Source organism: Ammospiza caudacuta, chromosome 6 (assembly GCF_027887145.1).
Source record: "Ammospiza caudacuta isolate bAmmCau1 chromosome 6, bAmmCau1.pri, whole genome shotgun sequence".
In the NCBI taxonomy this organism is placed as follows: domain Eukaryota; kingdom Metazoa; phylum Chordata; class Aves; order Passeriformes; family Passerellidae; genus Ammospiza; species Ammospiza caudacuta.
In genome coordinates, this window is record NC_080598.1 from 22,880,194 (window position 1) to 23,024,372 (window position 144,179).

Sequence of the window (144,179 nt, forward strand, 5' to 3'; positions counted from 1 at the left end):
AGGAAGTTCCTCAATTCTTGTGCTGTTAAGATGATTTCCAGCAGTGCTTTTTGCCTCACTGGTTAAACAGCCCTGACTTAAGGCAAGGCTGGGTACAAACCTGCCCCTTGCTGGCCAGGGTGCAAATGCCATGGGGCTGTTATCTCTTATCATTGCAGCATTGTTCTTAGCTTGGCTCTGTTCTTTGCTCTGGGTCTGTGTTCCACTGACTGAGTAAAGTGCATAGAGGAACACTTCTTCCTGCTTGTGTTAAATACTTTAACTTCTTGAGGCAGAGACCCTGAATAGGAGGAGCTCTACCTGTTGGCAAAACTGTACTTGAAGGAAAATCAGGGCTTTGTTTGTGAATCTTTGAGCTGCTTTGATTGCATAGGAAGGCTTCATATCTAATAGCATCAAATACGCTTTCCAGACAGTAAAACCAGAGTCACAGAAGAGAAACAGATGTCTAACTTTTCACAGGAACACATGCCAAGGCAGAGAATATGAATCTCACTGTAGAAAAGGTCAGACTCCCAAAATAATAAACCAATTTAATTATCTTTTCATTAATTATGTATTTCTGTGCAAACTTGGGAACAGTTATACTCTCCCTTAAATTAACATCTTGGCAAAGGGAAAGTACTTCGTGGTGTGAGGTGGGTGGCCAGCTCTGATTCAGTGCCTCTGTTTTATCTGCCTAAGAAACAGCAAGGGAAGAGCACAGCAGCTGTTCTGACTGCCATCAGGAGGCACCACCATTCCAGGACCCTCCTGCCCACGCTTGGCCTCCTCAGCAAAATCCTCTGATTTATCCTCTGAAAACTGAAGGAAGAGGAAGGAGGAGACTTTGTATCTTTATTTATCACACTGGCTTTAAAACACGGTGGTTTTTAAATCTTTGAATTTACTACATTGTTATTTCCCATAGCACCTCTACATCAGGGGCCCAGCATTTAGGGTGATGCCAGGCAGCCAGGGACATTAGCATGACTGACCTGTGTCTCCTTTCAAATTACATCACTCTCTTTGCACACTTAGTCTGCAGGACCCCACGGATTTGTAACATGACCTGGAGCTGCACTGACACCATACAGTTTATGCTCTGTCCCCACTGAGCTGATGATGTAGCAATGAAATCTGACAGCTAAGAAAAATGCATCCCAAATTGAATAATCAAGGAAGTGTCAAAGGAAAGATTCTGTTTTATTATGACCTATAAAACAGTAGGAAAAGGCCCTGTGCATTTTTCTCAGCTTTAAATAGATTGCTTAATGGGTTGTGCTGAGGTAAATACATGTATGTATAATGATAGCTTCAAAGTTACTGTGTCCATACAAATGGTCCCTCACAATACAAAAAAAAAAAGAGTAATAGATTATGTATGAAAATGAAAATACTTCTATATCTTTCTTGTCAGTTTTTATTTTGCACTTGTGGAAGCTTCATTTAATCTCTGGCAATAACTAATTTCCCCTGGGTTCTCAGCCTTGTCCTTCCTGCCTCTAATACCAGATTGGCAACTCAGTAACAAACAGTTAAAAGCAGTATCATGGGGTGAATATAATCATGGCCAGTAACTGGGCAACTGCCCACTTAATCTGATTACTGGCCTGTGACGAGCTGTGGCCCGTTAACCTTGTTTTGACCAGCTTCCTGACACTGTGGCACAAATGAAGTGTGACATGATTAAAAGAGACTGATCAGTTTTGCTCACCATGACAATACCTGTCAGCTGCTGTGCTGAGGATTCACAAAGCAGCAAAAGCTTTCAAGTCCCATGATTTAGCTGTTATGACTGCTCTCCTCTGGCTGGTGGGATGGCTGTCCTCTCCAAGCACATGCAGTTCAGTGAGGACATGGCAACTTTTCCATGGTGGCTCCCTGTAGATCTCCGCAGGGCCCAGCTTGTCTCCCAGAAGCATGTCTGCAGAGCAGAGGTGGGTTTGGTACATACCTGATGTAACAGGCAGATGATGAACTTAGCAGATGAGAGAAAAGTGGGATAGTGCAATGGGAGAGAGACAAAAAGCAAACACAGCTCTAGGAATATATTTAGTATTCAAACTATGTTTTGACATGGTTTTGGGGTAGTTTTTGGCAGATAGTTTAAAACTGAAAATATTACTCATGTAATAATCCAAGTACTCTGCAATAGGTTGTTTTCTAATGGCTTGAGCTGCATTTAGGGGGTAGGCTTTCTGCTCCAAAAGGATCATTTCCCTTATATGAAGCCTTGCATATTTTAAGGGCAAAATGACTTTAACAGTCATCCTGGTCCTCTGCATAATGTTTTGGACTGTCTCCCCTGGGCACTGGAGGACAATGTCTTTGCTGAAGAGCATACTGGGTTGCCTGCTGTTGGTGCTGTTGATGCAGTGCTCTGAGCAGCTACAGATGCTACATGTCCAGTAAGTTAATGTGCTGATGTGCTCTTCATATAGTGAAAAAAAAAATCTCAGCTAACCTTGCAAGCTCTCTTGTTTACTGGAAAAGACTGATAGGGAAAAAGGAAGGAGATACCAAGAGGAGCATTAAGTTGAAAAGGAAGTAATTACCATGGATAAGATATGAAATCAAGGAAAGTATTTTCCTCCCTGTCATGGCCATTTATTTTTGCTAATCTATGTGCATGCAGGCACAGGACATCATGGGAGATGACTAACATGGGAGAGCTCGATGCTGGCAGGCCAGGGGAAGTGCTATCTAGGAAGACAGTAACTCACTTTTCAACCTTGGTAATTTTGTGAAAGATTTCAGGGCCAAACACTCACAAGTTCAGGATTACCTAGCAGAAAATTATATGACTGTCAGCCATCTGAATGGTTTTGAGTGAAGATGAACAAGGCATGTAAGCTGAGTCAGAGACTACTGTTAACTTATCACTTGTCTGACCTTAACTGCTCTCTAATTACAGTGTCTAGGTCCCGGGTGCTTTAGATAAATGCCTATAATAATATAATGCCTGTTAGAGGAGGACTGGTAGTGCTTTGTATGTAGACACATCAGGTGGAGAAGGGGACTAAGGGCATTAAGTCCTCTGAGACAAAGTGCAGGCAGGTCTGGTGCCTGCTGCCAGCTTCTCCTCCCTGCCCACTGCCTGGGATGACGCCGCTGTGGGGCCCAACAGGACCTGGGGGAGCCGCCCCTGTTTCCCCTCCTTGCACCCTTCCCGTCTCCCAGCGAATGCTGCCTCAGAAGATAAAGCCTCAGATGGCCCACAATGGACAAGGGCACTCCATTGCTCCCAGGACACGTTGTTAGTGGGCTGTGGTAGTGCAGGGAGAAGGCAGCAGGCCACGAGGCTGTTTTGCTTGGCAGCAGACACCCCACATTATGGCATTCATAATGCATAAGTACAGTACAATATCCAGCTGATGTGTGCCAGGCTGCTATGCTCTGCCAACCACAGCATGGATGGGGTGGCCTGGGAGACAGGGATGGAGCCTCTAATCTGTGAAATCCAGTCCCATCTGATGGTCCCTTGGTGGGGCATGAATCCCTGGCAAGCTAATACCAGGAACTAGTTTAAGCTTCTCTTCTGGAAACGCTGTAGGGGAAGAAGCCCTGACAGGTACTTAGCCCAGGCTAGAAAACACAACCTGGGGGCTTCTCAGAGCCTGTGTCCCATGGTCTCTTTCTTTCCTTAGGGAAGGACTGGTCTCTGTCATGCTAGTAAGCTTTGGCCACCTGAGACCTCAAGCTGAACACTGCCTGAGTGCAGCAGCAAGGCAGCTGCCTGCCTCCCCAAAGACGGGGAGGTTGTCTCATCACCAAGGGCAAGTAGCCAGGTGCTGCACCACACTTGCAAGAATGTTTATAGCAGCCTTGTACAGAGGTCACAGTCATGGGTGGTGCCTTCCTTGGGCTGAGCACAGGGACAACACCCTGGGAAATTGTCATCCAAATGGGTAAAGAGCAGCAGAGAAGCAACTACAGCAAAATCCTGCTGTCTCCCAAAAGGGAACATGGATGGAATAGAATATCCTCTTGGTCAGCTCCTACAACTCATATTGGAAATGGATAACAGCACCCCAGTACTCCACCAAGGCAAAGACTTTCTGGGCTAGTTTTACAGTGTGAAATTATTTTTCCATTCCTGATATAAGTCTCCATTCTCTCTTCTGAATGTAGATTAAATTCAAAGATTTATTGTATATTTTTAATACCCCACCTTTTTTTCCTCAGGTGCCTGCTCTTGCATTTCTCAGTGATTCCCTATGGTGACACTCATGAAAACACACTGTTAAATAGGAATCATAGATGCCATGATGAATTCCCCAATGTCACAGCCAAAAGGGAGCTGGAGGAGGTAAGAGTTAAGGACAAGAAGTTGGTTTTAATCCTACATGCTGCAAGAAAGTATATTTTAAATGTCATTTTGGAATCTTTTGAGAGTATCTCTTTCCTGAAAGGATTTCTTGGAAGCTCTTAAGTGGCTTTGGTAAGTCTTTGCATTGCGTTTAGGCCATACATCTCTGACATGGATGATCTGGGAACTCTATCTCCTGCTTCAGAACAATAGGGCAGACTCTAAACATTGGTTTAACTATTTATCTTCTATTTGGGACAGGATCGATGCAAGATCTGTAATAATATGCCAGACAGAAGTTGTCTTGACCTGAAGATGTTAGATTGCTTGATGTTACTAGCTGTTTCTTAGCATTACTGTTGCCTGGTTTCCTGTTTACTTACCATTTGCTTTAAAGTGTCTTAACAGACCTGATGTGGTAACAATGCATTAACTCCTTCTTCCTCTGGACAGAGCAGAAAAAATGTGTGTCCTCCTAACTTAGTGATGAAGACAGGAAATTTGCCATGAGAGGCTTATGCTACTGCTATGATCTGTCTCAGTCTTGAAGAAATACAACTTGTGTTGCTCTTTTAGAGTCTCCAACTCCCTTTGCCATAGGATTCTCCTGATTAATTTTTCTTTACTTACCCATTTTCTATGCTTTACAATCTTCACAAACTGTATATAACAAAAACTTATATTCAAATGTGTTTCTGAGCTGGAGCTTTCTTTTTTCTTCCATGCAGAAATCAGAGTATGGACAGCTATCTTTTAAATGACGCCTCTCAGATTGTTTCAGGCCAGCTTAATCTGGCTTGCTAAATTTCAGTGTGAGTCACAATTCAGCCATTAGAAAGGTCAAACTTGGAAATAACTGATTGACTTAAAAATAAAATTTTGAAAAGAGGGTTAATAAAGACAAATCCCACTTTCATGCTATCCCAAATCCCACTAGCATGCTATTTGATGCAGCTAGTTCAGACACCAGCATTTCAAACAGTTCTGCTCAGGCCTGACTTATGCTAAAATCTGCAAGCTCAGGGAAGCACTCCCTGTGTGTACCACTAAATTTTTGCAAGCTAACCCAAAGAAATGCTTATACAGTGCTCTAGTCAATCCTGAAAGGCTTCTAACAATACATGGAATAAACACTTAGCTGCTACCAAATAAATCAATCACCCCTCTGGCCATCTAAGTGCAGGACAATCCTATGCTAAGGATTTGTGCAACATCTCATGCAAAACTGTAAGTGTAACACAAAGAGTAATGAAGCTATTTCATGGGTATTAGCACCAGCTTCTAAAAAATGAACCTTTTGACTTCGGGTTATTTTGTTTTCAGATCCAGATTTGCACTGGTTTTATATGAAATTTCAAACCAGTGAAAACTTTGCTTTGTTTTCAGTTTAAGTCTGATTGATGCACACCTATGAGACACTTGGGTCAGCAGAGCTGATTGAGATTCACCTGGGTCGAAGCAAGGAGGTTCTCAGATATCTAACTACGTGCTGCTGAGTGGGGAAACCCAAACCTTCTCCCCTACAGTTTCTCTCCTTTCTGCACAATCCCTGTTGTTATGCAGCCACATGTGGGTGCAGGGTACAGGGATCACTCCTGTATTCTGCTACATCCTCTCCTACAGCTCCTGTTAGACTGGTCCTTTTTTTCCAGCTTTTGTGCTGAGGTTTGATGGTAAGCCTACATGATAGAAACAGTTTCCCTGATAGTGACTCTGTGGTGTTTCCATGGGGCTCTTTCCATGAAGTCTGTCCACTGTCCCATGAAGTCAGCTGGATGGTCCTTCACTGGATATCTTGCCCATTCATGTTACCACATTTGGATGTGTGGCTTTGCATAGTGCTCTGTTAATTCTGGCTGGAGTATGAGAAAAGATGTTGTTTCCACCCTCTCCTCATCAGTGAGGCTGGAAACAACATTTCATAAACATAACTGTCCTTTACTGTAACTCAAACCTGCTCTTTCTGTTGGACACAGAAAGAGAGGAGAGGGTTTTTTTGCTGGGGGAGTCCTGCTGGTCAATGGTGTCCCAGTGCGAATTGCTGACTGGAGAGTTTCAGGTGAGACTGGAGTTGCTAGGGCTTGAATTCCAATTCTGGTTTGTGGCAAAGTCATTCATTTTGTTCTTGGCCCTGCTGACATTGCAAGTATCTCCTGGACCTGAAAAGTGTTTTGTGATTCTGTCAGGTGAAGCAAATACCAATGGGTGCATAAGAGAGGTCACTTTGGATTTCCATACAGACAGGTTTTCTTTTTTTTTTTTTCTTTCTTTAATGAGATTTCAGGAGAGGGTGAGAGAAGGTGGGCGATAGAACATTATGATGGAGCTTGTAATTGCTCATACAGCTTTCTAACCTACCTATGTTAACAAGAGTGTCATGGAGGAGAGGCAAGGGGCTGACTGCTCGCTGTAGAGTTGTGGGGAAGGGCAGGGATGCATGCAGGGGTAGAGAAGGGCCCTTCTGACATTGCATGCATAATCTAATCTGGGCCATAATAATTTCCTACTGGCTCAGCATCAGTCACATTGTTAGCCTAATGCTGAAATTAGATCTTGTCTGTCACTGACATTTGTTTTCCTATCTGCACCATCTCTGTACTGCAGTACTTCCTGGCTCAATTCATGTGGGACCAACAATCCCAGTTATGTCGATACAGACATAGCAGAAAGCTTTTACTGAGCACTCCCTGCAGACAAGGCAAACCATCAAAGTGAGTGTTTCAATATGCCATTGCTCTCTTGTGTAAAATAAGAGCAACTCCCCACTACAACTTGGGGTCTTATTCCCATCCAACACCCTGCACTGGTCACAAACAAGAAATCAATAATAAAAATATCATAGAATCATATCCCTTTTTGCCCTGGGTTTGGCTGGGATAGAGTTAATTTTCTCCGGAGTAGCTGGCATGGGACTGTGTTTGGATTTGTGGTGGAAACAGTGTTGACAACACAGGGATGTTTTCCTTGCTGATGAGCAGTGTTTACAAGGAGCCCAGGCCTTTTCTGCTCCTCATGCATCCCACCAGCGAGGAGTCTGGGGGGGGCACAAGGAGCCTTGAGGGGACAGCTGACCCCAGCTGAGCACAGGGATGTTCCAGACCACAGGACCTCACGCTCAGCACATGAAGCTGGGGAAGCAGAAGGAAGGGGGTACATTCAGAGTGATGGTGTTTGTCTTCCCAAGGCACTGTTACGCTTGACAGAGCCCTGCTTTCCTGGGGATAGCTGAACAGCTGCCCATGGAAAGTGGTGAAGGAATTATTTCTTTTGCTTTGCTGTGTGCATGGCTTTTGCTTTACACATAGAACTTTATCTCAACACAGAAATTTTCTCACTTTTACCCTTCTGATTGTCTCCCCCACCCACCAAGGGAGAGTGAGTGGCTGCATGGGGCTGAGCTGTTGGCTGAGGTTAAACCACAATACATGTCTAAATCCATTCCATACCTGTGTCTATGCTGTGTGCAGTCAAGCTGAGATGACTGAGCTGCTGGGACACAGTCATTCAGTCGCTGCTTCTCTTCCTCTAAAGGTTCCTCTCTAGGAAATAGAGATTCAGTCTTTCTGGCCCCTGCATCAGACTTGGGTCATACAAGTTTGGGCTGTGATCTTATATATTAAACACAATTTAGCCATTACATTTATCAGTTAGGAAGCATCCAAGTGTTCAGAAGCAGTGGCAAGGAATGGAAGATGCACTTTGCTCAAATCAGGGCTGCTAGAACCACCACACTGAAAATGCTGCAGATACTGAAGTTTTCCTTTTTCCCAGAAAGGGAATGGACACAAAATTATATTTCATTAAAGGGTTCTTGCAATAACCAGTGAGTTTTTCATCCTTCAGAAAATTAGAGAAACCTGGACAATTTCCTGTGTGGGTCATAAATTTCTGCTGAGCCTCCCAGGGTGCAAATTTTTTCTGTACTCACTACTGATGATTGTACCTCAGGGGTGGGAGAAGGGATCTGAGCCCCAGTTTAAGCACACCCTCTTGCCCCAGGAGGTCTGCAGCTCACAGGGTGTTGGCTCTGCATCTGTATAAGCTCCAGACATTTCCAGTGCAGTTGTTTCCACTGGAGCCAGACATTGTGGGCTTCTTTCACATTTAATTGAGAGAACTAGGCATTTCTGGGGATTTAGCTCATCCTGAAGCAGACATTTAAAAGGCCAGATGAGCCCTAGAAGTGCTTAAGAGGACTTTTCAAGAACAGCTTGAGGAACATTAGCCATTGAAAAGACTGTATATTGGACAAAATCCAAATTTCAGATTATCATTTAAAAATCAAACCTTTTAAACGCACATTTTAATGTAAAAACCCCGTTCAACTTACCCTTGTTAGCAAACATAGAATTACTTAATTCACAGTTTTTAAATACCAGCCACGTTCTCAGTAGGAACTGCAAACACCATGTAGGTTATCTTCTTCTGACATCTTGTTGCCTTGTATTTCAGGAGAGCTTCGAAGAGATAAGATGCGTTCCTTCCTTCACTTCTTACCTTATCACAAAGTAATTTTGTGGTCAAGACCATTTTGAAGGACTGATTTAGAACCTCAGGGTTCAATTCCAAAAGAATTAATTTAAGATCTGGCACTCAGAAAATTCAGTTTTAGCTTAGGGCTTATTTTCCTATGAAGTTTTTAGAATCCTGGCTACTCCATTGCCTCCCACCTTGTGTTTTTAATTACTTGCCTGCTTCTGGTTATCTTCCTTCTGCCCTGTATACAAAGGCATCAGTGTGAGATAGCACCAAATATTTTGTGAAAATATTTAGAAAAAGATTCCCACATATACGCTTAAAAGGCAGCTTTCATTATGTGATTCTTTTATGACCTGGAGCAAAAGACAGGCACTCTACTTCTAAAATAGACGTTAAACCAGAGGCAGACTTAAACTTTCAGACCTTCAGGTGACACAGACACCATGGGAGGTGTAACATTTTATGTTAGCAGGGGATTTACATGCATAATGTAGTTTTAGATCATTTTTGCTGCAAATTACAGCAAATTTTCATTACCTAGACAAATCAATTTGACTTTTATTATTTACTTGTTAGATGCTCTTTAAGGGACAGCTGGAGCCAAACTGCTAGGAGATATGCATTGATCCATTCACTTACTGATTAGCTACTTTACTTCCAAATAATCCCCCCTGTTTACTTGTCTTCATTTACTTTAGATTCTGGAAGCAGCCTGGAAATTTCACACACTGCCCATTACCTCAATGGAAAGTATTGATATGCTGATTGTCCAAGAGGTGATTGGAAGACTTGGTAACAGCATAATCATCTTGCTGTTCTACATGCTCTTTATGAATACTTCCTTTGAAATCATTGGCTGAAAATATTGACATGTTAGGTAATGACTAAAACTCATATTTTGAATTAAACTCACCCATTTCCCCCTCAAGTGCAATGGATTTTTAATGAGTCCCTCCAGAAGACACAAGTACTCGGAAGACAAAGTGAAATAAAACTGTGACCTGAGTAGGGGAGAGGTGGGAGGTGAGGAGCTTTGTAAACAAGAACTTTGTGTGGCTTTGTAGCTAGAGAACTGTAACTACAGAAATTCCTAACTGATCTCCATATTTATAAATAGGTGTCTTGATTTGACTGCAGACACCAGCCAAACCCCACACAGCCACTCACTCCCTTCCCTCCAGTGGGATGGGGAAAAGAATCAGAAGAGTAAATGTGGGAAAACTCATGGGTTGAGATAAAGACAGTTCAATAAGGAAAGCAAAAGCCACACACATGAGCAAAGCAAAACAAGGTTCATCACTTCCCAAGAGCAGGCAGGAGTTCAGCCATCCCCAGGAGATGGGCCCCCTCACATGTAATGGTGACTTGAGAAGACAAATGCCATCACTGTGCATGTCCCCCTTCCACCGTCCCCAGCTTTTTTGCTCAGCATGATGTCATATGGTCTGGGCTACCCTGTGTCAGCTGGGTCAGCTGTTCCAGCTGAGCAACCTCAGCCTACTTGCTGGTGGGGCAATGCACTAAGCAGAAAAGGCCTTGACACTGTGCAAGCGCTGCTCAGAAATAATAAAAACATCTGTCTATTATTAATGATTTCAGTGCAAATCCAAGACATAGACCCATGTTAGCACTGTGAAGAAAATCACCTCCACCTCATCCAAAACTAGCACAACAGGTAAAAATAGAAAGGATGCAATAGTTTGGAAAGTGTCATTATTTTGCAATTGATTCTGCTAGTGTAGGCCCCCCTGACACTCCACAGAATAGGACTGAAAGATAAAACAGGTATCAGAACTTTCCACTAGCATTTCTGATTTTGAACACTGTCCTTTGTATCAGATTAGTTGAAATTGGGAATTTACTTGGCTTGAGCAAGCAATGTGGAATAGACAAACCGGTGCTGGCAAGTACGGGGGTGTGTGTGTTTGTGGGTGGGCGGCTGGAAGAGGGAAAACTGCTCTGAAAATGACCCAGCTGAAATTTAACATAGCTTGGAGTAAAATAAAGATGAGGAGAAACAGCTGTGTGCCACCTGAGTGATAAAAATTAGGGGTGATATCCTGCACCTTTTTGTGATATCAGGGAACACGGAGACATCACCCAGTAATACTCCCAAGTTGCCATCACAAGTAGGCTGAGTTGTGAGCTAAGTCCCTTGGTTGCTGTCAGGAAATGCTGCTACTGCCAAGGATTCCAGCCTCCGACAATGGTAGTATGGGATAGCTCAAGAACAAAAGCATTGCACTATCAGTCCTGCACTGCCCAGGTTATGGACAAATTGTCTTCACAAGACTTTTCATCTCTGGTTTCTGAGTCCCAAACAGGGAGCATTGTTAGAGCTGCAGCTCAGGCCAAACAGGAGCTGCACAGCAGAGGGCCCTTTGCAGACTGGGCAAAGAAAGAAATGAAAATGAATGGGCCAAAGCTTTGGGACCTCCCCTTTTCATAGCACTAGAGCAGAAAAGCCAATGGCTATTGAAAGCTATGAGTCTCTAACTTGCTGAGCCCAGAACCTGGCAGGAGAGGAGGAAGAGGGTTCCATACTTAAGATAACCTCATCCATACTAGCAGAACATCACAGATTTGGTCCATCATAACATACATTTAATGAGCCTCTTTCTGGAGGCTCATTAAATCCCTTTTGTGTACACAAACTACAGAGTAGCTCACATTTCTAGAGACCAGTCCTAGAATTAACCATTTGCATGCCTGAGGAAGCAGTGATGAGTGTGCTCCTGAGAGGACAGAGGCAGGCCAAAGGGCTTGGGCCTGAATCCCCTGATCCCTGAATCCAAGGCTGGTACTGCTGGAGCTCAAGGGAAGATGCATGAGTTTGCCCAGATGCTTTGTGTCACTGCAGGCTCTGGAGCCCATGGTGCACAGGGGGCAGGAGAGGCCTGTCTCACTCTGAGCTCCATCCCAGTTCAATTTGCTTTCTTTCAGAAGGTTGCCAATGTATTTGCACATGTCTCAGAACTGTCCCTTGCTTTTGTTTTGATCCTTATGTTTTAAACTGGCACAGTGATGAGGACCATACCAATGCAAACAGTTACTAGCCCTTCACATGTCAAGATGAGAGAATTAAATGAGTCATTTCAGGGAATCTGAGTGCCTGGTATGACTCCTCCTTTAAAAACTGATCTCCAACCCTGTTTTGCAGAGAGAATATTGCTTCAACAGCCAGGAGAACTGGAGATCAGAACATTACAAAGCCATAATGAAGATGAATTCTCATGGATAGATGGATATAGGCTGATATGCTAATATACCTGTTTAACTTGATAGATGCTAATGCTGATGACAAGTTCATAAATATATTTGGATCCACATTTATACTTTTGCTGCAGTGTGTTAAAAATTCGATTATTATTATATTGAATCCTTCAAAAAGCTGTTGCTAATCACAGCTCCAAACTCCCAGGCTTGCTAAGTGGCAGTTCTGTCACATACAAAATATTGCAATACATTATAACAAATTTTTATCCTTAATTACAACAGTCCTGACTTTTCATCATTATCAATCCTGTCACTGAGCATGACACATATAAACTACTAGTATTAATTTTGTTCAGAGTTCTATTTACAGATTGAAGTCAGCAAATTTAGATTGTACCGAGAGAGATTATTGCATTTTGCTCTTTTGCCTCAAACCAATGTCAGCTTCCTAAAAAATCAACTTCTACCTTATAAGAATGATTGTGAAAATAAATATGGGTTGTATACTGAGCTGATTAGAAACAAGAAATGCAAAATTTGAGCTTCAGCTTACAACATGCTGAGAATTGGTATTTCCTAGAGAGGTCAGGTTCTCTTGGGGATGCAGATCCTCTGCAATGCACTTAGGAATAATCATTTGTTCCCCTAGATAAGAGCTGGCAGGTGTGCCAATGTGAGTTGTTGGAGACACTCTATGACCTGCAAAACCTAAAAAAGAACCATTTTAAACTCAGGCTTGCTGCCGCCACATCTGGAACACTGGGCCCAGTCTGGGCTCCTCAGTACAAGAAGGCCATGGAGCCCCTTGAGCAGGTCCAGTGGAGGGCTACAAGGATGTTCTGGAGCATCTCTCTTAGAAGGGGTGGAGGAGGGAACTGGGCCTGTTCAGCCTGGAGAAGGCTGAGAGGATATTTCATCAATGTATCTGTACTTGCGTATCTGAAGGGGGTCACCAAGAGAATGGAGCCAGGCTCTCCTTGCTGGCTCCAAGCATTGGGATGAGAGGTAGAATCTGATGCACTGCAAGTTCCACTCGAATATATGGAAGCATTTTACTGTGTGGGTGTCTGAGTACTGAACAGATTTCCCAGAGAAGCTCAGGGGTCTCTCTCATGGCAGATACTCAAAAGCTGTCTGGACACAACCCCAAGTGTTGTGTTCTAGGGAAATCCTACTTGAGCAGAGAATTTGGACCATATGGTCCCACCAGCGGTCCTTTTGAACCTTACCCATGTTGCGATTCTGTAATTCTGTGATCTTGTAGGAATACCAATGAGTCTTCTGTGATAAGCTTGTTTGAAGAAAATTTCCCTTTCTAGCCTTTAACCACAGTGCACACAGCTAAAAAATGTGGCTTTCTTGTAATGGATCCTATGACAACTTGTCATTACTTCAGCATAATTTACTATGAAGCTAATCTCTTTTTCAGAGTATATTCCTTGTTTTTGCTGATTATAGGCTGCATTACTGGCAGCCATTCAGAATCTAGCCACATTCTGAGCAACCTGAAATTATTTATTTATCCTTTATCTTTGTGGTGTAGATGGCTGGTAGTTTCATTGAGAGTCAAAGAATGGGTTGACAAGAGTGACTTGCTTGTGGGCACACAAAGTCTGCAGCAGAGCTGGGATCACATCTTGCTTTGAGGGACAAACCCAGAAATCTCCCCTGGTGAGAGAGGAGAAGGCAGTTCATGCAGGGATAAAGAGAATCAGAGTGTGTATTGTTGATCTGAGGCCTGTGTCTATTCACTTACACATACCCAGACTGTTTGTTTGTTGGCTGATGTAGCTGGAAGTTCACTAATGTTCACACATATCCCCTCAGAAGTGATAGTGCACCTACATGTAAGATAGCTGGAAACAGGATTTAATTAGAATATAAGATAGGCCATGGTGATCAAACACAGGGCTTAGCTAGATCTGGCCAGCCCCCTTCATCCCACTTTTCCTTTATTTTCCCACATTTTTTCCTCCTCAACTCACCTCATAGATTTCCTTCTCCCTTTCTGCATTCTTTGCCCTAAACATTGCACAGTAAATCTTGCAGGTTCCCAAAATACTGTTCCCATTGCATCCCTTCACGAATCCTATACCATAGGCAAAAATCACCTTTAGTATGCAAGGCATCTGGGAGACAGTTTCTTGGCAGACGTCTTTCTCACTAGCTACCAAGGTTTAATCAGTTTTATCTGATGTTCTTGGGAGCAGCCAGTGTTGTCTGGTCCATTTTCCCTGATGAAGTTACTGAGGTTTCTCTTCCTGTCTTTGTTCTCCCTGCATCTTTTTGTTAACAGGGATTACACTTTTAGTCACACAACCCAACATCCGAAAGGTAACGAGGAATCACACTGGACCTTTTATTCTGTGCTGGCTAAGAAACTGAGGTGTACAAAATGCTTTCACAGACGAAGAGCTTCCCACCTAATCTCAGCAAACCAGAAGATCCTGCTTCTTGGGAGCTGCTAAGGAGGCTCCCATCCCCCTTGCTTTGCCTCTGAACCCCAGTTGCTGCATGTAGTCAGGGTGAGTTGGCAGGAGCCCACCAGGTGGTGAGATGGCCACACTGGGGTGCCACACGGAGCCGGGAAGGAAGGGCAGCAGCTGGAGATCTGTGTCCTGGCAGGCAGAGGAAATTCCCAGAGCCACATCCCTCAGGAGTCAGAAACCACTCCTCCTTCTCAGACCTCCCTCTGGAAACTAGTTTCCAAGCTGACTTCTACATGGGAATTAGCTATCAGTGGTTAAAATACCACAGAAAAACTAACAGAAGCTACATCTAAGTATTCAAATAAAAGCCTTATTTTAAATAAAAAATTTAATTAATCGTTCCAAATGCTGTGAAACCCTTATCAGTAAATCTCCACAAGCTCCTCTGAGTATGTTAAACATGAATTGTAAGAATTCTGCTTGAAACATTATTATTGTGCAGATCAGCTGAGCACAGTTTTAGAAATAATTTGGCAGCTTCTTACTGCTATAAACTGGCTTTAATTCTTAGCTAAAATACCTTCGGCACTAAGCCTTCCTCTCCAGCTTTTAAATACATGCTGCAAGCATTTTAGAGAGTTAAACTTTATTCTATACACATGCAGATCTACTTATGTACTTGACACTCACACAGGGGAATACTTTACAACCAAAAGGTACCACTTAATGAACTGCTCATGATTTTTGCACGAAAGCAGAATGGCACACAGTAACGTGGGTTTCTTCCTGGTCATCATATACTGAAAAATGTTGTTCCTTTAAACAAGGCCCACTCCTGCTCCCCCTGAAACCAAATAGGGTCAGGATTGGGCCCCTAGATTGAAAATGCAACAGAAATTTCCCAAATGCTGTGTCTCAGAGCCTTACTAGGATAGTAAACCCTACGGCTGGCTCTGATTTCCCTTTGTACTTGGCACTTCCCCCTGTACTGGGCACTGGTGAGGTCAAACTTCGAGTATTGTGTCCAGTTCTGGGCCTCTCAATTCAGGAAGGACATTGAGGTGCTGGAGCGTGTCCAGAGAAGGGCATCAGGGGTGGGGAAGGGTCTGGAGCACAAGTCCTGTGAGCAGCTGAGGGAGCTGGGGCTGTTCAGCCTGGGGAAAAGGAGGCTCAGGGGTGACCTTATCACTCTCTACAACTGCCTGGGAGGAGGCTGGAGCCAGGTGGGGCTTGGCCTCTTCTCCCAGTCAGCCAGTAACAGAATGAGAGGACACAGTCTTAAACTGAGTCAGGAGAGGTTTAGGTTGGATAGTAGGAGGAATTTCTTCACAGAAAGGGTGATTAGATATTGAAATGAACTGCTCAGGGAAGTGCTAGAGTTACTGTCCCGGGAAGTGTTTAAGAAAAGACTGTACATGGCACTCAGTGCCAAGGTCTAGTTGACAAGGTAGTGTTTGGTCATAAGTTGGAGTTGATGATCTCAGAAGTGATTCTGACTGGCTATGGAAATACCTTGTCTTCTAGTTAGGGAATAAAGTTTAGAAGAGCATGCCTCAGAAGATGTAAGGGGAGGCTTTTTGAAAGCAATAAACCCCTTGGTCATTGCAGAAGGTGTTGAGTGAGCACGTATGCCCCTGCAGGGGTGCAGCTCGGACGCAAACTCTTCCAGGTGTTCCTAAAGGGTTCCTGTCCGCCGCTGCACGGCAAGCGGAGAGTTTGTTGTAAGAAACGCCAATGCCACCACAACCCGGCCGTCAAAACTGGCCGGAGGTGTCTGATGGGTAGCAGAGGTGAGGAAGATGAGGCGGCCCTTTAGCCTTGCGGACAGGGCGGCGGCGGCCGCGGGTGGGCACGGCCGCCCCGCGGGGCGGGGCGGGGCGGCGGCACCACCCCTGGGCCCTCCCCCGGGCCGGCCCCCGCACCGCCGCTCCCCGCCGCAGGCTCCGTCGGGCCGGACTGGCGGAGCAGCCCCGAAGTTTGCGGGGCGGCCGGCGCGGGGCCATGTGGCTGCTGTGGCTGCTGCTGGGCTCGGCGGGTGAGTGCGGGCGGGGGCGGTGCCCCGGGGCGCTGCCCGCCAGCGAGGGGGCGGCTCCGCTCGGCGGGGGAGGGCGCCGGGGCCTCCTCGGCACCCCCGCCTCCCTGGGCGGCTCGTGGCGGGCCGGGGGCGCCGCCGGCCGCCCCTCCCCGGGCTGCGCTCGCCGCGCTCCCCTCCCTTTCCGGCCGGGCCGGGCCGGGATGCCCACGGCGGAGGTGCGGCGGGTGCGTGTCGGCCCCTCCGCCCCTCCGGGCGTGCTCGGGGTGGTCCTGGCCCCAGCGGGGGTGAGCGGGGCTGGCGTGGGGCGAGGCGCATGGAGCGGGGCCGAACCGGGCATCGAAGTCTCCGCCGGGCCGAAGGGGCCGCGGCTCCGCTGGTGCATCCCGGGCCGGGCCCCCTTCTCCTTTGCGAGGCCGCCTCGGGGCCAGGGAGGCCGTGGCGGGTGCGGGCGACCCTGCGGCGGTGGGCCCGCGTTGGGATGTGGCCAAGTGAAGCGCTCGGGTCCTGCCTGGCTTTACTTGGGGTGCGGAAAGGGAATTTCATACTTATTGCTCATATTCGTCTGTATAGAAACTCTTTCTCCCCGCCACGGTCGGCATATGCCTGTCAAAATTGGCGAGTTGGTGATGTTTTGTGCAGCTTTGCTGCAGGTGTGAATTATTTCTGCAACATGATCTTAGCGGGCACTTTTCCAGACAGTGTAAGTAGCCTGGCTGCATGCTGCTGTGTCTGTTTCTGAATCACGCCTTGGCGATGAAGTGATGACACACAGTGTGTAAAACTCAGATTATCAAGCTCAAATTATTTTCTTTTCTTGTCTTTTAAGAGTATTTGTTGTCATGAAGAATTCGTAAGTTTCACAGCTTCTATGGTAAAAGTTTGGTGTAGACGGATAGGAAGGAGGAGAAGAGTGACAGGACTTGCACTGTTTTGAAATTAGACAACTGCAAACTTTGACTGTGACACTCATAAGTCTTTGGAGGTTTAGGTGTCTTTGTAAAACTATTTCCGCTGTTCCATTTTTGGGAGGCGTCAGACGAAGCTTAAGTTTGTTTACCTGGATTGTGTTGCCTTCTTCCTTATTAATTTCCATTCTATTACTGCCAAAATTTCATCTAATTATTCACAGCAAGTTACATGTTTCCATGTGTTGAATATATTTGCTTGTAATACCACCCTTAGATTAACACGGAGGGATCCCATCTACAAGATACTGATCTTGACATCTGAAGGTTTCCCAGCCACCCACACCCCATATTCCTGCTCCACCTTGGCTTGGGGGCAGTGACAAAGACCTGTTTCTTGTGTGGAAGTTGGTACTTCAGCTTTTTGACTACTGGCTGTGGTTCTTGCACAACGTTCTTGCAGTTACTTAACCAGAGACTCTGGTTTACTTTGGGGCAGAATCAAAGAAATTTCTGAAACTTCTTTTTTCATGTGTTCTGTTTTTCTTTTGAAAAATAAAGTAGGGGGTCTTCAGGGATTTGTTTTTTAGATGTTGCTTTCCTCTGTATATTTTGGCGTCCCTGCAAGCTTCCCACAGGGAGCATAAGTTTGTCTCTGCCTGGCCTTCACTCTGTTTTGAATTTTACTTCTGGTAACTCCTGATATAAAATATAAATACTTCTTTTCCTATTGAATCTTTTTTGGGTACAGATGGGAAACCTTGCAACCCTAGGGATGAATTTCAGTTAACAGAAGGTAAACAGAATATAGTGTCCCTGTCTAAACAGTCGTTCTGCTAGTGTGCAGAAGTAACTGTTGACTTGCAAGGCAAAGTTGATCTTTTATTTTTGTCCTTATTCATAATATTGTAGTTGTATCAAGTAGTACTTTCCATCCTGAAAAAGCCTATCTGCATGGGAAAAGTTTTACTTTGTTATGATACTCGAGTTTGAACTTACACCAGGCTTGTTAATTTCAGTTGTTAACTAACTAGTAATTGATCAGAAAGAGACTATGGATCTGAAGTTTCAGCCTCTGTTCCTTGCACAGGAGCTTCCTGGTTACCTTCCTTTCCTCTTCTAGTCCCCATCTCATGTAAGTCTCATCAAGCTCTTGGGCAGCTCACACACCATGCACCCAGTTCCTTTCATCTCTCGTGCTCTTGCCAGTATAAGCAGGTCAGGCTCAGCTCGGATCCCCTCCTGCTGCCCTGTACATGTCATAGTGTGACCCAGTTTCCAGCACTTTGCTTTGGCTCAGTGTCTGCCCAGGAGTTCCTGGATGTAGGTTAGGTCCTGCAAGGATTCCTGTTTCCAGCTCAGACTGTAACAACATTATCAGGTTAAGTTAATATAGAAGGAGGTCTGTTAGTTAGAAAACAGACATCTGTGTTTATCTTCTACTGCTTGTATGAAGTAATGGAAGCTGATCTACACACAGTTACAGTGAGTTTTGGAAAGGATTGTTTCAGTGAATTGCAAGTACACTACAGCTGAAAACCCAATAAAATGTAAACAATCCCTAACAGAAAAAGGAGTTCTGTAATCCTGACTGCCACTGTACTGTGTATTCAAGACAATTTTTTTAGTTTAAAGAAACCTAAATCCTACTGAACATGTTTTGAACATAGATTTGTGTATTTTTTTCTTCGACCTGTATATCATCCATTAAGAAGAAAAATGGCAGGAGTCAGAAACATTCAGGTAAATTAACTGCTTTTACAAAGTGAGCAAAAAGGGACACTGTTTTTACTGACAATTACACACCTTTCTGTTTTAACTGAAGAAGGTTTTACAATGTCAGTCTTTGACTGGAGAATCAAAATGCAATGCACAGCTGGGATTTCTAAGTATCATCCCCAGGAGTCAGTTCAATATAAGGGCCTTTCTGATACATTAGTCGAATATATAATGTAGATATCATGCCTCTTAAAATATACTCACCTTGCTCTGTATTAAGGGAAGCTTCTGTGTCTTATTCCCTCCGGTATTTTGGTCTAAGATTGTTAGAATCAGGACCCATTCTACGGATAGCATAAACATGAAGGGCCACACGTGTGCTTTCATTACATTTTCCAACTTCACCTCAAAATCTTGCAAAAAACCAGAACATCCCTAAAATCAGGCAGGGATAGGAGCTATTTGAAGAGTCGTGTTACCTCGTTAGTCTGTATTGTGTAATATCTGCTAACTTAAAACTTCCACATGGTGTTAAGGAGATAGCCATTATTTCCTTACATGGGTCTTCATTTGTACTGACATTCAGAGGTATTGCTAATAGTAGAATTTCTTTGCTGAAAAGCTTATGTACTGCATGGCAGGAGTAATCAGCAGTACTGAGTGGTGGTCTCCTCTGGTAGATAAGCAGAGAGAAAAAAGCCCCTGTCTACTTGAATACTCATGTCTGTATTGTATATTCAGTAGGTCTATTCTGTGTTTTTCAGGCAGTCCTCTTGAAAACTCTTAAACTGAGTCTAGTGCTTCATAACCAGTGTTTGTCTTTCTTGGTACATAAGCCAGCTGTGAGCGTGGGTAGGACATCAGTGTGGGAGAGATGGAGAAAGATTCCTGGAGTTGGTAAGTCAAGAAACTTCCATCTTGGGACAGTAATAAACAACAAGCACTGGATATTTGCTGAAGATATGAGTCTGCCAGTGGTCATAATGAGAGCAGCCAGGGGTACTCACTCCAATGCAAAGCTCCCCAGCCATGCTGAGGAGAATGTGGGATTTGTCACAGGAGCCTGTGCCCACACACACAAGTTGTTTTGAATCAGTTTCTGGTTATTCGACATTTGATGTTTGAGGCTGTTGTCAGACTTTACTCTTGCAAGTACATTTTTTGTGCAGGGAGTGAAATAAGCAGAGGATGATTTGGGGGAGGTGTGTTCTTGGCTAGATTTAAACAGATTTCTCTTACTCACTGAATGTGGGGAGTTGCAGGGCCCAGGAGCTTCCCAGCATCCCATCTTGCCTGGCACAACCCCTGCAAAGAGTCTGCAGTTGCCAGGTTGAGAGGGAGGAAGCATGACTGCAATGTTGCAGTCACATGTTGTGATAGAAAATGAAGATTGTTATAAAGAAAATAGGTAGTAAAAATGCACCCTTTGTACAAATGTGAAATAAATTGTTACAAGCATGCAGTCAGTCTGTAGTTCTTGATATACTGAGACCAGCTCCATACCTCTTTGGAGAAAAAAGTTTCCTGGTGATACTATAATACGTTTATTGTGACAATAGGAACCTGCATCCTGCTTTCGTTTTTATGCTGATTATCTACTGGGTGAGGAATAAAATGGTTCCCTTTGCTGTAAATCTGGTAGACTGTTACAGGGTTATGTTGATTTGTTAAGTAGCAGTGATGAATTGAGCTGAGATTCAAGCATCTCTGTGTTTCAGTGCAATGTGGGAAGGCCTAATTAAAAATCAATTTGTCACCTGGAGAAAGAATTTGTTTTGGTTTTTGTTTGTGTTATTTACGTTTTTTAAATTTTAATTTATTTTTCCAAACTGGTACATTTTACCAGAGTAGTGTCTGTCATATATCCTATTCTGTGGTTACTCTTTCTGTCCATGTGAGCAGAAATGCAATAATGGAGTAGGCCTGAAAAATCTGTAGCTGAGATCTGCTGTGATGGTAGCCGTGCTCTCCATTTCAGTGTCTCATCTGTTGTAGAAGCTGATGAGTTTTATGAATTGCTAGAAAGCCTGGAAGGCTGTTCAGTTGTCCTGCTTGCTGCAGACTGGAGCTGTGGATATTCTGGCTTTGGTACAAGACACTGTGATAACTATTTCAACTGACATTTTCAGGGTTTGAAAGGATTTGAAAACAGCTTCATTATCAGCTGGCAGGTTTCGAAGATGAGGAAGGAGAAACATCTTGGGTCTCAATAGTTGGTTTTTGGCATTTTTGTCTTTTAGGTATTACAACAACTCTTCTGTCCTGGCAGGATCTCATAATGGGCTATATCTAAGATGCAGAAGGGAATATTTCAAGTGAAAACAGTTTTAATTATGTATTTTAAGGCAGCTCTCAAGTTAAACATAGAATGACAGATTGCCCTTTGCTTGAAATGTAAATAGATCATGGCTGGAAGTAATTGTATTGTCAGCCATTAGGATAATCAGTTTATCATACATTTACTGACTGCTATAGAATTTTTGAGGAGGAGCTCATATTTATTAAGAAACAAAAAAAAAAAAACCAAACCCAAACCAACAACAAAATTGAAAATTAAACAAACAGTTTAAGAAAAACAAGCAAACAAAACACCATGGCAGAAAGCATTTGTCTAAATTAGTTACCTCTGATAGTGAACTTTTGATTTATATGATCAATGGGGTTTTGCATTTGCAAGGACTGTGTGTGTGTCCAGATTAATTGACATCTAGAAGCTTGTAAGCTGCAGTAACTTGATCAGATGTTTAGTTTCTTTCATGCAGCCTCTTGTGCTAGTGAAACTGTCAGACTAAAAGGCATTTTAGGGCAACCTCACCTTGCATGCAATGTTGTCTATCAGGACAGAAAAATCCTTTTAGGAGAGAAGACGGTGTAATAGTAGCTGGTTTGGTGTGTGGGTGTGTTTTAACTTGCACATGGGAAATGCTGAGGCAGTGAGATTTCTAAATGGAGCCCTTGGTCTCTTGTTGCTTATAGAGATCCCCACTTACCCACTTCTTGGTTGCAAAGGAACTTGTGGAATCATGTACTTATTTTAGTTGCAGCTTATACAGATGTGTACTCTTTGGAAGTTGGAGAGAAATAATAGGTAGCTCCTGTTGGTGTGAGAAATGTGTTGAAGAATTGGGGAATCATGTGGGTGGATAATCAAAAGGCCCCAGAGGAACAAAATGAAAATGGAAGCAATTTGGGGGGGGGAGGGGGTGGCTGCTGATAATTTTTTCCTCTGTGTTTCTTAAGCCTTCTTCCAGCTGTGGGCTGGACAGCTGTGAACTTGTCACAATTAAAACATATCAAGCAAAGCTCCTCTTTGTCAATATGTAAATGGTTGAGTAAGTTGCTGTGTCACATGTCAGAGTGAACAGGGAGCTGAGGTAATGAATGGAAGGTGATGTGGCTGTGAAACTGCTAAAATCTGGGATCATTTAGGATTGGGAGCTAATGAACTCCGAGGTCCTGATACTATGTCTTCTTAGCCAAAAAATTTCTATTTTAAAATGGCTTTGGTATCTCTTAAGGAGCCTGAGACTTAACTTATTAAAGATTGGGAAGTCTATAAGTTTAATATGGCTGAAATATGCTGTTGTGTTATGAAATAGCTTGTTTCAATAGGGGCAAAAATACAGTTTTTCAGGTTGTAGTGCTATTTTTATTCTTTAGTAGGAATTCTGATTAGTTTTTTTCCTTCTAAATTAAAGGAGAAATCCCTAAGTACTGCACCTTGCCCTGGGTCTCTGGTGTTGTGTTATCTTTTATCAGCTTAGACAGATTCCAGATGGCTCCTAGGGAATGTGATCAGGAAGATTCCTGGTTCAGGATTCTCTTATTGAAAATTTTAGATGGAAACCAGTTACATCACATGAGGTATCCTGTGTTGGTCTATTTTGAAACTGTTGGGTTTGTTGGATGAAAAGTTAGATTTTAGGTAACATTTTCCTGTGAGGCTTTATCTCTGTTTTCATAACATGTAATAATGTTATGGCAGCAAGTAGGTTGTGGTTCTATTAAAAATTAATATGTGAATTCTGACTATTAAGTATTTGTGTTCAAATTCCATCACTCCTTGGAGTAATTTCTCTTGCTTTATGTATTTTAGATGAATTTATCACTTCAATTGTTAATGAGTCAGATGATGCTTATAGCTCCAGACAGAACACCATCGCCAGCCATGTGTATATGTGTCAGCTAAAGACTTGTATTCTTCTGGGCAAAGCTGTTCACCGTTTTAGTGCTGCAGGATCTACAGGGGGATAGAATAGAAGAAAATAAAGATTGTGTAGAAAGTAATCTTACCTCTAAGGAGTTGCAGCTGGGCCGATTAGCAAAGGTTAGGAGCAGGCCTGACTTTAACAGGGCACAGCTGTAACCAGTGAGAAGAAGAGTGCTATAAAAGAGTGGGGTGCCTGGTTGAGAAGGGACCTGGAGTCAGTGGCTGCTTTGTGAAGGAGTAGGAGTCAGTGCTCTGAGGAGCTGTCCACGAGAAGCACCAAGAAGGTATGGAACTTTTGTGATAAGGAGACAACAGTATGGAGCCCCTGCAATGAGATGACAACAGATCTGTTCCAGGTTGTGTTACTGATCAGGGTATGACTTTGGGCAAGATTTAATTCTTTCCTCACTATATTCACTCCTCTTTTATTTGTCTTTTTTTTTGACACCAGCTTTCTTACTATCTTTCTTTGATGCTGTTAGTGCTACCCTAGTTTTAGTCAAGAGCTATGTGCCACAAATATCAGGCATATGTTTTTACAATTCAAAATAGTGGGTTTGGCGTTTAAGAGATGTTCAGCCTTGCCTGGTGTGGATTTGATGTGAGGTAAGTAGATTTTTCTTGATATGATAATTTTTAGTCAGGTATTCCTGTTTTTTTCCCTTTCTTTTTTGTTGTTAGCGTAAAGGCATTAAGATTTCTCAGATATAGGAGTGTTAGGTGTACAAAGATGTGAAGCATGATAGAGACACACAAATTAATGTACTTAGGAAAATCCATGTATTTGTCAAGTTGCACTTTCTCTCCCTTTTATAAGGCAGGGCAGGAGCTGACAACTTGAAGTACTGTTGCTTGTCTGGGGTGCTCTGCACAGGTAACCTATGGTTCAGGACCATGTTAAACCTGCTAAATAGTGCTGCTTGACAGGGAATGCAGTTACTGCTTACACATGGCTACAGAAGGGAACACTTGAGCTTGGAATTTTGAGTTTCAAGGCTGCCAATTCAGTCTCAGGGCTGGTATTCTGCTCCTGTCTCCCAGTGCAAGAAGTTATGTTAAGGGCTGTTAAATGTTTCTGCTTCTATTTGTATAAGCTTTGCTAAAATTCTGCAGCTAAAGATAGCCATTATTTCTCAGATTGTGAATCCCTTTCTTGTCAGATTTAAACTCCTTTCTTTTTCTTTCTTTGCTTGCATCCTTGTTCTCTTGTTGTGAAGCTGCATGCTGATGACTTAGTCTTTATATGCTTCTTTTCATAGATGATTTGTGCCACTTCCTTCCTCCCCTCTGTATCCTTTTCTCTTTTTTTCCTTCTTGCCTCATGACCTCACCAAAGTGTACCCATTGATGATGCATAGAGCTAGCCATGGATTTCCTCATCATGCCTCTATACTTAAAAAGAAAGATGCTGTTATGTATACTTACAATATCTATGCCAAACTTGTAGTTAGGAATTGTCATTTTTCCGTTGCCTCTATCTATTGCAGGTCTTCTGCTTCACTCTCCCACCAGTGCTGGGCTTGCTTTTCTTCTCCCTGTCTTCCCTGTCCATTGCTTAGCTATGCTGTGTGCTAAGGCTCAGCTTTAGGCTGTGTAGGACTTTGCTGCTGTGTTTGGGAGGTGGAGTTTAGTAAGAGCAGACTACTTGGGACTTGGTCTTACTTAGTTTCTGGTACAATTTATAAGTGAAATGTGCATCTTAAGCAAATGAGCTCTTTCTCAGGGATCATTAATGAAAGATAGGTAATATTTACGTGACACGATGAAAGGCATGATTTATAAATTGCTAAATCATTTGTGAATGCATTGTTAAATATGTGCAGTCGTGGACTAGTTAGAGAGTTAAATATGTAGAGTTGCTTCACCTGCCAAAGTGCATCAGTTCTTCATAAATTAGTAGAGTCAGCATGTGTGACCTTCAAAGGAAACACACTGCAATCAATGAGTTTCAATGGCCAAATAAGTCCTAACCTGTTAGCCAGCCTCCTGCCAATGGCACAAGTTGCTCTTGTGGCTGGGTCCAAAACTGTGAAGTCTTAAAAGCTGGGTGGAATTGCACACTCCTAAACTGAATATATGGTTATATGGAGCCTGATGTGCATGGCTTTTGTCCTGAGGAGAATGGCTGTCCACCAAAAGAGTTTGAGGCTCTGATGGTGATCTTGAAGATGCCAAACTAAATCTTCCATGATCTGATCAACAGTAAGAAATGCCTTCTCAAGGCCTTGGCATTATGTAAAATCTGAACATCTTTGCTTGTTTGTGTAACTGGAAAAGCACAGTATAGATGCTGCAATCAAGATCTGCTCAGTGTGGTAGAAAGCAGCCTGCACTTGTGAAATCCTGGAGTCTGGAAGAACTTACTGCTCAATTGCTATTAAAAGACCAAGTCCTTGAACTAAGTAGGCATAATTCAGAATTGGCTAAGGAAGATCAGTGTTTGTGGTGATTGCTGTCTTTCAAACTCAAAAAAGGCTTCTTTTTTCTTTCAGCAAGTTTTTTAAAAGGTAAAAAGAAGATGGAGAGGGGGAAAAACAAGCCATATGGCTGAAGTTCAGTACTTGGTTGTGAGTGAAATGAGAGCATAAATGGACTTACAGGTAGAATTGTGAAAAAACCAACCCAAAACACTGTGAACTTTTAAATGAGCAGATCATTCATTTTCCTATGTGACCAGGGTTCTAGATGTTAAACTTGACATTAATTGAATCGAGTCCTGTTTGAATTCTGATTTATGTTCTCTAAGAAGTGTTTGGTAGCCCTGTCTTAAAAGGGGAGATCTACATACTCTTTTTAGGCATTTTCAGTCCTGTGAATATACTGGCTTTGAAAATCAGCAAGTGTGGAGGGAAAAGTACATCCCTGTGATATTTTTCAGCTTACACATTCTTAATCCAACCACAAGCATTTGTCCTTTTGCAGTCAGATGGGGGACTTCCCTCTGTTATCTGCAAGCAGTATTTAAATTTCAGGAACCTATTCTTTTTATCTCCTCTGAAAATGGAGCTTCCACGTGCAGTATACAAATCAAGAATCTGCTTCTGTCCAAAGATCAAAGTGGTCTGTATAGAACATGAACAGAGTACTTGGAAGATAAAAAGGACATTGATAGTAGAGTTCCTAAGAGAATTTTTAAACAATATGAGTTGGCAGTACCAGTTGTACCCTGAAAGTCTTCCATGAGGAATGTGAGCTTCTAAATTGCAAGTTTGAAGTAGAGTGTTGTCCGATTTTTTCCCTTCTAGGGATTACTGTGAATATCATGTTTTTTGGAATGTTTTTCATTGCAACCTTTCTTTTCAAAAAAAGAGTCCAGAATAGCAGTGACCTTATTTTGTACTTGAATTATATGTCCAGTAAGGTTAAGAGCACAATAGCCATTTTTCTTCTTCAAATTTTCATAAAATGAGAGACAAAATGTTTTTCAGTGTAATTTCGTATTTGCACTGCAATTTCAAGTGATTGAAATGCCTGCCCTTTTCAACAACTGAGATATTAGACATTTCATGGAATACTCCTGATTCAGAGGTCCTGCATGTATTCTTTTTTGAGGTAGCATGTAAGAGTGTCTCTCTTAGTTACATCAACAGAGTCCACCCAAAAGTGGTGTGTAGTTGATGACATTGGTTTGCACAGCTGCACCTTTTCATCAGTCTCAAGTTTTTCAATAGAGTACAGAAAGGGTTTGCCATTCTTATGCAAAATTGTGCGTGTTAGTTACACAGGAAAGGCCCAGTGTCTCTTCCTGCTGTGGCTTTGGTAATGTTCAGGCTTTCAAAGTTAAAGGCTCTTTACTTATTAATGGTTTCTACATGAGATAGACTTCAGCATCTAATCAGATTGAATATCCTTAAAATTTCTAATGGGATCCTTGAAAATCTGCCAATGGACTATATAGGTTTTCTGATGAATTGTTTTAATTGAGCTCTGCCTTGCTATTTGGTTAACAGTCTTCAGGGTAGCCTCAGGCTGCTTACTTTCCAATTTCCTTGTGTTATCTGTAGATAAATGTCCACCTCATTGGAGCTTAATGGCCAATTAGCTGAGTCAAATAAAATCTGGAAACACAAGAACCAGTGCTGATCATTGGCAGGATATTCATGTCCTAACTGAGGTTGAATCCAGAGTTGCTGACCTGCTGACTGCCACTGCTCCTTGTGAGTAGTCTCAAGGGGAAACTGCTCAGCCACAGATTAGCTGGTTTTTCCCTGCAGTGTTGGTACTTTTGTTTCCTCATCAGTTGTTGCAAAATGAGGCAGATTTCTATTGTGAGCAAACTTTCCAGTTGGAGAAGCAATCAGTGTAACTTCCTTTGGGCCTGTATCGAAAGACCTCTGTAAGGCCCATTAGATCCTGTTAAAATTAGGCCCACATACAGTCATAGACTCACCAAGGTTGGGAAAGCCTTTCAAGACTGGCTCCAGCCTTTGACTGAACACCAGCATGTCAACTAAATCATAGCACTAAGTGTCATGTCCAGTTGCTTCTTGAATACCTCCAGGGGTGGTGATGCCACCATCTCCCTGGGCATCCTGTTCCAGTGCTCACCCTTTCAGTGAAAAAATTCTTCCTAATGTCCAGCCTCAACCTCCCCTGGTGCAGCTTGAGGCTGTCCTCTTGTCCTGTTGCTGGTTGCCTGGGAGAAGAGGCCAAACCCCACTTGGCTACAACCTCTTCTTGGGCATTTGTAGAGAGTGATGAGGTCCCCCGAGCCTCCTTTTCTCCAGGCTGAACACCCCCAGCTCCCTCAGGACCCATACTTCACCTTGTTGAGCCTCATACAGCTGGCTTTGGCACATTGATCCAGCCTGCCCAGCAGGTCAGCACTCCTGCCCAACTTAGCACTGTCTGCAAACTGGCTGACAGGACACTTGGTCCTCTCAGTCAGTTTAATGCCTCATTGATAGAGGTATTAAACAGGACTGGACCCAACACTGAGCTCTGCGGAACACCACTTATGAGTGGCCACCAGTTGGATGTACATTCCCCAGTAGACCTGGCTATCCAGCCAGTTTTTAACCTAGCAAAGAGTGCATGATTTAGACTTCTAAAATATCAGGTGGTTATCTCCAGTTTGTAAAGGAAGCATGTCTGATATGGGATGTCTCAAATGAGCAGTGGCATTGAGGAAATAGAATGATCTTTGCACCTTTGCCAGTCTGGCCCTTGAAGATGGAATATGTTGGGTGTTTGCAAACACAAGCCTTCCAAGCTACTTTGCACATTCCTGTAAGAAAACTAACTTAGCCCAGATTTAGTTACTGTTCCAGCATTGTTTACTTTGGTTTAGAAGGACTGTGTTGGCCTGTTGTGTTGGAAAAAATGCATTACTGAAATGCTGTAGTAAATGTTTTGGTTAGAGAACCATTTGAGTGATCTTAACTGTCAAAATTAAACCCTAGGTGTAAGCAGCTATACCAAGAGCTAGTCATTGTATAGTTGCAGGGCAGAGTGATTTTTGGATACTTTGGAACATACAAATTTATAATCTGTTTTCAAACAATCTTCCCAAGTTGTTCCCTTTTCCCACTAATCACATCCCAGCATTAAACAAAGTAAAGGGTATGTGCAAAAGGAAAACAGAAATTGAACCATACAAGGTGTTCTTGTTGAACCTGTAAGTGTAAATAAGAGGGCAGTTAATTTCTGTATCTAAAATGGTTTGAGTTTCTTAAGTCTAGGGGATCACTTCTCTCTAGAGTTACTATGTGAACTGAATCTAGTTGGTAGTTGGAGCTGCAATTTCCCAAACTCCTTCCTGCTTATCTGTTACAGAGTGGTCCTTCCTATTTTAGTCAGAATCCAGGAACTGTGTATCAGCTGCATACCTGCATAACTCAAAGATTTTTGATTATAAAAGTATAAAAATGCGTGTTTACTGCTGAGGAATCAATGGAGTTGGCAGACAATACCAGGCTGGGTGGGAATGTTGATCTGCTGGAGGGTGGGAAGGATCTGCAGAGGGATCTGGGCAGGCTGGATCAATGGGACAAAGCCAATTGTGTGCAGTTCAGCAAGGCAAGGTGCCGAGTCCTGAGGCACTTGGATCACAGCAACCCCATGCAATACTGTAGGCTTGGGGGAAAGTGGCTGGAAAGATGTCCTGTGGAAAAGGACTTGGGGGTGCTGGTTGACTGCAGCTGAACATGAGAAGGCCAGTGGCTTCCTAGCATAAATCAGTGTGGCCTGCAGGACCAGAACAGTGATTGTCCCCTGTACTCTGCACAGGTGAGGCTGCACCTTGAATCCTGTGTTCAGTTTTGGGCCCCTCACTGCAAGAAAGAAATTGAGGTAGTGGAATGAGTCCAGAGTAGAGCACTGGAGCTAGTGAAGGGTCTGGAGCACAAGTCCTGTGGGGAGCAGCTGAAGGAGCTGGTGTAGTTTAACCTGCAGAAAAGGAGGCTTTTCTGGGGGGAAACCTTACTGCTGTCTACAACACCCTGAAAGAACATTGTGGTGAGCTGAGGTAGACAGAGTAACAAGCAATAGGACAAGAGGAAATGGCCTGAAGTTGTGCCAGGGCAAGTTTATATTGGGAATAAGAAAAAAATTCTTCACTGAAGGGGCGATCAGGCATTGGAACAGATTGCCCAGCAAATGGTGAAATCTCAGTCCCTGGAAGTGTTCAAAAAACATGTAGATGTGGTCCTTAGGGATATGATGTAGTAGTGAACTTGTCAGTGCTGGGTTAATGCTTGGACTCAGTGATTATTGAGGCCTTTTCCCTCCTTAATGATTATATGATGCACAGATGGGCTTTAATATTAATAGTTTGCATTTTTTATGATATTTCTTTAAAAACAGTTTATATATTTGGCAGACAACTGATCAGTATATATCTCCAGGTACTCATCTTCTCAGCATCCAAGCAGGGTGGAAACATAAATTATGGATGCTGGCAGTATTCCCATGGGATAGGAGAGCATTAGTAGTCCTTAACAGATAAGGAAAACTGAAGCCAAGGAAAGCAGAATAATATGATCATGTAAGACATCTGTGGCAGGGCTGAACCCTATCTCCAGTCATCTCAAATTCATACAGAAAGCTGCCCTTTCCTGAAAGACATCCTGTCTGCAAGGCTGGACTACATGGCAGGTACTGACAGTCATCTTCTGCCTCCTGAAGCTTATGTCACCAGCATTCCTGTCAGAGAGCTGACTACAAGTCAGCACACTCACATGGGTGTAGCCATTGTGGTGTTTGAAGGGACATCGTGGTGCTTCACACCAGCTGGATGACATATGGCCACTAATTTGTAAAGCTGCATCTGTGTCTGCCTCAGCTCTGGCAGCTGCTCTTGAGGGTGAAAGCTTTACAAGTGTGAGAGACTTACCTTTAAGTGCATGTAGACAATAGCCTGTCTGCTTGCTAAGTCTGATGAGAAATTGTGAAGGGGCAGGACAGATAATGTGCAATGAATGCTCACATCCTCCTTTGTCTGTTTGGTTTTTAATGGTATAAATAGATAATGGCATCAGTTGGAAAGCTCAGTTGTGAAGTATGGTAGGAGTAGAGTGAGTTCTCTTTCCTAGATCACTTTTATGTGTTAGTGATAGGAAATGTTCCTGTATGGCATTACTGACAGCCTTGAGTGGCTGGCAAGAATGTTTTAAATCTGAGACTGAATTCTTGGCTTTCTTCTGAGTTTCTAGTTGAATATATCTGCATTGGCAAAATAAGTTGGCTGACTTAAACACATGTTAAGTACAGACTTAAAGTATCTTGAAATAGTAGAGCTTGAATACCTTCTTTGCTTTCTCAAGGGCAAATTCTGCCACTGAACATATGTTGTAGATCACATTTTAAAGTGGTTTTTCCCTGGCTTCAATATTGCTGTCCTTTATTTTGAGCAGCCTTTTTCTCCCCACCTCTGAAATGGTAGTAGGATGTGGTTACTGAAATTATTAATTCTGTACCTGGAGCATTCACTGTGCCTCTCTGAAGCAGGAGTGTGTTACAAATCAAGGTAATGTGTGACCATGTGCAAACAGAACTGAGATAACATGCTAGAGATAAATGATCCTCGGCAAGTCGCAATGTCGCAGAATTGTTTGCTGTCTGCCTGGCTTTGTGCCATCTGCAAAATGGGGATAGCACTTACCCACCTCAGTTTCTTTAGTTTCATAAATGCTGGTAAGTGCTCGGTTCCCCAAAGTGAGTGTCATCAATAATTCATTATCACTTAATTGCTGGAGCTGATTTCTGATTGATTTGCTAAGTAAGACGCTAGGAAGTGGTAGCTGCCAGTGTCAGTTCCACTTCTCTGCTTTCCCAATGTTTTATGCGATTGTTGTGCACATGCCTTTTCCCTTCTCCTCCATGAATGCTTTGCCCTCAAGACCCAATAAAATTGTAGTAGCTTATGAAAAGAATGGAACAAACAGCATCAGATGAGATGGTGGATTTCTTTTTGCATCAGCAAAGAAGCAGGTCTAGGAAGGGCTGAAACTCAGACTGAACTTGGAGGACTCAGCCTTGCGTGTGTGACACACTGTCACTGTTTGTTACTTTTGCTTCTTTTCTTTGTTCAAGTAGGCTACTTCTAGACTGCTGTCTTTTCCTCTTGCTGATGCTCAAAGTGCTTGCTTGTCTCTAAGCTTGTGTGAGAAGGCTGTTTCAGTTGTCCCTTTTAGATCCCTACTTTGAATCATATGTGAGTTATTTCTGATAGTTTTTCATTATAATCAGAATATGTAGGTTGGGAGTGGATAACAGTTGTATATGTTTTGCTTTTTTACGTGAGGATTCATAGATGAGGATTTGGAGTTGTGCAGATTCTCCTTCCAGTGTGTCCTGCTAGCAAGAAATTAGTGCCTCCAGTCTCCTAGGGTGGAGCATTGGCAGATTTCTTTTTGGATGCTAGAGAGGGGAACTTTAAAATAGATGTCCTGAAAAATATGTGGTGCTTATTTTTATTAGCATAGGGTAGTCTCTGTTCTGTGTAAGATGTGAACTAAAATATAGATGAGGAGGCAGGGCAGTATCACACTCTCTGGTATGTAGAAATGAGAGATGGAGAAGAAGTATTCGTTTATCTATGTAGCTTATCCCCTGGGACATTGCAAGGGTTTTTCATCTACTTTCCTGGATGAAGGTCCAAAGATAAATAGCTACAACTGGACTTTATTCATATGTTTTCTGATTGCTTTCTTAAAATTTGGGACATTGCCTCACCTTGCAGAATCTGAACTGTTTAACAATTGTGCAGGGTTTGGCAGTGCCAAATGTTTTCAAACCCTGTGCTGCATCCTAAAAACCAGTGCTCAGTCTGTTGGAGCATGTCTTTCATCTGAGTGTGGTTTGCAAGGAGGCATTAAAGGAAAATATATGGTTTGTTTTTTGGGGTGGGTTATTTGTGGTTTTTTTTTTTTTTTATATTAACATACATAGCTTCCAGATTGATTCAGTTCTATCTTAAACACACATGAAGAATGATTTTGTTACTATTTTTATACATTCTTGAGAATTTGCATCACAATTCTTTAAAATAACCTCAATGGGTTTGTTTGAGTGCATTAACTTTCTGTCTTCAACTGCTGTGGGAATAAAAATGAATTGACATCTCAGTTCTCAGAGATGACAGAATATCCTGATTTGAAAGGAATCCACAGGCATCATCAAGTCCAGATATTGGCCCTGCACAGGACACCCCCAAGAATCACACCCTATGCCTGAGAGCATTGTTCAGATGCTTCTTGAACTATGTCAGGCTTGGAACTGTGACCACTTCCCTGGGGAGCCTCTTCCAGTGCCCAAGCACCCTTTGTTGGTTTTGTTTTAATGTGTTCTAATGTCTTTAAACTTCATTAAAGGGACCAGTCTGGAAAGAATATCTGTGTCAATCAGCTGCTTTGTGGGATTCCTTAGAGACCTACTGCAGTCTTGCTTCAGTTTCTGTTTACCAAGCTTCCTTTAAAAAGTGTTGGTTTCAAAATGAAATTTCACACGATGATATTTCGTTAAAATGAAAAAGTTAATCTTTTCAGCTTGCTGAACTTTGTTAGGTCTGTAGTCACTCTTGTCTGTCTTCAGGGAAAGAGGACACAAATGATGCTGCTGCTTTGAGTAAATAGTTTTCCATGGACGAGTTGTCAAACTCAGAGTTTTGACTTCAATGTGTTGCAGCTAGGATGTTTTGCACAACAATGTACCTGCCTCATGTTCCTAAAGCTGTTCTTCTGTTTATTAACAGGCATATTTATTGTCAACCTTTCTAGGCAGCAAATTGAGAAAGGGAAAAGAGTAATTTTCAAGTCTGTACAATGGCTTAAAACATCACTTTCCACAAACAAGAGTAATCCTTGAATCAGTGCTTTTCTCAAGTGAGATTTTAACATCTTCAGTGGAGAAGCTCTGATATAAAGGTGCAGCAGAAGGAAGAATTAAGACTTGGAAGGAGTAATTAGTTTCCGGTTTCCAGTGGCACAATGAATTTTGTGCTTTTGGTTTGGGAATACATAGGGGAAGGAAACTTTTTCTGCCATACATTTAAAGTTTTTCTGTGGTTTTGGTCTTGCCATAGAGATTTTTTCAGTGCTAAGTAAATGTTTGATCACAAAGCATCTCTGTCAGTGTGTGCTTGCTGCCAAGATGCTTCTGAAACACAGAAGGTATGTGGACATACTGGGAAAGTTGTGTCACTGCCCTTCTCTGGCAGTCGCTGTGATTGACAGTCCGTTGTGTCTGAGTGTGATGGAGAATGTCAGCCAGGTAGAGGGTGATCTGCAATACACTGAAAAATTCATAATGGCCACTCAAATGATGGCAGTGATGACACTGCAGAGTTACCTTGTGGTGGCTGTCTCTGAGAACGTCTTCCTGCTTTTTGGATGAAGCTTCCAGACTGCTGAAGGATACTCTGTACCATTTCTGATCGTATGAATGAACTTGGTGATCAGATAAGGTGAAAGGAAGCAAGAACTTACATCCTCATCCTAAGGATGTCTTTGTTAGGGGTGTTGTATTACAGGCATTTTCACATGACCTTGTCTTAAGCTCACACATGGAATAAATGGGTGTTGTTTGATGGAGGTAACACTTCAATTAAGTTTTTGTGTGCAGTCATCAGCTGTAATGCAGTCAATACGTAGTGTATTCTAAATTTATTTAGTGGAAAATCTGGAGAAAACACAGCCATAGTGCAAAGAGCTAATAGATAATATTGTTTCTGGTTGAGCCATATCATCTGCTTTGTGTGTGAAACACAACAATATGATCTAGGACACAGCTTGAACAAAGTTTCTTGGTCCTGGGTGAATCTTAGCACTCCATTATATTTTCTATGTTAGTTTTCCCTTTATACTTTGAGATTGTTCACAGAATATGGGTCAGTGTACATGGCCAAAAGGAATGTTATTTTTGTGTTAACCCCTTGAATCAGAAATATCTATATACAAAACTTGTAGCAAAGCAACAAATGCATAAATATTTCCTATGTTATAGACTATATTGTGATTGAATATGTGAAAATTAATTGCCTAGGAGATGAGGAGAATGTGAAAGACTATAGTAATCACATTCAGCCTTTCTTGAGTGATTAAAAATGAAGTTAAATTAGTTCTATTTATTAGTTGAGCTTCATCCCTTTTTTTTCCCCCAAAGGGACTAACCCTTGAAATGAAGTGAAGCCCTGTTGCTTGAGTAGAAAGCAAACACAATTGAAGTGCTTTCAGCATAACAGAGAACTATACAGTTAATTTTTCCTGCAGCCACTCCAATTACATGGCTGTTAACAGTTAAATTATGAATGAGGTAGTCTGAAGGAAGCCTCTCCTGACTCTCAGCATCCTCTTTTGTTTGGGTTGGTCACCAGGGTCACAGGAGTCTCATTCCACATGGAGCAGTATGAGATGCAGACAGGCTTTCTTTCCGGACTTGAGGAGAATGCGACTGAGTTGTCTGTCATTCACAAATCTCAGCTCTTCTGGGTCCTTAAACTCAAGGAGTTTAGGTTCTGGTGCAGTGAATGATGAGCATTCTCGTACAGACTGATGAACAAAGGCATGTCTGGAATGATCCAGGCTGCGAGGTGCTTGCTTGGGGGTCTCTGAAAACAGATCAGCCTGATGTCTTGTATAATATATGAGTCACAGGTTAGCCAGTGACATCACCATTCTCATCATGTTGCTTATCCTGTGTCCTAGACAGTATGGCTTATTGTCTTTTTGTGTTGTGTAATGTCTCCTGCCAACAGGATGGCACAGCTGACCTGTTAAATTGAGGATTAGTGATAATAACAATGAAAACATCCTTTTTTGGAAGCATCTTGACAGATAGTGACTTTTTTTTGTGTGTAATAAAAAGAATATTGAAAGTGGTCCCAAGTTCATGGTCTTTATGACATAAGCACAGGATTTGTCTTCTTGGCTAAACATTCTTTGCTTAGGTGCTGATCTCCACATACTTCATTAAACTGCCAGTATTGGGAAGTAGAACTGAAGAGAAAATTTAGGGAAGATAATTGTGTTAAATGAAAGCCCCCTCCTACTTGTCTTGTAGGAAGAAAGTCTTCACTCTCTTTATTCATTTTTTTTCCATTTGCTTTACATCTTGTCTGATGCAAAGTATGTGAAACCTTTCTGAAGTTTTAACTAATTTTCCAGTTATAGCAGAGTCTGTTACCTCAGAGCTTTGCACTTCACCTGTGAAGCCTGTTTTTCTGATGCTAATGGAGCAGCTTCAGAGAATAGGCAAAGCCTCACTGTATGGGTGAGGAGTTGGAGTTTACTGGGCTTTCCAGCAGTGGAGGTGGCAGCTGTGACTGTGACCCTTCAAAAGAAGATCTGAGCAGAATCTGTCACCTTGACTTTTAAGAAAATTACAGTCAAAATTAGAGAAATGAGTCTCTGAAGAATCTCAGGTGCCTTTTTAAGAACTTTATCACTCCCAAGTGTCTTCAGTTCAGGTTTCTCCAGGAGAAAACTGAATTTTCAATGTTTGGCAAGATTCCTGTTCTTTTAAATATAGGCCTGTGTTTAAAGAGAGGGCATGTGTGACAGAGGCTCTGGTGCTGAAGGACTGAAAATCTCAGTAAGTCTGGAGTAAGTCTGCTTAGGTGTTTGGTTAGAAAATCCAACTCCAAGTGAGCAGAAGCAAGTAAAGACTGTGAGTGGGTTGAGATATTGTTCTGCCAAGGAAGAATCAGAGTTGTCATAACAGCAGTGATGCACTGCCACGCTGACTCTTGGAAATGCAAAGGCTGGAGGCTGCTTTGCTTTTGTTGCACTTTTCTGTTAAGTAGGAGAAACCTTGGCTAGTGTCTGTATGCATTACACTGGTGATCTCTTTTGATGGCAGTGGGTGTCAGTCTGGCACTGTGTATTACTTAACAAAGTGTCCTTAAAAATACCTATTATGTACAGTTTTCATTGTCTTTTGAACTTCTTGTAATGAGTGAGAAGGACAGGAAGGTGCAAATGTGTATGTGAGTAGTGCTGGGAGAGCCACAACTAGAGCTAGCCAGTCGCTGATTTCTTGGGGCTGCGAAAGAAAATTGAATATTGTTGTTACAGAGAAAATATGTTCAGGTTGTCCTTGTATTCCAAAGGCATATCCTGCTGCTTGTTTTTTCTTACCAAGATTTGATAGCTGCTTGGCAGAAGTCTTGGCATTGCTTGGCACTAGCAATTCTCTGCTCATCAACTTGAAAAGAATGATTGCTGAAACTCAGAAATGCACAGTTTTGAGCTGCACTGTTTTCATCACTATCAAGTCAATACAGTTTGATTTTTCTTACTTCTTTCTTTCCAGAGATTTGGGGAAAAACCAGAAAAGCTTTCATAAAGTCTGGTATCTTTCTTTTAATTCTCATTAATCAAATACAGTCTCCAGCAGTAAAAACATGATGTGAGACCCACTATGCTAAATTTACACCCTGCAATTTTCAAACATTAGTTGCCACTAAATTTGCAGAGGGACTGGAACCAAATATACCTGCTTTGCAATTATATCTGCTGGGTTGGTGTTTGTGGAAATAGCCAACCAAGCCAACAAGAGTCAAAATTAAAATTAACCCTTATGGCAGTATGCTGAAACTGCTGTTCATTATTGTGTCGAGCAAGGTGCTGAAGAACCTCTGTTCCGGCCAGCCTCAGGTGCCACTGCAGCAATAATGCTTGCTTTCCAAGAAGCTTGAAGAAAAGATTGGCAAATTTATGAGCTTAGTGCACGCTAAGTTCCAGCTTGGATTTTGTGTGGAAACAAATGTGTCCTGCCTTGGAACCAAGTCCTGTGCACTTTGCGAGTCAAAGATTTATTACTATGTAGATTCCATGTCTTTTGTCTATGCATTTTGAGTTCTCTGGTTTACTGAGATATTAAGATTTTTGTTTAGTTGAAAATTTTCATGAGGTTCCTGAGATCTTGTGTGTTTCTTCTGATCCTAGTGTGTGCAGCTCTGTAGGTGATTCCCCAGCTCATGGGTTTTCCCTGCAGCCCTCAGCGTTTGCCAGTTTGGCGAACTCTGCCTGGACATGTCTTTGCCCCAGCTTCTACAGAATGTACACTTTGTAGCATACAGAAATACGACGAGTGCCAGAAGGAATGTGGACCTTTCAATAGGAAATGTGTTCCCTGACCTGTTTAGCCAGGAAAATTATATGTGGCATTATAGCATTGGGTTTTCGAGATCTCCTGAGTTTTGATTTGGCTCAGTGGAGAATACCTGTTAGAAAAAAAATGTTGAATGAAGCCTTAAAAGGCAAGAATGGGTTTGTAGTTAACCGGAAATGTATTCATTTTTGTTAGCTGAGTTTGTGCCTGGGATTGACTCATCTGAATGAAACACATCCAGGTTTGGAAGCTGCAAAAGAGCTCAAGTGAGACACCCAAAATATTTGGATTAGGGGCTGAAATATGTAGTCTTTCTTAACTAGAGCCTACTGGGAAGCTTTCTTCTGAGGCTTTTTGTGTCATGGCAGTTTGAGTAGGGTAGATAGGATATTTTTTTCTTTTGGGACCAGGATATGTATCTAAAAAGCAGATGCCCCCTTTTTTTTTTTTTGAGAATTTTTTCAGAGGATTTTAGGAAATAAAGGAAACAGAACTGTCAGGAAGCAAAAAGTGGGGAAAGGAATAAAGTTAGTGCACTACGCACACTGAACCTTGGTCTTTTTGTTTTGTGGCCCTTTCCAGAGTCACTTGTCTACAGGTTGCATCTGCTGCTCCTAGGGGAAGTTCATTTTTCTCACACTCTTGTGAAAAGCTTTTCTGCTTTTTGCTAAATCTTTCTCTGTCTACTTTCATTCCAGTATTCTTGACTCTTTGCTGTGCTGTTAAATACAGCAGCTGTTGAAAGAGCCAAACTCCAAGATTACCTATGTTGCAGTGAACCCCCTGATTTTACTGCTAGCTCAAAAGCAGTTTGGGGTACGTGGTGTGTGGAACGGTGTCTTGCTGTGGCAGTATTGGCTGGAAAGAATTGGTCAGCAGTGCCTTGCAGGAAGATTGCACAGCCCCACTGTGCTCCCCATGTTAATGTCCTGTTGTGTGGAGGCACTGTGTACATTCCTCTACAGGAAACAACATCACTGCTCTTGGCAGTGCTATTGTGCTTCTGGCACAATAATTGAAAGACATAAGGTGAAACTAAACTCCAGTGAAAAGAGTGAGACCCTCCCTTCAATATAATCCCTGCCATATATCTGCCTAACAGCACATTTCCTATTGACAAAATGCAAATTCTACTTATTTTTCTGGTTTTGATTTGCTTACAGAAAGCATCAGCAGTCTAATCCATGCAGCAAACACTGAGTAACTTTATCTTCTGGATAAATTTTTATTATTGCTGTATAAAGCACATCAAAGAGCTCAGTTTGAATGGGAGAAAATGGTACTTTAAGTGGTTATAAAAGCTGTTATTTCTCACTTGAAATTATTATTTTCTAGGTCTCTGGTAGTGATGATGGGAAATTTCCAACTTCAAATAAATAACCATTGCTTGCGTATGTCTGTCATTCCTGAGCCCCATCTTCTGCCCCCACTTAACTCTCTTTGAGGCTTACCTAGTGGAGGCCATGTGACCAGAGGTAGGCGAAAAGGGCAAATACAGAGTCTTCTGTAAAAGGAGAAACCTCTCAACTCTAAAGTAAGGACAAAATCTCTTCAAGTGGACCTGGAGCATGACATTTGAAGAGGCTTGTGTCCTGTGGTTAAATTAGACCAGTATGTTAGCAGGGGTCTCCAAAATACTGTGAGTGGTGAGAGCTCCTGGACTGTCTGAAGGATGTTGCTGTGACTGCCCCATGGCTTATAGGGGCATATAGGGTAGATAAAAATCAGCTGATTATATCCCAGGCTGGTGATGCTCTGAAATCAAAGCTCTGTTTTGGCTTGTCTTGTTAAAATTGGATTTCTCTAACAGGGTCCAGTTCTGCATTCTGCAGCTTGTGAGCAATGAGTTGCCTTTCTTCTTAAAGATTCAGGGACGTTCTAAGTTCATTTTGCATCATTTTTTATCACTCAGTACACATGGTCTTCATGTATGCCCTCTTTTCAGTCTCACTCCTACCTCTTTGTTGGATTTGCATGTACATGAAGAGGTTATAATGTATTTCCAGGTGATGCTTCTGTTTAGGAATACTATCCCATCTTCACTGTCTGTGTGCTGTCACTATCACATAGTACAATCTGTCCCTTTTCTTATACTATTGCCTTTCCTTGACTCTGATTGTCTTCTAGTAGTTCTTCTAATTTTAACTGTTGATTCAGTGTATTTAGAAAAATGTTCTTGTCCCTCTTCCAGATTTTTTAGGAGCCTCAGAAGAGAGGTTTCTGGTCTCCTTTTCTTTTCTTAGGGCAAGACTTCAAAGCAGGAGCTGAGTTGCCTTCCTAGGGTAGGGAAGTCTACAGATCTGTCTCTTATCCAGATGCAAATCATGGTTATCTGTCCTCAGTCTCCTCACACTTGGAAATTAGCTCAGTGTTGTTGAGTGAAGGGTATGAGTTTTTTCTTTATTGTTAAGGACAGTGTTGATGTTTTGTTTTGTTACTCTGTCCTGCATCCTGGCTTTCCTTGGGCTTGGTTCCTCTTTGGAGCCTCACACGCATCTGTCTCTTCCAGGCCTTTTTGAGGTGTGACTTTTTCATGCAGTGTCAGAGCCCAAGTTCTCCCCTCATTACCAGTAGCACAGCTTATCTTCCCCTCCTGATGTGCTGTCACATCTTAAATGCAAACTCTGCACAGGGAGTCCCCTCTGCTAATCTCTATTATCAGAAAGATAATAGCTTCCACAACTTCGTCTCAGTTTGCCTTCACCATTATTCCACAGTGAGTTTGCTTTCAGAGCCCTGCACCTTTTGTCCCTAGCACACCTTTGAGATGGTCAGTGATCAGTGCTGAGGGATACACTTGGAGCAGGCGCTGAGGGTGCAGCTGCAGTGGGAGCTGCAGGTTGTGCCCTGCCTGGGAGAAATGCTGGGAGCCCCAGACAAGGAAGGGGCTGTGACTGGGTGCTGACCCTTAGCACAGCAGAGGGCACAGGCACCTGTGGCACTAGCCAAGTGACCCGACACTGGGATGCAGCAGGAGTTAAGGACTCAGTTGGAAGACCCCAGGCTTTTGGCAGCACAGACTGAGGCTATGAAAGCACAGGAATTCCTTTGCTCAGGCTTCCTCTCCAGAGGTACCAGCTCAAGCTGGTTTTGTGTTATGCACCATGATTAAATTTCTTAAAGGAACCAGAGATTTGCGAGCACACTATGCGAAACCAGGGTTAATGTGGTAAGGAGACCTTGTCTGATGGTGTGAGTGTGGGGTGTTCAGAGAGTCAAGTGCACCCATTGGGTCACTGGAGCCACCCACTGTGTAGGGGTTTCAGTCCCAGCAGTGAGGAATGTGATAGTAGGAGTGTGACTGCCAGAGTGCCTCCTGGGTGGTTGGACAGGAAAGTTCCTGTGACACCAGTAAATGTCAGTGTGGGAAACCAGCCTTCGCCATTTACACTTATGCTGGGACACAGTGGCATGTTTGGTTCTGACAGGCAGCTTTCCTTGCTGGAAAAGACTGATACACAGCTATCAAGAAGAAATTAGTGCTCTTGAAAACTTTGCTGCTTAAAGAAGCAATTGTAGCATAGTTGTTAAAGACAAGCAACTTTGTGAGACTAAGTGGTGTCTACTGCAATTGAAAATGGCAGAAGCATTTGCTCTAGGTTACCTGACTTAGCCTGAGGAAAGGCTACAGTCTTTGTTGTGTTCTTAATCTGGAGAGGGCATGCATGTTCCTTTCTCTCTGTTTTGTGGTGGCGTAAGTTCTTGAAACTTTGTGGTTGGTTGATTCAGGCAGCACTGAGACCTACAAACTCTAGGTTATGTGTTTTTTAAAGCTTGCTGCTCACCTGTGGTGGAGTTTATGCAAGTGGATGGTAAGAGGAAGACAGGAATTTATGCCTGGGTTTAAAGAAAGATGGGGCTATTTGCTCTGATTTAAATCAGCTTAAACTCTTGAGGGCATGCACCTTTAGCTAATCAGCTATGTAGAGAAAGCAGCACAGAAAAGTTTGACATGGAGTTTCTGCCCCTGAGCAGCAATAGCATTCCATGCTGTCATCATTGGAGAGACTTGGACTCTGTGGGCTCTCTATAGGTGCAGAGGTTGTAATTTTGTATGTTTGGGTTTTTTCCTTGCTGGCTGAAACGTTCTTTTGCCTTACCAGTTAATGATATCTGTTTGTTTGTTTTTCCTGTAACATGTAGCTCTTTCTTAAACTGCATTCACTTGCAAAGTGAATTTGATCACTTGATTCTATGTCTGATCTGTGTGCTGAGATGTGAGACTACAGAAATATTAAATATTGTTAGAAGTGCTGAGCAACTACTCACTGAAGAAGAGGAAAGATAACTTTGCTGAAGCACTCTTTCTCCCCTTCTGTGTTTTTGTACTGCTGCATCTTTGGGCATTGTTTTTGTATGCTGGGATGTAAAAGAGGGAGGCGTGTGTCCAATGTCAGCTACCAATTCCAAAGGACTTCAGTGGTTTTTATGCTTGTAAGTTAGTGTACTTTAACCACTGCCATAGTAAAATGTTCCTAGAGCAACTGACATTATGGAATTGGGTTTTTTCCAGAGAATTAACACTTTTACAGCCTCACAGTTAACTTTTGCCAGTTCTTGTGATTACTTCTTATTGGAACAGCGCTTTAAGTGATTGCCATGTGACATAACAGAACAGCTTGAAGCACCACTTGCTTTTGGGAAATAACCTAATAGTGAATTCAGTTGTTTTCTCCAGACAGAGCAACTGTGGGATTTTTCTTATATTGTGTGTAAAGCCTAAATGTATTTGCCCAGCTAGTAAGGCTGAACATCCCAGAATTTGCAGAGCTAACCATCTTCTCTGAGAGCCCTGAAATGCAGGTAATTCAACACATGTTTTTAAGCAAGAAAATGTGTTAACAGCCATCTATGATCTCTTGCATCTGCACACTGCAAAAAATTCCTTGCAGAAATAAGTCTCAAAAGGCAATGAAAAGCTTTTGATCTTTGAAAGCTAATGTTCTAATTCTGATTGGGAAACTTAAACTTAGTTGTGGTAGGTAGGTTTTTTTATTGGCATAGAATGTCATGTGAGGAAGTTTAAACCTAGTCCCTCCCAGCTGTTAGAAAAACAATAGAATGCCTATAGTGCTTCTTGGTAAACGGAAGGGGCTTTTTAATCACTTCTATTGCTCTTCTGTTACTCCTTTAAATTTGATGATGAATGAATCAGACTCAGTCTTGCTGCTGTTGTATTTCAGGCATGATCTCAGTATTTTCTGGGCAGAATGTCGAGCTTGGCCTGTTTTTTGGGAAATTGGAGTAGTGTGATGGATCACATGAGCTTATTATCCACTTGTTTACCCTTACTCCCCATTTAATTTCTTATAGGCACATCTGTTTGATACAAAAACTGATGCCAAGTAATTACAAGTGTTTTATTAAATGAAAGACGGGAATAATGAAATCTAAATTCTGTCATAAGATCTGTTGTAGGTTTTCTGCATAACTGTGCATAAATCCTTTAGTCTTTTGTTTTTGTAGAGACAAAAATAATGTTTTCCTCAGGCTGTTGTAGTAACATGCCATAGAATCATAGAACACGCTGAGTTGGAAGAGACCCATCCGGATCATCAAGTTTAACTCCTGGCCCAGCACAGGACACCCCAAGAATTCCACCCTGAGAGCATTATCCAAATGCTTCTTGAGCTCTGTCAGGTTTGGTGCCGTGGCCACTTCCCTGGGGAGCCTGTTCCAGTGCCCAGCCACCTCTGGGTGAAAAATCTTTTTCTAATATCCAACCTAAGCCTGCTCTAACACAACTTCAGGCCATTCCCTTGGGTCTTGGCACTGGTCACCAGAGAGAAGAGACCTGCACCTGCCTCGCCTCTTCCCTTCAGGAGAGAACTTCAGGCTGCAATGAGGTCTCCCCTCAGTCTCCTCTTCTCCATGCTGGACAGAACAAGTGACCTCAGCTGCTCCTCACACAGCTTCCCCTCAAGGCCCTTCACCATCCTCATGGCCCTCCTTTGGGCACTCTCTAACAGCTTCATGTCATTTTTATCACATTGTGGCACCCAAAACTGCCCCCAGCACTGGAGGTGAGGCTGCCCCAGTGCAGAGCAGGACAATCCCCTCCCTTTTCTGGCTGGTGATGCTGTCCCTGATGCCCCCAGGACAGGGTTGGCCCTCCTGGCTGCCAGGGCCCTGCTGGCTCAGATCCAGCTTCCCATAAACAGGACGCCCAGGGCCCTTTCCATGGCACTGCTCTACAGCCTCTCATTTCCTATCTATACACACAACCGGGGCTGTTGCCCTGTTCTGCAAGTGCAGAATCTGGCACTTGCCCTTGTTAGACTTCACATAGTTGGTGTCCCTCAAAGGTATTAAAAATAAAATGTTTTCATCTTTGCTGCCACTTTAAGGAAGTGGTGTGGGTAGCTCTAGCTTGGATAAGAGCAGCATAAAATCTCCATTTGACCTTTTTGCTGGGGAATGCTTGTCTTTCGAGGTGCACCAAGTTCAGTAATCTAAACTATTCTTTCCTCCTTATTTATTTCTGCATCCTTTTTCTATTTAAACATGTACTAGTTTGGAGCTGTGTTCACTCTGCACTGTTAATGGCCCACAGCCTGTTTCCCTTCCATCATGATAAGTGTGCGGAGAGCCTGCAGACCTTTTGGTGTATACTCAAGCAGCTGCACTGCTGCTGAGGCAAGCAAGTGGGGAAGCTTTAGTGAAATGCCCAGTCCCCCAAATATAGAATCCAGCCATGAAGGGTGCAGGATTAAAGTAAGCCTGTTCACCTCAGCTCACTTCCTGCACATGTTGTTGCAAGGAAAAAGCAAATGGTTGTTTAATAGGGAATGGTTAAGAAGATTATATTTAATTAAGGTGCTTCCATGGCTAAGTGCTGAAATGCAGCCACCTACTACAGGGTGTGTCAATTGCTTCAACTAACATTGTAAGATATTTAAAAGAAGATACTTTGTTCTATGCAAATTGTGTTATTTAAGGTGGGGACCATGATGGATTAATTGATCTCCAGTTCAACAAAGTCAGGTTTTGCAGTGAGGAATTAATGGGTGAATGGTGGACATTGGGTAGTAGTCAGAGTTCCTTGCTGCAGTAGTTTTTCTAAATGCCAAGAAGCTATCCATTTTAGTGCTCTAAGAGGGATGGTTTTCCCACTGTCTTTGACTTGCCTCAGTAATATTTAACATTTAATTTGAAGTTACCATAGGAGTTTCTGGTCTTTTGCCTAAAATTGATCCATGGTAAATCTTGAAAATGCCAGATACCAAATATACCTCATCTCATGAATAACTGAAGGAGGGGAAGTTGAACCTAATCAATGAGCAGTTCCTTGGGTAATCACCAATTGCCTACTGCTTCAGTGAAGAAACATTTTTGAGCACTTGTACTGCAGTGGGACTGTCAATCTGCCCTTACAAATAACCCTCATAACTTCTAATATATCACGTGCACTGTAATCATCAGGCAGTTTAAATGAGGATAGGGGAGTATAGGGATTAGAACTACTCAAGGGGATTTAAGTGGTCAGATAGTTAGTGGCAGGTGTCCTTTACTTGTGGCAGATGGCTTAGGTGTTGTCAGGGGTTTCACTGCAGAGCAAGAGAGCGCTTGTCTTATTCTTTGGTTCCCAAAGCCAGCCTGAATGTGCACAGGCATGCTTTTCTTCTGTTCTGGCAAGGACCTTTGCAGCAGTGCATAGGAAAGCAGATTCAACTGACGACTGGCATTTTTGCTGATTTACATGATACACTTATGAACATTGAGCTGCAGACAACTTTTTGGGTAATACCAAAGGTATTTATTTGAGACATGGAACGTAAAGTTCACCCTCATTGATGTATTTTCCTTACCCTTTTGGTGCTGTTAATGAGCAATCTTTTTATACCCTATGTGCTTGAATTCAGTATGGGTGCCTTCCTCTTCAAAACTAAACAAGGGGTGAAGTGTAATAGAGAGGTTGAACATGTTTGTCCCACTCTCTCTCTGGGTGACTGTGTAAGTCCTGACTTTCTCCCATAAGCACAAATTGTCTCTGCCTTCTGTTTCAGTGTAGTGAGCATTAATCCAAGTCTGCCTTAACGCTACTGGTGTTATCTTGCTGACAATATACTTCTATTGCCAGTGAAGTTTGTGCATGCACACGTTAAACTGAAGTTTATAGGCAAAGCACTTTCTTTGTGCTTAGCTTTTGAATTCTTCCTCTGAATGCATCACCTGCATTAGATCTCTGTAAAGTGGACATGGAGTGAGTCACATGCTTCATGTGAACATAAAGAGGTATGAAAAGAAATATCTGTCCTGTGGGGCTAAATTCACAGAAGTAACTGGAAGTAGTTTTTTGTTCTCTGAGGATTCAAATATTGTAATAACCTACCAGTCACTTGACTGCTTATTTGCAGTCTTCTAAGATGACAGAAGAAGATCAAATAATGTTTGTTCAAGTTTGCTAATATTGCTGGCTTTTCTTTATTTGCCATGTGTTTTGCTGGTGATCAAGTATTGGCAGGTATTGAAGGTATGTCTTTTGGATGCCATCTTGCTGCAAATTCCAGTTACTGACTTACTGTAGTCTCTCTCCATTTGTTTTCATAACATGTTGCAGATTTCAGTAGAGTTAAAACAAATTTCTGATGTGCTTAAACCTAGTGTGGATTTATACCCGGGAAAGGTTTAAGCAGAAACTAAAAATTAGTATGGAGTATAATATGTGCATGGTGTGACAGGAAGGTATCATCAGTAGCCCTCAGCCTCACAGCTACATACCAATCTGATCAAAAGAATTCTCTTATGTAAAGAGAATTATATGTAAAGCTTTAAGCAGCAATCCATTGAAAGCATTCTGTGAAGATCCCATGATTCCCACAAAATACATACCAAAGCTTTGGCAGGGAAGAGTTCATGCTTCATCCTTGGTGATGGATCCCTCTTGCCACGAGGCTGACATTACTGGCTTTGTTCTTAAGGGCAATGAACATGTATGTATCCTCAAAACCTCCTTGGCCAAGCTGATTGCCTGCTCTTACTGATTATACTTTCTGATACAGCACTGTGTGATCAGTAATGATCTGTTCCATAATGTCCACAATTCTCTGGAGTGCTTTCAGGTAAAGGTGGTTTTGTGAAGGATATCCTTGACTTACTTTCTTAATACAGTGTGAAGTGCTTGCTCAGTATGACTTTTCCTTTCATTTATTTTCCCCTGATTCTTTTTTGGGGAATATTAAATATTTAGATACCAACATTTTTGCAAGTGGCTGCTAAAACAGATTGATTTTCCTTACTCAGTCCCCTTCAGAGTGAAACACGAGTCCGGTTTTTTATATTCAGCCCAGATGGTATGCTGCTTAAAGTGAGCAATGTGTTGCAGTGAAAATGGACTACTTTCCCCTTCTTTCCTTCCTCCTTTCCTTAACCGAACACATCCATGTAGCTCCTATTTGGGTTGAATTCAAAATTAATCAAAGAGGCTGCAGGGTAAATATGTCAACTTTGGAATGCCAGCTCTGCCAGATTGAAGGAGTTTCTGCCCCTGCCAACAGGCAGTGCCACAAGTTGGCTACAGAAAGCCTGACATCTTTATGGACCTTGTTAGAAAAATGGACATGATGATGTGTTTTGGTCCTTTCCATGTCTGTACTGGGTATCTGTGACACTGCTCCTCCTTGTGCATGTGCTGTCCTGCATTGGGCTGTGTGCTGGGTGGGCAGGAACATCGCATTCCTGAGGGCTGGGAGCTGAGGACCACACTGAGGATTTCTTTGAGAGGCTTTTTAAGATCCATGAGGGGAGACTTACAAAGTGTGAGGAAAGTTGAAGGGGTAATACCATTTAAAGCAGTTCCACATGTGCCATTGTTTTGGCAGTTTTTTTATCCACCAATGGATTTTTTGGGCATGGAGTAATGCACAAAACAAGCTTCTAGATCTGTGACTCTCAAATTGCTTTCTGTAACATGCAACTCTCCTAGGAGCTGATGAAGGTTCTAGGAAGTAAGGGAAGTATTGGTTGCTTTGAAACCAGATCAAGTCAGATTTCCCATGTTCCCATTCCTCAGCAAAGCTTGGGTAGGGCTGTCTGCAAGTATCTTGATCTGCCACTATCTTTTGTTTGTTTGGTGAAAGGGTTAATAATACATCCATTAAAAGAATATTGAGGATAAGGTTATTATATGACAGAGGAAATCCTGTAAATAACTTACTGGGTAACAAAATTTGATACCTGTTCCTGGAATGTTGCTTCAGTCTAATAGGGTAGAAGTATGGCATTTATTTAAAGGAGTTATTAAAAGGAACAGAGACTTGATAATACTTTTTTAGGGAAGTTGTTTTTTGTTCGTGCTTTTTGAAACTCTAAAAATTTCTAAAATGATTTAGCTTGGTCTAAATTTTTTCATTAAAGGAATGTGGAGATCATGGCTGAAACTTTTCTGCAGGATAACAGTAGTAGATCTGATAGGAGCTGACATTTGGTTATTCTGCACAGAAGATGTTACAGTGCTTGTGATATATCCAGTTATGTTTTTTCCTGGGAACACCAAGATGCTTCATGGAGCAAAGGCAGTTCTGTAGCTGGGACAGGTGGCTGTGAAACCTGCTGCTGGTTCTTAGCTAGCAACTTGCCCAAGTCAAGAAGAAATCCCCCTTAAGTGTTCACAGAAGGACTTCTTATTTTAAATAACACCTATTTAAATAACACCAAGTCCTTGCTTCCATGTGGAAGGGGAGCAGGTTGGATGAGAGATATATGAGGTTAGATAAGAACGTAGTGCAGAACTATGGAGAGAGATGCCATGAGACTGGTGCCTTATTCATGTTGCTGCCTAAATGTACTGCCTTAGGTTTTGAGAGAGCAAAAGTCTTGGTAATTTCTACTTCTCATATCAAGTTTGAATAAGCTGTTTTATATGAGATTTATTCTTAGCCAGAACATTAGTTTTGTAGTATCTGAGAACTTGTTAATTCTAGTGAAAGTTAAGAAGTTTCCCAGTAGCACCATACTGTCCTGAAACTGCTTTTAGGGGTGACTGTGGAGACGGGAATTAGTTAGATTCTACTGTTGAAGTTCTTACATGCCTTATAACTAGCTTGAGTACACTGACTGAACTTCTGCATTACAGAGAATACTGAGGTATCTCTCTCCTATCTTGATCTGACAATGGCATCCTCTAATTTTGTGTTACTGTGGTAGGTTTTCTCCAGTGGCAGGCAGAGGTGGTGTTCATGCTCTGCAAGTGGCTTGCTAATAAAAGGTTGTGCAAATGCTGAGAGCTTCACCCTGCAGCTCTTCAAGTTGGGCGGTTTCTATTTGGTCGTTACTTTGCAGGTACATATCAGTGATACAAAGACTGAGCTGAATGTGTTTGGTTACTGTTCTAACAGGAAAAAAATGCCTTAAACAGCACCAAGGTCCTTGCTGTTTGAGCACAGAAGTGCAGAACTCAGTTAAGGGATGCCGTATGGCTGCCCTAGCTTGGGGGTGCTGATTGGCAGCGTGGTATCTGTTCGGTGTTGCATGGCATGAGTAGCCAAGGACAAACTGTTGCCATTGCTGAGTTGAAGTCAGGGACTCAGGCATGAGGTGAAGTTTGGTGTAGCGTTTCCCCAGGAGCTGCTGGGAGCAGTGAGGGCCCTGCCTGACTGGGATGGAGATGAGTCTGTTCCAGTGTGTTGTAGGCTGTAACAGTGTGGAGAGCCAAACCTGCTGTTTCTCCCTGGGAAGAGCAGTGATCCAGGGAATCAAACTGAGGTTTGAATGACACTGCTAGAAGATGTCTAATTGCCAGCTGCATGCCTGGGCATGCTTTTTGGTGGCTGTCACTCTCTTTCTTTAAGGTGCTACATGCAGTATGAGGGTTACAGGTGGCTCTGGAGACCTTATTTCCACCTTTTTTTCTGAACTACATTGCCTTCTAACAGCTCAGGGCAAATTTCCATTAAGGCATCTGCTCTGTGCTGGCAGATTCTTGAAACATCCCCAGGAAAGTCAGCCATTTGCAAGAAATAACATTTGAAAGGAAGTACATTGTTTGAGACAGACATAGGTTTAGAGTGCCTCCCTGAAGCATTCCTCTGGATCTTTTGAAATAGTGATGTGAAACTTAGCAGTTTTGCCTGTGTCATGGATGGAGCATTGTGATACATTGAGGGGGAGGGAGAGAACACTACATTTAGCTGATTCAGAAATTTCTGCAATGCCTCATGCACTAATCATGCTATAAAACTTATTATTTTGGTAGATGTGTTCTCCAAAGGTGCCTGTACAAAGCAGATTCCTCCCTGGGGCTTCAGGAATGAGCTAGGAAGAGGGGCTTACCTGAAACTTCTTATGCTGGCAGTTGTGATCTGCTCTGTGCCCTGTGCAGCACTGAAGAATGGGGCTCTTGCATGTTGTGTTCATAATAGTTTTCCTTGCCCTTGCTGGTCAGGCCTTCCTGAGAAAGGAAAGAGTTGGACTCCAAGAGCAACAGGAAGCAAGATGATGTAGGGATGGACAGTGGAGGGAACCAACTACAGCTCTACCATTCCTCCAGAGTTCCAAAAATAATGTGGTTGTCCTCAAAATAGATAAATGATAGGTAAGTGGTTAAACTTAGTGTCAGCTTAGTTTGTTCTTCCTGCTTCTGACCCATGAAGGTATGCAGATTGGCAAGTGGGGACATGTTTTTAGGACATCCTTACCTGGGAAGTTTTGTATTTCTAAGGTTTTTACTTACTCAAGTATATGTTGCGTGGGACTAGTCTGGAATATGACAGGAAGATGAGGGGAAGGATATTATTTTTCTCACTTTCTGCCTTGTCTTGCAGCTTCCTCCCAGCTCTGTGACAGGTTGTGCCATTTTGATGCTTATTAAAGCCATTGGGTGTCATTGTTCTTCCTTCACTGAAGTTCGTTCACGTTTCTGTTATATCTGCATTCCAAAAGAAAATGCACAAAATTAGAAAAATGGTAGATTAAAATGGCTGACTAATGCTGTGTCTAACCTTGACAGCAGATCTCTAGGTTTCTTTCTCTTGCTGTTCTCTTGATATCCAGTATCCTGCTACTGTCCCCCCTGCACTTGGCAGACTCAGTGTGCCAGCTGCCTTACTAGCTGTGGACAAATTGTGCCAGGGGACTGTATTGACATGAAGAAGCTCAATTCTAACTTTGACCAGAAGCACTATATTTAAAACTTAATTGAAAATCTAGTATGAATTAGTCACTGTGTTACCTTGTGCATAGCCCTTGGCTAGTAACAACAACAAAACATTCTGCAAGCTAAGTACTAATCTGACAAAAGCATGGGAGGATAGAGCTGAGTTTATGTAGCCTTGTTTTTTAATTCTGTTTAGACTGACCCTGTGAAGAAGAGAGAATTTTTTAAAAGTAAACATTGCTTTGACCAGGATAGAGGTTGCATGTGTGTTCCTAGAAAGAAAATAGCAAGAGGAAATCAGCAAAATAGTGTGTGAGAATGGAGAACAGATAAAATGAGAATGAAAGAAAAGGAAAGTGCTACCAAGTACCAGGCACAGGATACTGATAGGATAATGACAAAATAAGCAGGATCAGGGTCCATTTGTTTAATCTTCATTCAACCACTGATGAACAGCTTGCTCAGTGACAGCTTTTGCTGCCTTTGTTAAATCCTCAATGAACTTACCTCTCTTTCATTTCCTGCAGACAGCCAGCTGTTGCCTGGGAATAACTTCACGAATGAATGCAACATTCCTGGAAACTTCATGTGCAGCAATGGACGCTGTATCCCGGGGGCCTGGCAGTGTGATGGGCTGCCAGACTGCTTTGATGACAGTGATGAGAAGGAATGCCGTAAGTGACCATTGCTGTGACCTTATCATGCTTTTTATCACAGGGCTTGGCTAACTGGTGCTACTGCTGTGTTCTGTGTTAGAGAGGGAACAAAGCTGCTGCCACTTTGCTCATTTGGATCTTGCTGGAAAAAACACTTAATGTTTCAGGTCTTTAATGTTCTTTAATACAGCACTTGGGGAGGTACCTGAAGTGATGGATAAATTGAGATGGACTTGACTTACAATTCTTCCATGATGCTTTGTGATTTTTAGGTATCTTGTATGTACTGCTTCAGCACACTGGTGTAGTGCTGTAAGTTGACTTTCACCACATCAAACCTAGTTCCTTCAATTTCAAAATTGTTGACTGTACCCTGTGATTTTTGTTATCTCCAATCAAAATGCAATTCTTAACTCTATGAACTTTAACAATAACTTTCTAAAAAGTGGGCTAAATTAATTTGCTAATTAGTGTTTTTAAGTTTTAATCCTTCCTAAAGAACTTCTAGTTCTAGAGAGCTAAAAAAGTTTGATCTGATTCTCATCTGTGATTTCATCTCTTTCTTAGTATTAAGCAAGATTTCGTTGATGTTACTAGGCCACAACATGAAAATTCCTAGCCTACATGTGTTAACCAGACACAAAATTATGCCGTATCATAATGCTGTGATTTGAAAAGCACTTAAGAGTGAAAAAAATCAAATTTCATGTGATTCTAGAGCAACTGAGAAATTTCTGAGACATTACTGGTTTTCATGTAGCAAATGTGGTTTCTCTATGTGTATACTTTACAGAGGTTTTTGTTACACTTAAACTGAATTTATAAGAAGCTTACCTTTCCCAGGACATTTCCAAGACAACATTAGCTTTGCTGATAGAGCAGAAGGGAAAAAGAGTAGCTTCTTTCAAATTATCTGACTAGAAATACTTGAATTGTTAAATGATCTTGTTTTTAAAAACTTGATTCCTCTTCTTTAACCCCAGTAATCTGTCCCTTTTAAATAATGGGGCCTTAATACCTGTGCTGTGCAAATCTCCATATGTAGTTTTGCTTTAGGCCAGTGAGCTTTGCTCCCTTTCTAAAGAATTAAAACTATCTGTATGAAGTATCTAATGCTTTGCAGTCTTTTAAGGCACCAGGCTTGTGTTGCAGCCTTGAAGACAGGTTAATTTAATTTTTTTTCACACTTAAATGTTGACATTAAAGGACAGGCCTGTTGCAAGGATTGATCAGTGTCATGCACATCTCTTTAAACCCTAGCAGAAAATTGTATCAGTGGGAGCTCTGGCAAGAATAAAAATATCTGAAGTTCAACCTGTACCTTTCAGTGAGATGTTCCTGATGACAACAGCTGTGTGACTCAGGGTCCTTATTACTTGGCTCCTGAATAGACTGCTGGCATGACTTTTCGTGTCCTGCTTCTACTTTTTAAAACAAGCTGAATGACAGTACTTCTTTGTATTTATAGGATACACACCAGAAGTTTCTGTGTCTCTAAGAATGTTGTCGTTGTCTGGCTTGCATAAATTTTTTCATTTGATACAATTAGATGATGTTTATGAAGATTTTCCTAATGAAGGCTGGACTGGGTATTTACTCAGGAATCAGTAAAAAGAAAATATGCTTTGTGACTCTGCTGAAAAATTTCCTTACCAAAATCAGTTGGGTCTGGTGAATTGCAGACAGTAATAAACATAGTAACTGACAATAAAATATAAATAGCTGTAAAATGGCAGTTCATAAAAGCTGTTCTTGTCACCACAGACTCAAATAAACCTCAGTGATGTAGGCTATGCTGTAGCTCTGAATTTTAAGTTACTGCAGAACTGTCCTTCCTGGGTTTTTTTTTTTTCAAATACTTTTATCCGGCTTGATTGGCTGACAGTTTCCTGGATGAGCAATCTTTTGATCCTCCACAAATTGATGGAGATAATTAGACTGTTCTTTCCTCTTGCCATACATTTACCTGCTATTGGATCACCCTCACAAATGTAAAACTAGCATACCAAAGAGGCTTGCAGGGAGAGCAATCGATGTGAATCCTATGCTGGCCTGTTGTTAACAGGTCAGATAAGCCAAAACAGAATGCAGATAGTGCTCATTTGAATCTCCACATTTGTAGTGTTTCCAACCAGTCTTTTAGGTTATAAAGTAATCAGAGGTTGGATAGGCTTATACATACCAAATCTGGTGTTAGATTTGTTCCTAGCTCAGAGATAAGGCATGGAAAAGCAGCCTTACATGTATATATTTTTTTTTTTTTGGCATTTTAGTCTACAGTTTTCTACTTTCCTTCCATCAGAACAGGGCTCTACTTCCTAAAACTTACCTTGCAGTGAAATTAGAGTTGTTTTCTACTGTGATTTTGCTTTGCAGTAGCTGAGCTATTGATGGTGAGCACAAAGCCATAGGAGTTGCATTAGCAGCATGAGATGGCTGAGTTCCCAGTGTGTTACTACTCGCAGCTGTACTTTAAGCTGCTTTGTCTGTGATTCCTCATCAAGTAACTATTTTGCACTGAAAAGTGTTAACCTTGCTTAAAAATGCCTCTGTGTGAGGAGGAACTTGGTTACAGGGTTCATTTTTTGTGAAGAAGAGTATGCTGTGTTGTGGCATGACCGTGAGGAAGTAGTCATGCAGACGTGTGTTGTGTGGAAAGTCTTTCTTTTCTGATTTGTCTTACAGTTGAATGTGGATGTCCAACAATATTTTATTAATTCCGTTGCTCTAGCATCTCATCCTGTCTGCCCCCGTTTAAACAGGAAAACTTTGAACTCTGGGTCTGGTTCTGGATTTCTGTGGCCAGCAAGTGGAAAAGTGATGGTCTGTGTGAGGGGGAAATGAGATGCAAAGCAGAATTACCTGCACATTGTCCATTCAAGTCTTAACTCTTCCCTCTCTTCCTTTTGTCCCTTTCCTGTTACTTCTGCAGAACCATCTCTGTTAACCATGTCACTTTGCTTATGGCCTTTCCTTCATCTCCCACACTTGCCAGAACCCACACACTCACATACCATCTGTCATCTTCTGTGCTTCCTCTGTGCCCTTACCTGTCACCTTAACACATCCCATGCCAGCTGTTTAGTGCACAGAACATTTCTCATACTCTTACCTTCTCTAATGGTGATGTGATGACTGAAAAATGTTACCTGGTTTTATCTGGGGTGGAGGGTTGAGGGAAAACATGAAAGGGAGGGAATAAGCTGAGACAGTGGCTTCTCATTTTAGTACATAAGAACTACTTCTTGAAGAACAACCTTGCTTTGTTTCTTCCTCCAAGCAACTAATTGAGCTTGAAAAGGATTAATTTAACATATCAATGTGAATGTTTTGTGAGTACTTCCAGTTCTCTGTAGTTTGTGAGTAAACGGCTGTCAGCAGTGTGTCTCCCAGTGGAGAACTGTTTTGTAGTTCATTCCCATCTTCTGGTTCTCATCGCCTGGATTGCTCCTCAGCCAGTTGTCCAGTATCTGTCATGCACATTTCTTTGAAGTGTTGCTATTATTACTGCTTTTCACCTGTGTAGATGATTTATAAAGGAAGCTGAGGCTCTTCTTCACAAATGTAGAATCTTTACCAACAGGACTTTCCTGTGAAGCTTGGAGAGATTGATTGCACAGATCCTAAATCCTCCTCTGGTTGCACACCAGGCTTTATAGATACCTGGTGTTAGTGCTTGCCCTGGTCAGGTTGGGAGCTGCATGCTGTCAGCACTCAGTTCTTTCTGTTATCAGGAATGGAAGATGCAAAATTTTGCAAAATAAAAAGCCTGAATGGAAGGAGCCTAGAAATGTGTGCTTGCATGCTTTGAAACATTTTGAGGTAAATGGATTATCTCTAGTGCTGACTTTTATACCTACCTGCTGACCTATTCCTTTGGAGCCAAGACCTGTGTCTTGCTCTTGGAAGGTTTCTCATCTTGAGATTTAAGAGTGCATTAATATTCTTAGTTAAGCTCATAATTTACTCTGTCATCTGTTTCCTCCTTCCTTTGCCTCTTTGTACATCTTTGTATTAGATTATTACAGAGAGAACATTGTGAACACAGAATGGCTTTTGTCACTAATGAGCAGCAGCTAGTGGGGAGATGGCATGTGCTGCCTTTGTCAGCTAACGAGCAGCAGATGGTGGGGATTCAGAGCATGGCACATCATCCACGCTAAGTGCCTGGCATGACAGCAGCCAGAATTAGAGACATACCAAATACCCAGGAGTCTAGATTTTCCTTTGTTGCTCTTCTGAGAGATGCCAAATTTGTATGTTTAGCTATGAGCAAATAGTGGCACACAGTGAAGCAGTGACTATCTGTGTTAATCCAAGGGCTGAAGAGTGTAGGCTGTGGGCTAGAAGAAAACTGTGTGCGAGGATAGCCTGGGGGCAGCGTGTTCTCACTTGTTTCTGTTTCCAGTTGGTGCTGTTGCTTGTTCAACACAAACATAAAGGTAAAGCAGATTTGAGTCAATGCTAAAAGCTGTGACTGGGTTGTATAGACGTCTGAACAATGGAGTATCATCCATGTTTGTAAGGATGTGCTGCCAGTGCACTCCTGGGCTGGCTGGCAAGAGCAGGTCTGTAGGAACATCCGGAACTGTGGTAATAAGCTCATTTCATCACCAGCAATCCATTGTCATCAAACCTTGATCTCTGATCGTCCTTCAGACAGAGCAAGTCTCCTCCATTGGGGAGAATGTCTTTATTAAATTAAGTGCTGCATGAAAATGGTCCATTATAATTAGGATTCCCCAGACAGGTATTGAAGCCACCTGCCAAGCAGGCTTCTGCTAAAGGTCAGTTCTGTCTCTTTGCCTGAGACACATGTGCTTGTAGGGAACCCAGTGCAATCAGAACTGAGGGTTTGTAATACCTGCAGTCCTGGGTTGCACTCAGCATGGTGTGGTGAGCCAAGCTTTTCTGCAGTTTCACAGCAGTAGGCTAACTCTCAAGGTCCTTAACACTGACTTGTATTTAGGCAATCTGAGAAACCAGTTTAATCCAAGTCTCTGGTAGATCCGGTAAGAACATTTCTGTTTGTGTCCGGAAATGTAAGCCCTTGGCACCCCTGCTGAAGCCAGGGTCTGGTGACAAACACTGTAGGAACTTCTACACCTGGTAGGCTGCATGCCATAGTGCAAGGATGAAGGTGGGAGGTGGGAATGTGTTCTGGTTACACTTGTGGCCATGCTTCTGTTGCTGGTTTTGCAAGAATGCAGAAGCATTTTCACCTGTCTTTCTCAGTTAAGTAGAATAACATTTGAGATAGTCCTGTAATTACTTGTTAATTGCTGATATGTTAGCATATTAATCTTTGATTTCATCTTGTCTTGTATGTCTCTTAACTATGTTCTTGCTTTTACCCTGTAGAGTTGGAACTGTGTTTATGTATAGTAAACATGACCTATTTTGTCACATTCCATTCTGTGTCTCTTTTCTATATTGAGTATGTTTGCATTTCCATTTAATCTATCTCAGTGCACACAGGGTTTTGTATAAATGCTTTATAGTCTCAGAAGATTTTATAGATCAGGTGTCATTGGGGTGTGGAGTGCTGGGGTGGGAGATGTGGCACGACTAAGCCTGCATCATTCAGAGTGTTTGTATCTGCACGCTTGCTCTAAATCTTCATTGTCTCTGCACTGGTGAGGACTCACTGGATTAGCAGTATATTGTAGTTTGAAAGTGCAACACATAGTAACCATTTTTAAGTTTCCCCGAGGTTTGCTGTACCTTATTTTCCTTGTTTTTTCCATCTCCAATATGAAGCTTTCTTACCAGACAAATGTTCACTGCTCCCTCTGGTGTTCACTTGCAACAGGTGTTGGAGCTCCCTACGCTGAGGAGCAGCGAGGCCACGGGTTCGTAATGATCAGCTACACACAGCCCTGGGAGAGAGAGAAAGAGTCTTTTCACAGGAATGCCGCATGAAACCCACGCTCTGCAATTAGTAGCCCGGGTTTCCTAGATCATGTGAAGAATATTTTACTGTGCTCTAAACCCTTTCATTTGGGAAACTGAAACTCTTGGAGAACAAAAGCAGTTTAGCTAGGTTTTTTTTCAGGTGAATTTTAACTGCCTTAATTGCATTCAGTTTCTACAAAGGAGGTATTTTTTAACAACTGCATCTGAGGGCTGGAAAGTATTTGAAAAAGAAAAAATCCCACTGGAACCAAAGTCAAGTCTGAGGAAGTTTGTCTGTCATTGGAGAAGCTCTTGAGTGCAAGAACTCCTACACTTGCTGGCACGGGCTGCAGTAGTAGAAAGAAGGTGGTTTGAGTGGGGGCTGCAACAGCTTCAAAGCCATGTCATATGCTTGGAAGCCTCAAATGAGGAGTGTCAGACTGCCTTGTCCTGCTCTCTTTGATGCAGGCTATATTTCAGGAGGTGGCCTTTAGATTTGTTGCTGTTTGCTGCTTTTAAAAAAACACAAAGGTAAATAATGGAGTTTGCCCTCAATCAAGAGCATGCTTTGAGTCTGCTCTACAGGAAGTTCACAAGTTGATAGACTAAGGCATATTATGTGTGCTTTTCCCTTTCTAAGTCCCAAAATTACAATTTAGGCAAAGGCAAAATTTAGTATTAAATGGTCATTACTAACAACTCAAATCATTCTGGCAACAGTCTGAATTTAGATGCGTGTCATCACCTTGTTAAGGTTTGCTCTGAGAGCAGTCAAAATCGTGACTTCCACACTGCTAAGAATAAGTAACCAGCTTTAATAGCTACTTTTAAAGACAGAGAAAAAAAAATCTTGTAAAGACAATGAGCGCTACAATCTTTATAAGGTATTTAATAAGTGCTTATTATGACAGTGCAGTTATTACAGCTGAAGACATTTTGCTTGGATTTAACCACTTAGCAGGGTCAGTCTAATGAATGGCTTTCATGTACAGGAACAAAGGGCACAAAGTAACTCTGGCTCCCATCCTTTTAAATACTAGGCTTTCAATTCAACAAGCAGAGCTCAGTGCACTGAAGAATGAGATGTGGTGTTTTGCTAGAAAAGAAAATAGAAATGTCTGCCTCATTCAGAAGGGATTGTCTAAACCAGTTGAGATCTAGAAATACAGCAGTGGGGCAGGATTAATCCTACCCATCAGTAAAGAATAGTGACTTTGAATTAATACTCAGTAGCCCCAGAAAATTATGCTTAAAGCATCAGTTAAAGCTAGGTGTAGACGAAGAGTAACTCTTGAGAAGATGAGGGGCAGGGTTGATATTTAGAAGAGATGCTTTCAGATTCCTGGGATTAAGATCCAGCGTTGTGTACCTGCAACAAGTTTTTGGATTGCCCCATCATAAATAAAGTTGAAGGCATCTCAGCTGCTGCAGTCTGTAGTTGCTAGCCAGGTGTATCTTTCAGCTTTGAGAAGATACTGTTGCTGATAAGTTGTGTTCTGTCTAGCTAATGACCAGCTTATAGGCAGTGTGAGCTAAATAGCTGTGAAGTGGTCCTGTATCAAAGCTCACTCATTTTTAGAGAAGATAAGTATTCATTTGTTTCTTATTTGCAAGTAAGTGATTTAGTGACCTGGCACTTAAAAAAAGTAAGCAAACCCCAAAAATACTAAAAGGGGAACTCCAGCATTGAAATCACTTTTTCATATCTGAGGATTTTGTTACAACCTTATGATTGTAACACAATTCAAAAGTATTATAGCTAAACTTGTAGTCTTCAGTTCATTGAACCTCTGTCTGCTACTTTGGGAAGTGTGGAGTGTCTGTGATAAGGCTCAAAGTACTTACCAGAGGATTAGGTGGCCATGAACTTTAGTCATTGTCTGTGTGTAGCTGATGACAAGCTGCTGCTGCAAATGGATGTGTACCAAGACAGACAAATGGTTGATACAAACTGGGCTTAACCCAAACCCTAAGAATCAGCCCAACCCTAGGTGAGGGGACACAAGGTGTATGGGGGTGAGGCTGGTGCCAAGCAGAAAGGTTGGGAAGGAGCCATGTCTTGGCAGTTCTGTTCCCCTTGGGATGCCTTTTGCAGCTGCAGTGTGCCTGGAGCTCTGGGTTTTGTGGTTTTCTAAACCCTAACCCTAGGCCTATCCCTAACCCTAAGTAGAGCAACAAAAGTTGCCTAGCTGTCAAATACTGATGCATTTTAAGTGATCTGTGATCCCCTGTGGGCATAATGGAGGTTTATACCGGCATAATGAACATGCTAAATTAGAAATACGTTAATATAAAATTAGTATGGTAAAATAATTAGTAGAAATACAGGTGATGGAATATTCCATTGGCCTGAGTAGTGCTAACATCTGTGTGAAAGGTGGAAGTGTGAGGCTTGTGGCATTTGTTTGAGAGTGTGATCTGGGAGTTCAACTTTCCTTGTAAACAGGAGTTTACTAAGAGTCTACCTTTGTGGTTGCATGGTTTACTCTACATCTCTATCTAGTGCATTTTAAATGCTTCCAAAGGAAACAGGAGGAGTCACAGAATCTGTGTCATGAAAATGATTGGAATTGGAAGGGGTTTCTGAAAGTCATAGTCAAACTCCTCTGCTAAAGTAGGTATACCTGCAGCCAATTGCACAGGATCATGTTCATGTGGCTTTTCAATATCTCCAGAGGAGGAAACTATGGAACTTCTGTGAGCAGCACTAGCTCTGGACAGAATCCTTCCAACTCAGCCTCACCAAGGCAACGTAGAGCAGCCTTGGCTTTCATCTAGAGCTCAGGTAACTCTCTTGTTCTCCATGATCTTTCAGAGGTGATAGAGAATAGCATCTTTCGACACATGTCGGTGCATCCCATTGGGATCCATGGATTTGTGGGTGTCAAGTTTGCCTGATCTCCTACCTGTTCTTCCTCAGCCAAGGGAAAGCCAGACTTTCTCTCTTGCCTCCATGGTTTAGGATTCCCAAGGGTTGCCCTCAGCAAAGACTAAGGCAAAGAAGGCATTCAGTATCTCAGCCTTCTCTGTATTCTTTGTCACCAGGGCACCCACCTCATTCCCAAATGGGTGGACCCAAATTTTCCCTGTTCTTCCTTTTGCTATTGATGTACTTAAAGAAGCCCTTCTTGGTGTCCTTGACATCCATTGCCCATTAATTCTAAATGGACCTTAGCTGTTCTTATAGCTTTTCCTGTCTACTCTGATAGTGTTCCTGTTTTCCTCCCAAGTGACTTGTCCCTTTTTCCACTTTCAATACTATTTCTTTTTGTTTGATGTTTGCCAGAATCTCCTTGCTTATTCATGCAGGTCTTTTGTCCTCTTCACTTGATTTCTTACTCATAGGGATGAACCTGCCCCATTTGGTGCATCCCTATGAATAAGAAATTAAACAATCTGGAGGTTGGAGGAAGCACTACTTGAGTATTAACCAGTTCTCTTGGACCTTCCCAACTTTAGGGCCATGACTCATAGGATTCGCCTCTGGATTCCTTTGGCCTTGAGAATGCCAAAGCTAGCTCTCATGTAGTCCAGGCTGTAATTGCAGTTATTGCCTGGCTTTCTTCAGATCCCCAGCCAGTCCTTCCTTGTTTGTCACTACAAGGTCCAGCAGCACACCTCTCCTCAATGGCTCCTCCACCACCTGTGTCAAAACCTGTGTTACCATCAGTGCTCTGCAGGGGCCTCCTGGGCTCCTGTCTGCCCACAAGTTGTTTCTCCAGCAGAGATCAGGGTGGCTGAAGCTCCCCATGAGCACCAGAGCCTGTGACTGTGAGGCTCCTCCAGCTGACTGGAGAATTCCTCATTGACCTCCCCTTCCTGACAGGGTGGCCTATAACAAACACCCACAGAATCTGTGTCACCCATGTTGTCCCTTACGTGTTGACTTCCTACCTGTAAGCTCTTGTCTGGTTCTTCACCCGGCCTGAGGCAGAGCTCCATACATCCCAGCTGCTTTCTCACATAAAGAGCAGTTCCAGCACCTCACATTGCTGGCCTGTCTTTCCTAGAAAGGATGTAGCCATCCATGACAGCATTCCAGTCATGTGAGCCATCCCGCCACATCTCTGTAACTGCAGAGGATGTGCACACAGATCTCTAATTCTGCCTGGATTTTCCCTGTGCTGTGTGTTGGTGTACTGGCATTTCAGAGAGGTAATGGTTCCTGCAGGTTTTGCTGGAGGATCTGCCAAAGCCATGGACACCCTTGAGATAGTTTTCCTTCTGGATCTCATCTTGGTAGTCAGATCAGGAACATTTGTTGTTGCTATGGTTGGCCTGGCTTATTTGCCAGCTGGATGTGATGTAGTAAATGTTGTTACTTTGGACCTCACGCTTCAGTTTAATGCCTGCTCACTGAGTTGGCCAGTCTTGGCCAAAGTCTTGCCTTTTCTAAACAGCTGGATCCCTTACAGGATGGTATATAGGTGTGGATATTCTCAGTTTGGTTGAAGAAAGAATAGAGATAATTTCTCACAGGCTGAGCCTGGGAAACTTAGAGGAAAGAATGAAAATAATTCTCTCTTTCTGTAACTGTTGTTTAGAGATATGATTCATAGTTCACCAATAGTGTGAGAGAAGATTCCTAAAGGCCAATCAGATCTCAAGTCCACCATTGTTTCTCTAAGAACTATAGATTTCTAATAATAAAGTATCTTTTCATGCCTTCTAATGATGGAGTTTCTGTATCACCTTCATCTGTCCCCAATACCCCTCCAGTGATAAATAGGCATTATTTTTTATATTGACAACTTTTGGTGGGGAGTGTGTTAGTATATGGAAGGAGAAAATCTAACAGCAGGACCTGAACTTAGGAAGAGAGAAATATTCTACCAGAATTAGCATCCTGAAAGGGTCATGGCAATGAAAAGCTGTTGTCAGTAGATTTTGTGTATTAATGTTAATAAGGATTGTCATGTGCTAGAATTCCAGCAAACCAATCTTTAGATGTCTCGTTCTTATTTAGAACCCAGTAATAATTCGTGTAAAAATCTAATGACATTAACAGTCTTTTTCTAGATAACTAGAATACATAGCAGAAAGCTAGGAATTTCTCAATGAAGGTAGTTGTATGTTGTGTAGTAGATGCACATATACACATGGAAGACCTCTGGACTTCTAGTTGCATATCAAAATCAGTAAGTGCTTTTAAGTCTCTTCCTGTGTTTCTTGCTGCTTCCTGTCATCTCCAGGTTGACCTGGAATATTTCTTGCAGGTAGGTAAAAAAGTCAGAATTCTTAAGCAAAGCTGGATATTAAACAATGCATTAAATGAGCATCAGCATTAATTGGGAAGATGCTGTAAGGCAGCTGCTGATTTTTTTTGCCACTTAACTCAGATGGCTCTCAAACTTGGAATATCAAACTGGAATTAGCTCTTGCTTTTACTCATGATTAAGCAACCAAATACTTAGTAGTTATAATAAGATTTGTAATTAAGTGACCATGGTGAATGTTTCATTTGAAGCTCAATTACACATGAGTAGGGGCAAGTGCAATAGCTGCTTATGTTTGATAGCATTTTATGCAGGGAGATCAAAAGGGTTTGTGGTGCTAATTATTTAATCCTCTTGATGGAGGTCAGTAAATAGCCCGATTGGAGAGCTTGGAATTGGACAGGTTTAACAGTTGGATGGAATCAGTGGTACAACTGAAAGAAAAAGAACAGGTAGGTAGTATCCCAGAATAGAGTGAGGGATTGTAGCCTATCAGGCACACAGTTGTTCCTGAGGAATACTGCTACTGGAGTGCTTAAGGGTGGTGTTCTGTCCTGCCTGTTTGCATCCTGAGCAAGTTAACATCTCTGAAACTGTGCTCACTTTGTCCTTTGGTATGATGTTGTTGTTCGGGTTGTTTAGTGAGTAGTAACTTCTAAAATACTTCTCTTAGTGAGAAACTGGTTTACTGAATGTGTGAAAACCAAGGTTTTTGTCCATGCTCTCCATGCTCTGACATCTCTGCTTTGTGGTGATTTTGAAGGACTAAACATAGACTCTTAGACCATGAAGGATTACTTTAAGGCCTTACTGTCTGGCAAGAATTAAAGGCCACCGACTCAGTAATTCAGCTCTGAAGTGCTTTCTTTTTTTGCTATTTTAGAAGGAAGCCATATACTTTTCATGGCAGCAGACTCCCTTGGTTTGTTTTTTTTTGCTTTAGCATTGTCCTTTCTCTCTTACTGCTAACTACAGTGTAAACATTACTCATGTAAGTGGCTGATAGTTTACCATATTGGAGGCAACCTCTGATGCTTCCTACTGGGCTAATTTCACTACTTAAAAACCCATAAAATTGCTTCCTTTAAAATAAAGCACACCTTAGGCTCTTTTTCTCTATGTTTGCATTAGCAGTTTAAGAATAGCAATTCTTTCACCAGCCTTGTTAAACAGGGAGCAAAAGCAAGAGTGACACAAGGGCATTTTATAGGTGCAGTGAATGCTCTGCAGTTTGGCTGTGTTTTGTATCATAACTCAGTAACTTTAATAGTTGTTTAGTTTTGAATTGGAGAAGTTCTGACATAGTGGGCTATTGAGTGCATTTTGTTCTGGCAATATTACTCAAGTGCTAGCTTTTTTTCTAGATAGGAAAAAGCAAGCAGAGGAAGTGAAACTTGTGTTGTTCTGCAAGACAGCCCTGTTCTAGAGCTCTGTGAACCAACACATGATGCATTTGCCTCCAGTGGTTTTCCCATTGGGAACAGGTAGCAGTGGCTTTCCCATTGGGAACAGAATTTAAAATACTGTAGGGTCCAAACAGCAGTTAACTGATGCAAAATAACTAAATGTTAACAGGATTAGGGTTTATATCAGTTCTTGGGGTGAAAGGAATCAGATCCTGGTGCCATCCACCTTGTGTTACATGTTGTCAAATCAATCCTTCTTTGTAAATTAAAGTTGAAACCCTTATCTCCTTCATGTAAAGCCTTTACTGAAATGCTGCATCTCACCATGCATTCATCAAAAGAATCTGGTTTTACAGTGCTGTCTCACGTGGCTGTAACATTCCTTACCGAAATTACCCACAACAGAATTTAAGATGGTTTATTATCAAAGTCAGGAAAATACTGATGTCTGTGCAATAATGCAGCATCTGCATGCAGTGGTTTCTGTCTGGAGAGTTGCTCTTGTCGCATGCAAGTAATCAAGTTTTGATTAGCTAAACAAATCATTATCTGTTGCTGAGTTGAGATGCATAGCTGTGAAGCAGCATAAAGTTACTTGATTGCTGCTTGGAGAGGCTCTAAGGCAACAATTTAGTTCAAAGATGCTCTGGTTCTGTGTAGCTTACTTCTGTCTGTACGTTCTATCTGCTGCATCCTGTTTCCTCACTTCAGATTACAAAATAATTGAGAAACATTTTAAAACTGAAATGTTTGTAAAGTTAAAAGGAAATAAGCTTGTCTACTGGCCACATGTATGGGGTGCCTGCTGTGTGCTCTTTGCATGTTGCACGAGTAATTAGTGCCCGGTTCACTGTAACTACCTGTGAAATGCTTGAGGCTTAGATAAGCTGGCTCAACTGCAGCAGTCATAGAATCACGGAACGGTTCTGGTTGGAAAGGATCTTAAAGATCTTCTAGTTCCAGTCCTCCTGTCCATGTGCAGGGATGCCTTTCTCTAGACCAGATTGCTCAGAAACCCATCCAACATGGCCTTGAACACTTCCAGGGGTGAGGCATCTGCAGCTTCTCCGAGCAGCCTGTTCCAGTGCCTCACAATCCTCACATTAAATAATTTATTCCTTATATCCAATCTAAATTTACTATTCCCTTTCAGCTTAAGTTCTGTCACCACATGGTCTTGTAAATAGTCCCTCTCCAGCTTTCTTGTAGATCCCCTTCAGCTACAGAAAGGTCACAGTAAAGTCACCCCAGAGCCTTCTCTTCACCAGGCTGAGCAACTCCAAGTCTCTCAGCCTGGTCTCATAGGAGAGGTGATCCATTCTCTGGCCTCGCTCTAACAGGTCAATGTTCCTCCTGTGCTGAGAACCCCAGAGCTGGATGCAGTACTCTAGGGGTCTCACAAGGATGGAGTAAAGAGGTGGAATGCCCTCCATTGTCCTGCTGGCCACACTGCTTTGGATGCTGCCCAGCATACATTTGACTTTCTGGGCCACATGTGCATATTGCTGGGTCATGTACAGTCTTGTCCACCAGAATCCCCAAGTCCTTCTTGGCAGAGCTGCTCTCAGTCCATTCACCCTCCAGCCTGTTTACACATCAGGGTTTCCTTGACCCAGGTGCAGCACTTTGTACTTGATCTTGTTAAACTTACAGTTAATACTGTTAATTATAAAATGCATTTGATGTCTTTGCTGCTTTATCTGTGAAAAGAAAAATCACCTGCCCATTGCAGATCAGTTGTAACCTTCTAATCAGGTTCCAAGTCATTGTAGCCATGAGTACCAAAATTGCTTTTATTCAAGAGTGTTATCTATATACTGCATAAGGTTTTACACAGTATTGCCAAATCTGATTTCTTTTTCTCTCCTATTGTGCATCTCTGCTGAGAAATAATAAAATGGATCACACTTTTTTAAAAATAGTACAGTTTCACACTTGAGATCCTAAAGATAGCAAAATGTTTTTCTGTTACTGCTGTAGAGCTGTGCCTGCAAACTGTCACATTGTCAGTGGAGTGTACTACTGGTCCTGATGGGAAGTTAGTATTTTTTTAGAGTTTGAAAGTAGAGGGTGGGAGGATTAGGTTCTGTGTAGCATAAGGAGCGACTTCACACATCACATGTACAACTGCCAAAATTAGTTTTTTTTTAACTTAAGCGAAGCAACCTGGAGGGAGCATTTGGCAAACTTGTACTGTGGCCAGCAACCCTCTGCCACCATCTTCACCATTTCCTTCATGTTTCAATTTTAAGACATGAAAAGAGTATTTTAGTGAAGAGCAATTTCTTCCCATGGGTGATGGAGTCATAGAGGGCTCCTCAAGTTCATGGTAGTTCACGGATGCCTCTTTTTAAATACCATGGCAATTCCCTTTTGTGTAATGTAAATACAGATTCACATTCATCTTCCAGTCCTGGGTCGCTTTTGCCATGAACAGGTAAAACAAAGAGTGGAACTGAAGTGAATTGATTCTTTTTTGATTTAGGCTCACAAATTGGTTGAATGGCAGGTTTTTTGGGGTGTATTTTGTACTTGCTATATTGAATCCAGAGTGACAGTTTTGTAAGTTGCTCTGTGGTTTCTTGCTGTATTTCATCCCTTCCTGTCCAGTGTGTGGTCTTTTGGTTTCTTTCTTTCTGGAGACATGGATTCAAGGGCACTTGCCTGCAAGTTCCTTTAAAGGAACTAACTTCCTCCCTTCCCTTTCCTTTAGCAGGTTGTAATACCTTGGATAAATAAGGTCTAACAATCCACATGTGCCTGTTCATTTTTTCACTTCTCTTCTGTCATTTCCAGATCTCCCTGTAATTCTTGATTATCCTGAGCCTGTTTCAACCAAGCATAGCAGAGAAGAATATAGATTGCAAAGACAATGCTGTTCTTGAAAGCTTATTGAGGCTAAAATCACTGAAATAGCCAAATAGATAGCTGCTGTTAGATCAATATGAAGCTTCTCACATACAGATCTGCCTGAAAACTCTTAACCTGTGCAGTAGGAGGCACAATGATGAGCAAAGGAGAAGAAAACTCTTTTTGTAACAGTCACGTAATGGGAGCTGGAATTGCAGAGGAATGCTGGGATAGTGCAGCACATGACTTGAATGTGCTGTAGGCTGTCATGGTCCTGGTATATGTATCTGTTACTTGTTAGGGTGCCAGACCTGAAGAAAATTATAGCCCTTCGTGTTCAGAGTATTTCCAGAGATCCTGCAGAATGGGAAGGTAGGTTTCTACTCTGGAAGAAATTATTGTCCTTTCCATAGGAACTTTATGAGCAGTGAGCAAAAACACTTACTTGAAAACCTTGGGAAAACTATGCCAGGGGACAAGAAGGATGTCAAATTGAAAATAAAGCTGAAATTCTTCAGTGGAGTTCTCCAGAGTCAGGGGACGTGACTTGGACTTAGCCTTTACTGGTTTCTAATTTTTTCTGCATTTGTGTACAGCATATGAAAAATGCATTTTGTGTCTGGAATTGGAACTTGGAAAACTAAGTTCTCTTTGGGAGCAAGACTTGTGTCTAGTAAGCGACTGACTGACTCGTGAATCACCTAGGTGGTTGAAATGCTCTTTTATATTCCTAGGGTCGCTAGTATGAGTTTGAACTGGGATTGGTTTATATATCTTGTCTGTTGCAAGTATAGTGAATTAAATTTGAGTTTTGTTATTTTTTTCCTTCTCTCCAGTTAAAAAAAAAATAAAATCAGTGGACTATCAAAAAGGGAAACTTAGAGATAATTTGAAGGTGTTTAGTTCCTTGTTTGTTTTTGGTCTGTGGTTACTAGTATGTGTTGTTTTTTATGAACAGTTATTGTAAAACAGGATTTTCTTGTGCTCTGGCTGCTGTCTCTGGAGGAGGACGAGAAGATAGAAAGATGTCTAGGGATAAAATGTTTACCTAAACATTATATAACTGTCTAAGTAATACTTACATTAGATAATTGTCCTGAATGGTTTCTCCCTCTTTTTTGGTGGGATATCTATATGCTTTGTAGAGAAGAAAGAATTCTTAACTTTGTTTCTGGTTATTCCAGCATGATTTTCTTCCAGGTGTGTCCAAACATTAAATATTACTTATGGCTTTACTGTGGTAGCTCAAGGCAATGTCCCAGATGTGCTTTGTACCCTTTGGGGCCAGAGCAGCCAAGGATATTGTGACCTGTGCCTGTCATGCCTGAAACGGGGCTCGTGCACAGCTCACTGCATGTTCACTCTGCTTAGGAATGTGCAGCCACATCACCTCTTCAGAGGCCCAGAGGCTTTTGACAATTCACGGTCTGAAATCTGTCAGGAAGAATAGGCTACAAGAGTAAGAGAATGGTCCATGCTAGAAATGTTAAAAGTAAATAATTGTGAAGCCTTAATTTGTCAAGATTTTCAAAGAGGACAAAGAGCATCGTTGAGTATGGTTTGCCAGAAAGTTGATAGTCTCTGAATTCAGACTCCAAGTGACAAAAGTAAACCTGCTTGGAGAAATGGGTAACAGTAAATGTTAACAGAGGCAAAAGCACAGTTGCGTCCCTCTTGCCTTATTTCTTCTCCTTCTTGAAACTCTTGGAACTTCTTCCTTTTGTCCCCTCTGGAACCGTTCTGGCTCAAAATGCGTCTCTAAATTAAGTTGTCCAGAAGCACTTGGAGTGTGTTCACTGTAGGGTTTCAGAAAGATGTTAGCTCTTATAGAAAGATAAACAGCAACAAAAGCACAACATGTGAAACATTGAGCACCTCTTCACGTGTGTGTGCTATTATCACTCTCTTCCAGCAGCATCTTGGCTGGCTTGTTAGTGCATTAGTACGCACTGTTTGCTTTGATGACACTGAATCTGTTGCTGAGGTTGTTTTGCTGCCTTTGTTTAAAGATTTTTGGGGGTATGATGTTGCCTCACACCTCGAGGTTATTAAATTATTTAGCTGAGATCTGTCTGTCCTAGAATTCTAACACAGAAGCTGCTCTTTGAAGTTGTGTGAAGAATTGCAGGGGTTTCAAATGTCTCTGCTGATGGTTTTCTATTGCCAGAGGTGTGAAGCACAGTGGCTACTTCAGGGTAATTTATCATCTTTTTTTGCAAAGTAATGGCTCACTTTCTTTTCCCCAAGTGGTCCTTGGGTAGTCTTCAGAAAAAGTGGTAGTTGAATATATGAAATTTAGTGATACATCTTATTTTACTTCATCATAATTATTTCATGATTATAATTGAAAACTACTAATAAAATGAAGAAAAACACGTAAGAGAGGAACTGCAAGAATTTGATTTCAGAGGACACTAAAGCAAGTGAGAATTACTGTAGTTGTGGTTTAAAACAATTTATATGCGCTCCATTGAGTGATGGACATAGCTAATCCTGGAAGAGAGGATTCCTTCCAAATTAATGCTGCTTATCCCTGTTAAATATACTTTTCTTTGGTCTGTACACTGATGGGACCTGACTTTGTCCTGGCTTTGTAAAACTGGGCAGCTTGGTGTATTGATGTGCCTTAGGGCCACATTAAAAACTTGCCCCTTGCTGTGGTACCTGTGAGTTGTAAGCATGTCTTAGATTTGGTGTAGGAGTAGGAAACATTTGCTTAAAAGACCTACAAGCTCTGGATCTTGCTTCTTCCCTGATGTTCTCCCATCAGTGGTGTTACCACATTGCAGCATACACACCTTCCTGCAGGGACTGCCTTTGCTTTAGAGCAGACTGTCCAAAGTCTTCAGTGTCCTGTGGTGTGGTCTATCAAGTAATAAGATAATTTTAAAAAGCAAAAATGTAATCATTTGTCTTGTAAAATTGCTTTTTTTGTTGGGAGTTGTTTTGTTCTCAGCTGGTGATATGATACCACAGTACTTAACTGGTGCTTGCCTTGAGCATCATGGTGGAACCTGTCTGCATTACTACGGCTGAGGGCAGTGTTTCTTGCTATGAAAAGTGGCTGTGCAGTAAAGTAAAAAATGCATAGCACTTGAGATCATCGTGAGATGCTGTAATCACGTGTTAAACACATTTTGATGCTATTGTTAGTATTTAATGTTTTATAAATAGCTCTGCTGTGCAGCATGAGATACAGTGGTTGTTTTGCACCCAGTTTTATATCAATCATGTTGAATAAAGGCAGTGTTATTTGTGTTTGCAGCCTGAAAAGTATTTTTGAGGGTCTCTTGTTTTTCTTAGTCGCACAAAGACGCTAATTTGCTGGTAAGGCACCTAACATCGGTGCCAACAGCACTACATAGAGCACCCTTAACTGTACTGCTACAATAGGCTCTCTAGCCATTGTAAATTGTTTTCCTCACCTCTGCCACTTCTGTCTCTTCTCACAGCAAAAGCCAAATCCAAATGTGGTGCCACGTTCTTCCCCTGTGCCAGCGGGATCCACTGCATCATTGGCCGCTTCCGGTGCAACGGCTTCGAGGACTGTCCCGACGGCAGCGATGAGGAGAACTGCAGTAAGTGGGAGCCTGCTTGCAAGTGAGGGCACTGCTGCTTATTCCAACTAATTGATGCTACTTAGAAAGGAAACATTCAGTAGCCTTCCATTTCTGAGTCAAATATTCTCCCTGTCATTTACGACCCAGACAATCCTTGGTTTTTCACTTCATGAAAATGAGTCTGCCTTTTTTTTTTTTTAGGTCCATCTCAGTCTTGCTTTGTATATGATGCCTGTGTGTTACTCCAAGCCCCTGAAATTAGTTTTAAGCTGCATGTTTGCTTTGAACACGTTCTCTGTACTCAGATGAACTCAGATTGGAGTTATATATTAAATATAATTTGAGTTGTTCCATTTTTATTTGCCTGTTTCATGTCACTGAAGAATATGATGTATTTGGTCATCAGTGCATCTGGGTTTCTCTGTTTATGCGTGTTCTCAAGCAACAAAAAAAGCAAATAATGGTATATTTAGTGAAACAGGTTCTTGGAAGGAGAGGCAGATTCTTGAAGCCAGACATGCCTGCCAATGTGCAGCAGCAGGGAAGTTGTAGCAGAGAGATGATCTGAAGTACTGCTTGTTTTGGGCTAAACCCTCTGCATGTGGCTACACAGATCCATTTGTATCTGTAAGTCTAGCAGGGATATAGCAGAGCAGTAGGGAAATGTTATGTTGAATCCAGCAGCTCTGCTGTTACTATCAAGAGCTGATAAAAGCATGGGTCTCTAGGTGAAAGCTTGCAGCAAAATACTTGCTCATTCTCCTGTCAGAGGCATGCTGAGGTTTTTTTTTCAATGACTTTTAAAGGTCAGGAGGAGGACAACAGACAGCAGCTTTCAAAGATAACAAAAGGGGCAATCTTTAGCATGATCTGTCACTGTCTGCTTGTGGAGGACTTGCCTTTCTGGTTGGTGTGCTTCCACAGCGTGACCCTCTCAAGGTGGCATCTGTTGTTGTCCTGGAGAGTCTGGTTTGGGCCCTTCAAGGACTGTGTGGCTGTGGCAAAGAGTCAGTATTTCTGAGGAGAAAGTGAAGCCAGAGAAGCATTGAAGGCTAAGGAAATTACTCTTGGTTACATTTGAACACGTGGACTAAAAATAAAATTTGACAAAAGTGCTTTGACTATCCTTAAGGTGGTGGACTGACAAGTGGCAGGTCTCAACTGAAAGTGCACCAGCTTATGGAGTTCATTAGGAATGACACAATTTCCTTTGAGCTTGTAATGTGTAGCTCTAATGGGACCTTAAAGCTGATGATAACATGCTACTGATCTCTCCATTATTCTATGCCAGTGAGGCACTTGGTGTTTTTTAGCATGTCTAAATGTCTAGTTACTGCTTATGAAGAGGATCAACTATTTAGGTTCTGAGGTGACTTCAAAAATCAATGTGGTATGCAAGCGTGCAGGAGTTTCAAACCAAAGGAGTTTTAGCATGTTTGTGCTGAACAAGCTTTTGGGGAACTGGAGAAATTGGGAGTGTTTGTTATTTTTTCCTGCAGGTTATATGCAAGACAGATTTTAAAGTTGTATTTATTTATTTTTAAAAAACTCTTTAAATTTAGCTTTTACTTTAAAGCCAAAAAAGTGGAAGCCAGTTAGTATTTGGAAACAAATCCCCTTTGTTGTTGTGGTAGAGAAGCCGCTTGAAGTAGACAGGGCATCTAAGCAGCCTTTTTAAAATTTTCAGTTGAAAAGTTGCATTCTATTTCAGTCACCTCATTACCAAAACATGTTTGGAGTTCAGAGAAGAGTGCCAAAAAGTATTAAAGGACAGAGATTGATTTATGAGTAGATATTAAAACCAGCTAAATTATGCATATCTCAGCTAAGTGATGACTGTGTTGAAGGATATGGTTATATATAACATATATGAGGTGTGTAGGCATTGTTCCTTAAAAAGGAGTTGAAATTTAAGCCGTGAGAGGCTGAGATTTCAGTATTGCTGTTATATCAATTCAAAATAGTGAGGAGAATGGGTAAGAGAATCAGAGGTAAATAAACCACTGCCTGGCAGTTCTCAGTCAAAATTGTTGTCTTAAAATAGGAAACTTCAGCTAAACTGAGCCTTCTGTAATGGGAATCAACAGAGGCAGTGTTTATGGTAGGCAGTTCTACCCTCCATATGTCTTCAGTGTGAGAAAATGTGGAACAGTGATCATGATTGGGCTCTCATGAAAATGAACAGAAGGCTTATCACAACTGTGGGTGGGCTAAATCTCTGCTAATTGTGATGAATCTTGCATAAATTAGAAGTTTCAGCTCTCCCTGGTTAGAGAGCCAGGGCTGGTTTGATTGCCAAGTTACTCCCACATACCCATGGAATTGACCAGCTGTTGAGTTGTGACCTGTGGCTGATGCTTATCAGCTATTTAACTGCCTGAGCAAGAGAATTCCTAATGAAAGGTCTCACTTTCTCTTTTTGCAGCAGCAAATCCCTTGCTTTGCTCTACTGCCCGATTCCACTGTAAAAATGGTCTTTGCATTGATAAAAGCTTTGTGTGCGACAGTCAAAATAACTGCCAAGACAACAGCGATGAAGAAAGCTGTGAAAGCCCTCAAGGTAGGTACACAGGTTTTATTCTCCTCTGCAATATTATACCAGCTCAACACAGAACAGGGTCAGCAGCAAATACGATTTTGTTGGCTTGCTCTGTGTTGGCTAGCGCTGCAGATAGTGAGAGAGAAATGTGTAGAGAGTGTGCACATGCATACATTGCATTCTCAGTGCTCAGCAGAGTGGTATCTTTCTCAGGTAGTAAAAATACCCTTTTGCAGGAAGCACTTGTAATCTGTGATCCAGTGCTCACTGAAGTTGCTGGGAATCCATTTAGTCCTTCTGGCAGATGGATTGGACCTGGGGGGAGGTTGATAGTAAAACCTGAGTTGGAAGTGAATCTGTCTGTTTACCGGATGAGTAAATCTTGTGTATGCTTAAAGCTTTAGATCTTCATTGCTCAGTTACCTTCTGAAAGATGTTTAACTGCAGGACATGTCTACAATGAAAGCATTTATTCTTACCCTTCTCCTGAAGACAGGGAAGCAAATTTTTATTTGAAAATTTTTGTGTATTGAGTCTTGGGAGAATCTTAAAACACAGTGACATTTTTATTCTTTTTAACCTATCATATATGTCTACAGGTAGTGTTTCTCAGTTTTGTTTTCTGTAACTTAATACCACAGTATTTTGTAAAACAAGAAGTATGTATGAATGACTTGAGGTTAACACACAGTGTATATTGGGCATCTGTTGCTAAACATTTTAATGTCTGAGTTACTAGCAAGAAGCGGGAGTAGAAAAAATGTCAGAGATGGTGAATATTTTCAGGGGAGATGTGGTGTGCTTCAGCCTGTAGAAAGCAGGACAGATGAAGAGAGATAAAGCAGCATATGAAGGAAGTTGTAATTAGTGAAATTGAAGTACAATTACTTTACTATCTACTTGCACTGATGTATTAGTCCTTTGTGGAAAATAAAATAATCCTGAGCTGAAGATGCTGATAAAACATAATTCTGAGCTTACAAATATTCTTGACAACTCACAGAGGAAGAGGAAAAACATACAAAAGCAATGCTAACAAAACAGGGGTTTATAGCAGTGGTGTGTGACAGACTCTTCTGTGTCACACCTCTGCTTAACCTGTGAGCTCTTTTCTTGGCTCCACATGTAAAGGTTGGAGGGGTCACCTTGCTAACTCTTCTGGGTGCTGAGCTACATCACAGCCTGGGAATGTAGCTGTGCTGGGAGCAGAGCCTTGGAGAGGGGCTGGCCTGCCCCCGCTCTGTCAGGAGCGGGATGAAAGGGCTGCCAAGGGCCTAGCACGTGCCCAGGACTGGGCTGTTCTTCACTATAGGTCTAAGGCAGCCTAATCACATTCATGTGGGTGGTCAGGTTTCTTTTGCTTTCTCTTTTTATTTTTTTTTATTTTGGCTTCTGAAGCTTAAAACAGCAATGCTATTCTCTTAGATTGGGATGACTGCTTCCTCTGCAGATTAATTGGCTGGATTGCCTCCAGGTTGTTTGTTGTCATGACAATCTGCTTTTGGAACTGACAGTCAGGCTTAAGAGAAGAAAAGAGCTGTATTTCATGAAGCTGTTACTTTTGTCTTCATATTTGGTCCTTCTGGAAATGTTAGACTAGTAAGAGGGTAAGCAAAGTAATTTTTTCTGATTATATGTGTGAAAGAGACCCAAACAAGGAAGAAGAAACTCTGTCCATTAGGACAAGAACAGCCATGGTTGTGGGCTAGTTTAAAAAAACAAATGGTCAAAGTATGGGGTTGGGAATGAGGCGTTCCCAAAGTGAAATGCTGGCTGTGGGGAACCTGTGTAATTGGCTTTTCCCTTTGGCAGCTCAGCCTCCCTGAACTGCTGTTTCACCATCTGTAAGTGGACAATGTGTGGGTACCTGTCTTTCAAAGCTAGGATTAAAACAGTGCGATGTGTTCAACTTTCCATCTGAACATAAATGACGATTCCCTCTGGAGCTTGCAGCTATGGGTATGTCTGTCCTGGCTTGCAAACACAGCAACTACTTTGTGTTAATTGGGAATTAGATGCTACTGTGGACAGTCCTTAATTTCTCACAATTCTTTCTACAGCAAGTCTAATTGCTGTAATTACAATGTGTTCATGTTCACACAGTACTGAAGTATCCTGGTTATTAACTAGAAGTCAAATGCTGTGGGTACTTAGGGACAGAGCAAGGCAAATCTGTAGGGTGTTATTAAATGAAGATAGAGGGGTTTCTTCCCACTGGCTGTGTTATGTCAAATGTGGTAGCTTTAGTTCAGTGTAATTGAGTGTAATCTGACATGAGATTGTCCTTGTGTGCTGTTTTTCTATCTGTAAATGTGTTGATTTAGAAGTCACTAAGCTTCTGAACCACAGCATGATAGTGTTGTTATCACCATTTAACAGATGGGGAAGAGAGGGCATAGATCAGCTAAAGGAAATGCTCCTGGAGTGCCATCCTGGCTGGTAGGAATAGAGCTTCAGCCGTGCTTGCCTGCTTCAGGGGCATGCCATTAGACTTAATCAATGTTTGCAAACTGTTTTGAGATACTATGACAACATGGGAAATAGAAGTGTGAATTATTAATTGCTACTTTGCTCTCCTTCTGCTCTTGGGTATACTGACAAGCTTTTTAAATTATCACCTCTTCCTGCTCTTCCATGAACTTCAAAGGCTCCTTTATCCTGCTGTCATTAGCAGAGCTCCAGTAGTGTATCAGTTTGATTTGTGTCAGATACTCGTCCATGTGTAAGGATCCTTTCAGTCAAGAAAGGTCACTCTGCAGACAAGGAAAACGGGAATGTGGCCTCCTACTGAAAAAGTACTGACCCAGCTTTGACATGGAACACTTCAAAAATGTGCCATCCTCGATGAATAACAGCTTTGCTAGCATGCTGCAATTTGAGATGAACCTGAAGACGTGCATTTATAAAGATTAATTTTAGTCACAAATAAGAGCAGATTCATTTGACAGGAGGGAGGGCCCCATGATTTAGTTGTGAAAATGAGAAGATCAAATTTTGGAGGATGTTCCTGTCCTCCTTTCTCCTTAACACTTGTAACTGAGTGTTGTGTATTTTAGAAAGGTCTGTGTGTCATGAGGAATTTGTCAGATTAAAAAGTGCCAATTTAGCAGCAAGTCAAAGAATTCTTCTCTAATTCCTCACAGAAGTTATCTGTAGCTCTTGTTACTGTCATTATGAACTTCAGAGCAATTCTTTTAATGCCACTCCAGCTATACTTTGGTCATCTCAGTTTTCCTGCAGCGAAGTAGCATGGCACAATATTTCCCTTAATCTGGAATGTGATATATTCATCAAAGTATGTGCTTGAGTTTTGGGATTGGATGGAAGTTATAATTGCTTGGATTATCCACACCAATCAAATACATGAATTACTTTAGAACTGTTCTTTCTAGGGCTTTACTCCAGGTTTAACAAAACCACCAGTTCTGCTCCTGTTCTGTGGTTTTTTTATCTCAATTCAGAGGAAAGTTTCTCTCCCCAACACACTTTTCTCCTATGCCTCTATTTAGCTGACAGTGTTAATCATTCATAGCATCTACTCTGGGTGTACTCCTTAGGCCTATCTGTTGCTGGGGGGATTTCCTGTTCTGTGACAGGCATCCACTCAATCTGGAAGGAATTACTCTTTTTCAGTATCTTCCAAAAACCATATAAATTTGTTCAGCTCTAGGACTGTGTTTAATTTATTCTCTTAATTAGTTTGGGGTTTTTTAAATCTAAATGTGTCCTCACGGTGGTTCTTTTCCTCCTTTTTGTAGTTTTAGTTTAGAAGACTCCAATGCTAACAAAAGCATACTGGGTAGTTAAATTCAAACCCATTTTTCTTTCACAGCCCTTCTTTTTTCTCCATCTAAGTTGCTAAATACCTTTACTAGCTTTAACCCCGTTGCCTAGGAAAGGGAGTTTTATTGCTGCTAGTCTGTATTCGCTCTGTCTGCTGCTGTAAAGAGAGGCTCTTGACTTAAGTTATATTCCTGAAATTCTAGCTCTGCACTTGTTTGTAAACAGTACTATTGTGGTCAACTTATAAACTAAATGTTTTGCAAGTGTTCAGAAGTTAATTCTTGGTCTATTTTGTAATGTCCACTGCTGTCCATGTGGATATCTCCTAATTTTTTTGTGTATCTTTTCATTGAATTTGCATTATGATTTTTATATACCCCAGTATTCTAAAACAGATTTAGAAGCATACATAGTTTTAGAAGTCTGTTCTTTTCTCTGGGGCATTTATAAATAAATTGCTTATATAAAACTTGTAGTAAAAGTAAAAAATCTGACCCTGTGTCGAATAGGAGGAAAATAATTCAAAATGATAACCTCCTAAAATGAATCTTTAAGTGATAATATGAATTCCGTGATGATAATTTGTGTGGATTAAGTTATAGGCAAAGCTGGAAGTGGACTGGCTGTAGAAGTAAACACCGAGGCCATTACAACTGTTTGCATGATTGAGTCACAATGCAAAGTGGGTTTTAGAACTGACAGCTGAGTGGAATACATGTACTCTAAATCTCTAAATTTCAATGAAATACCACAAAACCTAGTTTATGAAGCACAGATAGCTCCCAGAACATCCTGCTCTGTATGGAGCTTGTAAACAGCCCTTTGCACATGATAAATTGAAATTCTGAAATTCCCAAATGCTATGGCATCACTTAGACATCCCAAGGCTTTGTAGTCTGATCCTGTCTGTATACAGAGTTTTATTGAGTCTCTGACTCATTATTGTCTCATTCTGTAAACTGAAGCTCAAGTTGCAATTATTGTGCATAATCTTAGCCCAGATTCAGCGTGCAGCAGGAATTTAATACTCAGAGGTAGACTGAATAGAAGCAGAAGCATAAAGGACACAAATAAAATGTCACCAAATGTTTTATTAAATGAAGGCTTTGCCTGACCATATTTAGCTCTCTAATATCCTTCTTTTCTAATACTTACTAATAGAAATGGTTTTGTTAGCTGTGAATTTTTTCTTTCCTATGTTTCTCCATTCTCTGAATCCATGCTTCCTCTTCTTTCCCTTTTTTTTCTCCTCAAAAGATTATTTATTTGAGAGGGTTCTTGTCATGGAAAAAATGTATCCATCTATTTGGGGTGAACATGGGGTCTAACAGGTAGGGTGAGCTATTGGAGGCAGGTGTTCCTGTGGCTGGTACTGACCTTTCAGGTGACGGGTGAGTTCATCTCTGTTAATTTTGACTGCATGTGGACTCTGTGGTCTGTGCTGCCTCCCAGGGCAGGCTGTCATTTGTAAAATGGATTGTTGATCACTTGATAAGAACAGCTGATAATAACCAACTGTAGATGGGCCCAGACTCATTCAGAAACATGGTATCTTCTGAGTTGGATTGAGAGAGGAACTCTTACTTCTCTGTGCATGGAGGCTTTGGACTTAAAGCAGTTTAAAATAGATGTGGGGACCTTAGGGAGAGGTCCAGACAGCTGGTACAAGTGGATTTGAGTTTCTATGCCTCTCAGCTCCCTGAGCTTGTGAGTATGACAAGGTTTTGTTGCAGAACAGGCAAATGTAGATGAGGAATAGTCTCCTTGTAGGCCAGCATGTTGCTTCTACAGGCCTGTCATTTTGGCAGAGTAATAAAAGACGTGCTGCCAAAATGTTATGCTGCCCCTGCTTGGAGCACAGATGTTCTATTAAGGGCAACTGTAAGGTGATGATAGACAAGCAATGACTTCAAGTCTTCAAATGGGCAACAAACTTACTTTAAAAGGTGTTTCTAGATCTGGGAGGTGTCCAGACTCTCTACTTAATCTCCTGCTCAGCTCACCTTTGACTTCAAGTCAGATTTACCAGCAGATGATGACTTGGCTACTGTAAAAGTCAGTTTTATGATCTAGATCAAATCTTGGATGGGTTGTTGTGTCACTGGGAGTCACCATGTTTACCAACAGCTTTATCAGAGAGAATGGGGAAGAAGAATAGGATCTGGCAACAATCACCTTGACCTGAAAGCAATTCCTTGAAGATAGTAAGGATGGAGAAGTACCATGGCGCTTCCAGCTTGTGTTAAGTATGTTCTTTAGACAGGTATACTTCAAAATGCCTTCCCTCAAGGCACACCTTACTCCCATCATGGAAGTGCTGGTCTCATGGAATGCCTCACTGGACTTCTATTGTAATACCACGATTTTTAATTTTGGTTGGTTGGGTTTTTTGTTGCTGGAATTGAAATTGCAGTTCTCGGGCTACTTGCAAAAATAGGAGGTGCAGGGATACTTCTCTTTCATCAAGTGGCTGATGAGAAGACCTGGGAACTGACTCTGGAAAGGCATGGGGTCTTCTCACCTGTGCAGAGATGAAATGTGAGCTCTGAATGCTTGTGTCCAGATATTCTTACCTTCACTTTGTGGCATTTATGTCTAATTAAAAGTTCCCAAAAGAGGTGATGACATGGATATCCAGTTTCATTGCCCGTGCTTCAAAACTTCAAAAACAGGCTATAAAATGTTACACTTGAGGAAGACAAGTGTGAAATAAAGGACATTGTTTTTCCCCATTGATCTTGAGGTTCATTAAATTCTCTTGAGATCTCGTTAGTAAAAATAAATAAATTCCTGTGAAATACATTTTCCACAAGTTTATAACATTATGTTGGTGTTTGAAATACACTGTGTGTATTGGCATGTCATGCCATGCCCTGGCTGCTGAATCTCATTAACTTTTCATTATGTCAATGTGATCTAATGGTGCAAAAGGCTCCTGTTGCTGGACTCTAGGTGCCAGACCCAAGTCTTTTTGCTGCCACTGGGGGAAATCCAAATAAAAGGCACAGATGTTAATCTTTGACTTGCTGTGAAACAAAATCAGTTCCAAAATCACCAGGTAAGGTGACCAAATGTGTTTTCTATAGTTGCTGTAGAAAATGATTATAGCATTTGTATTTAAAATGAAACCTTCTGTTGTTGCAGTTTCAGTACAGGGGCAACCTGTTTTTTGTTGGAAAATGGGAGTTGTCATAGCAAACATTTGTCATGGAAGAGCCTCCACAGAGGTTTCCTGGGTTAAGTACTGGAGAGACACTCTCAGTAGCAGAGTGGGAGTTGGCTTGGCTGTGTCTTCTGTTTCATGTTCTAACCCTCATTCATCACTGGCCCGCCCCAGCCTGTAATTCTACTTTCAAGCCCAGCTGGGAGCTGGTCTGCATGGCTCTCCCACCAGGTCTGGCCCCATCAACCTTGCACTTTTACTAAAACCTTGCTGTTTAGCCTGATTAGTGGCATTAATCTCTGGTAGTAATAATGCTTTAGCCTAAATCTAGCTTTGAGACCTGTGTGCATTAACCAGGTCAGCAGAAAGAGTGAGGTTAATTTATGCTTAAGTGCCCTTGTTAATCTTGGTCTGGCATTGTCATGTGTGTAACCACTGGTTAGAAATGATTTCCCAAGATGAACTACTGAGGAAGGTGGCTGCATTCAGCAGTTTGCACTGGGACTTAGGCAGAGAGTACCACTGTCCCTTTCTTTCTTTTTAGAAGTTGGACTGTGTTCTTTCTGCAGCAATTTTTTTCTGGAATTGGCAAGAAGACCAGTTTGTTGCATATACCTGGGAGGGAGGGATGGGGAACAGATCTCAGCTGCTTGAGTGTGTCCAACTTTGGGGTTGTTTTTTAGGTTTTGGTTGGTTTTTTCCACCTCTAGCTGCCAACAGTAAAGTTGGAAGATGTGGCTCCTAAAATGTCAGGCTACAACTCTATCCCCAGCAGTAACTAGTTTTGCATGTGGTTAAAATCTGTATATTTTCACTACTTCAGTTATATCTAGGAATAATTTGTGGCATATGAGCTCTGGCAGAGCTTGTAGTTTTGTTCTTACACACAAAGCTAAAGCCACAAGCAGAGCCAACATGGCCAGAGTAAAAGGGTCTCCATTCCGACTGTGTAGCAGTTTAGTACATAGCCAATTATGTGATTGCCCTAAAGCAATATGTTTTCAGTGTAGACAATCCCCTAGAGCAGGGCTACCAGGCTCTGCTGAGAAGTTTTACTGACATTTGCTCAACAACAAGGTCAGTGGCTCCAGGTTAGCCAGATTCCTTTAGCTGAAGTCTGTGCTGCTGCAATGCATTTGGTTTGTAGGGAGGAGAGGAGGTAGAAATGCAGAATTGTCCCTAGAAGTGCAGGTGATCCTATGAGTGCAGGACCTCAACAGACCTTGGCAGTTTGTGTCTATTACTTTGAGAAATCCTTGTTTAGGGTGGTTCCTGTTTGTCTCTAAGTGGCTTCACTTCACTGTGCTAGCATAGCTGCAGTTTTATTCTGCCTTACAGAAAATATGATTTTATATGATCCTATAGGAGAAATAAAGGTATGGAAAACTGAATTGTGGGGGATACCAAATCACTGAGGTGATATTAATGTCAAAGTGTATCTACCAGGTCTTACCAATCTTCATGCCCACTCCTTCCACGTGCTGGTCCCAGCCAGGTCAATGGAAGCAGCTGAAGGCATTTGTTTCTTTATTATAGATCACACTTAAGTTGCCATGCCAGTGTGCTGTATTCACTGGAGCACACATTGCTTGAGGATGGCTTTAAAGCCCAAACCAGTTGCCAGCCAAGGTTCCAGAAAAACTGGAAATATTCATACTGGCTGATCTAAAACTAAATGAAACTTGAGGAGTATGTGGATTATCATGAAAAAGGAAGTTTCTTGCCAGGCTTTAGATTAAGCTGAGATTCATCCTCAGCCAAACATTTCAGTACCTGTAAATGTGTGAAGGATGAGGCTGTCGAATTCTAGATTTTCCTTCTCTGTTGCTCTTGCATTCAGTCTTGTGTCCCAGACTCTGATCAGGCTTCCTTGCAAAGCTGGGAACTGCAGTGGATTTTCTTCAGCCTGCTGAAAATTGTGAAGTGATGAGAGACATCATACCAGTATTTAGTGTTCATGTTGCTCCCTGAGCTTGGCGAAGTAACTCATGCTCTCATCTCACATGACCAGATTTTTGGTGCTAATTTGCTGTAAAGCATTGTGTTTAAAAATCCATATTTATGAGGGATGTTAAAACATAAAGTAATTATATGGTTTTCAATTACATAAACATCAACATGCAATGCAAATTAGAAGCTGAATAATTTTCTGTTTATTTGTAATATAGAGTCTATGCAAACAGTAAAACCTGGAGAATGAGCAGGGGGACAAGTATGAAGAGTATGGTGCCATAAAGTGCTTTTAGAGTCTCTGTTCAGTTCAGATGTCAAAACAGGTATGGGCTATTAAGGAAGGTCACAACCTGGTGAGTGGCAGCATTGGGTTCAGAACTCCTGTTGATACATATGCCCCATTGTAGGGACACACTTTGTGGTAATTGGGAGTGGGGCTGTGACTGAGCCTCATCCCCAGTGGGTACAGCTGTGAGGAGCAGGTGAGCAGCACTGACAGCAACGAGACCTGGAGTGCCCAGGGGCACTGACCAACCACCAAAGGGAACAGAGGGCACACAGGTGCAGTGCGTGAACATGAGGGGTATAAAGGTTGGGCTAAAGAACAAGAGAAGCAGATGCTTGCAGCCTTCTGAAGTAAGTTTGCTCTGTATGAATAGATGCCTGAAGCCTTCTGATGTGGTAAGGTGTTATTCTGTATGAGTTGAAGCTTTCTGAAATTGTATAGTGATACTCTGTGTACTGTGGCTGTCTCAACTGTGACATATGCTGTGGCATCTTATGATTAAATAGTGCTTCCATTAATGTGGCTGAAGGCAGGGACACTTGAGAGTGCCTGTTCTCATGTCCTGAGCATCTCTGATGCTCACTGCTACTGGTGTGGTAAATAACCTTGGGCAGTTTGGGTTGTATGCCTTATCTCTATTTTGCATGGGAAAAATACCAAACTTTCAACTTTTAAAAGGTGTGCAAAATATTATTAAGCCGTTTGAAGAAAATAAATTATTCATAATTTCTGAATATTGTCGATCAGTTGCAGTACACCAGCCAGTCACTGTTCGGTCTGGTCATTGGTGCTGAAGTACATCCTCTGGGGCTTCAAAGCAGAGGCTTTCAAAGCTTCTAACAGCATTAATGCACTACAGTAAATGCAATTATTATCGAGCTCTTAAGTGGACATAATTTTGAGGATCTGGTGTTTTTGTTAAGGGGCAGGAAATGTGTTACCTGTGGGAATTAAAAACTAACTTGTTCCATTTGTTCAAGGGTTTTTTGCAGATTGTAATTTCCCTCTGCCTCCTTCATGCTGAATAGTAAACAAACACTAGCCTTGATTTAGTGATGGCTGTTAGGAAAATGCTTTAAAACTTTTTGAGCTGTTTTTTTCACTGCAAATAGTGTTTATGGTTTTCTACAGAAGACTAAGAACTGTGCTGCAGCACAAGTTCTAGACCTCAGAGGTTTTCTGAACTAAAATTTGAACTGTTTTGTCAGTCACCTTCAAAGTCCATACTGGCTGGAGCCTGGCTGACTGGTTTGCGAGGATGTGGTCTGGAGTTAGTTTGAGGGAAAGGGAACGTTATGTGCAATTAAAATGGAAGCTCTGCAAGGTAGCTTGTGCTGATACTTGTAAGAATCAATAGTTGTGGGAATACTGCAAGGGAATATTGTATGGGTCCTTACAGTAAGTCACCATCAAATTTAATTTTTTTATTTCATACTGTAGAATTAGAAAACAATAAGTATGTGACTTCAGGAATGCAGTGAGGGAAGTTGTGTCCTTGCTTAGAAACTGGTCAACTGTGATCAACCACAAAAAGGGGAATGAGAAGACCATATGTTCCATTCAAAACTGAACAAATTCGAGGTTGATTTTCTTTGTTGTTTTTACTTGCTATTAAAGCAGAATTTTTCTGTCCAGATTGGAACAGGTGTGTTTGGGATAGATTTGATAGCGAGGTTCTTCAGAGATGGGCTCAGACAGGGAGGCTGCAGCAGGAATGAGAGGATGGAAGCAGCTGTTGTGATAAAGGATGAGGCCTGGTGGCAGAGAGCAGAGCTTACTGTGCAAATAGTACTGCACAGCTGTACATCACAGGTAGAGGCTTAAGCCATGCTCCTCCTTTTTTCTTTTTTTTTTTTTTTCTTTTTTTTAATTACATTTTATGAAAGGCTCAGTTTGCCACGGTCTTGTCAATTGCTGTTGCGTGAGAGGCAGCTCCTATAATTAAGACTGAGGTGGTAGTAACATGCTGTTCATCTGCACACACGATCAGTTGATCAGTTTTGTGATGAATTAGCTGCCAAGGTTTACAATCCTGAGCCCAAATTCTTGCTTTTTTTATTGAAGTCACAGCAGTGTGATTGAATCACTCAGTGTTTGTGGAAGCCACTGCTGGCCTCTCCCTTGTTTTCCAGACTACCTTTTGCACCTCTTGATATGTAAATCCCAGTTGATGGTTAGTTGGCAGCCATATGAGATCAGGTTCTAGCTATGACTGATAATTGCAAGAAAATATTCAGGGAGTGCCTTCCTGGCCAAGGTGGATGTAATTCAAGACTCTGTATGTGAAGGAGTGCTGGCTGGAAGTGCCTGAGGAAACGTGCAGATGTGGTGTTGTGAGCCCATATTTTGGAGACAGATCCCAGCAGATGCCTCTGCAAGCTGTATGGCCTGTCTGAGGTGGAAATCAAGCACCTGGAAAACCACTGTGCAATGAGTTAACCTTTGAATAATGCATTTCCCAGCAAGGTACCCAAATGCTTTTGGTTTGTGTCCCTCTTATCTGTACATCAGCAGTATGGTCAATCTTTCCAGAAAGCCTGATGTAAATACAGGGTAGAGGAAACATACTGAACCTGTTTCTCCTGTTTCTGTACTTTCATTCATCATTTCACCTTTGCCATATTCTCTACTTTCTTTTGTTGGAAAAACTCTTCAAGTAAAGAAATTAAGTCAAACTTGTGCTGCTCCCCTCCATCTTTTTTTTTTTTTCAATTGCCTTCTTTCCTGTAAGACATCAGGGGCTTTTCCCCATTTGTTTCTGTTTGTTTGCTTTGGTTTCTTTCTGTCTTCAAATTTTGCATCTTGCTTTTTTGTTGCACATTTGTTTTTGCCTTTTCTGAATGTGTTAACAAGGGGAACTCTGCACTAAGCCATATCCAGACTTCTCTATCATCTCTAGTTAAAACATCGCAAAGTTTTGTTGCTCTGTACAGGTAAATCTCTCCTACGTAATAATTGTCCTCCTATTTTAGTGTCACTTTGGAGGAGTAGGAGATCAACTAGGCTTAAAATATAAACAAATATAAGAAAACCCTCAAAACCCAAAGGCAGGAGCAATCACACATCTCCCTGAGAAGACTGGGTATAAGTTCTTTTCTTTTCCATCTCTGGACCACATCTCTTCTCTCCAGTGAGATTGCCAGACAGTGGCCCTCTACAAGAACATTGCCCCCTGGCAGTATGCATAGCAGTTGTGTGTTTCTTTCAGCAGAGATTTAGTGTAAGTTTAGTGGTGTCTGCAGTTCACAATCAGGTGAGAAAAGGAGTCAGTTTCTGCTCTGGTTGTGCTATAGCTGTTAGAGCTGGAATTTCCTTTCTGCCTTTTTTACCATATTATTTGTACTGCTTGTATTTTATGGCCATGATTTATAGCATATGTCACGAGTTTCTCTGATGCTGCTAGCAGTTCCCTGCCTGTGGTTTGCTAGGTGGGGGCAGTGTCCTGATGCTTTTGACATGAGGTGTGTTTGTTGGCTGCAGTACCTTCCCTTTGGACACCAGAACCAAGCCCTTGCACTGGAAGGAGGTGATGGGGGGAATGTCTTGAAAGAAGTTAGTGCGTTAAACATCTGCTGGAGGAGGAAGTTTCCACAAGAACTGGGTTTATAGTCTGCTTCTGGAGTGTAAGCTGGGGCAGGCCTTTGGCCAACCCCAGTCACATGCAGCACGCAGCAGCAAACGTGGCTTTGCAGAGATTGGGGTGCAGAGCAGGAACTCATACATTAAAAGGGAGGAGGGGGAAGAAGCCTTTGCAGCTGGCCTGAGTGCAGGCTCCTGCCAGCAGTTGTCCAGAAGCATCCCTCACTGCCCTGAGTTCTGAGAGTGGTGCTTCAGAGAAAAATCTCCCTGGGCTTTTGTCAACCACAAGTCTTTGTCATGCATAACAGGGTGGAGTTCTCTGCTGTGCTCTTCCCCAAGTTTTTCAGTTGTGGGAGATATGGGAGGGGGAAAAAATTATTCAGACTTCTTAAATTTGTTCTTTTCCAGGGGCTGCAGGACTGCTCCTCCAAAACCATTATTTTACATTATGGCAGTTGTCTCTGGAATTGCAATCGCATCATATTCTGTCTCTTCTCCGGATAATTTCAACAGACTTCTTTAGCTTTTTGCTTTTGCTTTCTTTTCTTTTCCATACCCTTTTCCCTTCTACTTTTACTATGCAGTGAGAAAGCCAAGGAAATTAAGAGGGTGCTGCACACCTCTGCCCTTTTCACATTGAGAAAGGAATGTGTCTCTTTTATGTGTGCTATGGCTCTGTCCCAACAAGAAAGCCAAAACTTATGAAGTGTTTTTTTTTTTCCAAAACATATGTTTAGATGCACAAGTAAGGTCAACTTCTAGTAGGTTCTGTATTCCTAGGCAAATTTGAAAAGATCACCCTTTTATATAATGTCAATATGGGTTTTCTTTAAAGGAGGTAAATAATGAAGCACCAAAGATAACTTAATACAAGCAAGGCTTCTCCCTGATTGAAAGAATGCTGACTGGAGCAGATATCACAGAGTCCTTCTTTCCACTTATTTCCTTGTTAGAGGCTTCAAGAAGAATCACCATACCTTGACAATTCAGTTTGCCCTATCCTGTACGCTGTGCTATGCTTTGTTCAGTCTAAATTTCAAGGCCTCAGGCTGTGAGGATTTAATTACTGTTTCTAGGGGATTATTGTAACAGCAGCTCTCATATGTTTTTCTGTTCTAACCTCACCTCTGCTCTAAAGCCAAGGAAAACTCAAGTGTTACATAGCCTATGTGGTTTCAAGGCCTCTGCAAGCCTGTAGTGTAGAATGACTCTTAACTTTTACCTTTCCTTTGTCTTTTGCATCCAGAATAAACTTTCTAGATCATTGATTTATCCTGAATGGGATATTCAATTTATCTCAGTTGTTTTGGATGAAAACTGATGCTGAGATAAGTGAGGTTTCCCCTTCACTGGGCTGCTTCCACTCTTTCTGTGAACTTTACATTAAATGTGCTTCCTGTTTTTAATGAACACTCAATCCCAGCTGCATTTTTTTAATTAAGCTCTTGTGGACCAGTTCTTGCTGAGTCTTGCTAAATTACTCTTGCAAGAAGATTCACATTGGCTAGAGGTAGGATCATGTAGCGCTGAGCTTGTCCTTTAGCTTGTTACTTTTCCAGTGGTTAGATCAGCTGCATTTAGGTCCATTTTGTCATTAGGAAGTTATGAAATTGCTGCTCTGTGGCTTCATCTTCAAACATCAACCTTTCTGTTGACATTTTGTGCATGGTTCAACCTGGCCTGATCTCATTCTGTCCTCTGCATTCTATGTGACCTGCAAGTCTCATGTGTTTGCATAGGTGCTTCATTTCAGAGGAGTACAGGAGGGATACAGATGTTATGACTTCATTTTTATTATTTATTATGCTGTTTGGGCTTTTTTGATCTCTGGAACTCACAACAATGATCAAACAAGGATTCTCTTTCATTTTTCTTGGCATTAGTTTCTCTCTCCGTGGATGTAAGTAACTGAGGTCAGTTTTCAGAGTCAGTGACTGGTAAATCACATTAATCCATCCTCAGTCCAGCTGAATTTATTGCCTATTTGTGTTTTTTGCTGGATCTCAATTTCTAAACCTTGCTTTTGCCCTACATAGTTTACACTTCCAGTTTGGAACACTAAATGTATCTTGTGATCCTGGGAGTAAATGCTTGGTGTTTCCTCCTCCCTATTTAGCTGCTTCCTTGGGCAAGATCCAGTTCCAGGCCCTTGTCCCCTGCCTGGCCCAGGGAATGGCCAGGGTTTGTTGCAGGGAGGGAGCTCTGCCTGGTGTCCAGCTGTTGTGGGTAGAGGTAGCTCTGCTGCAGCCTCAGAAAGTGCTCAACAGCATCTGTTTTCTTAGGCACTCTCAGGCTGCATGAAAATTATTTCAAGCAGCAGAAAAGCATTTGTACTAGCCAAGTATTGCATGAAAGATCCAGAAAACAGATCTGGCTAGGAGACCTTCCATGGGAGGGTAGAAAGAGAAGAAGAAGAAAATAAGAGAAACTTTCAGAGGGAATTCAGTGAGGTAGAAAGGAAGATCTCTTTGGCCATAATAATGAAGTTTGAGTCCTACTTTTCCTTTCTTCTGCCCCACCAGTATCTCTTAAAACTTCTAATTGTTGCTGCTGCATGTTAAAAGGTGTTTCCTTTCTGTCATTCTTTGCTTCGTCTCACATTGATTCACTGGCAATGCTGTACCAGCCCCGTCTCGCCCATGCTGGTGAAAATCCTTTCCTTTGCCCTTTGGGCAGAGAGTCTGAAAGTGCAGGTGGATGTTCAGTGCTCTTCATTTGCTGAGACATAGGGATGCTCTGCTGAAATGAGGGAGTATGTCACCCAGTGCAGAACGCAAAAAGGAGTGGTTATTGCTTGTGATGGTTATTCTGAGGGCTTGACTCTCTTCTCTCTCTAACTGGGAAAAATTCTCTGGTGTCCTCTACACCAGCTTATTTGTAATTTTCTGATGAATTTGAAAGGGATGCTGACTGTTGCACAGTGTCTCTTAGCGACATGAGAAGCTCTAGGTTTTTCTGCTGGGCCTTGTGGGCTTGGCAGTTTGGTGTCACCTTCCCCTGGGCAGTTTTCCCCCTCTGGTGATAAATGGTGTATGGTATGGCTGTAGTTTGGCTGATGTGGTTTTCGTTCTGTTGGTGGAGAAGAAGTAGGAAAGGTGCAAAAGTAGATGTAAGTGGGAGACAAGGTCCTTTACCACTATGCAGTCTAAGAAAGGAGAGGGAGAGGTTTGTTCTCTGACAGTAATGTGTGAGTAGGAGCATTTTCAGAAGAGATTATCAACCTGTTTTTTCCCTCTTGATTTCATGCTGCACCTTAGCCATCTGTTCTGTCAGCCCTGGAGAAAGCTGCTGCTTTCCCGAGTTTCACTTGCTTACCCAAGGTTGTGAAAGTTTATTCCTTGCAAGGACAAAGCTCTTGTCTGTTGTCATTTAAAAGCATTTGCTATTATGAGTTATGATGCCCCCTATGTTCTGCCCAAGTGGGCTTTAAATGAAGCACAGGTTTGGTTCATTGAAGTACAGCTGTCACTGCAGCAGGAGTCCTTAGTGTTGGTGTAGTTCTCATTCCTACAGGAGAGAGAGAATTTCCCACTCTACAGATTCACCATCATTTTTTACAACTTACTACTACATCTTTAAAATGCTTCCAAATGGGCTTCTGAAGCTCAAGCTTTTCAGTCTGTCTTTGGTTAGGTACATCCTAATATCAGTTTTTCCTTGCAAACTATCAGTAGCTAAATTCATTACACAAGCTTGCTTGGAGAAGACATGTTCATAGAAGTCCAAAAGGCAAAGTGAGAGTCCTGAGAGCTCACACAGAAGAACTGCTTTGCTCTCTGTGAACACTCGGTGCTGTGGTAGTGCCAGCTCTGGGGTTTGTTTTGCTTTCCAGAGAAATTGCAGTGAGAGTGATGGGGCACAGCCTAAGGGAAGTTGTAATCTGGGTCCTGTGAAAAGTGCCAATAAACTGCAAATCAGGTATTGACACTTAAATACAGGAGTATATTTCAATGAGGATCTTGTGCTTTCATCTGAGACAAAACCTTGAATATTGTGACTCTTTTGGCATGGTGGTGTGGCAGTATTCCTGATGAAAGTGAATTCCTATTTCTACTGTTGGCAGTAGCTTTTTGATTCCCTTTTTTCCTGTCTTGCACTGTCACAAGCATCTCAGGAAAGTCATTTACCCTAATCCTGTGTTTGACTCATGAGACCCGATGAGCTAGTAGCTTGAGAATAAATTGCTGTAGAAATTGCATTCATAAATATCATGAACAGCCTTCTTAAAGTGGTGTTTGATTACTTGAGACAAAGCTTTCAAAACATTAAAACAGTTTAAAATAATCACTTGACTAAAGCAATAACATTCTGTGGATGCATTTCATTTTTCACAACCCTCTATTTCCCTTTTCAGAAAATGGACAAGAAGCCTGTATTAAAAAGTAATTAAATCTGCAACCCAAGCAAGACATGGAAAATTCAAAATTTAATGCTAATGCACTTTTTGCAGATGACTGTTGCCCACTCACATGCACACAAGTATGCACATCATTAACATTGACAAAGAGCTGACTGTTAACTTTGAGATTTTTGGTTTCCAAGAGTTTATTACACAATCCTATTATGTAAATGTGGTTTTGTTAACTTGTGCAATTGCCAGGAGAATTAGTGTCTGTCTATACAGCTGCATGAGATGCATCCGCAAAAGCTGGGTAGGACTCTCTGTTCTGTTGAAAAAGAGTCAAGTTGCTTTGATTTATAACTAATCTTTACAAGTTAAAGAATCCTGACAATATAAACCAAACAAATCTAACAGTGTGATGGCAGTGTTTGGCAAATGAGACCATGTCCTGCATGGTATTGTGTGTATTCCACTAAAGCTTGGGGGGTTACTGCTGCATATTTGCTGACTTTCTTTAAGGAAAGGCATGTGTTGTGAGGCTGTGTGAAAATACATAGAACAAAAACTTCTGGCTATTTGGCTAAAAAAAAAAAATTAGTGTTGGGTCCCTAATTTTTTCTAGTACATTACAGGAAGTGTTTGTCAGGGGAGTGAGGTTTGACAAAGCCTCATTCCTGTTACACCTGGAGACCTGATGTATTTGTTCTTGATTGTATGTCTGATCCAACATGAGAACACCACATGAAACATCCTACTGCTTGGAACTTTCCTGGCTGGAGGGCAGCTCTGGGAGTTCCCATGTCAGGTAGTTCACCTACCAGAAAATAGAATTAGAAGGCTTATTAAAGTCTAGTTGTGGGTGTTAGTCATGTACAGGCAGAAGCTGGTAGGGACAGGTGATGTGCATGGGAGGATTTATTTACCCTGGGAGAATACTGTCCTTCTGTGAAGGTACAATGTGTGGTACATGGTACCAAAACTACTTTTTGTGAGTGCTGTCAAGTGCCATTGGAAATAGCATTCACAAATTGTCCCATCCTTCTGTGAAAACAAATTCCTTCTAGCTCTCAGGGTTGGGAGGGGGGATTCAATAGGCAGATTGTTCAAGACCTTACGTTGAGGCCCATTAGTTGACCTTAAAAGGTTGTCAGTTTATGAATTCCGACTTTGAAGCTTGCAATGGATGAAGTTGGGATTGCTGTTCAGGATGGAAGAGAATTTGACCTGTTAAATTGAGAGGTTTGTGTTTGGCAAAGAACTTTACTCCACAGGTCTGCGTTATGCTGAGAACATGGACAATGCAGCTTCTTAGCACTTCTAAACTTGTAGTTTGATTTTTGCACAATATTTAATGAATTATATATATACCTAGAGGTCAGGGTCAATTTTTTTAAGTATTAAATCTGATCACTTCCATGTGGTTTTAAGCTTAGAGTGAAAAGCAGTAACTTGATAATTACTCAGTATATCCTTTGTAATGTCTTTACAGCACAGTCTGGTTTGAACATTGCTCTTCCTCCTCACACCAGCAAGATAAATCAGTTGCATTTTTTGTTGTCCTGGCATCTGCAGCCAGACAGGGATGGAGATAAGGCTTCATCGTGAAGCAGTGAACCATCACAGGTTCGTCACATCCCAAGTGCTGTCTCGCTGGCAGGGGAGGCTCCTGAGCTGCAGTGTGAATGTTCAGTGGTGAAACCTGCCACCTTCTGTAAGAGCATGGCCTTGGCTTCCAGAGAGCAGCAGATCCAGAGCATCTCTGCTACTGGTGGGCTCATTTTCCATGATCTGGTTCATGAATATTCAACTCATGACTATGGGCTTTAACAGTCAAAGCTTTTCGTTTGTCCTTGTCCAATAGAGATTAATTTGGAAGCTGAAATAATGTTGGCGTGCTTCCCACATTTTGCCCCAGATATTTTGCTATGGATATTCCTGTTTCATCACATTTTTATGACTTGAAAATAGGCCACTTCAGACACCTTCCTGTGTAAAAATTGAGCTAGACCTTTTTCAAGATGAACCTTTAAAATTAGAAACTTCACACTTGAATGTCAGAGTTGTGTATAATTTCCTGTGCTGACAGCTACATTGCCTCTGTCAAGGATGAGTGAAATGTCTTGAGCTATTGCTAAGTAAGTTTGTGCCTGTTTCAAGAGCTGCTGTGCCTCTGTGGCACAGATAAAGAAGTTATCTCTAGGTTGTGTTGTGGCTGAGCTTTTCTGGTGTGTTACAGTCACTCTGCAGGGATTTTCAGCCTTTCAAATAATTGTGCCATGCCAGGGTTATGCTAGTTATATTTTAGTTTCTGTTTTGCTGTTAATGGTGTCATGTAAGTGCTGAGTTTTTGTGTTTAAAATTGTTAGAGCAAAAGGAAGATAATTTTTCTCTGGGCTGGACATAGAAAACTCTGGAATAACATGTTTGATTTTCTATCAGAATAGCTTGCCATAGCCTCTGTCACTCCAGTGGGTAATGTTTTCCCTTCTGGTTCCCATTACTATAATTAAATGCATTCAGAGCATTCTGTTTCTGTCTATTAACATGTAATCATGTGATTGATTCTTGTATGCCAAGTAGATATTTTTTCCAAAGGAAATATTTATTTACATCAGTTTTCAGATCAGCTATGTAGTCAAGTGCTTATGAGTGGCATTTTCATGTGCAGCTTGAACACTGGTATTTCCAACTTCTGTCCTCTGCACTTCTCCCTCATGTGCCTCCGCAGCTTTCTGCTGCTTTAATTGTTAGTTCCCTCACTACCATGCTTAGTCAGATGTTCAAAGCACTGGTTATTTAACTTGCCAAGAGAAGATATTACTGTATCCTGTGGATTTTTTTATTGATCAGGATTTAGTGGGAGGCTGACTTGCCTCTCTGAGCAGATCGCTTGTGTCAAGGAAAGCTGCTGACCAAGGATGTTTTTAGACATTGTTAATGATCCAGAGAATGTACTGTCAAATATTTTCTTTTCAGTCTGTTTTATTTTTTTTGGCATCACATCAGGTTAACATTAAGCTTTTTGTGTTTGCATCCTTTCATACTATAAATTATTTGCCTTCTTTGTTATAACTGTCTATGCCAACCTTGTGACTCTGTTTCTCTGCTCTCAATTACTTTTGTTCCCTGATCCATGGGAATAATACTGCCTCTGAACTATAGTAGAATTTCTAAAAGTGGCCAGTAACTGTAAAAATGAACAAATCTAAAGCATTCATACAAACACCCTATTTTTCTACCCCAAAGAATTAAAATGTATGCCCATGGATAAGGCATTGATGATCAATACTGTTTTCCTTCAATCTGCCTTGTGTCAGAGGATAGGATCGGTACGAGACCATGGTTCCAGAATTGTTAATCCTGGGAATGTTTGCTGTTCTGTCAGTCAGAGGTACAGATTTGGCCATGTTTTTGTTGTTAACTGCAGCATTGAGTTTAGGTCAGTTGAAGAAAGACTGGTGATGTCTATCCAGCACAATGTTTTCAGATGCAGGCATTTGTTTTTAAATTTCTTAACCCAAAGTAACACTTTGCATCATGGCCCAGGCATTTTTGGTTTCAGACTGCAGACTTGTGCTGGGGATCCAGTGGCTCAGCAGAATGTCACTTATCTAGGAAAGGTATTGAAGCCCCATCTGTGAGTAGATACTCATTGCATGCTTCATTTACTGCCATCCTATGCTGACTAGATTTCACCTAAAAGCAGGAGCTGTCTTAATCTTCAGAGATGTAAAGAAGTAATTTCTTTATGCTGAATTTTCCAGTCCACTGTGGCTCCAGAATTTATTGTTGTTTGTACTTCGGACCAATTGCAGAGTAAATGGGAACATCCCAGCTGTTTGTGCTGGTGTAGCCATGGCTGCATTGACAGACTCGGGAGCAGAGTATTGCTGATAAGTCTTGTGGTCCTAATCTGCTGTTTTATTGATATTGTAATGATTCTAATGATTCCTCTATACAGAGCATCTTCCTAGGGAAGAAGGATTTTCTAGGTATATTTGTGGAGCTTAGCTTTTTGAATGCATCCTCCAGAGAAGGAAGAGAGCTGCTGGAGGGAGTCTGGCATTTAGTCATGCATTTGACAGTGCAACTGAGTGCTTACTTGCTGAATATGTGAAGGTATTCCCTGCTCTTGATCCCTCTCAGTGTTACTAAAGGGATCTGCATTGTTGGCAACCGGTTTTGCAAATCAAAAAACATATTGTTTTTATTTTTAAAAATACTTTCTATTCCTACTCTGCTTTTAGCTAGAGGAGAAATACAGGAATGATCTGTCAGAAGGCTTCCTGGCACACTGGAATCATCACCAGAGATCATAAAGATTAAACAAGGCATCCTTGACATTTGGGCCATCTAATCAAAGGATTGAGAGAATAAATTTAATTCCTTGATCATCTGTGATCCTACTATGTGACTTACAGCAAGTTTCTGTTGAGATAATTTTTCCCCCAACTTTTTAAGTTAGCAGTTGCACTTCCTTTATCTTCAAAAGGTATAGTTAGAGATTTATGTAAACTATTTGTTGATTGCTTACTTAATCACGGAATCATTAACACCAGTTTGGGTTGGGATGTCAAAGATCATCTAGTTCCAAGCTCTCTGCCAGGGGCAGGGACACTTCCTGCTGGATCAGTTTGCTCAGAGCCTCACCCAGCCTAGCCTTGAACAGGGTGGTACATCCATGACTTCTCTGGACAGCTTCTTCCAGTACCTCACCTCCCTCACTGTAAAGAATTTCTACCTAATACATAATCTGAATCTGCTCTCAGTTGAGAGCCACCCCCTTTGTCCTGTCACTATATGCCCTTGTAAAAAGACATTAAAAAGACCGTAAGCATTAGTATCTTGTCTCTTGTATCCAGCAGGACAGAAACATACTGTCACAAGTTCACTTGATGACATTGCTCAGGAAGAAGTTGTGAGTCCGATTCTCCTTTGGACATGCCCTTGGAAAGGTTAGGAGTAGATGCAGTTTCCCCAGGCATCTCTGACAAGGTGTTTGGAAGTAGGGTGATCTTGACTGGATCCTGCTGTATGTTTGCAGTTCAGTTCAAATCATGTTTTTCCCAGTAGATTATTTCACTTCTAGCAATGAGGTGCTCCTGTATGTGGAGTTTCCCAAAAAAGCTTTTAATACTTCATTATGCTGACACACAGAACTGTTGTGTGGCTTCTGCATGGGTGAAATGGGCATTTTTCAGCTTGTGGAACATACTTGTATCAATCAGCAATTTGAAGGGCAATAGGGAAAATATTGTTCCCCTTCTGATCAATAGAGTCTGATTGTAGACATTAGTCTTTGTTTTCTAGCGTGACTAATACTGAAGATCCATTTCACCTAGGAATTCTTATAAGAACGCTTTAGAGTTGTATAAAAAATAATGTCACAAGAGGATATTTGCAAAATAAGTATTTACATTATGATCTCAAAATACTTACTCTGGCCTCTAAATCTATCAAATCTTTTTATCTATTTTCATGTATTTACATTTCCATTTGAAATTAGTCCAGTGATTAAATGGAAGTATCAGAACACCAGAATACAATTAAGTCACTCTTTTGCTTTGTCTGTGTAAGTAAATAATGATGAATCAAAGTTTATAATTTGTCTCTTACTATCTGTTTTGTTTTGGGACGTTTTATTGGGTGGGGGTTTTTTTGCTTACACAGGTAATTTTTGTCTCCTGGATAGCCTTTTTCCTTTTTGCCGTCTTGACATATAATTTTAATGACTATAGGTGTATTATCCCTGCTTCTGGTTTTTTGTAGGTTTTCTTTTCATTAAGCTTGGTGTGCATTAGAAAGTCAGATTTTAGTTCTTTTGAAAGACTGTCCTTATTAATTAAATCCACTAATTATCAGGAAGAGGTTAATATTTTCTCACTAAAACAATGCAATTAAAAGTGTTTGCAGGGTATGCTTCCTCAAAAGATAAGTTTATGCTCATTCAGATCTGCTCTTCTTGGAAATAGAGAAGGAGGAATTTTTGTTGCAAATCAGTGATAAAGGCCAAAAGATGAAATAAACATGAGAACAGGGAAGGCAGTGAGGCCTTTTTTTCTATTACAGAGGTGGGGGAGAATTTTTGCTAATTAACCACAGGCAGAAACATCTGGTGTTCTATTGAGACTTTTTACTTGGAAAGTAATTTCTTTGTTGGCATCTTCATAATGATCATGCTCACACAGTGTATGTGGTAGCCTCTGTTCCCCTGAAGTTACAACGTACAAGCCCCATGGAGTCTTGGGGATGACACAAGTGCTGTGGAGGTCCTAGGGAAATGAAACTCATTGCTTCTTGATTTATTGGCAGTCCAAACCTGGCACACTCCCGTGCCCCCTCAACTCAGCAAAGAACAGCTCTTGTTTGTTAATTGCTTATAATCAATATCTGAGAAGACACTGTTTTGTTTTGGCATCTTCGGAAGTGGAGTCTGAAAGGAAACTGCTAACCCATTAAAATTAAACCCATTTACCATTCTGAAGACAATTCTGAATTTTATATGATTCTGTACATACTGAAAAGAATTAATATAAACTCTACATCATGTAAAATATTATGTATGTTATGCAGTTCATTGATGTGAATTCTGTGTTCAGTGCTGCTCATTCAGCTGCTTCTGTTCAGTTTCTCTGCATAGCTAAGTGCAACAGTCCTCAGGTTACCCAAATTTAAAAGATAATATTAATTCTGTCACAAATAAATGTGATAGAAATACAGTGTCTACGACTTTAAATCACCAAAGAAATGACCAGTCAAGCTGAAAATCCAGCGAATGGGGTCAGTATGTTGTGTGAGGCAAAAACATTGTTCCCTTAAAGAGTATGAAAGCAGCAAGAAGAATAGAGGCTGTGGAACAGTTATTAACATTTATAGTAGTCAATGAGCAATAAAACAGTTTTCTATTTTCCTAACAAGTATGATGCATGTATTGTATGCACAGCTGTATAATACTGAGCTAAGCAAAAATTAGAGCAATGCAATAATCAGCTCTGAGGAGGAGATTGGATGCTGGTGGTGACAGTGGTTTTTCACTTTCCTATTTGGGTGCTCAGGGATGCCATCCTGAGTTCCTCTGGGTTGTGTGATTTCAGAATTGTCCCTTTTGCTTGAAAAAGAGTATATTATTACAACTTTTGTACCAAGATAAATATTGGGACTTGTATAAATGAGATTTTGATTTTTTTTTCACATCTGTAGAGGTGTGGGAGAAGGGAAGGAGAAAAAGAAGTGCAAGAAAAAATTAATTTATTTCAAGCTTCCTGAATGCCAAATTTTGAGTAATTTTCTTTCTAAGGAGATCTGCAGTGTATGTCATCCACCCATTTCCTTTTAACACAAATCAAAGAAATGCATGCCTTGTGCTTTAAGGGGAAATGTGCTAAGAGGAAGATTGGTGTTACTCCTCTCACAGGCCAGGTGAATTTTATAATAGTGTAGAGAAGACCTGGCTGACTGTTTTCCTTATCTTATAAAATGAAGTATTGATAATTTAAAGATAGAGACAGCTGTTGGCCGTAAATGAAGCCAAGCGATGAAGGAAAATGAAGCTGTACAGGTTTATGTGTGTGAAGACATGCCCAGCAATACATTGGTACTGACATGGTAACTTTAAACTCAGCCATACATGTATGTGCGCCTCAATTTCATATTCAGCTGGCAGCTCTGGGATCACTTGGGCTCAGCAGGAGGGGAGGAGGCTGTGCCATTGTCTAGGTAGATTTCTACCAAGGGTACCTGTGCACATGTCCTATCTGGAAGCTGTTGGCTAACCTGCAGTCCACAGGACTGGTTTCTCACTGAGATGAAGGCTGTCTAACGTCAGCAGCACAGCACGTTAAAAAAATTTACATTTGCATCAGTGCGAAAACTAAAATGTGTCTGTTGTTTCAAGCCTCAGCAAGTGCTTGGAAGTACCATACTAATATTGGAGCATGAAAATGTTAGCAAGTACTGATCAAATTTGTTGTGAATGCTTGACAGCCAGTCTTTAAATTTTGTGGGTGGTGTTGTTTAAAAAAAAAAAATTGAAATAATGGCTTTGTAGATGTCCTTAGAGGAATTCTGCAAGACTAGATGCCGTGAGGGAATCAATATTAAGATTGTCAAAATGTTAAGGACCTAATCTGAGTATAACATACTCCATTTTAAATGAATAGTAAGTCATCTGGTATTGTAGCAATTAATCTGGTGTAAATGAGATTAAAATCAATATCAGATTAGGGGCTAATGGGACCCACTGATTGGTGTGGGTGTGATTTCAGGGACTGGGGAGAAATTCCTATGGCCTATTCTGCTGTGCAAACTTTCCTTTGTTCTTTCCCCTGTTTTCTACTGTACTTTTTCTCTGTGCCTGAATTTGCAAATTCTCATAATTTATAATTACAATTTAAGAGCTCTCCTTAGGAGGGAGCATTTCAAAATTGCCTTGTAATCTCTGCTAGGAAAGATAAACCTGAAATCAGAACAGATGGGGAAATTTTATATTTATTAAATAGGTGTTACAAACTCAAAATCTTTCTGCCTGATATTGATGCAGTTGGCTTATATTCTTACTGCTTTTGTTGAGCCCCAATTCTGTCTGATTTTCTCACACTCTTGCTTTATTGTTCCATGTTCCTTGCATTCAGGTTGCAGTGCAGCTGGCTGACAGATGAGGGGGAATTGCATTTGTTTTTCTTTGAACAAACTGTATTAATTATAATGCCTCCCACTGGGCTTGCAGTTTGCTTTAAGTAGCACATATCATTAGCTTTTAAAAACTGACAGGATCATAAACTTCATATTATTTTATCTTAAATGGTGTATGATTTAAATGCACAGTATAACCACGAGGCAGAACAGCAAACCTGCGCTCACAATTCTGTGTGTTACAGAAAAAAAGTGTTTTTTTTCCTGAGGAGAAAGCATCTGTATTAACTAGAAGGGATAGAAAGTTTGGGGTTTTTTATTAGTCCACAGTGCAGGTTAATTTTTAACTGTCTGTCCAGAGCAATCAAAACTGAACATTAATACAGTCTTAACAGATGTGTTCTTTTTCATATACATGTACATATATTACTGTAGAACAGGTTCCTGGCATGTTTTCTTCCTGCCAAAAAGCTTTTGGTAATGAACAACAGACTTCATCCATGGACATGTTGTGGCTTGAATAGTGGAGGTCTGTATCTTCTGTTTCTGGATTTTCAGCCTAGCTCAAAATATTCTTCTAGACAGGTGAAAGCACTTGCTTGCATCTTTTTCTGATATTTTAATGATCAGGAGTTTGTCACAGCAGAGGGGTGAAAGGAAAATTCCAGAATACCTGGTTTACTATAGGGTATCAAGAAAAATAGTTAGGAGCATGTACTATGTGCTTTATAAGGGTGTCATTAGTTACAGGAGAAAGTCAGAACCTTGGGCTACGTTCATACAATTCAGTCTGAGTTGGGGTTTATTTAAGTCACCCCTTGAAGTGTTAAAAATTCAGGTGTAGGATGGAGAGGAGCTGGAAAAGAAGGAATTTCCATAAAGTATTTAAGATGTTTATCACACACCATGTGTTGCCATGCAAATACTTATGCTTTGTGGCATGCATTCAGCAAGTATAAGTAAGTAGAACCAATGAAGTTGGTCTGTGGGCTTCATATGAAAGCAAATTCTCCTTGTTTAAGAAAGTGTTTGCCTTGTATGATGTAATGCAGCAGATTTTTCACTTGGTCCCTTATTTAAAAATAGTGCAGTATAAAGGATTGTTAAATAAGGATGTACAGTTCATTGAGTGAAATGCTGTATATCCTGTTAGCAGTGGAACAACAAACAACTAGTGAGCAAATGAATTAGTTTCATTAGAGTTTCAATAAAGAAACTATGCCAAAGACATAGTCAGAAAGAAAGTTTGTTGCTAATCTTTCTACAATACGCTGATGATAATGGTGGAGATAACTGAATGAGAAGGATGTGGTTTTGAAAGGTCTGTGCCACTGTATAGCAAGCAGTTAGTCCAAAGAGGGACCTGGATTAATGCAGCTGAAGTGTTCTGTATCTGCTTCCATTTGGATGGAGCAAAGCAGTTTGGCTTTGGTTTCACACATGTCTCTGACTGAGATGCTCTCAGCTGGAGTTCATTTATCAGACTCCCAAGGTGAAGGGCTCATGTGCACAAACAGGATTAATTTCCACCAGAAATGTAACATTTGCATTCACTTACCTCAGAAATACTCAGGATAAGCTGAATTTCCCTTTCATTCTCTATCAGGGTTAGTTAAATCTTTGTTGGAGAATGGAACACCTTGCTGCCCTCATCCTAAAATGTTTATGAGCAAAAGACCTTAAGAGAGAACCTTGAACTCTACAGCTTCAGGGTATATGGGTGGAAACACTCTTTTTATATCATTTTATTGCTTTGTAGGAGGGAATTGGAGAGTCCTTGCGTTGGTAAGGGAGAGAAAGAGGGAGGATGATCCAAAAGAGGTGTGGGAGGAGGCAGCTCTGTGTTCCATTCTCCATAAGTAGGGTTCATGTATTTATATGTATAGGAAAGCATAAGCAGTCCTTGCAGAAGAGATGAGACTTGGCATCTCCTGTTTCCTGGGTGAACTCTGTAATTGTTTGGTCTCAACCTAGACGGTAGGTTCAGTAACTTGGGGAGATGAAAGAATCACAGCCCCAATTGCCTTTGTTATCAGATGCTAGTGAAGAAAGAGAATGGAAGAATACTGATTTTGTGTTGAATGTCATAATGCTGCAGTTCTGTTACAGAATTAGCATGCAATGAGGAACATGCATAATATTTGTTCTGTACAATGAGTGTCAAGTTTGGAGTGTTTGTGTAAGATGCAGCATTAAAAAGAGGGTGTGCAGCATAGAATGTCATTGTTTTCTCCTTGATCTCTACAGGTCCTATTACTTCAAAACTGGTTCAGTTATTTTCCTGGATATGATCTCTTTGTACTCATCCTTAAAGCATCATGGGTTTGTTCCCAAGGGCAGAAAACCTTTCCTTTACTGAAATTTGGCAAGTCACTTTCAAAAGAATGCAATTTTTCTGAGTCTGAAAACCTGATTTATTGCTGAATCCCCACAGAGGATATAGAAAGTGTCATATGTTATACATTCTATGGTGGTTTTGTCTAGACAGAGTATTAGAGTAGGGTTGCAAAGATACTCAGGAACATCTGCAATTTTTAAATGCAAGAGGACTCTGTTACTAAGTACCTTCTCGGCTGCCAGTTGCTTTTCACTGCATACTTAGGTTTTTAATAAATACAAACGTCTGTAGTTGCCTCCTACTAAACAGCTTTGCCCTGTTTTCAACTACTCAGATCTGTCACTAAGCGGGTAATTGCCCTCATTGCTTGAGGTTTGCCCAGAACCAGAATCACTGTCTGCATCTGACATAGAGCCTTTGGGATTCTTGGTCAAAAATCTTAGTGCAGAAAAAGGATGAAGGTATACACAAATCGTCCTTCAAAGAGGTCTGGAAATCAGTGGGTGGGTTTCAGATTGCTGGCAGCTATCCCAGAAGTCCCTGCAGGACGTAACTCAGGAGACAACAGAACTTCTTACCGTCATTGTGGTGGGTGTGTTCTTGGTCTCTTTCAATCCCCTGGTGTGAACAGGACAAGACTCTGTTTAAGGTGACAAGCCTCACTCTCATGTCTGATGGGAGCTGCTTTGAACTGATATCATGTGGCCTGAAAGACTCCTCTTTTCTTTCCCCTTTCCTGTACCACCCATTGTCCCCAAGAGAGCTCTGACCATTCCACTTGAAGTAACCTGACCCTGACTCCCACACTGAGATGGCTGAAATGGTCACAGTGATGAGTCAGAGGAGAAAAGTATCGATCAGACATGAAGAAGTCTGGGGACTTCTGCATCAGGTCCACTCTTATTGGGCTGACAAAGTTAATGCTGAATAGGCTGTTTCCCTAAAAGAGATTGATTTATTTCCTTCAAATATTCAGTTGCCATAGACCTCAGGTATGTTTGGATTAAACTTGTAAAGCCTGTACTTCTTTGTGAGCATTGTATTACTGAGAATGATATTTAAACTGTGCCATAAGGGACAAATTTGTGTCCAGCATCCTGCCAGACTGAGGATTTTCCATTATACTGAGGTCATCCTGCTAACCTTCACTGGCTTCAAGGGAAAATAAGCTCATTTTAAACCACAGCAGTAATTAAATCTGCATGCCTACTTGACTGATTTAATGTTTAATTAAAGCAGAAGTATTGTGGTGGGGTAGTTGAAATAAATGACTGTCAACATGTGTAACACTGACAGATTTTTTTTTCCTTGTTCTTTTTAAGTTTTAAAAATGCTTTTTAGTGTAGTATGTAGGTATGCACTGAGAAATCCTTAGAACATCTGAACTAGCATGAAATTTTTGAACCGTGTTTTCTGAGGCTCAAATAAGAGCATAGACGACTTTCATCAGATAAAGGTGCAGAGTACAAAATATCATGAATTTCACACCAAATCATTCATTGTATTTTTGTGTATACATCTGTGTAACACTTGCTACCAGAATGAAGTTTCTTTGGTTAAGAAAATGTGAGACTGATTTACAAAAAGCTTTGCAATTTTATGTGGGTAGAAGTATTGAACTATAGTCAGTCTATGAAAATGGGTGAGTGAATTTGTGTTTTGCTTCAACTTTTAAACTGGACATAATAAACAAGTAGGGTTTTTCCTCATTGAAATGCAAATTATCTGTAAAACTGAAATCATTGCTTTCTGACACTGTACCAGTCTAGTTTGTTCAGAACCTCATAGCTAATAACACACATGTGGCTCACAGGTTCACAGCTACTCACTGGCAGCTCTTAGTCTACTGGGACAGAACAAATATTGTATTCATTTACTGGTAAGGGATCACTTGTCATAGGTCTTTGACACTTGCTGAAAGAACTTTCTTGGCATTCTTGGACTCTTGACTTTCAGTGATTTTTCTTATTCATTACCTTTTTAATTACTCCCCAACCACCCTGATTTTTGTTGCAACAAGATATTGAACTAATCTACAGAAATTTAAATATTTCTACAGAATTGAAAGATTCTACAGAAATTGAAAACAAAAGATTGTAAGGGAAAAATTACCCATGGAGTCATTGGCTTATGGAGATTTATAGTGAAGGAGTAAGGAACAATTGCTCTCCTAGCAAAGTTCCCTTATGCTTTTGAAAGTCTTCTATCTGATTAGAAATTTGCAAGATTTCTTGACAGACGGAAAAAAATAAACACAGCAAGATTGAAGCTTTGAAGTTACGATTGAAAAGGTGTTTAAAATAAAGACGTTGTTTTGTTTAAAACAATAATGAATTATTTGAGTGGGCAAAACCCACTAATATTGCCACTATTATAAGATCCTAAGGACATGGGTTTAAATGAAAATAATACTGAAATAATAAAAATAGTGGGCTGAGTTACATGGGACTATATGGTGTTGGCCCCTGAAATATCCCCTGGTTTGCTGAGATGTGTCACTGGTCCTCTTTGCGTGCCAGTTGTGTTTTGGAAATTGCTGGGATCCCCATCCAGGGGCTCTGCATCTTCCGTCTGTTGTCACAGCATGGCATCAAGATACTTCCTTAGTTGACAGGAAGATTTTGTGTTGTTCTTCATTAAAGGCACTCCCAAATCAGTAAATCACAATTGACTGCAGAGACTACCCTAGAAAACGAGGACACTGTGTGCTTCCTGGGCTAAGTCAAAACTTTTTGGGCAATTATTTTTCTGGATCAAGTCAAATCTTGGCTCTTGCCCTCTTCCCTACCTCTTAAGGGAGGAAATGTTCATTACTTTTTCAAAATCAGTTGTAGAACTAGACATCCAAAATCAATAGTCACCCTTAAAATATTAGCACAATGCTTAAACCATAGTCAAATGAAATTCCATTTGAACTTTATCTAAGCTAAGTGTGGCTGATAGCAGTCTCTGCCTCAAGGGATGACATGCTAATGCACTGCACCAGAGGCCAAGGGCCACTGGGCAGGCTGAAAATTCTATGGAAAGTGTAGCACTACCAAGCATATGGTACATATGCATTAGAGCAACGCTCTCTTATTTTAAATGATAACATTTACACTACTCCCCTCTGCTGTATTACTAAAAGCCATTAAAATAGCATTTTGGTTATGGCACCATCTGAGGTAAAAGAACCATGCTTTCAAGAATGACTGGTTTGAAAAATTTTAATTTTCAATTAAGCTTGAAAGGACAAAGTGCAAAATTAACTAACTTGCAATTAATTTCAGTAGTAATTATGTAAAAAATTCCAGGCATACAGAAGATGAGAAGCATGGCATAATTAGTTGTGGAGGTTTTTACTGCTGTAATTACAGTGATAAATATGTATGAGGCTGTTTGGGGAAGGAAAGCACAGCAAGCAATTGTATTTAATTAAACTTTTAGCTGGCTTAGTTATGGAGACTACTCTTTGTTTTAATCCCTTCAAAACTGCAGTGACACTCCCAAGGCAGGATAGTTACACCCCAGTGTGTGAAAATGGCATTTTAGGTTTTATTTTTCCTAGGTAGAGGTCTCCCAGGTCATCTGTCACTTTATGAATTACAGGTAACCAGTATGTTCCAGTTTTACAGCTCTTGAAACTTTTGTGAAAAGCCTGATGAAAGCAAATTGCACAATTTGTTGTATGTGTGTATTTAAAATATTCAAAAATAAGGATGTAGAATTGCGCGGGTGAGCATGATGCAGAGGAACCATCAAGCACAAGGTAAGAGTGACTGCTAAATAGTTATGTTAGAATCAGTCAGGCCTTCAGCATCCAGAGGTCTTTGTTTATGGGGTGTTTATCTGCAGCTATAAAATCTGCTGAAAAATTAACACAATTTGTAAAGGGAGCAAGGAGTCATGCAGACCAGTGTGTGTCTGTGGTTTGTTATGCATTTTTATTCAGTATTTTTTAGATACTTAATTTGTTCCACTTAGACTAGAATCCAATGTGATTTGGTGGTTTTTTTTCTTTTAATTTTCTTTCCTAATTTGAGTTTAAACAAGTTTTTAAGCTGAGACATAGGCATATTAAATCAGCCTCCATCTTTAATGTGTGAACACTGTATATAGACAGCTTGTTAAAATACCACAGAGTGCTGGGGAGGACAGGACTGGGTTGCTCAAGGATAATTAAATGCACCTTAAGAGTAAAGTAATAAAGCTGCCTCCTCTTTGATAGTAAAGAAAAAGTAAATAATTCATTAAAGTCTTTGTGTGTGTGGAGAGCAGGGTATGGCTGATGGAAACTGAGAATTCCCAGTTTCTGATCCTGGCTGACAATCTTTAGCTCTGCAACTTGAAGTGAATTGTTTTATTAATTTAAGTCTTGCTTTTTAGGTATGGAATAGGTTTACCTATCTTGTTGGATTACTGTAACATTTATGTGATTTGTCTTTAAATACTTAAAGGAATAGTGCTAAAAAATACTGTAGTTGGTCATTTGTATCTGTACTATAAAGGAGTAGTAGTAAATGATTTTGTTTCTTCCTCTTTCAAATTAGATAAACTCTTAACCTTTGTTAAGAGTGATTTTTAAAATTGCAGCAGATGCTTGTGTGTGTGTAAGTGGAAACATGTCTCAGCTATTACAAATTATGCTCCCTAGAAGCTTTTACCCAGCCCACACAGTCCCCCAGCTTTTGTTTAAATTTAGTCATGAAGCATCATTTTACCTATTTTCTCTTCTTCCAGAGAAGTGTTTCATTAAATTTGTATTGCATCTTTTCCCTTTTACCCTTGTTCACCTTTAGTTCTGATCTGTCCAATAATCTAAGAATTAGTCACTGAGCTTATTTTTTATAACCAGAGGCTATTATAAATACCTCAGTCATATCTCCTCTTAGTAATATTTTCTCAATACTAAATAAAGCATGCTTTTTTCTCTCTTGATATTTAAGCCCTGTTTCCCCCATTCATCATCTTTGTTTCTCAGGCTGCACTCTCCATCAACCTAATTCTGTCTTCAAGTAAGCTGGCCAAAGTAGGCTGCCAGTGTTCAAACATGGTTTCATTGGGGTTTTGCAGAATCATGCCATAATGCAGTTAATATCCTTTCCTTGTGATAAGCCAGTTTTCTATTAACCTTCTTTACCACTGCTATGCATTAGCTGAAGTTTCTGTCAATAAAGGTTCATTCTCATGTGACACATTAGCTAATTCAGTGCCTTTTAAACTATGCTAAGCTGTACTAATCATTATTATTTGCCTCCAGTCTTTTCAGGCAGAACGAGAACTATAAGTATGCCACCAAAAATCTCTTCATTTGCCCTTGCATACAGTAATTATCTTGACATAGTGATTAATAATTATGATTCTTGCCTCTTAATACAAATTTTAAAATACATTTTTCTTTCTTGCATTGTACACATGCTTTTCATATCAAGAATTGCACAATTCAGTATGACTAGTTTAGTCAGTCAGCCAGGGTCAAAGGGAAAATAAATGTTTCCACAATCTCTCTGGAAACAAAAAGCAAGACTACATCTTCAGCAATAATAAAATCTGGCACTCTCACATTCATTAGGCTGCATTTGTCAGTGCTGAATAAACAGCCTTTCATCAAGTGCAGCAATTTTCTCTGTTCTGTAATTAAAGATATTTTTTTGCTTAATTTATTTGTATGAAAACTTGCTGAAGTGAGACCAAAATTTTTATAATGCATATTTCAAAAAAAAAGGTTCTGGATCAAGTCCCAGGTACTATAATATCTTGATTTACTGTCTGAAATATTATACTAAGTCCATTCACAGGGTAAAGGTGTCCAAGTATCCTCTGCACTCTAAAGGAGGGGCTGAGCTCCTCCTTCCGTTCCGGACGCATGGTTAGCTTCTAAGGCTTACAGAATTTATTGATTTGTCAATGACGTATGAACTCCTACTGAACTTGGGAGAATAATGGGATCATGTAACAAGTGATATAAAGCTCTTTACAAGAGGGCCACCATCCTCATTGTTAGAAGGTGTTTTTCGTATTTTTTCTGTGCATCTGAAGACAGGTTTGGTGAAACAAACACAGGTGTGTCAGCTCACCAGGAGAAATAACCCAAATTTAGGTTCTTTGAGGTGTTTTGGGTTATTTGATTGGCAGGGTGAAAGTGTTGTTATTTCTGACTGCAGGCCAGTGTAAGCATTCAGGACTGTCAGAGGTGTCAGGGTATTTCCAAAGCACAGCTAGACCATTGCTAGCTCAAGGGGATCTGTTCCAGTGCTGCATTCTCCTTGCCACTTTCCAAGTTGCACCTCACACCAGAGCTACCCATGTAGGTAGTAAGTTACTGTGGTGCCTTCCCTTTGGAGGTCAGTGGTTCAAATTCAGCCTGGATTGTACATACTTTAAATTTATAGGAATTTTTTTTTATATTCATCAGAAAAACTTTAAGAAACTCTCCTGAGGACTTACAGGAATGATAGTCCCTATGGAGTGATCAGTGTAACTGGAAATCTAGGCATGGAGGCACATGGTGCTACTAGTGTTTATTCACTGACAGAGGTGACAGCTCTAATCAATTAGATGTGTGAAATAAAGCTATGATTTCTCACATTAGTAGTTTGGGACATTTCAGTGTTTGTTCAAACACTGCAGTGTTTGAAAGCCATGCGCTTACATTGTTATAGCAGGCATGGTTTTGATTCTCATTAATTTCAAACTTCTGTATTGTAACATATTATAGGCTTCCCTGCAATGTTTTCTTCAGCCTAAACAATCCCTTCTTGGTAGTTAGTGTCTATGTGGGCATCTTCATGTTGTTCTCCATCAAGCTATGATTCACCTTTGCTCTTTTTTTTAAAGTGTGATGTCCTGAGCTGGATATATGCTTGAGCACACACCTTGCTAGAGCTAGATTCTGTTGGGTTTGTATTTTTCACTGCCAGTGAACATACCGTTCCCTGCTGACACCTGACTGCACGTGATCCTGACCATTTCTGCTATTTTAAAATAAGTTTTAAATTTGATCTCGTCTAGCTGGGTTGATGTGCCTAACAGCAAGCTGAATAATCATTCTCTGTCGTTCAGGTAATTACTGAATAGTTTCAGGTTCAGAGCAGAGCCTTTTGGACCCCCCTGAAAAGCTTTCCGTTTTCTAATGAGCCACAGCAGCCACAGCCTTTGAATGTTTCCCTCCCACTCCCTATTTTCAGTGTCATCTCTTCTGATCAAGTGAGATTTTTATCAGAGGGTGAAAAGCACATGTTTATCTTCTTCCTGGTGTTAATGCCTTCCAGATGCTTGTTAGCGTCCCATTTGTGTACACTAGCTTTCAGATGCAGCTTTTTTCTTTTTCTTCTCTTTGCCTCATTTGCTTCTCTGTTCTTTCTTCCTCCCTCTCTCTTTCTCTGGCATTTGACAGTCTGGGTCTTGTGATCAGGAAGGCCAAAAAGGGTGGTGCAAGAGCTGCTTTCACAGCCAATTGCTGTCCTCTCTGCTGTTGTGTTTTGCTCTTTTTTTTTCCCTGTTGTATGTATGTGCATATAATATGTAAGGAAATATTTAGAATTTGGTTTGCAGCCAGGTGCAATGTTTCTTAAGACCTTCCTGGAACCTGAACAGTGAAGCTACTGAGGCCACTGTTTGGCAGGAGTTTCTTGAGTTTACAAAACTTGTGCCTAAGGGAAACATTAGTTTGTATGTCAAACAAATGTAATGCAAAGTCAAGATAATTTTAAGAGGGAAATCATCTCAGAATGTAACTTCACACAGGTGCACTGTCTGTTGGAGCCAAGCACTGAGCTAATCTTGCTTTGGACTCAGTGTCTACCCACATTGCTCAGTTGTTGTAGTCTTTCCTTTCCTCTCCAGTCTCCTTTTGATTCGTCGGGCCAGAGGGTGGCCTGCAGGCTCTTGCTGGAGTGCATTTGCTGCTGGTTTCTTCTGTGGCATCCTGGAGCCAGTCATTGAAGGGGCATTGAGTAGGTATGAATGAATGGCTGATGGAAAGGGATTAGGTGACCTGGAAGGTATTCTCTGTCTCTGCAGATTTGTTTCTTTTTAATTTGGGATCACTACCTGCTCATGGTTTCTAGATTGTTAGTAGCTTCTTGAACAAGTGAAACTATGTGTACTGTGTATCTGGCAACATCTCCACAATTCTGGAAAATAAGTAGGATTGACAATATTAATATGTAAAATAGGACATGGATGTTGTACCAATACTTTTTCAAAAATCAGAGCCATTAAAATACAGTTCTTGAACAATTAGACTAAATTTATAAACTGATTATAAACTTACTCTAAAATAGATTTAAATCACATTTAAGCAGTATTTCTTGCCATGTATACCTGACTGCAGGCTCCATAAATCCTGCACTGTATTTCTTCAAGCCTTATTATCCTTCTTATGCTCCAGCTGTTCATAGCACTAATCAGCACCCAGGAAAAAGTTAATGTGCACATTCTAGCTGAGCACTGTGTGTCTCTTCTTGCCAGCCTCCAGAATAAACACTATAAAAATGCAATTCAGCTGTCCTGCACAGCACCCCACATTCAGCTTTTCCCAGACATTCTGCTGAAATAACATGCATTTTTTCCAGGCATATAGATCACTCAAGATGAATTGGTAACAGTTTTGCAATGGGTGTAATTTCTTTTCACAGTTGATAGATGATAAAAACACAAGCATTTCATCCACAAATTTTCATTTTAATTAGTTTAATTTCTGTTTTTATTTGTTGGGTTTTTCTGCCTCCTAGATATTCACATGATTCCAAGGAATATTAGTGGAGTATGTCACGGAAACTTGGATTCTAAATACTTAGAGAATAGGAAAGGCACAGCCACCCACGGCCTTTGCCAAACCTGTTTTCCATAATACTTTTGGCTTAGAATTGTACTGATGACCTTTCAAAATTAATCAAGGTAGGGCATGCCTTTGCACTGGCAGGGAGCTGATACAATGTCCAGGTTCTTTCCTGGCTCAGAGCTCCAATTAACCTTTGCAGAAGACAGCACAGTGCACTTGCACATACATTTGCCAGTGATGCCAAGGGGTTTTGGTAGAAAATAGTATGCTTTAGTTAAAGTGAAGATGAAGCTGATGTTACAGAATCAAAGAATCACTAGGGCTAGAAGTGACCTCTTGAATGTCTCCAGAGAGAGATGACATAATTTCCTTGGACAACCTATTCCAGTGTTCTGCCACCCTCAATGTAAAGAAATTCTTTTTCATGATGAGGTGGAACTTGTATTCTAGTGTATGTCCATTACTCCTTAAGTATTGGAGACTGCTTGGGTCTTGCTGGTTGGGTTTTATAGCTCTGTTAACATCCCCATTAAAATATTATATTGTTTTAACTTTCAAGACTGTCCTATACTACTCACTAATGGTACACAAGAGATTACACAGCAGCCAAAGACCCCAAACCTGGACTTTTTATGCACTTGAAGAATACTGTGTGAGACTGGAATATCTCTTGGGAGATTGGAGGAAGGAGCAGGCTATGCTTCAGGATCAGTGGCTGTTATCTTCAGCTTAGGCACCTTGTTTGAAATGGCGCTAGAGCCTGGGAGATGTGTAATTGTCATGTCATGCTCAGCAAGAGCACCAGAGCATGTTTATGCTATGAAGATAATACTGTTTTTCTGTCTTTGAAGCAGATTCTTGATTTATTTTATAACTTGGTCTACTAAAGAGCCTTCTGGTGGGTGCAGTTAGAGATTTTCTTTCTGCAGAGCAGGTTTAATTTAGTGCTTGGAGGGGCCAATAGTAGCACAAGCCCTTAAAGCTTTCAGTGCCCCATACTCTTCCTGAGTGGCATCTTCCTGTCCTAAAATGTTACCAGAACTCTATAGTAACTAATTTCATGGTAGCCTTGTTAATGGTGACCCTACATTTACTAACCAGATATTTTACCCCTCTTTTGGGCTGGGTTTTTTTAGTGGCTATGATTTAATCAAAGTACACCACTATCCTATCATGTGTCCAGGAACTGCTGCATAGATCAGTGCTGGAGTAATTCTAAATTACTTCTGAGTAACACTTTAATTTCCTCCTTGGGCTCCCTCCAGCTGCCAAGCCTGGACCTTTTGTTTCTGTGCTTTATGGCAGGTTTTGGCTTTGCAGGTTTTTACATTGCTGCCAAGTTAATTTTAGAACTTTGGTTGCTATGACTACTGCTAAGTATTTCTTAGTTCTCCACTTATTTGCTCAGTTTGCTGCTTTTCTTTGTGTGTGTGAAGTGCATGGAGTAATTATCCTGCCCTGCAGAAGATAAAGGATGGCATGTGAGAGGTGAGGCTCTTGATCTTCAGGCTGACTCAGCTGCTCATTTAGAGCAGCTGCAAAGACTTGAAAGCACAGCTCTTGCAGCGTGTGGTCAGGAGGAGGATTTAAGTCTGGGGAGGAAGGCACTGGTAATGCACCCATTCTGGTGCACTGAATGAGACATGCTGGCACTGTTTCTAATTCTGCTGACTGCTACTGTCCTTAAGTTTATCTGTGTCTTGCTAGCTACTTTTATAACTATATATAGTTCCAAGTCTTACACTTAGCTTTACATTCTTGGGAGCAGTAACCATTATTTTGCTCAGAGCCTCTAAAGTGCATTATGCAGAGAATTTATGTTTCATTGCTCTGAGCTGAAGTTGCTATACTAATAGCAATAGTGATGTAAATATATAAATATATATGTACAGCTAACTAGTTCTTCATATCAAGAGGTCCTGCTGTGTTTGTGCAGGCTTTCAGATGTCTTTCCAGTCATCTGAAAGAATAGGTAAAGACAGAGCATCCAATGGTATTTAAGACTTTTGACTGATATTTGAAACACTTTTCAGGAAAATGTAGTTCTTGTCAGTATGAAACAGCTTTGGAGAATGTCCTGGGAACGTCACTATCTAGTTTTCAGGTGAGGCTAGCCAGGCAGAGGTGAAGAAAATTACCTGATGGGCAACTTCAAGAGCTGGGAATAGATCCACCCTTTGCTCCAACTTCTTGGATGAAGGGCTGTTCTGTTTGCTGTGGTTCTGGGCTGTGGGCATTTGGGACACTTGTGATTAGCAGGGAGTTAAGCACAGGATAACCTTGGTGCTATTTGAAGCCACGACATCTGTGCAGGTGCCTGTTGTCTGTCTGTGCAGCCATAACTTACAGACATACCTGAAAGGAGATTCATCCTGATGCCTTCCCAGAAATCTTACCCATTTACCAAGTACCTGTCAAGCAAAAATGTAATCATATTGTATTCCTTTGGCCAATTCCCATAGATAAGATCTGTTTAGTATGTGTAACACTTCCATTAGTGAATCTCTATTCTGTGCCTGAAGCAGAGAAAGCCATAGCAGGGCAAAAACACGCTCTGAATGCAGTTGAAAACAAATGCTTGTCTCTGGTGTCTATGGGAACTGAGAAGCTGTTCAGGAGGGGAACAGTGGTAACCTAGCAGGAGGCTTCATGAGGTCAAGGTGCTCTGTTGTCTGAGAGAAATCTTGTTTGTAACACTGAGAAGGGTAATAGGGAAAAAAGGTAAGTCAGTTAGAAAAACATAACTAGAATAAAGAACATTCTGAGAGTTCAGTGCACAAAAATCTATGAAAGGCTCATTTAATGGTACATAAAATCATCAAGGATGAAAAATTTAATAAGAGTTTTGAGAGACTTAGCTGGATGCCCTAAGAACTCCAAACACAAAAAGTAAATAATGTGCAGAGGCTCTGCCTGTCTGCATATGATTTTTGTTCTTTAACCTTCCAAGCTGCAGCTCTGCACTTTAACCAGTTGGAATTTAAATGTGTTGTTACAGTAGCATCTTTGTTGGAGATGGACCGTGACTCGTGCTCATTAAGGCTACAGATGTCTGCTCAGATTATGTATTCAAAAGCTTTTTCTCCAATGAACTGTGAAAAGCCAGGCTTGAGCAGAGGATTGTGAAAGATAAAATAATGGCCTCTCATCCCTGTGTCTGGCAGACTTAATGCAGTTACTCTCAGATCTTTTTTAAACTTTGAGACAGCAAATTTGTTCACGGTCAATAAAATAGACTTTTAAGCACAACCTGCTATGTTTCCTTTATCAGTATTTTCCTAAATTGTTCACAAGGCTTTTTACACTCCAAAAATCTTTAATCTGTGAATTTGGCATTTCCCAGATACTGGGGTTTAATAGGCATAAGTGGCATTGATAAACTGTTTATATGTGGCATGATAGAAAATGGATCTTCTTAAGGGGAAAAAAAAGGCACAAAATAGTAAATACTCCATGAATTTAAATGAAATTTGTTTGCCCACTCACTGTTTTTCATACGTTTGCGCTTAGTAGCAGAATAGACAGAGCTTTTTAAACCTACCTGGATAATGCCTGCTTCTCCTGGGAGACGATAACTGAATTACCAAGAAATTCAGTTAAATGACTTCTGTGATGTGTAAACATTTGCTGAAAGTTATTAGAGCAGAGCTAAAGAGTCATGGATTTTGTTTCCTTAAGTAGTCATGCATGTCCTACAGACCGTTTTCAGGTGCTCTCTTTATCTCACCTTCTCCCTTTTACATCGAGTGCCAGATGGATAGAGGTTCATCAGGCAGTCTCAGCTCAGTACCCCTCATTCCCTTCCAAACCTCTGAATATTCACCAGGCTCTACAAAAAAAACAGAATGTTATCAAGGAATTCTAAAAAGTTACTTATTTAACATGATCAGGTACATAGGAAGACAAAGCAAAAACTTGATGCAAAAGTCTCCTGTATGCAAAACTGTCTCATAGTTCTCTACTATGTTTTGTTTTAGCTATGCCATAGAGCAATGTTCTTGTCAAACATTAATTTGGAAGACCATTAAGGGCAGTTCACCTCTCTAGGACTGTAAGCCAAGCAGTGCTGATAGGCTCGGGTAATGTTACTTTCATCTTTTGCAGGCTTGGATTTACTGGCCTTGCTAGAAAAGAGAGATTAGGTACAGGTTGGTCTTTGTGGAATAAATTATATCACAGCAAAAGTGAAGTGCTGCTGGACTTCACTTGTGAGTGTGGATTGCTAAGGGACCTTAAGGTTATGTCTTCCTGGCCCAGAAAATCCACCAATAAGGTAAGAGTAATGTTGTTTTTGTGGTGAAAAAATATTTAGTTTCAGTGGTAGCTAAAGCTTCCTGGTTAGAACTCCATCTCAGGTACAGTGTGTTCCTGGACAAGTATAAAGACTATGCATGTCTAGGGAGCTGGATTCTTTGTGTGGGGAGGGTGTCTCTGTGCAAATCCTCAGCTCTGCCTGGGGTGCAAGAAAGAGCACTTGACAAATGAACCACATTCCTTCCTCTTCACAGAATATATCTGTACTCCTCTGTGCTGCTTCATGTTGGACACACATGGGCTAGAATTAGCTGAACTGATGCTAATTCCAGTCCCAAATGCAATATTGCTGCTTTGGCTGGTTCAAAGGTTGCACCAGCCAGCACTTTCAAAGCAGCACCCTAATACCTCTGCTTCTGGTTCAGAGACCTCTACAAAGATCTGTAGGCATGCCCTTAGATTGCTCTGGGTTTCAGAAAGACAATTAATTAAATGGGAATATGAGAAACAGATCTGAACACCCAAAAAGGAATAGAGTTACTGGTAAATAAATGTTGCATTAGCCACAGTAATCCCAAATCTCCAAAACAGTGTGTTCGCTGCAAAGTTATCCCAAATCTCTGCAAAATGTCTATGGTTGTTGTATGAAAAGGACTGTAAAATCAGATAAGAGATGTTTTGTTTCACACTGTTCTGAAGCTGGTCATCAGATCCCATCTGACTTTTGACAAAGCAGTTTTTCTTCAGCAGTCTAGTTAACTTGTTTGGATTTATAGAACTGGTTCTTGTAGGACCTAGAAGATGTTATCCTAAACAAGTGGATAACTTTAAAAGTTTGGGGAAAAAAGTTGATGGATAATTCCCTTCTCATTTTTCTCCCCTTCTTAGTAAGATGGAGATTATACAGAGAAGAGTCTGTGCTGCTGCAGAATGACCCCATGGTAACTAGCAAGGTCTCATCAGGTCTGCAAAGGCATCCTGTTTTCAGCCTTATGCCAATGTACTGTAACCAGTGAGCCAAGTTGAGTGAGAGTCTTATGGTGTTTTACTGGGATGTCATAATAGATTTACCTTCCTTGCACTTGCTGCAGGTATTAGTATTCATCCATGGGTCAGTCCTTGCAAATAAACTTCTTGATACTTGCATAAAAATGATCTGGTTGTCATTATATTCCCTGCACTGGCCCTTGTCTGCAATGTGTGACATGAATTCATTTCTCAGCTGTTGAATTTAGGGAGTATATTAAAGGAGCCAGAGTAATATGTGATGAGCTGTAATTAAAATTACTAATGCATGTCAATTCCTTTCCTTCCTTCTGTTCTCATTTACATTCCTCATGCAGACTTGGTTCACTTTGCCGAGTGAGCCAGAGACCAACTGTTGACTGGAAACAGTGATTTCTGCTTTCTCTAGCACGGCTGCACAGGGAAATAAAGTTAGCAAAGATCCTCCCTGAGGTGTTACACTAAGTATCAGGAAAAGTCTGGCTTGCATCTGGTCTGTGGTTGCAGTGGCATCGTCGGTGGAACAGCTCTATCTGAGTGGTAGTTTTCGTAGTTGGTAGCACGATCAGTAATCACAGAATGGCTTGGGTTGGAATGAAACATAAAGACCTTCTTGTTCCAACCCCCCTGCTGGGAGCAGGGAAGCCTTTCACTAGGCCAGGTTGCTCAGAGCCCCATCCAGCCTGGCCTTGAGCACTTCTTGGGATGGGGCATCCATAGCTTCTCTGAGCAACCTGTTCCAGTGCCTTGCTACTCTCATAATGAAGCGATCATGGTTTCTTCGTTCTGTTATAGTCTTTTTTTTCCATCTCATCTCTTCTTATGAAAGTATGCTTTAAAATGGAGATGTTTAAAGGATTAGCCATTTTAGGTTGTATTGTTTTACTGACAAATGCACAAGCTGTTTTGACTGATGCTGGAAATTGTGGTTTGATGTTTAACCATGGAAGTGAACAACCAAAATGAAATAGAGAGAGATACCTAAAGCATCTTGGATGAAAACAATGGGCACTTGAGTAAATATCTTCCATTATGCTGGGCACAGTGTATATTTCATTATCTGTTGTTAGAGAAATATGTTAGTGGTTCTGTTGCAATTCTGAATGACTGAAAAGCAGTTTTGCTTGATAAGGAAGAGAGGAAAATCACATGCCAAGACTTAACTGTGCCAGCCTTCTGCAGTAGGAAATTAAGAATTTGGATGGATCATCCACAATTGTGTGGATTTTGAGGTTCTGTTTGGTTTGGTTTTTACTCAGCCTCATATTTTTCTTGAGGTAGATGAATGTCAGAATAGCCTGTTTGAGGCTATAAGGAATTACAGGCTGCACAGAAAGAGAAATTCCTGCCCAAAAAATATATTGCTCAATGGCTGCATGACTTTGTGGATGTGGGGCTTAAATAGTGTCAGGGGAATGTAAAGTAAAAAAAAAAAAGACAGCCAAAACATGTTGCGCCTTCTATATATCTGGTTCTAGTGAGCTTTGCTGAGTGCAGCTGAAGTATTGTGCTTATGGCTTGGAACTGGGTATCTCACCTCTGGAAACCAAGGCTGTGACTGTTAGGTATGGGTGGGGGAGATAATCCCATGATAATGCTCATGCTTCCTACTACAATGTGTATTTTCTTCTTTCTCAGCTTGTCTCTCCCTAGTAATTTACATGCTGGCACTACTGTGGATGAGGATGGACTGAGGGATACTTTACCATCTCCAATTTGCATGCACATGCTTTTAATGAGCTCATTTTTCACAATCTGAAAGAAAAGGGAAAAACTTTCTTTGTCACGCAGCGTGTTAGCAGAAAACACAGCATAGGACAAAATCAATTTTATATTGAAACCAATCTCAGGCTTCCTTTTCCTTTTGTCTTGCAGAGGCAGGGAGCGGCCAGGATTACGTGACCTCTGAAAATCAGCTGCTTTACTACCCGAGCATTACCTACGCCATCATTGGCAGCTCTGTCATTTTCGTGCTCGTGGTGGCCTTCCTGGCCTTGGTGCTGCACCACCAGCGCAAGCGCAACAATCTGATGACGCTGCCGGTGCATCGCCTGCAGCACCCGGTGCTGCTGTCCCGCCTCGTGGTCCTCGACCACCCGCACCACTGCAGCGTCACCTACAACGTCAACAACGGCATCCAGTACGTGGCCAGCCAGCCCTACCCCAGGCCAGTGGAGCTGGACTCCCCACCGTCTTACTCAGAGGCTGTGCTCGACCAAAGGTATGTACAGGAGCTGAGTGTGGCCTCCCCAAAGCATCCCTCTGCTGGTGGTCACCTGTGCTGCTGCTCCCCACTTACTGCTGCTGTTGACAGAAGTCCAGTGCTGTGCTTCTCTCACCTGCACAGAGTCAAGCTTCAGTAAATCTGAGCTCATTCTGTGTGTGAAAAATTCTTGGTCCTCAGGTCGGTTTACTGTTACTGATATTAAAAGGGATTTGAGGTCAAGTCTCTTAGCACATATTGGTAGTAAGATTTTAAGAATGGCAGGAGAATGTATAATTTGTCTAGTAGTGATAACCTGTGCCAGTCTGAAATCAAAATGTGAAAACTGAATTTGGAGTTTCACCAAAAAAACCCCAGATAAGTTGTAGGTCATAGCACTGAAAAAAATACAGCCTTGTTCATTTATGATAAGTATATAAAGGTGACAGCATTCGTCAGTTCTTTTATAAAGAGCTGTATTATTCTTCTGCTTTGCACTGTTTTACCTTTTACCAAGAGAAGAAAAGAACAGAACTCTGGAAAGGACTCTTCCTAATTTAAATAGCTGAAAGTGCTTTGAAGTTTGGTGTGGGTGTGGCTTGTATGTGATGCTTTTGGAGTTATGTAGTTATGACACTGGTTTAATTTGTAGATAATTAACCTTCATTTTATCCTCTGTCTGTAAAGTCTTTCCAAACAAAACTTGTAAGCAGACATCCCCTGTACCTAAAAAGGATATGGTACAAACTTTAACAATTCAGATTGTTCACTATCACCCTGTTGGTATTTACATGCAAACTATGGGATTGAAGAATAATTGTAAATTCCTATTCTCTGCTGCTTTTGGCTGCAGGTCCCTTGTCTTAATGTTGACTTTCATAATTATGATATATTTTCATTATTAAGGACAACTAAATGAGCAGGTGTCCAGATTGTAATCACTTTTCACCTGAGCTGATAAAACCATCAGCAGTTTTGGAGCTAATTGCTCCCAGTGCCTGTTTCCAATCTGCTCAACCCTTACTTGCTTGCTATCAGAACAATGCAGTGCTGAATGCAGTGCTCATCTTTCCTGTGCCTGCTTAACAGTTGTTCTGCGTGTGATCTCATGACAGCCAAAGTGATTTGTCAGTGTGGAGAATTCAGTTTGTTATTTATTTGTAGACTGTAAGCCATTAATCTCTGTCACTTAGTGGAAGTTTCCTTGGAGCTTTCTTCTGCTGGCATCATCATCTATAGGTGTAAATTCACCACTTAATGTGACTTCTTTTAGTGTTTTCCCTGGAGTAAATGTTAAACAGAAAAGTTTTTTGCCTCTTGCACAGCTGTCTTTGAGCCAGCTTTGTTGGCAGTTCACAGCCATCTAACTCAGCGTGTGGATTGTTAAATTGGTTGGCTGTAATTACTATATTGCACCTTGACCAGAAACCTTGCTTCCTAGTGGTGGTGTGGATATTTTGAAATTACCTGAATAATGTGAGCAGGTCTGAGATCTCTTGATCTATGTCATAACTGAAAAGCTGAGAAATACTGTTTGTCTTTTTCATCATTGGAGTACTGTGTACAATCTCCTGTCCCACTGTTTTCAGTAACTTCTTACTCTGTTGTGTGTCTTACAGCAGACCACCTTGGTTTGACCTTCCTCCACCACCTTACTGTTCTGAATCTGAACCCCCTAATCAGGCAGACCTTCCTCCTTACTGCTCTCGGTCGGGGAGCTTGGCCAGCACTGACAGCCCCGTGGCAGAAAGCCCTGTGGGCACATCTGACAGCTGGACAAGAGATGCCCATGGCAGCGTGGATGGGCACAGAACTCTGCTGGAGAGGACAGTAGATCAGAGTGATCCTCTGATCAGCCACACTGCTGAAAGAGAAGTGTAATTGCTCCAGTAGTTGAGGCGGCCAGAAGGCATTTACTGTCTGGGTATATCTGCTGTGGCTAATGGGTTTCAGGGGGACGTGTGCCTGCCTGAATGATGACTTGTTTTGAGTTCACACTGAGTTAATATTTGAATTCAGCATTTTGGGCTCATCAAAGGCAGAGCAAGGAGACCTAAATGTAGAGTTGCATCATCTCTCCAGAGTATTTCTGTGAGCAAGTTCTGGTTCAGAAGAGAAACATCAGTGCTTTGTCAAAAGAACTGATGTGGTGTATTTATTTGACTGCTTACTGTATATGAATGTATATATGTGTGTGTATAATATTTACAGAAGTTGCACAGGAGAACTGTGCCAGAAGGACTTGTTTTCAGACTGCCTTCCATCCTCTCAATGTGGGAGCTGTTTCTTGTTACTGTCTGGTGCCAACTGGTGGTTACTGAAGCACATGAGAGGCACTCATGCTGCTTGGAGATCTGGAGCCCAATGCCAGTCTCCTGGCAGTGCCCAAACTGCAGAAAATCTCCTATTGACCCATCTCTGCGTGGCCTGGAATGTTCTCACTGTGAAGGAGGTTTAAGCTTGTGAGGATGCAGCAACTCTAAGTCAGGTTTTTTTTCCCTCAGATGCCAGTATCTAGGCCAAATTTGCATGGATTGTCTCAGCAGCACCACAAAGGTTGGCTTATCTGTCAAATGTCAAGGCTGAGTACAGAGGCACTGAAGCGTCTCAAAACAACAGGGCAGGGCTTCTTTTCCTGTGTGGCATAACATTACTCCATGTATTCCCTTTTAAAAAAACCCACAACTGAACAACAAAACAAGCCCCCAAATTGTTCCAGCAAAAGCTTCAACACCAAAACTGCTTTGAGGCAAACACCCAGCACAGAAAGCTTTAATGTAGCTTGCTACATTAGTAGTTTGCTATATTTGTAAAATACCTGAAAGCAGGTCATGCAGTGAAAGGTGTGGGCTTGGCATCCCATCTACAGCGTGTGTGTGAGCAGACATGGATACCTGCCTGTGTGTAGGTATGTACAGAGTGTATCACTTGGGTTTAGTTCTTCTACACCACAAGAACTCTGATGTCAAAGTGTTGGTTTTGATAAGCTAATTGCTTTTCACAGGGTTTACGTTATTCACGTTCATTTGGTTGAAATTGTAGCTTCTGCAGCAGAACTGTTTATGTCTGTTCTGTCATAAGTCTTGTAATGGTCTCCTGTCAAAAGTGTTTCAGTGCACCTTGGTGAATCACCATGTGAAAGCACCTCTGAGGTTAAAGGTAATTAGAGAGGCAAGAGGGAAGAAGCTGTGAAATTAAACGCCGCTGCAGTGCTGTACTTATGCTCAGTATACAGAACACAGTGCAGTGTCTTCCTCTTCTCTGGAGGGAAATTTGCCTTGAAAAATTATTTGTGTTTGTTTATCCCACATTTCCCGCTCTTTCTATGTAAAAAAGAATAGTGTCATTAAACAGACTCTGCTTTATAAAGGAAGCTGACTGCCAACACCTTCTGCTTTCTTCCTCCCCATCTTTGCAAGGTAGATTCTTTTGCCCAAAGGTTACATGCTCAGAACCCAAGAATTTGGAGTGTAGGTGAGGCAACAGCTCAAGTTCAGTCTCTGTTATTACAAATACACCTGATTTTTCAGGGAGGGAGTTAGGGTGTTGTTTATTGGGTTGGTGTTTTTTGGGTTTTTTTTTTCATTTCCAGCTTTGGAGTCTGTTGCCACAATATGCAAGAGGCAGGGACCAGATAGGTTTACAAGCACAGGTCATTCCAGGACTGAGGACATGGTGGGGAGTCCTGGAGAATTCTAATGCTGATGGGCTAGGCTGACTTTGGAAGCAGATTAAGGGCAGCTTTCATTACAGGCTTAGGCAGCCTGTGGTGAAGTGCATTGGTGGAGATGCTCCTAGGTCCTTGCAAAGTAATGTATAAGAGTGGCTCAGATTTCATCCTTGCTGAGAACTCAAGCAATGTAATTATGCTGTCCTGCACAAAGCAGGATTTAGCTTTATTACTGACTGACCAAGGTCATAGGCAGGCTGTTGTCATTGCACAGAGCAGACAGCTATTCTTTATTTTACAGGTAGATCAGACTCAAGTATGTGAATGAGTTAATGGTACAGATGGGTGCAGGGACATCTCCTGTGATCACTGGACCCTGTCGTCCCTCTTGCCTTTCAATGAGGTTCTGCTTGGCCTCTGTAAGACAGCTGTGTTATGCTGTATTAACCTTAATGGTTTTCTGTTTCAGTTTTATAAACTTTGTATTTGCCTTGAAAAGACACCATTGAAGAGTTTGCAGTAGTTTCATTGTAATTAGGTATCTTTTTTATCTTAAAGTTGCCTAAAGCTGTATTAGTGAAACAAAAGCTTTGTGTCTACTACCCCTCAAACAAGCCTTCCACAGCGGATTGCATTTCACCATGTGTGTTCTAAGACCCCAGAGGGTGTGCAGCCCAAATACTGTGTGCCTATGGCATTTGAAAAGTGTTGCCTCACATTGCTAAGAAGTAGGAAAAGAATGAATATAGCCTGTTTCTTCTGTCTTGTATCAGTCACTGTCATATATGTACATATATATATTAAAAAATAAAAGATACTCTTTCAGGATGTATATATTCATGTAACTTTTGCATTAAGATAATCCATTTGGACTTTACCAAAAAATAAGAAAAAATGTTCTTAATGGTGTGATGTTTTCCCTTCCAGCTAAGGGTGTATTTATCTTTGTATAGGAATTGTCTAGTTTTTGACAACACAACTTAAAAGGAGATTGTGCCTTTCTGTTTGAATGTTGTTTGGAAAAGCTGTTACCTGCATTTCTGGGTGTTACGTGTCATTGTGTAGAGATCCAGAAAGAGCAACAAGTCTTGTCTTCCTCTTCCTTGTTACTTGTGGGGACCGCTGAACTTTAAGGACTACAGCAATTCAGTGTTTGTTCAAAAAAGGTGTGCTAAAACTTGGGCTGGCTCATCTTACTCCAGTTTTCTGGTTTGTAGAACAGGTTTGCTAGGCTATTTTCTTTAAAATTGCTGAAATTACACAGAAATTGTTTATGGTGTATCACTTCTAGTATGTTAATACAGCATTATGCTGCATTATTCAGTGGGATCTTTGGGAAAAGTGCTGATGAAATTAAATATTTCATTGAAAATCCCGCAGCTTGTAGGGCTGAAGTTAAATGTTCATCCAATACCATGTGGTAGGGGGTTTTTCGCTAGCAGATAAAACTGGAATTGATCATCCTGTTTGCAATTGTTCTTAACCTTTTAGTTTGATGTTAGTCATCCAAGAGCTTTCCTTTCTACTTAATATTTAAACAAATGGATGTTATTTCATAGACTTATTCATACAAAAGTAAATTTAATTAAAGTTCTCTTCAAGAGCCAAATTCTGTTTCCACATCTGTACTGAATGGTGACCACTGTATTGAGTAGTTCTCAGTGCAGCTATTAATGTATTTGAACAAAAGAGTTTGAAAAAATGATTACTTGAAGTAAATAAAGGCATTTAAATGAAAGGTCATTTAAATATAAAAAAAAAAAAATAAAATTCAGGAGCTTCAACTGTAACCTCTGCTGAAATCAGCATGCTGTGTATTTAAAATGAAGCCATTAGTGATTCTGCTTGATAGTAATCTGAAGTTCCTTGTAAGGTAAATTGCCATTTACCTCTCTGGTATTGGAAATGGAAAACTGGCACTGATGCTTTTAAAAGAGAGCCTGTAAATAATTTTCTTGGCTCTTGTCTGCAGTGACATATACAAAAACACTGACTGCATTGCAAGTTTTAAATAACTGCATTCCTTCTTCCTCTACTTTTAAGCCAAATCAGTTTTATTTACACCACTTCACTTTGATACAGCTAATAGGGCCCTTGTGATAGATTTAGGAACTGAGTGGAAGAAAGAGATGACTCTCACTTTAATTAATGCTGCAGCTTGTTAATCTTGTGCTCTTTCCTTTTAGAAATTGTAGCAAAGACGAATGGTTTTAGTAGATAAGGAAAACTATTAACGATGAGAAAGATGGAGGGACACTGATTCTGATTTTTAATGAATCTTTAAAATTGTATAAATGAAGAAAAAATTGAATGCTGTGTTTTTTCATGTGGTGATCAAATGACAAGTACTGTTTTTAACTGTTGCTTATTGGAAGCTACCTTGCATATAATGCCTGGAAATAAAATTGTAAGACAAGGGCTTTTCTTGCAGTTCTTAGTAGATCTGCAGTATTTTTTTTATTAACACAAGGTTATATTACACCCATGGACTAAAATATGGACTGCAGGAAGAATTTCAATACTGTGCTGGATTTTGTCTGAATGTATCCCAGTACAGGACTGTGGCCTTCATTTGTCTTTTTTTTCTTTCTTTGAGGGGTTTTGTCAACTTGAAATGGAGACGTTACTTAAATGGTTTAAAAGAGGTTGTATGTCGAAAGCCAGCCTTGTCTTAAACTTTTGTAAACTGGAAATCTTCAGAAATGTATTCTGTATTTCTGAATAAAATTGATGTTTTAATACTGTTCACAAGTGGGCATGTCCCCTGTCTCATAAAGTCTCAGTTGTTCTGGTTTTATAACCTCCTGCATGAGGCTTCTTACAATTTCTTTTACATTCCATGTTAAGTTTTGTTAATTCTTTTGGGTTTTAAATATATTTTTAAAATGAAGTTATATTGGAAATCACATGTACCTGTATGTATAAAAATCTACTGATCCATATTTATACAAATGAAAATTTCTTAATATTATAATTTCTCATTTTGCTATCAAAGACAAGGTGTCAGAACCAGTTTTGTCTGCTTTGTTGCAAAGCTCTAGAGGCTGCAGCAGAGGTTGTGCTCTGTGCTGGCTGCTGTGTATGGATTGACCAGCAGAGCTCAGGGCTGTCAGCACTGGCCTCATGCTCCCCCTTTCTGCCTGCCACTTCCCACCCCTCGTGTTCCCAGCACAGTGTCCCTGTTTATCTCTGGTCTGGCATCCACGTGCCGGGTGTGTGAGCCAGGTTTGAGTGCAGATGCTCCACGGAGGCCGCGTGTCTGCCTGTGCTCCTGAGTCAGGGCTCTGCCCCTGGCAGATGCCCCGTGCAGGCACCACCACTGTCAGGGAAACCATCCAGACCCACCAAGTCCTGTCACTCAAAGGATTGCTGTAAGAAGTACCCCAACGTTATAAAGTTCTTTTCCCAGACTAAGGAGAACTAATTCAAATGTTGTGTCTAAATTGTTGAATCTCTGTAAGTATCCAGAAGTTGACATATTCCACTTCTGTGATTCTTTTCCTCTTGCTAACTTCACAAAGGCGTGCCAGTTTTATTGTTATCCTCATTAATTAAATCACATGCCCTGACTCAGATTCTCAGATGGAAGTCTTTGTTTGGTGCTGGCAAACTGCCCCAAAATAGCGGGATCCAGAATTCTCCCCAGCAGCACAAGGGAGATGGAGCTGTTGAGGCTGCCACAGCGGGCTCTCTGCAGGAGAGGGAATACTGGGCTCTCAGGGCTGACTCATTCAGTCACACCCAGCAAAAGCTGTGCTTGAAAAATGTTGATAATAAATACTATAGTCTCCAGCTAAGCTCCTAATTAGTCTTTTTTATTCTCTCTGCTTTGATTTGTTTAAAGATCCTAATTTTTACACCTTAAAAATTAAATGGGCAGCGGTGATTTCTGAGTGCAACATCTTTTCTTGCTGGTTTGCAAGCAGTCTATTAATCAGTCGGCCTCAGTTATCTGTTGGAGAGAGAACTAAGCAGCTTTTCACTGTTTGGGGAGCTGTAGTCCAAAATGATATGCTGTTATTAATTGAAGCAAAGACATCTTCATGTGGAAATTCACAGCTCTTCTTTGCTTTTCAAAGCAAAGTTGAGTGTATGCATATTGCATAAAGCACTTTGGAAGAGTACTGGATGGATCTCTCTAGGGAATTATTTTTTCTGTTTATCTGCCAAACATACTATGAATAGATAAACTGAAACATGATTCTCTGCTCCCCAAAATCCCAGTAGTATTCCTTACAGCCTTATTGCAGGGACCACTGGAGAAGAAGCGGTAGAGCAGTTTTGGGGCTGATCTGACCCTTAGCATTTCTGTGGGAATGGGGACAAAGTGTTTCAGTAGGTGTAGTTGCTTTGATGCTGGATACTGTGCAGAAGACCCCCATTCACTGAGAATTGATTTGGGACCGTCACTTCCTATATTCTTCTCAACAGCCACTGTACAAGTGCCTTTTTTTTCCCCCCTGGTCTCTTACCCAAGGTTAATTCCTATCAGTTACCCTAAGGTAAAACCTTTCATCTGTCGTTATTTGATACCACAGCCTGTAACCCCTTCAGATTTAAACCACTGTCATTTTTCAGCACACAAAAGTACAATAACCTTCCCCTGTGCAGGAGCAACAGGAGTAACAGCCCAGCTTCACCCAAACCTCTCACTTCTCCAGGAGCACTCTGGCAGCATCATTTTGACTGAATGAATCCAAGTCTCTTACATTTATTTGCAACACCTGCTATTTCCTTGACAGATGTGGGTCCTGTAGTGGCACAGTGATGAAGAAGTATGATCTTGTGTTTGACAGAGTAGATTTTTCTTCTCATTTGTTGGTGAGAGAGTTATTTCAGAAAATGCTCTAAATGCTTCTTGCCCAATGCTGCATCCAAAGCAGCGCTATCTCACAGAGGTGTGGGGCAAGGGGAGGACAGTAAGGTTGGCTGTTTAATGTGTATGTATATATATATATATATAACTGCTTTGGAGACTTCTTACGTGTTCCAGCTCTTTTACCTAAATAAGAAATATTTAAGTGCTGCACAGTAAGTGAATTTGCAGACTAAGGAAGTATGGTTGATACTTGGCTGCTCTTTTGCTAATTTCTGTTTACTCAAATATGATGCATAGTCAAGAGCAAAAATTCTCCATGCCTCTGTTGCTGTGTTTATTGTTCTCCCTTGGCAATCTGTGCAGAGCAGAGGAGTTAGCAGAACCAATGAATTACCTGAAGTGGTTTTGTAGAGTGCTTTGCTTCAGAAATAAAGGAGCTGGCTTACATATCCACTTGCAAGGTGTCATGTTAGATATGCTGGTTGAGACACAAATTACATAAAATAAAATCGTACCTGAGCTTCTACAGGAAAAAAAAAGGCAGCAAACTTGTGAATCTGAGAGATGCAGCAGCTCTTCATCAGCAAGGCCAGTCTGGGAGCTGGCTGCAGGTCAGGGTTAGAAATTCCTGCACTGTAACTCTTTGTGAAGCTGCAAGTGCAGCACTCAGAGGAAAAACCAATGGTTGTTTCAGGTTTGGCAGCATGAGTTAGTCTCTCTAGTATCTGATACCTGAAATATGTGAAAATCATTCCAGACCAATTGTCAGCTTCCTTCAGGAAGCTACATGGGAATCGTTTGGTTGCTTTGTTTGCATCATGTTTTTCAAGCAACTAACCACACTCTCTTCCTTTTTATCCATTGCAGGGATGGCAGGAAGATTTGCACTGTTTAAGTAGGGACAGCTGAGGCAGGGAGAGACATCAAAATGAGTTTCAAGAATAACAGAATTTGCATCTTCCAAGATCCAGCTTCCTGACCACTGTATAGTGTTGTCTAATCTATGTATTTGAAATCTTTTAAATCCATTCCATTTAAAAGAAGATTTTTTGCAGATTTATGGACGGAAAATAAAAAAAAAGAGGTAAGTCTGGAGATGCAGGTAACTGTTTTAAGTTCTTTTACTTTTTGTGAAAATTCTTGTAGTGATCAAAAAAATATGAACAAATGTTTGAATTCCTTATTTTCTTCTATCTTTTAGGTATCTGTTAGCCCTGTTATTTCTGCAGACTCATTGAAACAGTTACTCTGTATAGCTCTTCACATGGAGGGAAGATCTTGCTCTAGAATAAGATTCCAGGCTGGGTCTTACCCTAGAGTAGGTATTTCTGTAGGTTTCCACAAAGGAATAACAAATAACAAATATGTGGACTCCAGCAGGGAGCTGGGGGAGTGTACTGGAAATGGTTTGCTGTAAATAATGCTGGTTTAAAGATGCACACTGGAATTACAGTGTGTGGGGGGAGGGCCACAGGTACTACAGGCCCTGAAGGAACACGTTGTCAGGTGGCTGGCACCAACATTTTCTGCTTTATGGAACAGGGGAAAGGAGGGGGAGCAGGTGGGAGGGAGAAATGTCATTTTGACCCTGAGTTTATAGGTAGCCCAAAGAGATACAAGGAACTACAGAGAGAAGAGTGTGACCTGGCTGCCTTTCATGCTGACATTTGAAAAATTAGCTCAAGATAGTGCTTTGAAGGGTAATATTATTTAAAAAATAAAAGAAGTCCCCACTTTCTTTTCTTGATACTGATATCAAGAATGAGATGGCTAACGTAGGCGAGAGTGATTCAAAATGATTTTTGGATGGCTTTTTTTCCCTTCCTTTGAAAATTTAGGTGAAGTTAATTATGGAATGGCAGCAGCATCCTAACTAAAGTGAGTGCTTTCATCTCACCTCCTGCTTTTAAAATAGCTGTGCTCTTATCTCTGCTTTGAGAAAGGGGGTGTGGGGGGAGAGCACCCTGGTGCTCTTGTAGCCTGACAGTCACCAGATGAATGAAAGGCCTTAGAAGACCTGAGGCCATTAAAACCTGCCAGCAAAGATATTAAGAGCCTGCCAATGTGCTGATAGCATGTTTTGTGTTAATCTGATGAAGTAAGCAGAGGAGCTGTTTTCAGCACAGGCCAGGTTCAGTGTAGGGAAGCATTTGCTGTGCTCAGCGGGATGGGCTTTGAGCTGCTCTGGGCTGGGAAGGGAAGGTGTGCTGTGACACCAGGACAGAGGACCAAATGCAAAAACCCTAAGAGGATGAGGCTGTGGCTGAAAAGGCAGACAGGGACTTGGAGTGCTAATAGCATTGCTGCCTGCTAATCCCATCAGGGCAGCCCCTGCTCTTGGCTTTTTCCCTGGGGGTGTATGTACATGCCACGTGCCTGGTGAAATCCCGGGTCAGGTGAGAGCTGAGGGCAATACAACCGTGTCAGGGTGAGCCTCCCTTCAGCTGCTGGGTAATGAGCCTTATAACCCCATTGTGAGCAGAGGCTAATCCTGCCTCATGGTGGGCTGGTAGCACCAGCAGCTCCAGGGGCTATTCATTACCTCTTAATGCACAGGGCATGCCTGCACAGGCACATCGAGGGTTTCACATTCCTTTGAAGAAACAAGCACTTATTTCAGTGGATGCAGTGTGATCTGGCATTCTGCAATCACCTGCAGCCGATGGTTCTGGGATCCATGTGAGGAGAGATCTTGGATTGCTAAATATACTCAATACAAGGGCTTTGGACTTCAGCCCTCCTACAGTGACTGAGGACAGTAGCTGAACCTCTGTGGCAGCCCCAGGACTAAGTCTGTCTGAAAGCCCTTAAACTACATTATGGGATCCAAGTATCTCCTAAAGAAAGCTCCACAGATCATTTTTGCCAAATGGGCTATGACAGGTCTGAAGGCAAAGGGGAGGAAGGGGGTATAAGAATATGAACTGTCATCTGGAAACAGGTTTGTGCTGTACTCTTTGGCAAGTGATTTCACACCATCAGTCACCTATGAAGGATCCCTGATACTAGGGTAGGCTTCCCCTCACCACTACCAGCTGTTAGGAAAATGCCAGAGGATCTGTCTGGCATTATCTCTGTTCAGTCTGAGAGTTTATTAAGATGCCTTGAAGAATTTTGGATTTTATTTGTGTCTGTGGTTAGATCTCCTTTGTCAGCTTGGCATTACATGTCCGTTTAGTGGAGGTTTGGTGCTCCTGTGCATGCTCTGTCTGAGGGTTGCCTTCTGCCCTTGCTTTCTCTTCAGCTTACATGACTGCTTTACAGTGCCCTGCTGATGAAATGTAATTCAAGGAATTAAAGTAACCTCTGAGCTTTTACTGGATATTTTCACAGCCCAACATTCACCTGATATCCAATCTAAACCTTTTCAGCACAACTTGAGGCCATTTCCTCTCATCCATGTCACTTGTTAGCTGGGAGAAAAGGCCAGCCCACAGCTCTGGCTACAATCTCCTTTCAGGCAGTCATAGAGAATGATACGGTCCCCCTTGACCCTCCTTTTCCCCAGGCTAAACAATCCCAGCTCTCTCAGCTGCTCCTCACAGGACTTGTGCTCCAGACCCTCCTGTTGTCCTTCTCTGGACACACTCCAGCACCTCAATATCTTTGTTGCAGTGGGGGTCCAGAACTGGACACAGCACTTGAGGTTTGACCTCACCAGTGTACTCACCAGTACAGGGGGACAGTCACTGCCCTGGCCCAGCTGGCCGCACTACTGCTGAAACTATTCCTAATATTTTTGTCCCAGAGCTTGCCAGCATGGAGGTCTGGCTGCACTGTTATGGCTTGACCAACTGCTTGAGTGTCTGCTCGCTGTCTTTAGGAGCCAGTGGGAAGAAGCAGCTAAGCATCTCTCTTCTGAAGTGGCAGTTTGGGAAAGCCTCTCCCTAGCAGCACTCTGCTGCTGGCTTGGTAACTCAAGACATGCCTGGCATCTGAGGCACCACTGATCCCAGCAGCCATATTTTCATCCAGCAGCCCATGCAAGGGGCAGTGTACTTCTCTGCAAGCAGTGCTCTGCCTTCAGAGAGATGAGCAGTGCATTGGTTATGATGTGTTTGTGGTTTTGAAGTGTCTTGTTTTTTCCAGTGGGAAATTAATAGCTTCAGCTGTAGTCTGGTGAGTCTAGGAGTCACAACTTCGGGAAGAACCTTTCAAAACCAGGTTCCAAACCAATCAAACATCTCAGATGGTTACTGCTGAGTTAATGACGCAGTGAATAAACAAATCACTGTGTGACCCTTCATGTTTCTAGTCTGCCTGATCTTCCTTTCCCCCCTGCAGCCTGCATCACCCAAAAATCAAACACAAGGCAGTATAATCAAATGCAATGCAGTAGTCCCCTTTGCCTTCTCTGGCAGGGCTTGTTTTTCATCCTGTGCTACAGAACAAGGCGGGCATGAAGACAAGAAGCAGAATTTGTTGCACCCCCTCTGGTTCAGCAGGAAATTACTCAGATTTTTTTCCAAGATCAATGAGTTGCCATCGTGTCCCAACAAGCTTGCACTCCTTGGTAGAGACATGAAAAATGATCCTTTGTCTCTCATGTGACACTGGCACTGTGGGTGACAAACGCTTCCCTCTTCATGCCTGCTTATGTTTCGGCATTGTGCATTTTTCTAGATAAGCTGTGTGGCAGCCCTCTCGTCAATCAGACGTGCTGCTGGCCCATGAACTGCAGGCCTGGAGCACTCCTGGCTGGATTTGACCCCACTGAAAGCAGGGTAGAAGGAGCTGGCGCTTCTGGGGGGACTGGGATCATGTCCAGTAGCATCACATTTCTTTGCTAAAAGCTGTGTGCTCAGATAAATAAATGGACCTGTGGAGTATTAGCCTGATTGTTTAGCAACCTCTCCTTGAACTGTGTGAAGCATTTAGTCTTTAGTCTGCAAGTGAACCAGTGATTCTCAGTTAAGGTAAAAGAGAAGGGGAAAGTATCAAGAAATTGGCACTGGGTTGCTTTTAGACAAGCTTCTGGAAAATGCCAAAGAGAAGCACTTTATCATTTTCTGGTTGAAGAATATTAGTTCCAAGCTTTTAATTTTGTAATGTTGAATGACCTCCTCAACACACCCCACCCCCCAAATGAGACTGCTAATGAAACAAACAGATGGTGATTTGAATAGAGTAAAAGACATCATAAGGATGTGCTTTGTAACAGCCAGACAGAACAAATTACACAGGAGACAATGGAAAAGAAAGTGGTGGAAAACTGAGAGCAAACCACCACAGTATTCATGTAGTTCACCAAATGGCCTAACATGTGAATGGAAAGCTGTCTAATTATCTTCCATAATCTGATATGAAAAAACATTTTCTATGCAGAAAATGTTGAGCTGATAGTTAAAGAACTGTAGCCTGGATCAAGCACACAGAGGCCAGTCGCAGGCATCTGTCTGTGTCTGTGCATCTCACTGCTGTCTCCAGGGCTGTGCATGTCACCAATGACATTTGTTTGCTTTCTATTTTAAGCAATGCCTGGGAAAAAATGAACTTTTTTTGTTTGCCTCTCTCCCAAACTAATGCAGTTTGAAATGCTGTGCCAAGGAGTCTGGAAGGCCTGAGGCAAAAGTTGAAACTGTGACCTTCTGAATATTAAACTGTATCAGGGCAAGCTGAGCATCCCTCAGTTGGGGAAGGGGCTCGGGAAGATGGCCCTTGGGCTGGTTGCTTCATCACTCCCCTCTTTCTGCTCCCTCTGCCCTGTGTCTGAACTCCTTGGGCTTCATGACAGCACTGGCTGAGGCTGCTTGCTGCCCTTTCATTGGTACTTTCTCTCTGGGAATTGCTGACTGCTTTGCAAACACTATGACTTAGGCTTTATAAGCAGCTGTGAGGAGAGGGAATGACAGAACCACCTAATTTACTTATTTCAAGTTCAGAGTAAAAATAGGTGGTGAAATCTGCCCCAAGACTGCAGGCTGAGGAAAAACCCTAGACTGATTTTATTTCTGCTCTTCCCAAAGGCTTCTGGTCCTGAAGCAATGGATTGTCTCCCCTTTACACCTGTTTTCCCTGTCCTAGTTCATTGCAGCCTGGTTTGTTGGCCCTTGCCATGGCACTGGAAGAAGTTACCTAGGTATTGAACACTTAGGGATGTTGGAAGTGATTAATTCAAACTGAGATGAAGTCCTTCAGGATGGGAAGAGGGAAGGTGGCACTTTCTTTTGGGCCCAGCTACCAAAGCTGGGAGAAAAGGAATGTGGTACACTTAACTGCAGAGTAACCCCTACCTCATCTGCACTGACTACACGTGGAGGTGGCAAGTAAATCAATATCCAAGCAGTACACATCTCCAAAGCTTTGATATCTCACTGTCTTATGTTCCAATACTTTCAGTAAAAAATTAATTGTGCTCTTCTGTTGACCCAAGTCTCCACAGCAGCCTCATTAACACACAGCCAAAAGTTTCTCTCTTCCAACTTGAAGGAAGTAGAAATCAGTTTTGTTTGCTTGGCTGGGATTTTTTTGCAGTGAACAAAATGCTTCCTTGTTTCTACTGTACCTGCAATTGCACCCTGAAAGGAGGAAGGCAAACAGCCTTCAGTCTCTTCATAACCATCAAACAACAGTATTGCAGTCTTTGAGCATCATTTTTCACCTTCCCTTGCTGTATGGCAAGTTCTCTGGTTCCCTCCAGCTTCCTTCTGTCTGATTATTAAAATTGTGATAATCATATCTCCCACAGCAGAAACAAGTAGGAGCTGTGGGTACCCTGATGGCCTGGCTTGCTGCTACTCCAACACAACTGTGGCAGCTGCTCAGTCTCAGAAACAAACTTTAGTGTCATTTTGTGCCTTTTACTAGATTTAGTGAATAATAAATATGTAACTAAAGCAAGAGCAGATTCCTCTCCTGCAGACACACATCAGTTCTGTGTGCATGCACCCACTCCTGTCTCTCTGGAGAGAAACTGAAACATCCCTTCAGTCAGTCCTGCCTCAAAATCCTTATGCAGGCTATTACACAGTTTCTTACAGAGAACTAAAGCTTTTCAGCTTCTGTGTGTAAGCTAGCAGGAACTTATGATCCTGCTTTTACCCTGGTGTACCTCATTGGCAGGGAGAGGTGAAACAGCCTGAGCACAAGGCTTGCTGTGTGAGCCAGGACAGGACCCCTGGATCCTGGCTTGCTCTTTCAACATCTGGATTGTATGCACTGGCTTCAGCTTAAAGTCATGATGATGGAGAGATCTTTGAAAGCATCTGAGGGATTTAGAAGTGCATTATCTACTCCAAAATGTAGCACTTCATGCATGGTCAGTATGCCACTGGCACGGCTCTGTGTTACTACAGAATGTGTCAAAACATACATTGCCCACAATAGTTTTGAGGACTAAAGGTGGATTATCAAACACTGGCACTAAGTGAGTGTCTAGTCAAAAACCTTATCAGCACATGGTTGTCTTTCATTACGTGGAATCAGCTTTTTGCTGGTCTGGGCATCATAAGCTCAGTCCTGCTGACAGTGCCTAGAGAGCTGCTTTTAGCAAAGGAAATGGCTCAGTTTTCCTCCCATCTTCACTGCCTGCTACACGCCCTGATGGCCAAAGCATCCCACCAGCCATTCACTAGTTCCAGCTCTGTGTGTTGCTGCCTTTCTGCAAGGAGTAGGGAGTCATCCTAGTGATGCTGAAAACTGAATTTTGATGTACTTTGGAAGATTCTTGGGCCAGCAGCCGAGGTCAAAACCTCAGACTAATGTGATTTGAGGTTGGATTTATTGCTTATATTTTCCTAGAGGTTTCTGTGCAATGCCACTTCTTTTTAACCTCATTTCAGTTTACCTTGCTTAAACAAACTTTCCTGTGGTCTTCCTGAAGAGCTAGAGCCTGGCAGGACATCTCCAGGATGGCAGAGGCAGAGACCTACCGAGTTTTCAGAAGTGTTACCTCATAGCCTCTGATGGCAAATGACTCCCTGAGCTGGATTGCAGGTGAGGAGCAGTGTCTGCAGTGCCCAGAAGGAGAGAGGGGAGTAGGGACCACAAACCTCTGTGGCCAAGAGCACAGATCCAGGGGGAAACAGGAGTTTGCTTGTCAATGGTAGCAGTGGTGTACTAAAATACAGCAGCTGGCTCAACTGGCAGAGCTGGTCTCCCTCTGCAGTGGGGCTGGGATGGTGCATGGGGTGCCTGCCAGGCCTCACCAGTCTGTGTTGCCTTGGCCAAGTGAGCTTTCCGGGCAGGGAGAGGAGGGAAGACCCTTCCACTGGGGCTCCCCATTGTTTCCACCTGTGGAAATGGCTCCTTTCTTAGGGGTAATAATTGCTGTGGGGATTTTAGTGAGGCAGGAGGCAGTGTGGGATGGCAGCAGCTAAAATGAGACTCTGCAAGGGGCAGGGGGAAGGCAGATTGCTCTGAGCCTCTAGAAGGATGGTGAGGTGTCAAGGTCAGAGTTGCTCCCCCAGGTGACCTTGAGGAATTCATTGTGTCAGTGCCTGCTTATTTCAGAAGGCCCTCTCAAGCAGCCTCAGGAGCTGAGAGGAGACTTCAGTGGTCACAGGAAGGGGGGAGAGGGTCCCTTCATCCCACCTGGGTGGGATCAGAAGCAGTTGGCTGAAAATTCACATCCAGGTTGGGGACTGGGAAAAATAAAAATACCTTTGTGAAAAAGGCAACAAGACATGGGTTGGGCTGCAGGAAATGTCTTGTGCCAGCTGAGGGACCGTCCTCAGAGTCCTGCAAGTGCCTTCTGCCCAAGTCCCTCTGCAGCACCTGTCTGCCAGACTCCTTGTGAGCTGTGGTATGGCTCTGACCACTGCTAAGTCATTGATCCTGTCCTGGTGCTCCACTGGCTGTGGAGTCTTCTCCAGACATCAGTGCTTAGGTTGCAATCTTGCTGTCCTTTGCAGATGCCCACTTATTTCATGGCTTTCAGCCAGTGGTGTGTTAAAAAACAGAGCCTGGTCTCTAAAGAAACATTTTCCAGCCTTGGGCAGTTCCCAGCCTGATCTGGTGAGATGCAGGCAACAGTGTATGGGAGAAGTATTGCAGCCCTAGTACAGGGTTAACTACTGACCCTTTCAAAGCATTGTAATAACCCATTGATGGAGAAAGGATAGGGAAAAAATCAAACAGTCTTTACACCAAAGGAGGAGAGAAGCAATTAACATGGTCAGATTTGGGAAATTTGACAGGGGAGATGACCAGAACCAGAATTTGCACTGATATCCTTCTCCTATCAGTCTTGCCAGGGAACTTGACAGGCAAGAAAAGTCAAAGAGCAGCCGAGGAATTCTGAAATCAAAGGGCTTTGAAAGCTGGATCAGAGAATAGAGCAGTTTTTCCATCTGCTTTGAATTTATTGTTGCTAATGAGGAGGCACACTCTGGTCTGAGTGAACACGTTTGACCAGAGGGGTCACTTGATGTATCCATCACATAGGTATAGAGGGACTCTCTCCAAGTTAACCCTTTCACTGTCAAGTACTTACAAATGAGCAGTTCAGAGGAGGGAGAGACATGCTCTTTGGACTATCAGATCCTAGTTATCCATGTGACTGGTGGGAGCTCCTGCAGGCAGAGCTGAAAATCCCAGCACCAGCTCATCCTGCAGATTGTATCACAAACAGGTGTGAATATTCTGCTTCCCTGCTGATGTCAGCTGTGGTCAGTCTTATTTAGCTGTGAATCCAAGATCATGACTGAGCATTACTTTGCTCAGTAACATACAGTTCATTTATATACAAAGCTGGAAGGGGTTGTTTCAAACACTTATTTACAACAAAGCCACCTGCTCACTTTGGATGCTGTCCCTGTCAGCAGGGGTTGTGTAAGGGGACTGACCTCCCTTCCCCAGCATCTCCATCAGGGTTCCTAAGCAGTGGAGACTACAGTGCATTTGGGTGAAGGAGCAGATGGGAAAGTAGGCTGATGAGAAAAAGAGGAGAGTTGGAATTAATTGGAGGCCTTTGGCAACCCATGAGAATTTATCTTGAAATTGGTAGCCTCATTATCTAAATACCAAACACCAACCTTCCCATTCCAGATTCCTAAAAACTCTTCTGTGTTCTGTGCCCTTTCCTGCCCTAAATGCTGATGCTATCACATCTGATTTTCTCTGACTCCTGATAATGCTGAAGGCACAACAGCCAGAGATGAAAACCATGGGGATCTGCTTGCTGAGGTTGTGATCCCCAATCATTATTCCAGGCTGCTGCCTGTCTGCAAGGCAAGAGCTGTAGATGAGGCTCACAGAGCTGCAAATATTCCGAGTGGGACAGAGTGTGCATGTGAGCCACATCTCTGACTCATCACTGAAGAGATTGCACAGGGACCCTCAGTTAGAACAGTGAGCTTGGTGGCTCACACTGCCGAATTACACCCCATTTCTTCTCTTGAGCACTGCAGAGCTCTGAGCCAAGCTGGCCATTGGAGCAGACATGGGTTGCAAAGATAAGTTCAGAGGGTGTGTTCAGAAAACTTGTAAAGTAGGTGAATGGATGCTTGAGTGGGTCCATCTCCTGTGAATCCTCTTCTAGCTGTTGTGTTAAAAGTATAGAATCCAGCTGATCCTCAGAAATCAGAGGGCTTGGGTGTGGCTGGGCTTAATTTCTGATCAGTCTGGTTGCATTTAATAAGATCCCAGATGCATAAATCTTGTGGGTCACGCTGTAAATCTGGTCACCTTTACTATCACTGCTGCACAAATAGTGCAGTTTCTTGGAACAGCAGGTTACAGATTACTGTGAGGTTGCTGGTGATAAATTCACCAGACTTGCAAAATATAAATGGATAGCACTATGTACAAGTGTTCCTGGGAATACTCCAATGCAGTCAGAGGCAAAATCTGATGAAAGAGGCTCCCTGCTTTGGGGAGGAGAGAAGAGCAAGTTGATCTGTCTGCAAGATAGGGTTCTATTCTCATCCTCTGCCACTGAGGATTTCAAATGTCCCTTTTTACTTCTGGCAGAAGTGGAGGTGAAACTGTAGTTGAAACATCCTGTTATTGCCATCGTAAAGGGGAGGGGGAAGGCAGCCATCTTATGTGTCAGTGAGGGATATGGAGAATTACAAAGCAAGTGATTACACAGTCTGGGGTTTGTGCAAGGTTAGAACAGAATCCTGATGTGTTAGTGTCTCACTCTCTCTCTCTTCCAGCAGTCCCAGAGAGAAGGGTCCTCCCTCCTGATAAGCTATCAATCAGCAGGCCATCATGCCCACTGTCATGCCAACATAATCCCTTCACCACATAATCTCTCAGCAAGTCTGATGTAAATCCTTTCACTATTTATCTGATGGCATATCTCATTGTTTTAGCACTGCAAAACACATTTAAACCTTTAAACCACATTTGAAGCACAGGATGAGACAGATTAGTCCCATCCATTCAGAAGGGGTGCAGTATGGCCTTAATTTGGCATTTCCAACCTGACCTGTCCTAGGTGAAGGGTGTTGCCCTGCCTATGGCTGCAGATCAGGTCAGTGTAGCTGTGTGTGCTCTCAGGCACTGGCAGCAGAAGGCACAGTGAGTTAGCATGGTTCAGCTGATGTGCAAGAACATTAAAAGGTGGTGGGCTGGGCGTGTGGCTGAACCCTGAGATTTGCATGAGCTTACACCCATGAAATAGAATTACTCTCTGGGGATTCATTTACAACCAGTTTCAGTTTGTGATCAGGTGAAGGTGTGTGACAATGTCTTTACTGTACCTTGTCATCTTTTTTCTCTTCTGGAAGACTGCCTTTTCTGAAGTATTTCTACTTTAGTTGTCTCCTTGAATGTCAGAATGTGTAGTTTTAGGGCAATCTGTCATGTGGCTTCAGCAGTGTTGCACAGAGTCTCTTAACAGCACTTCTGGGCCTGCTTCAGTGGATGGTGATAATGTGGTAGATATCAAATAGAAGAGGATCTTGGAGTAGATGAAGGGTGTTGTAGCCATTGGTTAATGAGATATTTAGGATTATGTTTTCAAATAAAGTGTTGGAAATTAAAGAGACAGTGAGTTTTCAAGGGCATTTTATCTACTTGGAGTGTTTAAACCTGGAAATACACATTATTGATAACACAGCAGGATTAAAGTTTGCTGCATCAGATTCAGCACAAATTTGTTTGTCAGCTAGCAGATAGAGCACAAAGTCCTTAAGCAGCAGTTAATTCTCTTATTTGGAGGCTTTCTGCTTGCTGACTGCTAAACTCCAAATACTGGCTGACAATTGTCTGTTTAGAACACTGTCTGTTCTTAAATCTCCCTTCCAAACTGCTGTCCTGGGTCTGGCTCACTGAACAGCTGACTGAACTCAGCACTGAAATCAGCAGGACCAGGTGCATTCACTGCATACTCCAAACATGGCATGGCTTGGGGATCTGGCCTTTTGGGCCAGAATTAGTAGCTATATTTTTAACACAAATTGTTTTTTCAGCTGAATATAGGTATTGTTCTTCTAAATCCAAGGCTTTGCTGAGTCCAACTGGAGTTAGATTAGTTAGCAGTCAGGTCACATGTGTTAAAATAGTCCCATGGTGTGGGTTGCTCTCAGCCTGCAATTTCTCATCCCTAGGGTGACTGGAGAACATTTTCAATCTGGCTGCTTGCAAAGAGCTGAGCACAATTGATCCCTCCCTTCCCTGCATCTCTCTCTCTCACTTCCTTTTCTTTTTTTTCCCCTGTAATGCACCTAGCACCAAATAAAAAAGGGAAGCTGTAGTCACTGGAGCAGTATTGATTTTGTCATTGCCTTCCTAACAGCACCCACCTGGATACAGAGCCCTGAGCTGCCTGCAGTCCTGTCACAGGTTAATTAACACCAGACAGCCCAGTCCTGTGTCCTCACAGCAGAGCTGCCCTCCAGACAGGAAGGTGCTGCCATGACATGAAAAACAGCAGGGGGTAAGGAGGGAGAACCTGTGGAGCTGGCTTGGGTTTGCCTTTGTTTTCAGAAGTGCAGTAGGACTGTGTGGTCATGCAAAGGCAGCACACAATGACAGGGACTTTGGGGACAAGGGATCTTTTTGGTGATGCGTTCAGAGGACTCCTGGTGGAGGGCTCCTGAGAGGAGGAAGAGAGGCAGAAACACTGGTTAAGGGGCTGGTTTATAATTATAAAATGGCTTGTGACATTTTCTTTGGTAGTCGACGTACAGCATATCTCAAGGGGAAACTAACAGACCCATGAAGTTCTTTATAGGTCAGCCCAAATAAAGGACAGCACCTGAACACAACTAGCTCATTGCAGACATTTGTCTGTCAGGTGTGGAATGTCCAAATATCATAAATGCTATAAGAAAAGTGAGTTAATAAGGCAATAAATGGCAATGATGAAGTCCCTGGTTGATTTCAGAAGAAACAATAAATCTGTATTTCTATTTCAGTTAGGATGGCTGAAGGCCCCTTCGCTGTTCCCTGCATCTGCTTCATTTCAGGTTTATTTGAGCAATACGTCATCACTCCACCCATGAGACATCTCTGGTGTCTGCAGGCTCTGTAAACCTCCTAAAGGCCTGCTGAGGCTGTACTGTCTCCCAGGGCGCATTTATTCTGTACCATGTCCTGTAGTAAATGCCTGGAAACCAGCATTTAAAACAAAAATAAAAAACCAAAACACCCTAGGCAAAGGTACCTTAGATGTGAAAATGAAATTAATGTCAGTGAATTGATCAGAGTCATCCAGGCTTGGTTCATTCCCTTCCCTACCCTGCATGCACATGAGCTTCATACAGCAGGGACTTCAAATACATGGAATTTATTTCCTGTGCCCATTCATCTGCTCAGTCACAGCTACATGAAAGGAGAGACAAAATGCTACTGGATAAGATGCTGCTGGAGAGGTGGAGAAAGGAAAGGAGGGTAGCAGGGAAATCGTCTGGATAGTTGCCGATTTACATGGAAGGTCTGAAATTGAGACAAAGCAAAGGGGGTTCTTCCTAAACAAACAGATGGGCTGGTCTTTCACTGTGGCCTTTATTCACAGTTTCCTTCTGAAGCCTTTCATATGGATGAGGTAGAAGGACACACTGTTAAAGTGGGTCAGGGAGAGGTGAAGAGTTGCAATCAGCTGTAAAGCCCAGCAGGATGGGATTCCTTTGAAGAGCGTTGTGATAGTGATTTAGGTCCAGGAATTGAACCCCGTTGTATTTTCAAAGATGTATGGTACTGTGATCCTGAAGAACTTGTGAGAGAGAGAAATTCTGCAAAACACTCTTTTCTTTGTAGGCAGCAGAAAATCATTGCAGCCTTTGCTATCGTAGGGAACACAATACCCCAGTTTTGACGTCTTTGTCTTGGCAAAATGCTCAGTACACCTGTAGGTTCCTTTACGTACACACTGCAAGAGGCTTAATACCAAGTGGATCAGTTAGTTATTCTATCACCACCAGAATAGGTGTAATGTAGCTTTTTACCTGCTAGGCAAAGTCAGAGGTAAAGTGAGATATTCAGAGACACTGCAGAGACAAGCACTCGGCTCAGAGGTCTGTGTTTCCAGGCCTCACTCTCACCCCCACCTGGGCTGCCTGCTTCAGTTTTACTGTGCTCCCAGAGGTGACATCAAGGCCTCCAGATCTGCTGTGAAAGCCAAACTCAGTCCCACTACCCAGCCTGGAGAGCTGCAGCTGCTCCTGCACCCTGTTTGTTTCTGCAGCCAAGGAGCTGTGAAGTTTGATTTCTTGTAGAGCAAGCAGAGCTCTCAGCAAAACCAGGCTGTGGTCCAGAGCTACACCAGTGCCTGCTGTTAGAACAGCTCTATGCTAGAGGGTCCTCCTTCCCCAGAGCACTGCTGATGTGAGTAAGCTGCCTGTACTTAAGAATAAATATCAGCAATGACCAGTGTGTTGATTTTGTATGCAGAGATTGTCCCCAAAGATTTTTTCCCCTCTCTAGAGAAATGCCAATTAATTGAATTTCATCACCTGAAAGTCAAGTTCATTTTCAGTTACTAGAAGGCTTCATGCCTGTCTTCACCATTACAACAAAGGACAGTCTGTGTAATTTATTTTTTAATTTTGGTGCTTTTCATTTATTACTGAATTTTTGAAATAGGATGCTGTTCTTTCACTGCCAGAGTGTAATCTACTCTGGAGTGAAGAATGACAGTGTGTATGATACAGAATGATATAAGGAAATAGAATTGAAGAGGAAGAAGAAATTTTAACCAAAAATACCATGGCAATTGGTTCTCTTGGGGGAAATTGTACTGAGATCCCCTCTGATACTGCAGATTAGATGGGCTTAGAGAAAGGGTTATCAGAAGTATATCAGCAGTAGCTGAAGTTCCAAATTAAGTATTCCACACCTCTGAAAATTGGACCATTTCTCTGTGAGCTGCCAATGGTGACACAATCCACCCATTAAACTCCATAGATCAGCCTTTTTTATCTAGGGAAAGATAAGACCGCTGCTGTGTCAGACAACTGGAAATCTGATCCTGAAATAACTGCAGTATTTTGGTGACACCAGGGGACAGAATCCTTGGTGATACTGATGGAGCACCAGTGGCAGTCAGTCTCCTGTATGGGGCTGTGAAGACAAAGTCTCTGCCTCAGACAATGTGCAGTCTGGAGAGGTCACCTCAAACCACAAAGTGGAATGAAGGTTCACCTTGATTAGATTTCTTGCTTAGCTGTTTTATTTTATTGTTTTGAAAGCATAGGAAAGGGATTTTATTTTTTCCTTGCCTAAGGACAAGGGGAAAATGTAGCCAGCTTTCATTTTGTTTAAAGGGTCTTTGCTTTATTGAAAGCTACGTTACCACACCCACAAGGGAGTGTTGAAAGTGTCTATTTCAGTGCCTTTAATATTAGCCAGAACTTCCAAGACAGCACCAAAGGGAGAAATGAGGTCACTGGAAAGCAATGGCTAGAAATTGTAAATAAGATTCTTACAGGGCTTATGTGGTAGATGGGAGTGATAGTGATGTTTGAAGTTTACCATCTGTGCCCAAGAAAAGGAAAACATCCTGAGACACAGATGGCCAAGTACACTTTCATGCTGTTCTTTTCAGAGAGGAAAAACAGTATTTTCTAAATGCAGTTCTCTTAACTTTCAGTTATGCAGTGCACTAAAGACATGCTTTGTGTTTCTTTGATTTCACTCTGATCTTCTGATTATTTATTTGCCATCAGACACAAAAGTCTATCAGTTGTCTGTTGAGATCCAGTTCAAACTTTGTAGACTTTCTACCGTTCTGGCTTAACTGAGCATGGAGTAATACTGGCTGGCACTAGTGGATTGGAAAAAAGAAAACATTCACAAGTAGGCAAATGCAGAAACAGGCTTGGGAATGAGGCCCCAATATCTAAATGCTACCAAGCACTAAGGAACCAGAATAGTTCAGACAGTTGGTCATTTACTGATTCTGGTCATAAATCTGCAGTGAACTTTATGTGGGTTGAGCCCTGCCACTGTGTGGAGTAGAGATACAACCTGGGGAGCCTTGCTAACCCGCACAGTGATTTGTTTGGAAGTGAAGATACCATTTGCCTCAAGACTTACTGATACAGAAAGTGTGTTTGAACACCCTGGACCTAGAGTCACTGATCAGTTGTACAGAAATCAGCATTTCCAGTTACCCTGTCAGTGCAGAGTATTGGTACACTGCAGTTGTCTCATCCAGGTTTCTTATCACTTCTTTTCAGCACAGTGCAGAATGTCAAAGCAAACCTGATTTTTTAATGTTTTTTTTTTTCCCTAAGAAACTAAAGGGCCCACTGCAAGGTCCAGATTTTCAGTGTAGAGTTTCTCCTGCATCTTATTTACAAGGCTGAGTTATAGCCCTCTAAATTACAAACAAAAGCTCTGGCCAACTCTAGCTAACAGCTCTGATGGATGCTATTATATTTCTGCTGCTAGCTGGCACTCAACCCTCACTATCTCATCAGCATAAAGGGATGCTGTCAACATGACAAATTGTGTCTTCCTTAGAGGGGGGGGAAGCCGTACCTACTATTGTTCCAAAGCAGCCTTTACAAGAACAGTGACTGGAAGAGAGTAGGGATGAAAGCAGGGTACTATTTCACTGCCTCTGTTCTGTGTGTTTACTTTGCATATTTGACAGCACAGTGTGGTGTGTCAGTGTTGCTAGTGTGCATTAGCACTTCCCCTCCCAGAGTGGCAAGATGATGCCTCCTGGGAGGAGGGGGTGCAGAAAGGTCAGCAAGGGGAGGGAATGCTTTCATCCCAGGCCTTGTATTAACAGCAGCAGCAAAAGTGAGTGGAAAAGCAACAAGAGCATTTGTATATACATTGCACAGGATGCCATTGTGCCTTGTGCACTGTTCTAAATTGTTTTCTAACATGCTTGAGGAAGAAGGAACTCTCCTTCCCCCCATCTTACTTCTCTCTCCAGACATGATTTTTACAGTGTCCTGCTCACCACTATTTAAAGACAAATCTATGCAAAACTGACATTTTCTGAGAGAGGCCAGTTTGGAAGCATTCAAAGTTGTCCTCATCCCTTTAAATGCAACGTTGTTCTTACCCTTCTAAGTGCCTAAGCTCTCCCTGGAGGACTATGCATCCAGCCTGGGAAAAAGAAGGGAGAGTTCCTCCTTCTTGGTGTTTGAAATGACTGGCACAGTCCAGAGAACCATCTGCTGCTTCCATCTCTGCCAGCTTCCCTAAAATGTGCTCAGCTGCCTCAACCCGCGACTGTGGGAGCAGTTGGGAGACCTTTTGCTGAGCAGTGAATAATATCCCCCTTCTGGTTTGGTGCTGTTTGGACTCCGGCAGGCATTGATTTGCTCCCAGGTTCTGAGCAGGACAGCCCAGACTGCTGTGTCCTGCCGAGAAACTGAGGAGGGAGGAGAAATGGGAGACCGAGCTCGCCATCTCCTGGAGAAAAAGAATTTGCGCTGTCAGGAATGTTTCTTTTGTTGTGGCATCCTTTGAAAGATTCTCGCTCTGCTTTCATTCACACCTGCCCAGCGTGTCGGCGGGATATGTCAGGTGCTGTTCCGAGCTGGGCCAGCAGTACCAGTTTAGAAGGCTGGAAATACTCAGCTAAATGGTTAATTTATGAAATTCTCTCAGTGCCATTTAGGCTTGAGTGTTTTAGCTAACCAGGAGGACTGTAAATCTAGGCTCATTTCCTAGTCTCTGTTGAGTTTAGCCTGGTTATTTGGAAAAGGTTCTTTTTTTCCCCAGGGGGTTGTTGGGCACTGAACAGGCTCCCCAGGGAAGGGGCCATGGCACCAGCCTGACGGAGCTGCAGTGTTGGGACAACGCTGTCAAGCACACGGTGGGATTGTTGGAGCTGTCCTGTGCAGGGTCAGCAGTTGGACTCCATGACCCTTGTGGGTCACTTCCAACTTGGGATATTCCCTGATTCTTTCTTTGCTAAGGACCAATGTTACAGAAAGCTTAGGAAGCTTGTGAGCTTGCAGTGCCTGCTCTGACTCTGTTGTGGTCC

The 144,179-nt window shown here is 41.7% G+C and overlaps 1 protein-coding gene across 1 annotated transcript; it reads left to right on the forward strand.

Annotated features, from left to right (window-relative positions):
* Nucleotides 1-16,364: 16,364 nt before the first annotated feature.
* On the forward strand, nt 16,365-120,841 carry LDLRAD3 (low density lipoprotein receptor class A domain containing 3). The gene is made up of 6 exons (XM_058807508.1): nt 16,365-16,450; nt 51,455-51,601; nt 70,403-70,528; nt 72,936-73,070; nt 117,023-117,368; nt 118,970-120,841. Exons 1-6 carry the CDS (start codon nt 16,417-16,419, stop codon nt 119,229-119,231), a joined length of 1,050 nt encoding a protein of 349 aa, XP_058663491.1. The 5' UTR covers nt 16,365-16,416; the 3' UTR covers nt 119,232-120,841.
* The last annotated feature ends 23,338 nt before the right edge of the window (nt 120,842-144,179 follow it).

Coding starts and splice junctions, on each gene's coding strand:
- LDLRAD3 (XM_058807508.1), top strand. CDS start 16,417: ATGTGGCTGCTGTGGCTGCTGCTGGGCTCGGCGG. Junction 70,529..72,935: donor CAGCGATGAGGAGAACTGCA/GTAAGTGGGAGC, acceptor CTCTTTTTGCAG/CAGCAAATCCCTTGCTTTGC. Junction 73,071..117,022: donor AAGCTGTGAAAGCCCTCAAG/GTAGGTACACAG, acceptor TTTGTCTTGCAG/AGGCAGGGAGCGGCCAGGAT.